Source organism: Mus musculus, chromosome 11 (genome assembly GCF_000001635.26).
Source record: "Mus musculus strain C57BL/6J chromosome 11, GRCm38.p6 C57BL/6J".
Classification (NCBI taxonomy): domain Eukaryota; kingdom Metazoa; phylum Chordata; class Mammalia; order Rodentia; family Muridae; genus Mus; species Mus musculus.
The window spans coordinates 5,170,495-5,272,963 of NC_000077.6; the positions used below are offsets into that span (position 1 = coordinate 5,170,495).

Sequence of the window (102,469 nt, forward strand, 5' to 3'; positions counted from 1 at the left end):
CTCACATGCACGAGGCCTTAGGTTCCATCCTCAGTACTTTCATTATAACGATAATAAAGTGCAGTGCCACTGAGGAGGACCCCGACATTGGCCTCCAGCCCCCACTGTGTGCATTCACAGTGCACACATCCATGAATGTGTACACACATCTTCATTGAGGTGTGTCTTTACATGTGACACTACTTTCCTGAGGATAATATAACAAGTTACCACATACTCAGGCTTAAAACAACAGAGGTTCTGAGGACCAGGGCCAGAGAGCATCCGGTCTCTTATTTGTTTAAATGTGTGTGTGTGTGTGTGTGTGTGTGTGTGTGTTTATGTGTGTACCCAAGGGGGCCAGAGCGGGTGTTGGATCGCTGGGGCCTGGAGTTACAGGCACTGGTGTGGGCACTGAGCCATCTCTCCTAGCCCAAGGCACGTTTCGTCTCCTCCGCTCCTGTGGTTCTTGCTTTGGTACCAGGGCCTGAATGTTCCCGGAATGCTGAAATCTAATCCCCAGTGCAAATAACATATATAGAAGACCTGGACTTTGGGACTTAGGCCTGAGAGAGATTTTTTATTGCTATCTGTGGGGCTAGGAGCAAGTTTTCCTCACATGGAGAGCCTGCTGGTACCTGGGTCCTGCACGTCCCAGCCTCTGAACCTGAGCATTAAATTCTATTGCACTCTCATGTCTCAGCCTCCTGGGGCTGGGACTACAGTGCCAACAAGTCCAGCTGTGCCAACAAGTCCAGCTGTGCCAACAAGTCCAGCTGTGCCAACACGTCCAGCTGTGTCTATGAGTTTCTCCTCTGGGTGTCTTTCTCCTTTTCTTTTTTCCTTTTGTGTATCTGCGCATGCACATGCATTCGTGTATGGGTGTGTGGGGTGTACATGGTTAGGGGAGTGCATGTGTGCACATGTGGGTATATATGGGTGTGTGGGGTGTATAAGTGTGTGAGTGGGTGTGTGGGAGTGCAAGAAGGTATATGGGTATGGGGTGGGGGTGTATGTGTGTGTATATGAATGTGTCAGTGGGTATATGGGGTGTATGGGGAGTATATGGATGTGGAGGTACATGGGTGTGTGTGACTCAGATGCTCAGACTTGTGTGGTAATATGTTACCCACTGAGCTGTTATGCCAGCCCTCCAGTTTTTAGCCTCCTGGTCCTCTGTGTAGCCCTGGCTAACCTGGAACTCAGGTCCTCTGGAAGGCTAGCACATGCTCCTAAGCACTGAGCCATTCTCAGTCTCACTTGTCTCCTTCCTGTAAACGTTTAGCGGACCCGTGTCCTAGCCTGCTCCTCTCATGGAGCAGCTTATATTACCCCACCACTCCAAACATTGCTATTGTTTGAGACAGGATATCACTGGCTGGCCTGGAAACTGGCTATGTAGACCAGGCTGGCCTTGAACTCATAGAGATCCATCTGCCTCTGCCTCCCAAGTTCGGGATTAAAGGTATGCGCCATCACACATGACCTCTAGTGCCTCTTGAAAAAAAGCTGTCCTTTTCCTTGGACCCACTCAGATCATCTGAAGTGACTCTCTCACTTCCGGATCCTCCGGATAATTACATCTGCCTGTACATGCAATAATAGCAAAAAGAAAGGGGGAGACACCCAGAGAGGGCAGAGGCGGGCAGAGGCGTAGCCAGGCACACTGGCCCACACCTGCAGTCCCTGTACCCAGCACCCATTTTCCGATAAGGAATCCTCCCCAGGGCCCGTGTATTTGAATGGGGACCCATCTTTTGAGGCCCAGCTGACCTTTAGCATGTGGTGATCCCTGCCTTGCCCTGCAAGTGGGGCAGCTCTTGCCTCTGAGCCGTGGTCCCGGAGTTGGGTTTGCCACAGGCATTCAGGGATGAAAGCTGATGTATGCGGTGGCCTTGACCTTTTTACTCTGTTGACAAAGTGAACGATACTGTCTGGTTAGAACCCCCTACCTTCCTGGGAGACAGCTCACCTATATCGATGGATGCATTTGTTATTCTTCTGTATTATAGTGAATATCCAGAGACCGTGATGAGGACAGACCATGTCTCAGAGGAAACAGCTATAGTTAGTGAAAAATGTTTGCCAAAACAAAATCACTCAGAATCTTTGGGAACTGTCCCAAAGAAGGGCACATGGAATGGAGAAACTATGACAAAGAAGCAAACCACCTGACTGAATCTCAGAAGAGCAACGCCCACTCCTCCCCTCCCCACCCTCTCGGGGTCCCTCATGATGGTAAAGGCAGCCCAGAGCACAGCTCTCCCCAGGAAAGGCAGGATGCTAACCGGAACATGTCTCATCCCCAGCTCGGGAATCTAGAAATGTTATTCCAGGAAAGACCCTCTGGGGACCTGAGACTGTCCTCCTCCCCAAGTCTCCCGTGGGGCATGGAGGATCTGCCTCAGGGACATAGCAACCTGTACCTGGCCGCTTTTACTCCTGTTTGCTGTAGAGTAGAGGTTCCATGCTGGGAGGGTCTGCCCCACCCATAGTCCCGTTCCTAAGGCAGGAGCATCTAGAGAAGCAGGCTGGCCCTGCCCCTGAGCAGCTGTGCAGAGGGTTGACTAGAGACAGCAGGGAGAGCTGACGCACTCCCAAGGGAACTCACTTCCTCTGGGACTGAGAGTCACAGCTCAAGTTCAAGGATGAGAAGAGTGGAGATCTTGGTAGCAAGCAATTAAGAGGCAGATAATAGCAACTAATTAAGAGGAGGCTGCTATAAATAGCTCCAGGAGGGGAGCAAGCTAAGACACAGGACAGCTAGACATTTACAGACTGGAAAGAGACAATGGGGGCTGGAGAGATGGCTCAGTGGTTAAGAGCACTGGCTAATCTTCCAGAGGGCCTGAGTTCGGTTTTTAGTACCTAGGTCAGGGAGTTCACAATGGTCTGTAACTCCAGTTCCAGGGGATCAATGCCTTATTCTGGTCTCTGCAGGCATGTGCACACTTGAGGACACACACATACACAAACACACGCTTGAGTGCACTAAAACTTAAAAAACAAAACAAAACAAAAACAACAAAACCAAACAGTTGAGAGGAACCCTCAAGGGGCTGTAATAACCTTCAAAGACTGACCTCAAAGAAGACCCCCAGGAAGGGGGCCTGAGCTTCATTAGGTCCTCTGAGGAATGGTTTCTATCCTACCATCCCTGGAACCAACACAGAGGGAAGTCCAACAAAGACGGCAGTTTAATGTGAAGCCGGGGGAAGGACAGGGAGGGTCCTGTTAGGACCCTGTCACCCACGGTGACTCTGAGCATGCTCAGGGCTGTCTCTGATGGTTAAGTCAGGAACTGCATACTTCCTCAGAAAAAACAGACTTCACTAAAATCAGCCCAACCAAGTTGGTTAAGTCATCAAGACAGCAACAGGCCCTGGAAAGCAGGAGAGTTGTTACAGCCTGTTACTGAAGATGCCTGGTCTGAGCTGTGAACAGAGGCAGGTCAGCGAGGGGACAGCTGGGAAAGACAGCGGCAGAAGGGAATGGGTAAAACGTTGGGGTCTCACTCTGTACATCAGGCTGGTCTACAGAACCTCTAGAGATCTGCCTGCCTCTGCCTCCCGAGTGCTGGGATTGAAGGTGTGCACCCCCATTCCAGCTCCAAAGGGGATCTGACTTCCCCAGCCTTGGAGGGCAGCTGAACTCACATGCACATAACCCCAAACACATGCATCATCATTTTTTTTTTAAAAGAGAGGAAGCAAGGGCTGGTGATTCATGCCCGTGAGCCCAATACTCAGAAGGCAGAGACAGGAGGATTGCCGTGAGTGTGAGGCCAGCCTGCTGGAAGAACCATCTTGGGAGAGCTGGAGCCACAGAGAGGCCCTGACACCATTGTGACCGATTGGGCCTTGGGGCAGGGGAGGAGGAGGACAGAGAGCCACCTTCGCACGTGCCTGGGCCCTCTGACCACCTCTGCATGCCCTCTATAGAGAGGGTGGGAGGTAAATGGACTGGAAACAGGCAGCTTCCTGAGGGTGTGGGTATCCCCCAAATTACCTCTGAAAGTGGGGCGTCCAGAACAGGGACTAGGCCTCAATATAAGAAAGATATAATCAGGGCAAGGAGATTATATACAAGGGGTTGGAGTGGGGCCATGGCGACGGTCCTCGTAGCCGTTGAGGAGGTGTTTATGTACGGGCACCTGATAGGACCTCAGACACAGGCAGGCTATGCAGGGCTGGGAGTTTCTAATGAGGGCTGTTTGGCCACATGGGGGATCTAACTCAGGCCTTGCACGTGCTAGGTGAGGTCCCTACGAGGAGCTGTATCCCTCAACCTGATTGATTGTTACTATGAACGGGCCTGGGAGGGTCCCGTTGCTACAGAAGCACTGGGAAGCTGTCAACAGGAGGGGCTGTCAAGTCTGCAGGGCTCAGAAAGGCAAGGAGAGGGAGAAGCGATGTGGTGGATGTCCCTCTGCAGGAGATGGCGTCGACCGGGCCTTGGCAGTGGTAGGAATTCAGAGAGTGGTTGCAGCGAGCCTGTTAGGCTGGGATACACAATGCCCATCGAAAGGCCACATGCTGAGGTTGGTCTTCAGTTGGCAATGTCACCCAGAGGCAGTAAAACCTTGAGGGCATTGACTTAGGCAGTGGGCTAATCCATCGGTGGTTGTGTGATGCTGGTGTAAGGCCTTATGGCGAGGCAGTAGAGCTAGGAAGTAGGTCACGGTCAGCATGCCCTGGAGGGTATGCCTGGGCCTGGTTCCTCCCTCTCCTCATCTGCTTCCCGGCCAGTATGTGGGCAGCACTGATCTGCCACGTGCTGGCACCGTGATGTTTTGCCACAGCAGCCAGGGACTGAGACCGTCACTCTCCATCATTTTCCTCATGTGGCCACCACAGCATCACACCCTGGCTAACACCCTGTGTCTGTGGGCCAACTGGAGCCAAAGGACCAAAGAGGTGCCCGTTACACATGTCCAGCACCAGCCCCCATGAGGCATGAGCCATCTATCCTGGAAGCAGTGGTCGAGGTGGGGTGCTTGCTCAGGGTATATATGGATGCCTGTGACATGAAGGTGGGCCATCTCTAGCTGTGACAGCAGTGGCAGTCTTTCTGGAGTGTAACCAAGATGTGCAGTCACTTGGACCTGTTATTCAGGAACTCATGTGATCAGAAAGACTCTTTCAGACCTGGTGTACAAATGTGGTCCTCCTCCGAGTCCCAGTGTGTCCTCTGAAAGGCCTGAGGCCTTCACAGCAGGAGCAGGCTCCACCTGGCATCCTTGAAGGAGCTGGGTGCATAGGCAGCTCCCAGTGCCAAAGGCCCTTGACTGACATAACCAAAGATGTGACAGCTGAGGTGGTGTCCAGCGAGAGACTCCAGGGATGCTTAAATCTATACTATGAATTCTCTCAGGAGTGACAGAGTTTCAAAGACTAAGAAACAGCAGACCAACATAGCTGCTGGTTCTGGGAAAGCCAGAGTCTACCCTGAGCCTAGAACCTTTGACATCACTCAGTGACAGATCCCAACCACGGTATTAGACAACTGTGGCCACAGATCCACACAGAGCACTCATGGCTTCCCATGGCCTTCCAGGGCTGAATCACATGGGAGTCAGGGCCAGCGCCCATGGGGAGCCCTCCAGCCACCTGTCACTGTGTTCAGAAACCCATACTTTCTGGGTTTTTGTGGTTTCTTGTTGTGGTTTGTGTGTCTGTCTGTCTGTCTGTCTGTCTGTCTGTATATCTGTCTGTCTTTCTGTCTCTGTCTCTGTGTGTCTGTGTGTGTCTTGTGTGTCTATGTTTCTGTATGTGTCTGTCTTTCTGACTTACTCTCTATGTGTCTGTCGTGTGTCTGTGTATATTGTGTATCTGTGTGTCTGTCTGTGTGTATCTGTCTATCTCTTTCTGTCTCTGTATGTCTGTGTGTCTGTCTCTGCCTGTCTGTCTGTCTGTCTGTGTAGGCCAGTGGTTGAAGTCAAGTGTCTCCCTTACCCACTCTGCACCTTAGTTTTTGAGCAGGGTCTCTCACTGAACTCAGAGGTACTGATTTGGCTAAGCTGGCTGGCCAGTGTTGTCCCAGCACTTAGACTGCAGGTACACGCCACCACACCTGGCTTTTTAACCTGGATGCTGGAGATCTGAACTCGGGTCCTCATGCTGTGTGGACCTAGGCACACACCCACTGAGTCGATTCTGTAGACTTGTATGCTGTTTTGTTGAGAAACAGAGCAGAATTCACCTCACAGGTCCCCGAGACCAGAAGGGCATAACTCAGTCCTGCCTCAAGTGAGGGGGTAGCTGTGACAGGCCGTCATGAGAACATGCTTTCAGTCTGAGGAGAAGGCAGCTCCACCTGGCACTCTGATGTCACCAGCTTCTTTTGTTCAAACAGCTGGGCTGTTTTGTCGGCCATACTTTCTGGGCAGTGCCTAAGACCAGCTGAGGTACGTTACTGCAGAGTTTTCAATGGCCGGGGCTTAAAATCTGGCTGCTGAGTCAAACTGGTGACAAAGACAGCAATTCCACTAGGAAATTCCACTGAGGCTGGAGGCCCGTGAGTTTACACTGGAATAGGCCTGGGACTCTTCGATGGTAGAGCACCCCAAGGCCCCAGGCTCAGGCTGAGCGCTGCAGAGTCTCTGAGTCTCTGAGTGTGCAGACTTCTAAGCACAGCATACTGGAGGCTGAGATAGAAGGTGGAGAGTTTGAGGCTACCTCACAAACAAACAAACAAACAAACAAACACGTGCTAGGGTAGAGCTCTTGCCTTGGCCCTGGCATGATCTCTAGTGTGGTTTAAAAAAAAAAAAACAACCCTAAAGAAGAGATTCTGGCTGCCAGCAGAGGCAGGAAGCAGGATGTGCGCATCACAGCCGCTTACCACAGCCTGAGGCAGGAAGGAAAGACTGACATAAAAACCCTTTGATCGTGGTCTCTTGATCTCTGAAAGGTTCATCTCATCACGGCTGAGAAAGGATGGGCGTCTATAACTTCTGTGTCGCCTAAGACTCACTGGATCCTCTAGAATATTCCCAACCGAGCCAATGGCCAACGCCCTGGGTAGGCTTCTGGTGAACTGAGCTAGGTGCCAGGTCAGGCGGGAGTCCTCCGCGCTCAGTGGCCTACAGCTGGTACAAGGAGACAGGTAACTTCCAGAAGGCCAGCCTGGCCAGGGTACATGGCCTCAGGCTCCACAAAGCAGAGGCCATTGTCTGTCCCAGTATTCCTTGCCATCAACACTATCATATATCCTATCATATCAGTCATATGATGTTCAGTAAATATTTATAGGTAAAATGAACCATGTAGGAGCTGGGAGATGGTTAAGAGCACTGGCTGCTCTTCCAGAGGACCCAGGTTCAGTTCCCAGCACTTACAGGGCAGCTCACAACTGCCTATAACTCCAGTTCCAGGGGATCTGACACCCTCAAACAGATATACATACAGGCAAAACACCAGTGCACAAAGAAGTAAATAAATAAATCATTAAAAAGGTCTTGGAGGGAGAAGTCTGAAAGGGTATGCTGGTACCGGGGACTATATGCACGTATGGTGGGTATACACATGTTTGGTGTGCACACAAATATCTATGTAGTATGTGCTAGACATAGATGGGCAAAGTGTTTAGCCTCAGCAGCAGAGTCTCTGGACTCAGGACTGACTATAATTTGTGGGCACCACAGTGCAAAATGAAAATATAGAGTCTCTTCTTGGAAAAATAATGAAGACTCTCAGGAGGCCAACAGCCAGAGCCAAATCAGGAGCACAGGACCCTGCAAACGCCATATACCTGGGACGGCCAGCCCTATGAGCTGCAGCCCCAAGTCCTCGCTCCCTAAGAGCTCCCGGTCCATAGGTTTGCATCCCCCCCTGCCCCCACTTCCCAGTTCCCTCTTTTTTTTTTTTTTTTTCTTTTTTATCTAGACAGGGTTTCTCTGTATAGCCCTGGCTGTCCTGGAACTCAGAAATCCGGCTGCCTCTGCCTCCGAGTGCTGGGATTAAAGGCGTGCGCCACCACGCCCCGGCCAGTCCCCTTTTTTTCTTGTAAAGCTAGGTTCCTGCCTGGCTGGTCTCAGGGTTAGCGAGCATCCCTCTGTCCCTTGCTGGGGCACTCACTGTCTGCTACTTTGTGTTGTGGTTGGAACAATGAGAATTTCTTCCCTGGGGAGATGTAAATCCCTTCCTCCCTCCCTCCCTCCTTTCCTTTCCTCCCTCCCTCCCTCTTCTAAGAACGCAATATCAAACTAGAGTTTGGTTTCATCAAGGCTCACACATGACCAGAGCATGAGTGAAGGCTTGCCTACAGGAGTATGTGTGACTCTGTAGCAGCAGACTGGAAAGTTTTCACCCACCATGGATGGTGGCTCCCCCATAGCACAGGTGGAACCCCTTTTCTCACCCCCATCTTTCTAGTCTGGTTCTTTCTAGCAGCCTCTGTGGAGATGACACTGACCATGGAGGCAAAGCCACAGTTAAACTGACAGTTTAGGTCTGCAATGCCTCCCAAAGCCATGTGTGGAAGGCGTGGCTTCCCCGTTTGTTGCTATTGAGAGGTGGTGGTACCTTTAAAGGGTAGGTCCTCTTGGAAGGTCTTTATGTCATTTGGGGTGTGTCCTTGAAGGGGATTTGTTGCAAACCTGACCCCTTTTCTTCTCTTGCTGCCTGGCCAAAAGGTGAGCAGGTTTTTCCTTAACACAAGCTCTCACTGGGATGCACTGCACAGGCCCAGAGCAGAGCAGGGCTGACTGACCACAGGCCAAACTTCCAAATCTCCAAGCCCCACAAAGCCTTGATTCAATGTTTATCCTCAAATATTTGTTACAGAGACAAAAAACTGCCAAACATGGACGCTTAGGAACAAATTCCGCTCTCTGGGCTCAGTCCCAGGTAGAGAGAGAGAGAGAGAGAGAGAGAGAGAGAGAGAGAAGGCTGAGCCTTTGGTGACAGAATTTCATAGTCAGGGTGCATTTGATGACAGCTGGCCTTCTCAGTCCCTGGTTACACCCCAGAGAAGGCCTGACTGTGACTGCTGCCCCTCAGGGTTAAATGAAATCGTATACTTGTCCTGCTTAGCCAGAAACAGTCCCTCAGGTGTTAACAAACCATCAAGGCTGCAAGTCAGCCCTGCACTCTTGTGTTTGCGCCTCGAGGGTTGGTGTGGGAAGCTTTCTGGCGATAGGTCCCTAGAGCCTGATTCAATTTAAAAGACGCTGCCAGCATCCTTCCAGAGAGCATCCCGTGGCCTTGAAGCCTCCCTCAGCAGCTTTCCCGCTTGCTGCAGACCCACTGGTAGATCAAACGTCCCAAATGTGGAGAGTTCATTACTGACTTGGTGCCATCTGCTTGGGAGGACAGGGGAGCTTGCTGGAGCTCTTTTTTCCCCCCTCTCTTTTCTTGTTCTCCTTTCTCTTTCCAAAGACATAAACTTGGACTGCCAGCACATGGGGAGGAAGGATGGGGCTGGAGATGTTTATTTTGTAGTTTTCAAAGAAAAGGACTTTTGGTCTAGTAACTGAACATTCTGCTGGCTTTGGGGACAAGCTTTGTTTGTCTCAGCAGGTGTCTCTGGGGGTGACTTGGGGTGAGGCAGGACAGTGGCATAAGTAATGCAGGACCGCAAAATGGGTCCAGACCAGTAGCTTTGGAACACCTCCAGGTGACTTGTCCAAGCAGGGCACATATTCTCCTTGGTGCTCTGGAAACACACATGGCTGCTTTCTTCTGAATGACGGGGACACTTAGATTGCCCTTGCTTTCTTGTGCCTCCCATCCTTTTTAAAGATCAATGTCATTGTATTTTCAAAATGGCACATGTAGTTCATAAATGCAAACTACTTGAGCCACATATAAACACATCAAATAAAGTGGGAATGCTCCCGTGCTCCTCCTGCCCCTCCATTGGTGCTCCCCAATCCCCTTCCTCCTCATGCCCCTCCAGAGGTGCTCACTGACAGCCTAGCTGGGGCTTTAGTGCCTATACACACACAGTCATGCACGTGTGCACTCTTTAACTTGGGCAGCCTAACAAGGCCTTCTTTAAAGGGGCTGAGGGAGGCTCAGCAGGTAGGAGTAACTGCACTTGCTGAGCACCCTCCCATATTGGATGGCTTACAACCACCTCTAAGTCCACCTCCAGAAGATACATACACTTACATGCACATACCTGCCACCCCAGCACCCCACCACACACACACACACACACACACACACACACACACACAATAATAAATAAGACAATGGTGCTGGAGAGATGACGAATCAGTTGAGAGAGCACTGGCTGCACTCATAGAGGATTCAGGTCCTAGTACCCGCATGGTGGCTCACAACCACCTGTACCACCAGTTTCCAGGGACCTGACACCCTCTTCTGGCTGTGTGCATGCATTCAGTGTACAAAAACGCACAAAGTCTCTCTCTCTCACACACACACAAATATAAATGTTTTTAAGAGACAAAACTGAAGAAATATGGAAGACATAAGACTGTTATGTAATGTGATTTCTTCCTGTAGAGGTCCTGATACCTGTGTCAGCAACACAGATGAGGCATGGACGATCATGCTCTTGCTGATGGGCTGAGCTCTCTGATGGGCAGCAAGAGTGCTCTTCAAAACCTGCTCTGGCTCCAAGCCTCATTCTAAATGAACCCTTTCCTGTCCTCGCCTCTGTAACCACAACTCCCCACTGTGCCTTCTTCAGTGTAAGGAACTGGACTTCAGAAACCATGAAGGAAAGACTCTTCCCCCCTTGTTTCTGTTGGCTATTTGTTACAGAGACACGAACTGATAAACCCGTGGGCAGTGTGAGGGGACGGTGATAAGTCTTATAGTGTAACAGGTCCCAGACTGTAACACAGCTGACTCCATGATGGAAGTGCCATTCTGGCTGGAAGACTCAGCATGCAGACAGCACCACCTGCCAACACCAAAACAAAGACCTGATCCAGCTGGGCAGTGATGGCGCATGCTTTACTCTCAGCACTCAGGAGGCAGAGTCAGGCTGAGCTCTGTGAGTGTGTGAGTTCAAAGCCAGCCTGGTCTACAGAGTGAGTTCCAGGACAGCCAGGGCTATATACAGAGAGACGCTTTCTCAAGAAACAAACAAACAAACAAACAAACAAAACCCAAACATAAACAAAGATCAAATCCATCAAAGCCCTTAGTTCTGGGAAGGTCTCTAACAGTACTAACCTTATTTTATGGCTTCTGAAGTTCCACGTATGGCTAACTGTTCTTGTTAACTGAAGTATGTCAACCCAGGTCATGGTTGTTTGCTTGTTTGTTTGTTTTTGTGCATAAAAGCTCAGCTGAGAAAAGCTCCAGATTACACTGGGATCCCAAACACCCAGTGTAGTCGCAGGCTGGCTTTCTTTTGACTTAGAGACCAGAGCAGTCTTCTCGGGCGAATACACCACAACAATAAGGTCAGAGCAACGGAAAATGACCTCCAAGTGTGAGAGGTTCTGTCATCCTGAGAAGGAGAAGGGCAAAGTCAATGTCCAGGCTTAGGACCTGGAGGCCAAGACTTCAACGGAGGATGCAGGTTACCTGGAAGCTCGAGTCGAGCTTTCATTTCCGCACAATCTCAGATCTCACCACAGGGAGGCGCTGGTGAGCAAGGCTGCAGAGGCGAGGGCTTCTGCAGGGTGGAGGCTGCCAGCGCCTTGCAGGTCTTGAGCATGGCTGCCAGCTGGGCCAGGTGCTTCACCCCGTCTGTTTGCCCACCTGGGGCCTTGAAGGAGATGAAGGTCATTCAAGTTTTTCTGTGGTTGGGCCCTTAATTAAGTGGTTCTCAACCTGTGGGTCGAGACCCCTTTGGCAAACCGTCCAGCTCCAAAAATATTTACACTAAGATTCATCACAGTAACAGCAGCTATGAAGTAGTAATGAAAACAATTTTACGGTTGGGGAGTCACCACAACATGGGAAACTGTATTAAAGGGTCGCAGCACTGGGAAGGTTGGGAACCACTGCCTTAACTGAAGCAAATGATAATGCAATTCTCTGAAGGAACAGGAGCAGCAAGGTAGATTAAGCCCTGAGATGGCAGGCAGGAGACACTCCGTGGGGCTGTGGGCCTGAGGGTTTGGCTCAACTGGGAAAGTGCTTGTTGAGCAAGCATAAAGACCCGAGTTCCAGATCCACACCCATGTAAGAAAGCCAGACACCTGCTCACACCAGCAGCCCAGGCCTGAGGAGGCAGAGGCAGGAAGGCCTGGCTTGCTGGCCAGCCCCGGGTGCAGTGGAGAGGGCCACCGAGATGGCTCAGCAGGTAAAGGAGATTGCTGCCAATCGGACAACTTGAATTCTAACTCTAGGAACCACCTTGTGAAATAGAAAACCAACACATGCAAGTTGTCCTCTGATTGTCTCTCACACACACACACACACACACACACACACACACACACAGCATGGCATTCCTGCCCAACACACACACACACACACACACACACACACACAGCATGGCATTCCTGCCCAACACACACACACACACACACACACACACACAGCATGTATTGAATGCACTGAGGGGAAAGCAGTCACTGACAGGAACCAGGTCAGTTCTTTTCTCAGAAGCACACTGCCCTTATGGACGTGTTGTTGGCTTGTCATCTTGTCATCCGATACAAGGCCAGCCCCCTCCCTTCCCCTGCCCCAGAACAAGATCACCTAAAGTCCCATGAAGTCTGGTTTGTGACTCAGCTCTTATTTGCAGAATAGGGACTGATGGCTGGGCATGGAGGCACAAATCTGTAATCCCAGAACTCAGGAGATGGAAATAGGAGAGAATCAGGTTCAAGGCCAACCTCGACTACATCGCAAGTTCAAAGCCAGTCTCATCTGGATGAGATCCCTTTTTTAAAAAAATAAAAAAATCAATCAAACCACAAGAATAGGGACTATGGGCCATGTATCCATTACGACAACAGGTCCCCTCCTGTCTTCGATCCTTAGTTACTGCTAAAATCTATCTGTATTAAGAATACAGAGGCCAGGGCTGGAGAGATGGCTCAGCAGTTAGAAAGGAGCAAGGGCTGTTCTTCCTAGATGACCCAGGTTCAATTCCCAGCACCCGGAGGGGAAACCAGTACATTACATGAACTGTCTATAAAATTCCAGTTCTTCACACAGACATGCACGCAGGCAAGACACCAGTGCACATGAAACTTTTAAAAGACTGGGTGTGTTGGTGCACACCTTTGATCCCAGCACTTAGGAGGGAGACAGAAACAGGCAAATCTTTGAGTTCAAGGCCAGCCTGGTCTAGAGAGTGAGTTCCAGGACAACCAGACCACACAGAGAAACCCTGTCTCAAACAAACAAACAAACAAACAAACAAACAAACAAAATCAGAAAAAGAAAAAGCACAGGTATTGCCTGCAGCGGCCAAGTTAAATATGAGGTATTCCATTGACTAACAGGGCGTAATCTGGGATTGAACTCACGTCTTTTCTCAGCCTCCCAAATGTAGGGATTTCTGGTGCACCACATGAGGCTGTGCTCAACCAATTTACCACATGGGCAGTGGCGTGGGGGTGGGAGGCGCTCAGGGGCTGGAAGAGAAGGTCACTTGACTGGAGTCTGGGAACCAGCGGTAGCAGCAGACCCTCGAGTCTAGGTCCGCAGTCATGTGTCTCTGGTAGGAAATCCCTGGTTTCCCTGGCAGAAGAAGGTGATTTGGCTAATGTTACACGCACAAGGTGTGACATCAAGCCCATGTCCTGCACTCTTCAGCTCTGCTTTGTCCCCAGTCATAGACTCAGACTAGGAGAGTTTCTGGGAGGGAGAGTCCCAGCCTTAGCAAATAACCAAAAATGGAGAGGGCCCTGTGGTTAATCCCGCCGTGCCTCACCCACTAACAGACTAACAGACTGGAGGGGTCTCTGCGTGGGAAGGAAATGATTTTAACCCAGGGCTTGGCTGGGAGGCTCTGGGGGCGGAGTCCAACTCACGGGTATTAGAAGAGGGAAACAAAGAATTGCTGAGGATGGCAAACTGGTTATAATTAAAAGAACCTGGGTTCTGGAAAACAGTGTGGGGCGGCCAGCTGTCCTGGGTCTGGGTTCCTGCTTGGAGCTGGGGGTGGGGCGGGAACAGACAACCCCAAGAGCCAGCTGCCCTAGCTGCTGGGCAGACCCCTGAGGAGAGACCGAGGCAGAGCAGACTGTGGGAGGAGAGCCTCTCTCCTTAGGGCTCTCTCGGGCCAGGATGCACAGGAAGGCACGAGTGCGTGTGTGCGTGCGTGTGTGTGTGTGTGTGTGTGCGTGCGTGCGTGCGTGTGTGTGTGTGTGTGTGCGCGCGCGTGTGTGTGTGTGTGTGTGTGTGTGTGTGTGTGTGTGCGCGTGTGTGTGTGTGTGTGTGTGTGTGTGTTGGGGGTGGGGGGGTCCCCTCAGCTCCCCGCTCTATTGCTCCTTCCCATTTCCCACAACCCAGACTCAGCCATGCTGTCTCTCAGGAAACCAAGCAGGCTGGAGGATGGGTCAGGCCTGATTCTAGTGCTTCATGGATGAGATATTTAAACTCTCAGAGCCATGTTTCTCCCATCTGAGTGGGGACAGAAACAAGACCTAATCCGTGCAGTTGCCGCAGGGATTAAGTAGTGAACAGCAGGGTTGCGAGCAAGCAAAGGCCTGTGGGTGTGGGCAGGCGCCTGCTATTGCATGGCTCCTGGGTGGAGGACTCTCACATGTGCTTCACTATTGGGGGGCAAAAGTCAACACAGTAGCTTATGATATCATCTAAGTTTTGGAAAATTGAAGTTTCTTTTTGAAAATGTTCTGTGCGCACGCGTGCGCACACACGCACACACACACACACACACATACACACACACACACACACACACACACACGCGCGCGAGCGCGCACACACTCGTATGCACATGCATGTGGAGGCCAGAGGACAAGTTTTGGGAGTTCATGGGTTCTGCATATTGACATTAGGTGCCAGGCTTGCGTGGCAAGCACTTTTACCCGCTTGTCATCTTGCTGGTGGAAATTTTGGTGGCCATCTTATTATTACATTTAAAATGTTATTACACTTACGGGGGCGGGGTGCACGGGCACACCATGGAACTTATGTCTGTGTGGGTAGAGGACAGCCTGTGGGGACTGCTGCTCCCTTTTTCCCATGTGGCTCCCAGGACTGTCAGGTGTGGGACAAGCGCTTTTACTCGCTGAGGTGCTTGTCTTTCATTACAACATCCAGGAGGCAGAGGCAGGCCGATGCCTGTGAGTTCGAGGCCAGCCTTGTCTACAGAGTGAGTTCGAGGACAGCCAGGGCTACACAGAGAAACCCTGTCTCCCCAAACAAGCACACTCCTGAACACCGGCCACCGGGTGGGCTCAGTAGGTGAGTGCAGAAAGTGAGCGACATTCTGCGTGACTAGGTGTTGCTGACATCCACGTGGCCATGCCAAGGACCCCAGTGCCTTAGCTCCATGGAGTAGAAGGCCTTCTGCGGCAAGAAGGCTCACAGGGACCCAAAGCCTTCCTCAGGTCAAGGGTGAATGTTGACAATATGCACAGAAAATGTCTACGTAGCATTCTCTGCCCGGCTGCTTACAGCCTGCAGCCAGCTCCCCTACAGAGCCTGCTCCTACAGAGATGAACTAAATCTGCCTCCTCATTCAGTTGTACATCATAAACCCTGCCTCCTTATTTAGTTCTGTGTAATAATTCCACTTCTTGATCAGCTGTATATAATAACCTCACCTCCTGTTCAGCTGTGTATATCCCTGCCTCCTGTTCAGCTGTATACAATATCCCTGCCTCCCGTTCAGCTGTATACAATATCCCTGCCTCCCGTTCAGCTGTATACAATATCCCTGCCTCCCGTTCAGCTGTATACAATATCCCTGCCTCCCGTTCAGCTGTATACAATATCCCTGCCTCCCGTTCAGCTGTATACAATATCCCTGCCTCCCGTTCAGCTGTATACAATATCCCTGCCTCCCGTTCAGCTGTATACAATATCCCTGCCTCCCGTTCAGCTGTATACAATATCCCTGCCTCCCGTTCAGCTGTATACAATATCCCTGCCTCCCGTTCAGCTGTATACAATATCCCTGCCTCCCGTTCAGCTGTATACAATATCCCTGCCTCCCGTTCAGCTGTATACAATATCCCTGCCTCCCGTTCAGCTGTATACAATATCCCTGCCTCCCGTTCAGCTGTATACAATATCCCTGCCTCCTGTTCAGCTGTATACAATAACCCTGCCTCCGGCTCAAATGTGTATTGTAAACATGCTGAGCTGCTGGGGTGCCTTGGCTTCTCCAGCAGACAGTCCAGTCCATCTGACCCCAGCTTTTCTTTTTCATACATTTATCTGCATGTCTTCATTCCCTTGATTCCCCTAGTCACAGCCCTTTGACCCAAGCTGTGTGGAACAAAACAAGTAAAAGCATTTGTCACCAAAGCCCGATGACCTAAATTCAATGCCCAGAACCCATGTACAGGAGGAAGAAGAGACCTGAGTACATCAAGCTGCCCTCGGAGCTCCACATGTGCACTGTGGCAGTGTCCCCCCAAATAATGTTTCTTACTTTGAAATTTTGAAATATATTAAATAATGAAATATTTAGTATTTGGCTACTTAGTAAAAAGCTTGCTGTGCCCCAAGTGGGAATGGTCTGTCAGATGTATCCATGCTCACCGTCACCCCATTTGTCTTGATTTACTGAAGAGATAAATCACAAGGCTACAGTCTATGGAAGGGCTTCCTCATGTCTGTCCCTCTAGGGTTGTCATGCAAAGTCCTGTGGGTGGGAAAGGAGCTGTACACATTCATACGATTCTTAAAAAACAAAACAAAACCAAAAACCAAAACAAACAAACGAAAAAAAATCAACCCACTTTGTGTATAGGGGTGTTTTGTTTGCATGTATGTTGTGTACCACATGGGTACACATGTGTGTTTTGGAGCTAAAGTTACAGATGTCCGTGCCCAAGTCCTCTGCAAGAGCAAACCAGTGCTCTTAACTGCTAAGCTATCTCTGCAGCCCAGCCCCCCATCTGTTTCTTAAAGGAGTTCATGTCCTCAACTGAGGGAGGGGTCTAGGTTAGATTGCTTCATTGTCTCAGGCAAATGTGTCCACACTCTTCATGGGCTGTCTGTAGACATCTGTGATGCCGAGCTGTCCGGGACTCCTCTCCTCTGTTGGGGCTGAGAGGCAGAAGTACTTCAGGAGGAGGTGTCCAGTTCTGGAGCTAGTGGACCTCGACTGGATGCAGAACCCTGGCCATGACCTCCACTGCTTGATCCCGTCTTGAGATTGCTGGCTGCTGTAAAGAAGACTGATGTGTTTTTCATGTTAATCTGCTTGGGCAGCTCGGGCTTTGTTCCAACTAAGAACCTATAGGATTCTTGACATGCATCCTCGTTAAAGTAACACTGTCTTTAAACCCTTTGTGAGTTTAACGGCATTGCCAAAGGAAGACAAGGCAACCTGGAAGTCCATCTCCTTCCTTAACATCATCCTGGATAACGACTCACAATGCTGCAGTGTGGAAGCAGACAGCTTGGGATCCAGGAGGATCTGCAGACCCACATGTCCCTTCAAGGCAAGGCTATGGTGCTGACGGGTAAGAACACCGTGACGTGCGAGACCATCAGGAACATCTGGAAACCGAGGCAGCTCCAGAGAAACCTGCGGCATACCCAGAGACGTGGGCTTGTGTTCACTCGGGGACTTGCTGATGGCGAACAAAGTGGGAGCCAGGGAACCGGCACCCCTTTCTCTTTTGGGCTGATCACCCATCGGGTGTTTGACACTGGCAGCATCTATTGCTGCAGTGTTGACATCACAGAGCAGAGTCTGCACTCGCTTCCTGGAAGCTGTACACACCAATGCTAGTGCTTGCACACTGATTACCCAATCACTGCCTCAAGCCCATGTTCTATCATCAATAGATGCAGTTGGGTCCTGGCTTTGTTGACACCAAGGACACGTGCTGAAAAGGTCCAAGCCTTCTTAGCTGATTCATCTGGCCTTGTGACCGATGCTACCACTGCTGCTCCTGCTGCTGCTGTGTGCATTTAGTCTCTTCCCCAAAGCAGCCAACTCAGTCAGCCTTACATAAGCATGGAAGCAAAGGCTTACTTCTCTTTAAAAAGTTCCTATAAGGATTAAGAAAAAAATGACAGCCCCCTTCTACAATTCCGAGGTAGGATGCATGATCTTTGGAATCACACCTCGGACCTCAAGGGATACTTGTCAGCAGAAAATGATGTTCTTGTGGCTGGAGACTTTGGCTTGAAGGACATTTTTTGTTTTGTGTGCTTTGTCTGGTTTGACCTAAGAACCTTGGTGCCTCTGAAAGACGCTAGGCTGTAGGTCACCTTGGCCAGTGATAAAATGTCAAACAAACAAACAAAGAAAATAAGGCAGATCCAGTAGTCTGTGAAGTGTGCGACAGGACACTGGATGCACAGTAAGTACCATGGAGAATGATAGCTATGGCTACTGTTACCAGCAGACTGGACACACAGTAAGTACAGTGGAGAACATAGCTATGGCTATTGTTGCCATCAAACTGGACACACAGTAAGTACCTTGGAGAATGGTAGCTATGGCTACTGTTGCCATCAGACCAGCACATCCAGAAGCTTCTCCCCTCAGCTCACACAAGCTCTTAAAAAGCTGCTCCTGCATTTGGCTAAATCAGGTCTGAACAGCCCTGGCGGCTTCTACCACCTAAGATGTCACATGACCAGCACCCAGGACCATGCTATGTTTAGTGGGCAGAGTTAATGGTGGTAGCTGCTGTATTCTGGCCATGAGCGAGGATTCTGTAGCTTTGCTCCTGCAAAACCCTGTGTAATTTAGACCTTTCGGTGTTCTCCTGAGGACCTTTGGTCTCCAATCTCCTTTCCTTCTCAAGTCCTTCCTACTGAACCTCACTTCCCATCCCTGCCCCCACAGAGCTGACAGGTTCATTTCCCAGAGCGTCCTTGCAGCTGCCTGTCCTAGAGATGGGCTTCCATGTCCAATCCACTGTCCACCCCCAGTAGCAGGTGTAGGCCCATTCAGCGGGGGCCTAGGAGCTTAAGAGCAGCTGGAGACCAGAAATCAAGACTTGTAGCTGCAGGCAAGTGCTACTGCCCTGGAAACTGACATATCCTATTCCCAAAGTGTCCCCTTCAGCTGATCAAAAACATAACCCCGTAGGGACCCAACGCTGCCACGGAGGAACAAAGGCATCTCAGTTCTCTGAGCCCCAGAGTCTGCCTACAGTTTCAACACACATGGCCCACTTGGGAGAGGGGACATGGCCATGTGACTCTCAAGCTTGGAGACAAGGTCACCTTTGTCCAGCCTTTCCCCTGCACGGGAAGAGCCTTTGACTGCAGGACAAAGGATGAGACCGGAGCTACCCTGGTGATGGATCAGAGGCTGTGGGGATGTGTAACACAGCAGGTCAAGTCAGGTGGCTGCAAACTCCATTCAAACGGGCTTGCTGGTTGCTTCCTGCCATCTGATAATCCCAAATGGGTTCTCTGGGCAGGGCAGTTGCACATTCTCGACTCATTTATTTATTTTTCTGTCGCTGCAGTGTTGTCTGAAATCTACCAGCAAAGCCTCTTCATCTGCTCTCACTTTCTGCCGGTACAGATATTCTCCATCATGGAAGGACAGCAGTTCTAGGAAAACAGGAAAGCTCAGAAAGATAAACAGAACTGGCCTTTCGTGGTGTGGACACAAGGATGGAAGCAGTGTCCCCAGTAGGACGAAGTCGGGGAGGGGGTAGAATCTGGAGATGCCTCTGGGTTGCCTGCTGCACATACGTCCTCGTTGTGTGCCTCACTCTTCTGTCCCGTGACACACCAGGGGCTGGAAGTCTTTGTAGCCAAATAGCCAACAACCCTGTCCTGTTGATAGATAAAGTGGTCTACAGCTCGCACAGATGGCTGTGTGGATGTCTCCTTCCAGAACCGAGTGTAGTCAAAGTTCCCAAGGGTATGAAGTAGTGGTCAGATGCTGATATGGGAGGTGTGGGTCTGGGCTCAGGATCTTCCACATCTCAGGTGGTGGTGGAATCCTTTTGCTGAACTGGCTCCCCAAGAAAATCTGGCTGAGCTGAGACTCAACCAACCCCCAAGATTCTGGGATTGGGACTCAAAGGAGCAGCAGGCTGTGAGGGAGACTGTACCTTGGCTTTCAGGCTGCCTGGTTGGTAGGTTCCATGGTTTCTGGGAAAGCTCTGCCCTATCCTGGTCCTTTTTGTAATTTTTTTCTCCTGCCTCAATGGCTCAACACTGTCTTGGCAGCTTTTGGGGGCCACCTTCTACACTCACCCCAAGGGTCTTAGGATGTCAGTATGGAAGGGACTCTTCAGAGCAGACATCTGTCAGCTAGTTCTGCCTTGATGGCCCACACTGATATCACTGGAAATAGACCTCATCAGGGTTCTAGGCACCCATGACTTATATATTCCTTGGCAGAGTGGCCCTTCTCCTCCCCCAGACACCAAGGCCAGACCTTTTTTCTTAACCCCTAGGTGTATTCTAGAGTAAGAGCAACAGCTACCATTTAACTAATGATGTGCAGTAACCCAAGGCATCACACTAGCCTGTGTCAGACGGCATGACAGGCACAGGTGCCCCATGGGAAGTGGGCTCTGAATGTAACCCGAGCACTCAGGTCCATGTGTGTCTGACCTGGCTGACCTGGGCACGGCCAGCCTTTCCTTCCATGGGGCTGGTTTGGGGCATCTCCTGGTCCTGGCATCCCTTGCCTGGACCTAGGAACCCCCTTCTCCCTGGTCTGCTTGCCTTTGGTCTCCTCTCCCTGATGGGATTTTTCAGATGTCAGCCTCATTGGACCTCTTCAGAGTCCTCCTGTGTCACTCCTCCTGGCCTTACACTGGGGGACAGAAGAATCGGAACCTGGCTGGCTGAGTACAGCCAACGCTCCGACTACCAACCGCCGCTGCCGCCACCGCCTCGCGGAGACATCTTTTCCTTGTTGGCACAATAGAGACCATGGAAAAGCATTGCTTACTTAAGGAGAGGGTTGGAAAGGGCTTGGTAGCACAGTGACTGGGGAAGCTGAGGGGGGGAGGAATGTTTGGACCCAAGAGTTTGGAAAAATGACAGCCTGGCCTCACCACGGTTTCTACAACAATGAGAATATTTATTTTCTTCAAACAGTAAAAATAACATTTTCTCTCTTTTGTAAAAGTTAAGTACCATCACATTCCATTTTCTTAAATAACAAAATCCTAAAAATATATATTAAATTGTATACAGTGTGTCACACTTCATTTTATATTTTAAAATACATGATGTTTCTATCTTATTCTCAAAGTTGCATATTAAGAGCATATTTACAAATAAAGCCTTGTTGTCCAAAGTCATATCCCTGCTGGAGGGTGAGATTGGAAATGGGAAGGTCTTGCTGCTATGAAGGTGGCGGGGATGGCAGCTCCCTCGCTGGATCTACACCTTCGGCCACCTCCCTCTAAGGTGAGAGATCCCCTTCCACTTGTTTGCTCTGCCCCACTCAGCCTGGGCCAGTGTGCTCAGCTCCAGCTTGGCAAGACAGGAGCCCGTGTGAGGCCCCCAGGTTCTGTTGGCAGACCAGGGTGGGGGTGCAGCCAGCATCCCCACCCCCCACTCCCAGCCAGAGCAGCCAGAGCTAAGTGACCTGGAGGTAGAAGAGGACAGTAAACAGAGACACAAAGGGACCAATCGGAGGTTAGCAGTTCCCAGGGCGGTACCCAAAGCAGACCTCAGACATCAAACAGGACACTCCACAGGAGAGGAGCCAGGGAACCATGGAGGCTTGTGGACTTGGCTCGGGAGACTTGTGTGGCCCCTGCAGAGGCTGACAGAGTCTGGAGGCCATCCACTTCTAAGTGCTCTTGAAGGTCAAGTGTAGTCAGTCTGTCCCTGGCAACAGCCGGCGCGAGCTCTGATAGTGTCAGGCCAGCGGATGATGAGGAGCATCAGGTGGGGTCCCTCCTGGGATGACAGTGAGCCGTGGGGTGGCACCTGGCCCAGGCACATCCCATGGGCTGGCCCACAGGCCAGGACAGCTGTACCCGCCAGAGCTTTGATCTTCAAGAGCTTTTGGCTGAGGAGTCTGAAGCCAGAGCCCACATTTAGAGAAGTCCAGAGCTCTGTTCTCCTTGCTCACTTTAGGCAGCCGCAGCCCTATCCTTGCTGATGTGGGAGAGGATGAAGACCTCTTTCCTACTCTGTCTCTGCTTTGTAAGCAGTGTGACAGGAAGGGAGGGACATAGGGCACCTATGTTTTTAGCTGATGTCTCTGAGGGCTGCTCTTCTCCCTCGGCTTACCCCTATGCTCCAGGCAGGGTGTTACCAGCACAAAGGCCCTCTGTGACTGGCTGCCTACAGGTTCTAACAGACTGTGCCTGTCATTTCTGGAGGTCTGGCCTGGGTGATTTACAGCCCTTCCTTCCCACTGTCCTCTGCTGTTGTTGGAGGTGGGTTAGTTTTCCTTATGTGTCCCTACCCCCCAAGAGAGAAGGTGGGCCCTGCAGTGTTGGGCTGTGCCAGGCCCACAGCAAAAGGAGCGTGGGCACATCCACCGCCCTTCCTGGGGACACCAATGCTGAGCCGCAGCTGCCACCACACTGGGGCTTGCTTCCTGTGTCCGAGATAGGAAGAGACAGGTGAGTGGTGGCTTAGAGGAAGCCTGGGGCCAGTGCTCTGAGCTGAAAAAATGTCCTGGCCTGCTATGAGCCTTCCCTGGTTAAGAACCCATATCCTTTATGCACTACGCACATGGCACTCTGTGACTCAACACTTGGTCTCAGGGGAGTCCTGCAAACGCTATGGACAGCCTAGAGTGGAACCTGCTCCTGTCAGTCTATTTCCAGTGGTCTTCTTATGTAGTGGGCCTGTCTTCACATCCAGGAGCCTGTAGCCTTTCCCAGATCAAATGAGATGATGACCCCCTAGCTTAGTACCCCTGTAGGCCTCCCATAGGAGCTGAGCCAGCAGCCAGCCCACTGTAGACTCTGGTGTCCTCTGGTTGACTCATCAGCTCAGGTCACTGCCTCGTCAGTACTCCTGCTGCCTCTCCCTGATCCCCAGATGGCCCCAGACAGTCCTGGGGAGCAGCAGCTAGAGGAGAGGCCTCAATGGCAGTGACTGAGAGACTCGGGGAAGGTTAGCATGGTGTTCCAGGAGGGTACCCAGGAGAGCAGAGGCTCAAGGGCTGGCAGGAGAGTGACCAAGGTCTACCTTCAGGGCACAGCTGCTGCTGACAAAGGCCACTTCCAGACTGCAGGACTTCTCAGTCGGGGATGGCCCTTCCTCTCCCAACTGCAGCTGGGTCTCTCAATCTTGCAGCTTTTCCTGGGAGGATCTCCAGTTCCCAAGCCTGACCTTTTCCTGCCTCCCTGTCTGGGGGACAATGAGCAAGACCAGAGCCCTTACTCCTACTCTGCTCCCATGATAAGGGACAAAGGACAAAACTCGCGGTAGTTTTGATCTGCTTTTAAAATGATGACACCTCACGTAGGAACCACAGATGCTGCCCGCATGCTATGGTGCAGTCTTTTTCTCTCCCACCTTCTGATAGTGCTGGGATAGAACCTAGGGTCCGATGTATACAAAGCAAGCTCTTGATCGCTGAGTTACAGCCCCAGCTCTGTGCTACAGCCCCAGCTCTAGGCTACAGCCCCAGCTCTGTGCTACAGCCCCAGCTCTGTGCTACAGCCCCAGCTCTAGGCTACAGCCCCAGCTCTGTGCTACAGCCCCAGCTCTAGGCTACAGCCCCAGCTCTGTGCTACAGCCCCAGCTCTAGGCTACAGCCCCAGCTCTAGGCTACAGCCCCAGCTCTAGGCTACAGGCTTGGGCTGAGGACAGGAAGACAGGCTGAATTCTGATTCCACAGGATTGGCAACTACTTGAGGGCTAGGCTAGTTAAGTCTAGTATCCAGGAAGTTCACTGTGTCTGTTCCATGGACAAACAGATGGACCAATCCTCAGGCTTGCCCCATTGGTCAGTGGGTACTAAAAAGAACCCTCTAGAAAGATGACATCTGGTGTGGCCCTGCTCTCAGTCCCCTCGGACTAGATGACACATGGTAGTTGGCAGCAGAGAAAGCTCCAAGCCTACACTGGGCCTCTGGGCCTCTAGGGCGCCAATGCCACTCTTAGTGGGGAACCAGGCCAGCCTAGAAAACCTGACAGTTCTTTCAGTCTGGCTCTATTGCAAACTGTAAAGACAGGGGAAACCGATCTGTATGTGGACAAAACAGAGAAGAAGCAAGAAAACTCATCCTACACTATACCTCCCCACCACCCAAGAGTCTTCTGGAGTCAGGTCCAGCTGTGTCCTGTCAGCCTGGGCCTGTCTTACCATCCCCAGCAGAGCAGCCAGGCTGGTACATGTGATGGAGGATCCCAGGCTGGGCTGCCTCTAAAGCAGGGTGCTCCCAAAAGAGATGGTGGTGAATGGGAAGGCAGGGAACTCATCAGAGGAGAACTCAGGGGAGCAAACTCGAGCTTGGAGCGGAGCCTCTCATGCAGGCGTGGGCTTCAGTCACTCACGAGGGGATTGCGGTCATCTTGTTGACTCTGACCCTTGAGCTTCTTCTTAAAGATGGAGATTGTAGTGGAAGGTTCATAGAAAATGGTCCAGATATCTCCAGAAGCCCCAGGCTGACGACAGTCCCTAAGGTCTCCTGATGCAGGGACTCGATGAGATCTGTCAAACAAAAACAGTTTTCCAGTAGACCTAAAGAAAGCACTCAAATAGCCTCCTCATGAGGCTCCTGGACCTGTGACACTGCCTGTGGAGCTAGCCCTGGGAAGGGTGTTGGCTGCCTCAGAGACTTAAGATGAAGGCTGGGTGTGATGATGCACACACGTAACTCCTGGAGCTCAGGAGGGGAGGCAGGCAGATCTATGAGTTTGAGGCCAGCCTGGTCTACATAGTGAGTTCCAGGACAGCCAGGGCTATGTAGTAAGACCCAGTCTTAACCAACCAACCAACCAACCAACCAACCAACCAACCAACCAACCAACCAACCACAGCTAAGGATGAACTATGTGGGCTGTGGAGACGTGTCCTTCGGGCATAGAGGCTGGCAGGGCAGAGTGCTCCTTGTGGTAACAAGGGAATTTCTGTCAAAATAATTCAAAGCTGGAAAGGCTGTTTTAGGAGATTATGAATTTTCAAATATTCTTTTGCTTTCCTTCCTCTTTTTCCTCCTCCTCCCCCAATAAAAGAATACCACCTACCAATGCCGTTTACCTAGAAGCTCGCCTATCTATCGGGGTAAGGGAAAGTTCTGTTTGAAGCAGCGAGCCCTGACATCAGGTCTGCTCCTAGCCCATCCTTCTCTTCCCCTCCTGTCAGGGGCAGGGAAGCTGAGGAGGGCTTCCAGTGTAGAGAGGAGTCAGGCGTGTGCATTAGGGCCTCAGGCCTGCTTCAGCCTACCCTGAGACACTGTGCCCTGAGGGACTTGCTTGGATGTGAGCTGTGACATTAAAACACACATTGGTTCTCTGAAGGTGCAGGTTCTACGTGTGTGAGAACAGCCAAGCACAGGTGGAAAGCCTTGAAAAGAAGGCCCGTCTGTGCTGACACGTCCGGACACCTCTCCTCTCCATCATTCACTGACACCACACAGTGCTGGCTACTGTGAGAGGCGCAGACATGCTCGAGAGTTTACACCCTACAGGAAGACGCGTGTCACAGCGCCATTTTACAGAATGCGGTTGAGGAGGCAGCATCCATGTGGTATTCTGAAACTGACACTCTTCCCCACACTTCACTCTGTCTGTCTGTCTGTCTGAAAGGTGAGTTCAGCCAACAACAATAAGGACATTATTTCTACTGAAAAAGTTCAGAGAGGAGCCGGGAAGGTCAGCAGTGTGGTCACAGCCACTCTCTGTGTAAACATATGTGGCAGAGGCCAGTGAGGCCAGGAGAGGAGGCCTGCGATCAGGAAGGTCTGTGAGTGGGAGTGGAGAGGGCACAAGCTCTCCAGGCACATAGACAACACCGTCAGGAGACTGCCTTGCCGGGAAGGCAGTGCACTCTGAGTTAGTGCTTTCTCCAATTTTGTTAGAACTGAAAGATAATGCTACAAGTTAGTTTCTGTTTTTAGTTAGCTGTAAGTTTCCTTTTTGTTGAGATAGGTTTTGGTTTTTGTGTTCTTATTTTGTGTCACTTTGTAGCCCAGGGATTTATTAAGTTAAAAAGGCTGGTCTCGAACCAGTGAACATAATTATTCTAAACATTTAGTCACCGGTGGGGGAGGGGCTCGTGGGCCACAGCCTCACCCAGGGGAGCTAAAGGCAGGCAAGGGCTGTTGGAGGAGTGGAAGCCTTTGTCTTCAGTGGTGAGCTGCTCACACTCCAGTGAACAGGCAGTGAGCGACTGTAGCAACACTCCTGTCTGCCTACTGAGTAGGGACAGCACAGGCAGGAGCTACTGTACCCAGCAGAAACAGGGACTTGATAAGTTGCCCACATTGGTCTCAGTCATAACCTTCCGCCTCAACTTTTTAAGTAGCTAGGATTCCAGGGGTATGCTACTGAGCACGGCTTAAACGTATGTGTAAAAATAATGTGTACTTCCTGGCACACTGGGGACAAGACAGAGTTTAGGCATACACTGGCCAACAGCCTCCGACGACAACAGGGGCAGCACAGGGAGGGAACCTATGGCCCAGGAGTGAGATCAGGGCCGGGCACGTGCAAGCCCACAGGGCCCTGTGTATCAAGCGGTGGTGAGTGATGCAAGAGCACAGGGTGTCATGCTGCAGTGAGCCTAGACTCCATAGCAGACAGTATGACTGCAGAGCCCATGGCTTGTCAAGTGCTGAGAACACATGACTGCTACAAGCTCAGCCTTAAAATGGACATAGCCCTCACCCCTCCAAAGCTCAGGACACAAGGGCCAGGCGATGGGAAATGCTGGCCAGTGGGTATGACATGGCGTTGGCACTCAGGAATTCATGGCAGCTGTGGCTGCCCACATAGGGTCTGTATAAGACTGAATGATTCCAAACATTTAGTCACAGGTGGGGGAGGGGCTGGTGGGCCACAGCCTCACCCAGGGGAGCAATGGCAGTCCAGGGCTGTTGGAGGAGCACAAACCATTGTCTTCAGGAGTGGAGCCAGCCATGGGGAGTTGCTAACGCTCCAGGGAACAGCTCCACACTCATGCCCATGTGGGCAGCCCAAGTAAAAACAAAAACAAGACAGAAAGACACGGGAGTGGGATGGGGGCCTGGTGGGGGTGACAGGAACGGGAGGGGAGAGGAGAGGAGAAGAATGGGGTGATTGTGACCAACACACTATGTACATGTATGGGACTGTGAAAAATAAACTGATAAAATTCCTAAGCACTAATTGAAATGCTGAAATTATCTTTGTAAGACTTCCTTGGTTTCTAGAGGCATTAAGAAAAATGCATGGGCCAGAAGGTTGTGGCGCACGCCTTTAATCTCAGCACTCAGGAGGCAGAGGCAGGCGGATCTCTATGATTTTGGTCTATGTCTACAGAGTGAGTTGCAGGACAGCCAGGGCTACACACAGAGAAGCCCTCTCTTGAAAGAAAGGAGAGAGAGAGAGAGAGAGAGAGAGGGAGAGAGAGAGAGAGGGAGAGAGAGAGAGGTGCATGTACTGTCTTAGGAAGCTAGAGTTCTAAATACAGCAGTATGTTTTTCACCTTTCCTGAAACTGAGTGTACTGGACACAGCTTCCTCAGCCTCAGTGCAATTGGCCCTGTCTCCTGTCTCTCCTGGAAGGAGCTGCAGTGTTCTCTGCCTTGTACTGCCTGGGACTCAGCCTCTGGAATCCTGTTCTGATGTTAAACCGTCCCCAGACAGATGAGGAGAATATAGAGGAAAGACACCGCTCTCCCGTGGCACTGGTACTCACTTAAATGTGACATGCAGAAGAATCTTTGCGACAACTGCTGTGACTGTGAGGATGAGGAGGGTCGCCAGGCCGTACACAGTCCATCCTGTAAGTGCAAAGCAGAGTTCACCAGACTTGCCTTCATTTTCAAAGGAGACGGGCAGCTCAGGGGGCAGAACTGGCTCTGGGGACCCTGCAGGTGGGAGCAGCCAGTAAACCTGCAGCAGGAGCAACTCAGAGATGAGCTCTGGTAAGACCTGGACACTAGAGTTGGGGTCCACAGGGGTTCGGTAAATCTGTCTGCCACTGGAACTCAGCAGTGAATGACTTAGACGTCTTTGGGTCCTAGTTTTCTCATCTGAGCAATGAGAAGCGAGACCTGTGAAACCCTACTAGAATCCACAGCCAAACGTTGCTGGGCTGGAGAGGCCTCTCCTCCGCTTTCCATGGTGAGACCTTCAGAGGTGAGGGAGCAGTGTGAAGAGTTCTAGACCAGATTACAGATGGCAGTCCTCCTCAGTGCACCAGTTCCCTCAGGGAGGATTTGTGCAGCCAACCACACTAGCTTGACCAGAGAAGAGCATGGCCCAGACAATCCCCTGCACCGCTTCTCTTCAAAGCTCTCGGCACTCCTAGCCTTTGGCAGGGCTTCTGGCTTCCCTCCTCCCACTGGTAACCCATAGGAAACATGCACAGTACTGTCCTAGCATCTGTGTGCACTTCACCCTGCAGAAGGGGAGCGATGCCTGGCCTTATGCTGCACACAACTTGGAGACCAGGCTTGTATTTGCAGACAAGAGAAGGGCAGGGCTTTGTCTGGCTCAGTGCATGGCTCACTGTTTAGTACAGTGCACGGCACCTTGGGAGGAATTCTGTATGTTCTGGGTTCACCTCCCCCTCCCCATTGTGCATGTTGTACCCCCGAGCCGACCGCCAGCCTCTTCACACCTGAGTCAGCGTATTTGGGAAGCTTTACTCAGGGCTCTAGAAAGATGCTCTCATGAGGCATCTTTTATGACAAAGAGATCATCTTAGCTGCTGATCACAGTTACCAAAGGCACACAGAAGCCATCTTTGGAAGGGAGCTATGCTAATGAGGGTATTTCTCTCAAAGGCCATTCAGACTAGAGGTTGCAGGGCCAATATCCCAACATGTGTCTGCAGGGGAAGCACCCACAAGCACCTTTGTTTCTGTAAGTATTGAAAGAACTACCTTCCACTCTGTGGCTGTTGGCCCCAACTGACGGTGCCCAGGAATGGCTACCTGGGGCAGTCTGCGGAGGGTGGCTGGGGCTGGGGGTGATGACATAGAGGACTTTGGAGGAGTGGGCAGCGCTGACACTGAGGTTGGCTTGCTCGGTGATCACCTCTGCCAGGGTCTGGTTGACAGCAGGTCTCTCCTGTGGCGGTTCCTCCTTGGTGGCTAAGAGAGCAAAAGGATTAACCAAAGCTGGGGACAGTGGCAGCAAGGAGGGGTCCTCTGAGTGGGAGGAGGCCTTTTCTCTTTCTCCGTGTGAGAGAGGGTGTTTAGCATGTGCGTAGGGTACACACGTGGGGAACATGGAAATGCGGAAGCACATGTGGGACTCATCTGTTTTTTTTTTTTTTTTTTTCCATGCCATGTGGTTGCTGGGATTTGAACTCAGGACCTTTGGAAGAGCAGTTGGTGCTCTTAACCACTGAGCCATCTCTCCAGCCCAGGACTCATCTGTGAACACCCCTCCATGTGACTCAGTGAGGCAGTCTAACTCCTCAGTTTGGCAAGTTCTAGGAATCCCATCTCCACCTTCCAAGGCTGGAAGTGGATGTGGGCCATCACGCCCACTCAGAATTTATCTGCATTCCAGGGCTCCACACTCTACTCCTTACGCCTGCTCAGCAAGCACCCAGCCACTGAACTTAGCAAGCACCCAGCTACTGAACTCAGCAAGCACCCAGCTACTGAACTCAGCAAGCACCTAGCCACTGAACTCAGCAAGCACCCAGTCACTGAACTCAGCAAGCACCCAGTCACTGAACTCAGCAAGCACCCAGCTACTGAACTCAGCAAGCACCCAGTCACTGAACTCAGCAAGCACCCAGCCACTGAACTCAGCAAGCACCCAGCCACTGAACTCAGCAAGCACCCAGCTACTGAACTCAGCAAGCACCCAGTCACTGAACTCAGCAAGCACCCAGCTACTGAACTCAGCAAGCACCCAGTCACTGAACTCAGCAAGCACCCAGCTACTGAACTCAGCAAGCACCCAGTCACTGAACTCAGCAAGCACCCAGCTACTGAACTCAGCAAGCACCCAGCCACTGAACTCAGCAAGCACCCAGCCACTGAACTCAGCAAGCACCCAGCCACTGAACTCAGCAAGCACCCAGCCACTGAACTTTTTGAACTTCCTTCTTTTTGAGACAGGTCTCTTATAGCCCAGGCTGGCCTCCAGCTATGTAGCTGAGGATGGCCCTGAATTGTTAACCTTCCAGCTTCTGCTCTCCTCGAGCTAGTCTTACGGGTGTGTGGCATTACTCCTGGTGATTTAACACAGTTACCTCGGCTGCGCTCTGCTGGGGCAGAAGGAGAGGCTGCTGAGCCTGGGGTTGAGACTTCAGATACTGGGAAGCCGCTTTGTTTTCCCGGCTTTGTGCTTGCAGGACCCCCTTGTCATGGCAAACCTCATTCCACCTGCTCTAGTCTGTCTCACTTCCTGCGGCCCACCACCCACACTTTTTAAAGTTTTGCGGTCCGATACCTGTGCTCAGAGGCTAGCAAAGGCTCCTGTTAGAGGGGCAGAGTGCGTGTTTCTGAGGAACGACGGTAGATTAGTCTGCAGGACTGGTTGGGCTGTCTAGGAGCAGTAGGATGGATGAATGACCACGTGGGAGCCTTCCAGTTCCGTCCCTCACCTCCTTCTTTATCTATCCATGTAGTTGTCTACACAACTGCCACTAAAACTACTAACACGAGCCTGAGGAGATGGCCCTGTGGCCTGCTCTGTCAGAGGACCTGAGTTTGGTTCCCAGCATCCACGCCATGACAGACTGTTCACAACTGCGTGTCGGTAATTTGATGCCCTCTTCTAGCTCCTGAAGCACCCCCACACACGTGGTGTAAGGTATACACTCACATAGTCATAAATAGAATCTAAATTAAATAAATAAAATTATTAAAATAGTGAAACTGAAGTATAAACCAATTGTACACTGGAAGGTGGGGTGTCATGCACTGGAAGGTGGGGTGTCATGCACTAGAAGGTAGGGTGTTGTGTGATGATATGTGGGGGATGAATTAATGTTGAAATGATCTGTAGCTGAGTCAGGAGGACCAAGTGTGCCCCCCAAGATCCAATTTAGGCTTGAAAGCGCTGGCAAGGAAGAGAAGGCAGGGCACCTATGCCCCCAGAGACAAGGACATCTTACCTTGGTACAACACAGCAAATCCCTGGGCCTGATTGATGCGATCAGAGAAGAAATACAAAATGACAAAATCCAGAGAGACATTGAAAGACAGAGGCGGGCGGCTCCTCCCACTGAGCCGGACCAGGACGCGGTGGGTGTAGCCGTCCAGCAGCTCCACCATGTCTGCAGAGTCCCTGATATCAAACAGGGTGAAGTTGAAATGGATGCGAGAGGCTCCTGGAACCCGGATGGTCCAGTAGCAGACTCTGCCAGTGGCGTAGGTGTCAGGGAAGTCAGGGGAGTACACCACGGCTGCCATGGCTGAGTAGTTCCCACCGCAGGCGCCCACGAGAGCTGCAGAAGAGAGACAGTGGGCCTGAGTCTCAGCCTGGGGCTCATCTCTAATCTGGACACAAACAAGCTCTTAGGAAATGTGATCTTACCAGGACATTGTTTCCAGCTACAAACCAGGCCATCCTGGGTTTTAGGATCAAATCACAGAATGAATCACTTAAACCCTGAACAAATGACTGCAGACTATTTGGTTTCCCCAGGAGACCTCAGCCTAGCGCAGGAGGAGAAGTGCAGCCCAGGCTGGGGTCTGGCTGGAGTCAGACAGTCTGCATTAAGGAGGCGCAGGGCCATGGGATCCTAGGGGCTGCACCTCATTCCCAGGCCTCCCCCTTGTTTTCCAGTTTAGGGCCACCACCTGCTGCTGTATCCCATGACACTGAGAAGACATCTGAGATGAAGTGCATGAAATGCTGGGACCTCTCAGCCGAGGAAAGGCTTTTGAAGAGGTGACGTCATAAAGGAAAGGCCCCGAGTCTCCTCAGGGTGTCCCGTTCCTTAGGGGTGCAGTGTTCGCACGAGAAGTCCACAAGGAGCTCTGGCCTGGAAGACCTGCTCTATAGGGATGCTCTCCTAGCATGTGTGACCACAGGCTGGATTTCCAAAAGCGCCCAAGGGGAAGGCAGGGTAAGAGCAGCCTCATGGTGCTCTGGGTCACCCACACGGTGTCTCGGCCATGATTTCTCAGGACTAGTGGTTTGGACTGGCAGGCTTTTAGAGCGGTTGGAAATGAAAGACTTCAGGAGGGAGTGTAGGAACAAGATTGAAAAGAAAGCTGTTATTTTTCAGTATTCAGATGGAACTCGGCCACACGCGTGCCAGGCAAGCACTCTTCCACTGAGCCACAGCTCCAGCAGGCTTTAGGAAAATTCTTCTCTAGCACACAGAAAAGCAATCAAAGTCTGCTGCTTTGCTGGCCCTGGTGGTGCAGGTCTGTAGTCCCAACTCCACGGAGGCTGAAGTCGCAGGATGTCAGTTCAAGACTGGGTCTCGAAAAACCAAAGGCTGGCAAGTGCTCGGTGGCAGGCTCTTCGCCTACCTTGTGAGCCCCTGGGAAGTGGCTTTTTCTTCCTAGTGATGAGGAAGCTCAAAATCAGAAGCTGAGGTCTCAAGACAACCAAGGGACATTATCAATGACAGTGGGGTCACAGAAATGGGCTCAACTGTGCCAGAGTCCAGAGGGAAGAGGTGACCACCACAGAGGCTGAGACAGCTGCATGGGAACGAGATCCTGGGGAGCAGTGAGCCTGGCTTCTCAGCTGAGCACAGGGTCTGACATACAGTGTGGCCGTCAGCTGAGAACACATGGAGCCTGACATAAAGTGGTAGCCGTGAGCCTGGCTTCTCAGCTGAGCACACACGGAGCCTGACATACAGTGGGGTTCACATTCACTTTTGAGCTCTTCTGCAAAGGCCTCCTCGTGCTGGCAAGAGTGACCAGTGTCCAGCAGCCAGCCAGAGTTCCCCTCTCAAAGGACCAAAGCCTCTAGTTGCTGGGCAGGGGGCGGGGGGCTGTTAACCCATTTCTCCCAGGGCCACTGGAGAGAGGCAGGTGTGACACGTTTGTGTCTGAGAGAGTAGGAGAACACTTCCTTAGGCACTGGTGAAGGCCAGCTCCTTCTGGGAGAAGAGCGAGAGCGGAAGACTTGGTGGCCCTTGGTGGCCGTCAGGCCTCCTTGCGAGAGAACAGGAGTCTCTTTCCCAAGTCCCATCAAAGGCCAAAGTGCATGGCTGCCAGGGGAAGAGCGAGAACCACTGACAACACCTCGTTCCCGTGGCTGGTGGCAAGTCCTACGCTGTAGATAGATAGGGGAACCAGTGACCCCCATGCCTCCCCTCAAACAGCACCAAATAGCAGACAGTGTCTGTCTCCCACAAGGGCAGGACATACAGGGACCTGTTCGAAGCTCAGCATGGAACAGGACACTAAGAAACCCACAGTGCCCCCTGCTCTACTCTAAGCACAGCTTCAGGATCAGGGAGCCTGAGGGCACCAAAGGGAATAACAGAAAAATAGCCCGAACTGAGGTCAGCTACAGACAGACAGACGGACCCCAGCCCAGTGCTCACTCAGCAAACTGAGGTTGGCTACAAACAGACGGACGGACCCCAGCCCAGTGCTCACACTCTGCAGGCCTCCAAAGTGTAAATGCTGTTTATGTTAGTGTCCACCATTCTCCCCAGTGTGTGGCATTAAACAGAATACCACAGCGCACACGTAAAAGCAAGAAAAAGTGGGGAAAGAAGCACTGCCAAGGAACAAAGCAACCCACAAAGCAAGACTTGAGAGCGACCGAGAGGTTGCGACTATCAGCTGTGGAGGCTGCAGGATGAATCCAGTACAGTTTATAGTGAGACGACCAGACACGGGAGCAGCCTGTGAATCTCAGAAGAGATGTGGAAATCACGAAAGTCAGTGAGCTAGGCAGGCTTGGTGCTTCATGTCTGTAAAACTAACAGAAGGTTAGAGGCAGGAGAATTAGACATTTAAGGCCAGCCTTGGCTACACAAAGTTTGAGGTCAGCCTTGTCTAAAAACTCAGAGGAGCCAAACGTTGGCACTGGAGAGAGGGCTCAGCAGTGAGGACGCACATGGCTCATGCAGGGGACCCAGTTCCCAGCACTCACGGCAGACACTCCACTGGGTCTGGCTTTCACTGGCATTGTACTCATGTGCATTTGTGTGGGGGTGGGGGAGGGTTACACACACACACACACACACACACACACACACACACACACACACACACGTAAAAATAAAGACATAATAAAATGTAAAATAAAAACACTAGACACTCTCAGGGATGAAGTATATGATTTATCTGCCGACTAAGTGCAGTGGTGGAAGAATCAATAAACTTGAAGACATGTCAATAAAACATGTTAGCCAAAATGAAACAGGGAGGACAGACCCAACCAAACAAAAAGAGCACCTGACAGCCACAGACGGCATCGAGTACATAACACATGTGCACGTGGCTGGAGCCTCACAAAGGAGTGAGAAAGGAGACGGGTAGAAGAGTTATTTGATGAGAACATTCCAAAGCCAATGTAAAAGGGCACCACAGATCTACAAATCTCAGGAACTCAAGCCAAAAGTAAACCAGAAGAAAGCCCGACATGGTGGCACATGCCTTTGATTTCAGCACTCAGGGGACCGAGGCAGGCAGGTCTCTGAGTTCAGGCCAGCCTGGTCTACAGAGTGAGTTCCAGGCCAGCCAGGGCTACACAGAGAAAACCTGTCTTGACAAACAAAAAAAGAAAAAAGTACTCTCACTAGCTACCCACCCCTCCAGTCACTCAGGGATCTCTCTATTCTTTCAAGTCATGAGCTGTCGGTAGCTAATCTCTTGAAGTGTTCCACCTTGTGTGTAGGATAGGACGAGTGTGCCGGAGTTACCGAAAGCATCTGAGAGAGGGAGCTTGTTGTTTCCATGGTGTTAAATCTACTTATCTCTGAGGAGCAGTGAGGTGAGTTACGGAGCTGGCCACGGCCAGGGGCTCTGAAGATGGAATGCCAACTTGCTCGGCCCGGGAATGCACACGGGCAGAAAGCGTAGCTCTGTAGACAATGTAGGAATAATAACCAGCCACCCTGCGCATCACTGACCACAGACTAAAGAATAAAGCTGGATCCGTTATCATTGTTAATAAAAGGGCACTCAGTTGCCAAAATGATTTAAAGCCAGGAAACTTGGGTTGAGTCGTGGCTCTGGTGCTTAGTGGGGTGACCGACTTGATCTTCAGGGTTTCTTTTCTTTTCTCTTCTTTCTAAGATAAACACACTGCGTAGACAATGTCCAGTTCAGAACCTGCAAAGGCTCGGTTAAAATAAACCTGGCTGAGCTGGACAGTTATGCTCTATGATAATTGATCTGTGTCCCCCAAAAGGATGGATTTGATCCTACTACTAGGGGTCTTTATACACGTAATCAAGTTAGGATGATGTCATAATGGATTAGAGAGGGTTTTAAGGCCAGTGCGCTGTGCCTTCATAATGAGACCGACAGAAATACGGATCCACAAAGGGGTAAGATGGTAATGTTTAGAAAAATGGAGGGAGGGTGTAAAACAGCTATAAGCCAGTGATGTCAGAGATAGTTGGTGAGAGTCTGAGTCTGCCATGTTCCCTAGAGAGGCTACGCTCTCCTCCCTTGTCCCTAGCTGATAGTGCAATTTGGGAAGGCTGTGGAACACTGAGGGGAGAGGCCTAGCTAGCTCACTAGGGGTGGGCAGTTGAAGGTTATATATTGCACGAATCCCTGGCTACAGTCCCTTCTATGCCTCCTGATCTATCACCATGTGAACAGTCTCTCTGCCACCATGAACTGAATTGTTCTGCCATCCTTCCTTGTCATGACAGACAGCCTCCTAAAACCATGAACCAGAACCATAAACAGTTCCCCCTGGAAGCGGTTTCTGCTGGCGATTTGGTTAAAATGATGCAAAAGTAACACAGAAAATCTGTACTAGGGAAGTGGGAGTCACTGCTGTGTGGGGGGTCACTGCTGTGGCTGATTTAGCCATGCCACAGTAAGGCTCAGGAACTGGTTTACCAGAGGAGGCTGGAGGCTGGAGAAGCCTCAGAGTGATGTTGATTCTGCATAGTTCTAGTGGAAATATGGAAGCCAGAACCTTAGCACAAACAAGAACAGTATTTGGGAAGCTTCCGGTCAGAACAAGGGCTCTAGTGAACTGAATATGGCCCTTAGTGCATTCTGGGAAAACATCTGTCTATGTCCTGCTGTGTTCTGAAAATCTGAGTGGGGCTAAATTAAAAAGTAATGAGAAACGATTGGCAGAAGAAATTTTAAGACAGAATAGCACTGTGCTTGTGATACGGTTACAACTGGTGTCTTAGGTCAAGCATGAGGCTTCAGAGAAAAACAAAGAACAGAAAACGAAAAGCGAACAATTGGCCAGAACTGAGTTTAAAGTCACAGCAAAGCAAACTGGAAGAAGATGTCACAGAGAAGGACCACTTTGGACTGGGACAAAAACGTTCTTTGATGGTACTTCAGGAAGGAAGTGGCAAACTGTAACCCACAGAAGGCTCCAGGATGTCAGGCTAAACATTCATTTAGGAGACTAAATGGAGGAGGTGCAGCCAAGGCACCCTGCTGGACAAGGGCTGCCTAGAGAAGTGTTTCTGAGCTTCTGTGTACAGGCTCTCAGAGGCAGCGGGAGCAGTGGTCCAAACAGGCTGGAGACAGACACCACAGGCGGTCGGTCAAGCAGAGCTCGTCGTTGTATAGGGTACAGATGGCTCTGCTGGCTTACCAAATGCAAGGAGTCATGGTGGCTTGACTGACATTCATGCGTGTTGTGTAAGGGGGTCAGAGGACACCTCAGGTATTGTTCTTCAGGACTTGTCAACCTTGTTTCTTGAGACAGGGGCTTGCCTGTCAGTAGGCTAGACTGGCTAGTCAGTGAATCCCAGGGATTCACCCATCGCTGCCTCCCTAGTGCTGTGATGACAAGCAGTTGTCCCTCTCCCCACTAAGCCACCTCCTCAGTCCTACACCAACTTTTGAAAGGAAGGCTCAGGAGGCCATCAGCAAGCAGAGTCCCGGTTCCCTGAGGGAAGCCAATGTGTGAAGCCACGAGAGTGAAGTTTAAGTGTCAGTGGAGACCTTGGGACATGTCAGGAACATGGCTGTCTGTTGAGAAAAGCTGCAGGCAAAGAATGAAGTCAGACCAAGAGAAATGATGTGTGTGTTACAAGCAGCAGGGTCATGTGGGCAGGGCTGCCCAAGCCTGTCAGTCAGCACCATGAATGGTTTCTGAATGGCTTCAACAGGCACCTGCCTGGCTTTGAACTGGCTTTGTCCAGTCTTTCCTTACTGCTCTCCTGATCCTGCTTTGGAGATGAGAATGTTGACTTCTGCCACGGAACAAAGGGAGTGTGTAACTCCCTTTGGTGTTACAGGGGTTGCAGCTCAAAGTTTGCCTGCACTTCAGAAGAGACTTTAAGAGCACTGGCTGTTCTAGAGGACTTGAGTTCAATTCCTAACCCTTGCATAACTTCTCATGACTATCTGTAACTCAAGCCCCAGGGGACCTGGCCTCTGTGGACACCAGCAGGTATGCATGTGGTGCACAGACAAGCATGCAACCAAAGCACGCACACACAAAATATAAATCAAACAATAAAGTCATGGACTTAAAACAAAACTATAGCTGGGCAGTGGTGGCACACGCCTTTAATCCCAGTACTTGGGAGGCAGAGGCAGGCGGATTTCTGAGTTCGAGGCCAGCCTGGTTTACAGAGTGAGTTCCAGGACAGCCAGGGCTACACAGAGAAACCCTGTCTTGAAAAACCAAAACCCAAAAACCAACCAACCAACCAAACAAACAAACAAACAAAAAAACTATGGGTACTTCTGTATTAGTTGTATTAGTTAGGGTTTCCTTTGCTGTGACCAAACACCAAGACCAAAAATCAAATTGGGGAGAAAAGGATTTATTTGGTTTACAGTTCCATATTGCCGTTCATTTTTGAAGGAAGTTCAGACAGGAACTTAAACAGAGCAGGAACCTGCAGGCAGGAATTGATGCAGAGGCCATGGATGGGTGGTGCTTACTGGCTTGCTTCCCCTGGCTTGCTCAGCCTGCTTTCTTATAGAACCCAGGACTACCAGTCCAGGGATGGCACCACCCACAGTGGGCTGGGCTGTTTTAGTCACAGTTCCTGGAGTCTTGGGAGGGAGCACAGCCTGCTGATATCTTGGTTTGGGGCTTCTATTCCTGGTGAGAGGGTAAGTTCCCACTCATTTAAGCATTGTAATTTGTGATACTGCATTACGGCAGCTCTAGGAAACAAATCTTGCGACGGTATTGCTCCAATGGAGCTCCCCACCTAGCTGATGTCAGGAGTGCATGTCTGGTCCCTCGGCCATCAGAGATCCTCAGATGTGCTAACATCCTCTGTAAGCTCGAGGTCTCTCTTCTGCCTTCTGCCTGAGACTTCCCTTTGTAGAGTGTCATAACTCTCATGAGGTCTCACCACTACTGTGTATTATGGCAAGGGACAAGAGAGCACAGATAGGGAGAGGTAAGGCTCAGAATCCACACCAGTCACCACCTCTGCCTCTTGCTGGCACCTCACACATGTGGTGGCTTACGGCAAACTCAATGACTTGAAGTGTTTGCAATGTTACTGTCTCAGATGCACCTTGGTGAGCCACAAAGCCCCACTGCCTACAAACTCACAAATGGGGCTGTATCAGAGCGAGAACACAAGACAGCAGACACTACACCAACACCAGTGCGTGCTCTAAGCGGAAAGCCTTATCTTTCTACTTGTCAAAGTGGCCCTGAGACAGCCTGTGGGAACACAGAGGGAACAGTGTTAAAGTCACAAAGGCTGTCCACTCAAAGGGAGGGATGCATACCCTGGTGTCTGCCCAGAGGATGGGAATGGGTGTGGTCAGCAGCCATGCCCTATGCGCTGTGTGGCCGAGGACATGGCAGATCCTTACTTTTTATCAGGAGCTTGTCAATCTATAGAGCCTGTCTTTGTAGAAGGTGTTACCTGTAGTCTATCTATGGAACCCATCTTTATGGATGATATCACATGTACTTTACAAAGAGTTTCAGGGTAGCCACATCTTACACTTTACACTGCCTCTTGTCCCCCTGGATCACTGCTCTGCTGGCACGGTATAGTGTGTCCAGCAGAGACACCTGCAGTAGCCAAGACACTCAGCCCTACACGTAAGTACAGACTACTAAACACTGTTGTCCCTTCTAGAGGGCAGGTCTGAGTCGGCCTGTTCTGTACTTCAGTCCCAGGGGCTGAGAGCCATGGCTGGCATCACATGGCATATCCTTGTGAATCCTGATGAATGGATAATTAAATGGGTGGGTGGATTGCTGTCCCTGGCCGTACCTTTGGCACCAAACATACTCACTGTCAAAGAGGATAATCCTGCCGTCCCCACCGCAGGGCTGCGTGTGGTCCCCGAAGCAGACACTATTGCACTCGGTGCTGGCCGCCTCCCCGTGCTTCCAGTAGTCAGGATTGTTCCCACAGAAGCAGGCATAGCCTGACTCCATCCCAGCAAACTGCCACAACAGAAAAGAAGCGTGAGGACTTCTAAGCCGTCCGGACAGATGTGTTCTGCACTGAGATGGCTATGAACTTGGGGAGTCATGTTACCACATGATGTTGGGAAGGTTATGGAGGTGTCAGGCCCAAAGGAGGCCAGCACCATCCTTAACCATCAGACCCGGAGCAATTCCCCATCCGCCCTTTCACTGTGACCTCTCCTTAGCTTCACTCAGGTGCTCCCTGCCTCTGAGAACTCATTTCTGCTGTCCCCATTTCCATAGTATTTAAGTCTTTAACATGAAACATTGGTTAAAAACAGCTAAACATTTTTATTGACTATTTACTATGTGCCAGGTAACATTTTAATTAATTTTTAATTAATTAACTACTTTTTATATAAATAAGTGTTTTGCCGGCATGTGTGTATATTCCTGGTGCCCTTAGAGGCCAGAAGAGGATTTCTGATTTTCTGAAAATGGAGTTACAAATTACTGTGAGCCACCTTGTGGGTGCTGGGTAACAAACCTGGGTTCTCTGGAAGAGCAGTGAGTGTTCCTAACCACTGAGCTATCTCTCCAGTCCCCTTATTTATTTTTTAAAGTCAACCTTTATTTTTACGTGCATGGTTAGTCTGCCTGCATGTATGTCTGCATTGCATGTACACAGTACCTGTAGAGCCCAGAAGAAGACACTGGATACCCTGAGAATGGATTATAGATAGTTCTGAACTGTCTGTTATGTGGATGCTGGGAATCAAACCTAGCCTCTCTGGAGCTTTAGTTACCTCTCCAGTCCCCAAGACTTTTTTTTTAATGTGTGTATGTGTCGATGTCCATCCATCAGTCCATCTGTCGTGCGTGTGCATGTGTGTGTTTGTGCATGCGTGCATATCTGTCTGTCTGTATCTATATGTCTGTGGACACATGAGTACTGGTGCCCACAGAGGCCAGAAGACAGTGTCAAGATGCCCTAACACCTGAGTTACTGAGCTGCTGAGCATACGTGCAGGGTACCAGACTCTGGCCCTCCCCAGGAGCAGTGCGTGCCCTGAGCTGCTGAGCATACGTGCAGGGTACCAGACTCTGGCCCTCCCCAGGAGCAGTGCGTGCCCTGAGCTGCTGAGCATACGTGCAGGGTACCAGACTCTGGTCCTCCCCAGGAGCAGTGCGTGCCCTGAGCTGCTGAGCCATCTCTCAGGCCTCTAGACATGCTTTAATGTTAAATGTCACAGTGAACCCATTAAACGTCACTTACATTCATTTCACTTTTAATGCTAATACACTGACTGAGCACACAGTCTGCAGGAGCCAGTCCCCAGATACAGAACAAGCGGCACCTCACCGGAGCCTTTGCGCTCTTGCTTTGTAGCCCTTCCCACAGTGCCTAGCAACTGCTACCCAAGTTGTTCTACTAGTACCATTTTGTCATTCTGAGTATATAAAGCAGCTTAAAAGACAAAACCACCCTCAGCATGCCTGTAAGTTCACACACACTGGAGCACATGCTAACAGCTCACTCCTTTAGCTTACTGCATGCTCTGGATAGACACCATTCGTTCATCTATTTTCAGGCTTTCACTATGAAGACTAGAACTTCCAAAATCATCTGATACAGAGTCTTGAAAGTTTTCATTTGTCTGAAGTAAAAATTAGGAGCAAGATTTTGGGCTTAACTTCTTTAAAAGAACCCCCAACCTTTCCCAGGAGGGCTGAGCCATGCCTCATCCCCCACAATGTGTAAGAGCAAGAGCCTCCACAGCCCTGAGCCCTCATCAGCACTACTGTCAGCCCCTGTCAGTGCATCTGACTCCAGCCACACTGATGCTGGTGGGCCTCACGGGGGTTTTAATCGCGTTAGTTTAATGACTGATGGTTTAGATAGTTTCACTTGCTCGTTTGCACTGGCGGGGCGTCTTCTCTGGTGGTGAATTGTTTCTTTTACCTAGTCTAAAACTGCATCGCCTGACATTTTACACTTGTGAGCTTTAGTTTTCTGCACAGTTTGGGTCAAATTGACCCTGGTTGTAGGCAGCAGCACCCCTTGGGCTGAGGCCTAGATTTAACAACAGAAGAGAGTGGGTGGAACACCAGCCCTCCTGGTTGTCTCCTGACTGTCCTGCACTGTGACAGCTGCCTCACGCTCCTAATGCCACCCCTCAAAGCTAAAACAAACCTCTATACTTAAGCTTATTTTGTCACAGCTCTGAAAAAAGGAAGCAAGCATCGTCCAGACATTGCTCTGCATGGGATTAGCCTAGCCCACTGCCTCATTAACATTCGCTGAAGACAATTCTTTCCTATTCTAATGATCTGGGCAATTTTGCTAAAACTCGACTGACTGCCAATTTATTGGTTCATTTTTAAGTTGTGAAGTCTATTGCTCTGAATGTCTATTTTTATAACATTCTTATAGTAACTTTTTTCTGTAGTTTAGTTTAAAGTCAATCTTTGCCTAACCTATGATGCAAAACAAGACTCACTTTTCTTCACAGAGAGTTAGACTCTCTCCTCCTCAGGAGTACTTGATGACAACCATTCACTGATGACTTGAGACTTTCATAAAATCAACCATGTACATCTGTTGTGTACATGTGTAGGTCTGTTTTTAGATGATTCTACTGATACACAGCAGATTTCAGAAAACCTTTTCCATAAAGGCCAGAAATAAATATTCTGAATTCTGTGGGTTACATAGTCTTTTTCTCCCCAACTTCCTAGCCATATAATGAAACCAGCTACAGGCAATATGTAAACGAACAGGCATGGCTCTGTTTAATAAAACTTTATTTACCTGAACGAAAAATAATAGACTGGTGGTTGGATTTGTCTGTGGGCAATTTCTGACTGGCTCATGATTTGCTCTCTTGGTGACAGTGGCTTTATGGAACAGGCCAGGTGAGGAAGTTCCACACAACTGTTCTTTCCCAAGATCTGTCTTTACATACACAAGCCAGGGTTGGCCCTTTTTCTTATGCGTTGCTGGGGCACTGACCCTGCCTGGGTCCTGCCTGTCCTGGGCGTATGTTTCACTGAGTTGTCTCCAGCGCTGTGCGTAGCTTGTCTTTTCCATTTAATTTATAGACTAACGGGAAGAACTCCACCTTAGTAATATTTGTGTTGTCAAGGTTGCGAGCAGCTAGATCTGTCTTGTCACTCATTAGGTTCTCATAGCTTCATTACAAACTCTTACATCTATTAATTAACCCCACCTCCTCACTCTTACTCCCAGTGCTGCTGGGATCTAAGGCTTTACAAGTGCTGGGTAAGTGCCCATCAATAGGTGACACTCTGGGTCCGATCTATAGTCTTTGAAAATGGTAAGATTTTCTTTTCTATTCTTTTTTTTTTTTTGGACAAAGGGGTTTATTGAAATACACTGCATGGGAGCATTTGGTGAGCTCCCGGAGAGGTCACTCAGACATACCAATGAGATGTGTGATATTATAATCATTTGTTTAAAAGCATACATTATTTACTGCTAGTATATAGATACACAGCTTTTTGTATATGACCTTATAGCTACAACCTTGTTCAATTTATTCACTGATTCTAGCCCTTTTTCCATAGGTTCCTTAGAATATTCTATAAAGTAAAAAATCCTTACTTTCTAATATATTTACCCTATTTCTTTTTTCAAAAACCATTTCTTTAGCAAGACCCTCTAGGCCAATGAGGAGAGAGTGGGCATTACTGTCTGCTTATGACACTAGTTAGGAGGCATGGGCTACTTCACAACTGAAGAGGGGATTAGCTACAGGTATCCTTGACTAGATACTTGCAATTACAGCCTGGCTCTGCAGTGCATGCTTATAATCCCAACCCGTGGGCAGGGAAGGCAGGAGAACCAAGAGTTCAAGGTCAACCTGGACTATATGAGATCCTGTCTACACACACAGACACACACACACAGACACACACAGAGATACACATGTTTGTTTGTTGTATTTTGAAACACGGTCTCATAGTCTCATTATGTAGCTGTGATTGGCCTATAACTCACTATATAGACCAGGCTGGCCTGGCCTGAAACTCACAGAGATCCACCTGTCTCTGCCTCCCAACGTGTTGGAATTAAAGGTGTGCAATAACATTCATTCAGTCAATAGCCCGGTCATTGTGGGTGGTTCTTAAGGTTAGGTACACTTTTATGGAAACAGTAAGTGAAGATCTGAGATATTTGCAGACCTTGATGTTCATTTTGTGAATCACACTATGAGGGCTGTCATATGGTAACGATCCTACCATTCCTTCTATTCTTACAAGTCTGCATTTCCTAATCACCAATGTTTCTCTTCTCACTCGGCCACCACTGGGAGTGGTGTGGGGTGCTCTCATCTTAGTCAATAAGATGCATCTGTTACTATCACTCTCTGAAGCTTAAAGCTGTCAGATTTAGGTCATGGAACCCCTTTCAAGGCAGCTTCATCCAGTTGATGAATCTGTACTGTTTCTGTCCTACACAAGATGTTATGAACACATCTTGTGCTTTGAACACAGAATGGGTAATTTCCCAACAGAGCTGCTTTCTGGTGGAGACCTGAGTGCTGGCTAGACTCCCCGTTATCAGTGTGTGGCAAGGATAGTGATGAAGTGTATGTGTGTGCACACACAGCCATTGCACAGTCATATAACATTACTATCTACCTGCTTCCTCCACCACTCTCTGGACTTCCTTTCAGGTTCCCCAGCTTCCACATTTGCATGTCCCTTCTCCAGCAGCCAGAGCATGCCGGCTCTGAAACACTCAGTACATACTCACGCTCTGCACAAGCAACAAACCGCAGGGCCATGGGGTCCACTGCCTCGCTTATCTGCCTTCCTCACATGAGTATGGTATCCTTCTGTCTTGGGCTTAATTAATGGCTTTTAGACTGACTTGGTTAAGGAAAGGGAGAAAAAAAAAGGAGAGAGGGCGGGATCTTCTGTCTAATTTAATACAAAACAGCACTACTGACCCTTAGTGATTGGGAAATACATTTTAGAGAAAGAAAGAGAGAGAGAGAGAGAGAGAGAGAGAGAGAGAGAGAGAGAGAGAGAGAGAGAGAGGAAGGAAGGAAGAAGAAGAAAAGAACATTTGGAAAAGAGGTAAGGCATGGTAGTTTGCCACAGAAGGGACCCACCGCCTTGGCTTGACTCTAAGGAGTCATTAGCATCCCTGATCATAACAGACAAGGGCTGAGAGGAGGCTACCGGGGACCCCTCTCCCCATCTTTACATGAATGCTGCCTGTGCTCCAACTCCCCAGCCTACTCTTTCCATGTGACCTGACAAGTGGGCTGCTGGAATTTATCGTTATCTTTTCTAGAGTTGTACGCTGTGGAGCTGGTACCTTGAATCTCTGACTCCGACAGAAGCTGATACAGGTTTGTATGGTGAGCTTGTTAGAGGTTTTACTGGTGCCCGTGAGAGGAGGTGGGTTTCCATGATCCTTGTAGCAGCCAAGGTTTCCAGGCACTAGAGACAAACAAAACAGAAGAATTTCACAACATCTGGCTGGGAAACACTAAGAAGGAAATGCGGTCTGTGCCAGGTGTGCTCTGCCCACAGTGTTTACACCCTGAGTTACAACACAGGCAAATGACAACAAGCTCTAAGCGGACCCTCTGGTAGTGTTCTCTACACCATCTGCAAGGAAATGTGGCACACAGATCCCCAGCTTACTTTCTCCGTGTCGGGAGAATTTAGTACTGAAAAGAAGCAGGAACAATGTCTTAGAATAGAGAAGGTGGCTTTGCTTCTGTCCCATAGCACCCATCTTCCAGTAACTCAGTTAATGACACACCCAGAGGGAAAGAACAGAGGAACCCTGGTAGGAAACCCGGAGGGATTCCTTTGGCCACGTACATGCAAATCTACAAGAAGACTGATACTGTGGGCATCGAGGGAATGAACACTGTTACCACAGCACAACCGGAAGTGTCTTTAACCTCATTCAGCACACCACAGGCATCCCTGTAAACAAGCAGGTGAAGGCACGCTTCGCCAAGAGAAGTAATGTGCACATGGAACATGTTAGGCACCGAGAGCCAAGGTAGTTTCCTAAAACTGGTGATGGAAAAACCTGTCAGAGAAAAGGATGCCAAGGAGAAGGCCCGTGTTCCCCAGAGCACCGGCCAGCTCCGCCGGAGGAGCACGTTTCACGCGAACTACTGGGGAGGGGCCTGGACTTCTGGAGCTGGTCCTCATGAGTTCATAGCTTAGTGTGCAAAAGCAGTCAAGGCCTAGCTTGTTAAAGAGAGATAGAGAGAAAGACAGACAGACAGACAGACAGACAGACAGATGGGCGAAGCAGGCTGGCAGTGTCTCAGGGTTAAAGTTGCTTGCTTGGTGACCTTGGTTTGATCTGTGGAACTCACATGGTAGAGAGAACCAACTCCTAAAAGGTGTTTTTTGGTCTTCACATGTATGCTGTGGCATCTGCTACCCCCTCCCATCCCCCAAAAGTGAAGCGATCAGATTTAAATGGTTCCAGGAGACTGGGGGAGCTCGAGTGGAAAGCACAGGCACACAGCCCCGGGATTTGAGGTTAAAGTAGGAGTGGTAAATTTGAGGCCAATCTGGGCCTCACAATACATTTGGATGTTTCAAAAGTAAACAAATAAATAAGGAAACAAACTAACAAAGGGGCTGGAGAGAAGGTTCCAAGGACAAGAGCACTGGCTCCTCTCCCGTTGGACACAGGTTGGACTCCTGGCATCTATAACACTGGCTCAAGACATTTCTGTAACTCCAATTCCAGGGACTCCAGATGCCTTATTCTGGCCTCTGCAGACATCAGACATCACATGGTATACATACATACATACATACATACATACATACATACATACATGCAGGCACAGACACATAAAATAAAAATATCTTTTAAAAAATCGAACAAGATCACTCTAAACACACCAAGGGAACCCAAGTCAACTTAGTACAGAGTATATAGGCGGTTTTTGTAGAATCAGTCTAATTACCCGTTAACAAATGAATGATTAAAAAATGTGATACAAAGACAACTGAGTTTTACTCAATCATAAAGAAAAAATTGGAGCCAGGCGTTGATGGTGCACACCTTTAATCCCAGCACTTGGGAGGCAGAGGCAGGTGGATTTCTGAGTTCGAGGCCAGCCTGGTCTACAAAGTGAGTTCCAGGACAGCCAGGGCTACACAGAGAAACCCTGTCTCAAAAAAAACCAAAAGAAAGAAAAAAGAAAAAAAAATGGGGCTGAAGCAATGTCTCAGAGGTTAGAAGCACTGACTACTCTTCCATAGGTCCTGAGTTCAATTCCAGCAACCACGTGGTGGCTCATGACCATCTTCAATGGAGTCTGATGCTCTATTCTGGTGTCTCTGAAGAGAGTGACATTATACTCATATACATAAACAAACAAACAAACAAACAAACAAATCTTTTTTAAAAGTTGTTTAAAAAAAGTCTAGCTGGGCATGGTAGTGCATATCTTTAATTCTATCATTCAGTAGACAAAGGCAGGTGGATCTCTGTGAATTCAAGGCCAGTCTCATGTACATAATGAGTTGTTCCAGGATAGCCAGGGCTACCTAGTAAGGATCTCACACAAAAAATAAACAAACAAAAGAAGAAAATTATTCAGCTGCACATATAAAGGCACACTGGTTGTGATAGTATGCATAGCCCTGTGCAAACTCAAGCTAGTCCAAACCCAGCATGGAAGGCCAAGGTGGGCGTGAGGTCCCACCCCTAGCTGAGGAGTCGTTGGAACTGACAGCCACTGGAGCAACAAGGGTCAGCTTTCCTTAGGAGGGCTGCCCTGACAGACTAGACACTCTGGTGGAAGGCCACACATCCAGGAATCTGGATGGGTAGCACAAACTGGGTTGATGGGAAGGAAAACGAGAGACAGAACCCACAGCTGGGTGGGAGGAAGGGAGGTGGGTATGGAAGGAGCTGGGGAAGGAGTAAACACAGTTTAAAAACTTAAATTTCACAGAACTAATAAGAAGAAGGGACAAAATTATATCATTTGCAAGAAAATGGAAGAACCTGGGATCACCAACTAAGGAAAATAAGCCAAACTCAGAGAGATAACATAACATTTTCCTCAAATGTGGAACCATGATGTTTCAAGACAGGGTTTCTCTGTGTAGCCCTGGCTGTCCTGGAACTTGCTCTGTTAGACCAGACTGGCTTCGAACTCACAGAGATCTGCCTGCCTTTGCCTCCCCAGTGCTAGGATTAAAGGCAAGAGCAACAACTACCCTGCCACATTTTCTTTTTCAGACAAGGTCTCTCACTGGTCCAGAACTCATCAAGCAGGCTAGGCTGGCGACCCCCTGGGCTCTGCCATCTCTGCCCTGCCAGAATTAGATACTTGGCCCACTATGGATAGCTTTTTAAAAAGGATTTGCTTTTAACTGTATGTATGTATGAGTGAGTTTATGCCTGCAGAGACCAGAGGGTTTTCAGTCCCTTAGAAGAATGGAAGTGACAAGTGATTGTGAGCCCCAGACACTGGTCTGGGAGTCGAATCTGGGTCTTCTGCAAGCATAGAAAGTGATCCTCACGGCTGCTGTCCCTCCAGCTCCAATTTTGTTGTTTGTTTGTTTGTTTTGTTTTGTGATTACTTTTGGTCTGGGAGATCAAACTTGGGTTCTATGACTGATCAATCTCCACAGCCATTTATGTCCATATGAATGAAGTAGAAGGGACAATGTGGGACACAGAAGCAGTCTAGTGGGACACACACACAGGAGAGTGATGAGGAGTGACCATGGCTGAAGTGCATGGTATGCTAGAGCTAGAGTCAAATATATGGAAGAACTGGAGTTGTCACGTTGCTATGAAGCCTGTAACTCTGTACAACAGTGAATGGGCTTCCCCAGGGCCCTCTGGTACACCACACCACCGCTGGAACAAAGGACCACACCCCCATTGTCTCCCAGTGGTATTTGTCACCTTTCATTTTTCTGAAGGCTGGAAGAACCAAGCAGGTTTCAAGGGCCAAAAGGAAGGTGTCGTTGGGAGCCGAGCCATACCTGAAGAGTTCTAAGAAGCAGCCACATTGTTCAGCTATGGCCACACTGCCACCAGTCCCTCATCACATCTTCCCTTCCTGGCTTCTGCTGTCCTGTCACAGGCCTCTGACTCATAACTTCTTGTAAATGCACTGGACTCACGTGTATAATCCAGGATAATCTCTCCTTCCCAAATCTTTACCCACACTTGCAAACTCATGTCATTTAAGGTCCCAGTCTCATTATAAAGTTGATCTTTGGGGGCCATTAGGTAGCCTCCCTCAAGGAGTATATCAGTGTTTCCTAGCCACACGGTAAGCTGTTTGTCCTAGGGAAGGAGCTGTATCTGAGGCAAGACAGACAAATGTAAATATGGGTATAACCATGGTAATTGGCTTTCTCATAGCTCAGGTCTCCTAAGGCCTGACTGTATATGCTCTGATGTAATTAGAAATATACTTGGTCTCTACCCACTTCCTGCCACCAAGTCTCCCAACCCTCAGGACTGGATGACTCCTTTCTAGTGAAGCACCTCGTGCTGCGCCTCTGGTTAACCTCATGGTGGGTGCTGGACACCAGAAAGACCAAGTGACAATTAGTAACTTAGAGCTATGAATCCTACTCCCCATCCTCCAGGGAAGAGAAAAGAGCTAGGGACGGAGTCAATACTTGATTGTGACTACCTGGTGAAGCCTCTTAAAAACCCTAGAGATGGAGTTCTGAGAGTTTCTGGAGTGATTTACATATCCTAGCTGAGAAATAACACTCTCCACAGGGACAGATGCTCTGGGGCTCAGATCCTCTTGGACATCAAACATACAAACATCTTCAACATATTCAACCTATCACATTCTTTGTGATATACCAACAAATGTGTCCCTCAAGTTCTGAGAGTTATTTCAGCAGATTACCAAACCTGAGGTGGAAGTCTACTTTGCAGATATGCCTCGAGACTCACAACTTGTGACTGGCATCTGAATCAGAGTGTGTTCCTGTACTACTGAGCCTTTAGCGCCCTGCTCTGACGCTGGGTCTCCAGTCATGAATGGTAATCCATCCTGTTAATGTGTAGAGAGTTGCAGGATTGGCTGCTGGAAAAAAACTCATTCATCTGGTGTCACAATAAAGTCTGTGAATGTATAGGGAAAAGACTGGCTTCCTTCCTTTCCTATGTCGAGGTCTGAATAAACAGTGTGAATGAACTTAGAGTGCAGCCTCGGGGCAGTCATTAGATGAAACTAAGAAGACTGGGCTCCCACAATGGGGTAAGGAGAAGAGAGGAGAGCCCATTCTTTCTTTGCCCTGAGTACTCATCAGAAACACGGCCATCAAAGAGCCAGGAAGAGGGGCCATACCAGACACTGAATATGATGAACTTCCAGCTTAGTATGTCTATTAAGCTGCTTGGGCCTGAGGAATTTTGTTTTTAAAAAAAAATGGCATACTACAGGGCACTTTAGCACTTTAATCCCAGCATTCAGGAGGCAGAATTAGGTGGATCTCTAAGTTCAAGGCCACCCTGGTCTTTATAGTAAACTCCAGGATACTTAGGGCTATAGTGAGACCTGTCTCTCCCAATCCCCATGCGCACAGGGCAAAGAATAAAGGAAACATTGCCTAAAACAGATCTGCATCCCTAAAGGGTGTTCATACCCTTTTTGTTCACATCTCTTTTTGATACAAGGTCTCAATATGTAGCCCAGGCAGGCATGAGGCTTTGGAGGATTACAAGTATACAAATAAGCCAAGTCAAAAGCCTATGGCTAAGCACAGGGTGGGCTGGGCTACAGCCAACAGCACACATAAAACTGCATTTTACTAAAAGCCCTTTGAGCCGGACAGTGGCACTTTCCCTTTCTGTCTTTAGACAAGACATTCCAGGCCTGGCAACAGCTTGCCTACAGCTTTATAAGAGACTTAAATGCACAAGAGTAAGTCAGACTAGATTTTCTCACTCACAGGATGTATGACGATTACCATACCACTCTAAGCCACTAAATTTGAAGTAACCTGCTTCAAAGCAGTAAGTCACTAACACATGATACATTCCAAATCTGCTCAGGGTTAACTCACAATAAGTCATGGACACGCCAGTCTCTTAGAAATGTAGTGTTCAGTCCGTGTTTTGTTTTTGTTTATATGCACACTGGTGTGAGGGTGTCAGGTCTCTGGAACTGGCATTACAGACAGTTGCCATGTGGGTGCTGGGAATTAAACCTGGGTCCTGTGGAAGAGCAGCAGTGCTCTTAACTGCTGGGTCATCACTCCAGCCCCCTCAATTCATGTTTAAAACTCAGGATTATTAGTTGAAGTCCTTTTCCAAACATACTACCGTTTCTTCTGGAACCAATTCTAAAACCCTAACCCAAGAGACCAGAGAGTCTGGGATAGTGTTTTCCTTTCTGTTTTAAGATTGGAAAGAGCATGTCCCAGGTTATCGAGTTGTATTTGCACATCAGCCTTCCGAGCATATAAAAACATATACATGTATGTGTATGTACACATAGGAAACTTTCCTCCTTAACCAATCTGGCCAGTTTATTTTATGTCTGCAGGAAGTCCCTCTGCTAATCTAATCTTCACACTTAAGTTGTAAAGTTGTCTTGCTTCTGTTCCCATCTCACAGGGCTCAGAGGTAACAAATGCGGCTCTCCATACAAACTTTAAAATGAATCTTTCAAAAACAACCCAAAGTGCTGCAATAGCAAGCATAAACAAGACTTGGGGCAGCTGTGGTCCAGTCTTCAGTGGAGGCCAGCCTGCGGATGCCTGAGGTTTAGGGCTTAAACAACTGCAGAGCCAAGCAGCTCCAGCCAGGGACAAACAATCCTGCAGAGCTTGTCAGAGAGAACGTCCGTATGGAGACTAGAACATGCATTTAATGATTCTTAGAAGTTCTTGTCCATGATCATCTTGGTCATGTACTCTGATTTTGTCTCACTGACGCATGACACTCACGTAAGCATGGTATATGTATTAGACGACACACAGCCCAAGGCACACAGTCATTAAGTATAAGTTCAGACATAAGCAAGGCTATGGACTCCGTGGATACAGCTGGAAGCTATAAGGTTTATTCACAAAGATTTGGTGAGCAAATCCAGGCAGCTTAGGTTCCAGCGAGGTAGTGAGGTCCGGGCATGCACCTCAAAGGGGACCCTAAGGAATCAGCTGCTCCCTGCTGCTGTGCTAATCTACCCTGACCTCAGTGGTTTAAGGTAACATCCTTGCCCCACCCCCAAGCTTACCTTAAACTCGCCAAGCTTCCCACTCTACATCTGCCTTGTTGAGACTCTATGTTGCCAGTCCCCAGTTTTCTCTCTTTCTTAAACATTTTTTTTCTCATAACCCCTTTCACACACACACACACTTTTGCATATGACCCAGGGTATGAAGGTATATAAAAATAGAGAACTAGGGAGATGGCTAAGTCAGCAAAGTGTTTACCTTGTAACTACAGGACCTGAGTCTGAGCCCCAGAACAGATAAAACTATCCACGCACACCCAGTGCTGGCACCCTTGAGGTTCCCTGGCTAGCCAGCTTGCCTAATTATCAAGCTGCAGGCCACTGAGAGACCCTATCTCAAAAAAACTTGTCAGGTGGTGGTAGCACACACCTTTGATCACGGCACTTGAGAGGCAGAGGTAGGTAGATCTCTGTGAGTTCAAGGGTAGCCTGGTCTACAGAGTTGAGTTCCAGGATAGCCAGGACTACACTGAGAAATCCCATCTCAGAAAAGAAGAAGAGGAAGGAGGAAGAAAAGGAAGAGGAGAAGAAGGGAGGAGGAGGAGGAGGAGGAGGAAGAAAAGGAAGAGGAGAAGGAGGAGGAGGAGGAGGAGGAGGAATTGGCGGCTAGTCTGGCTGCAGTGAATCGCAGTGATTTGTCTGGCTTTGCTTGCCCAGAGCCGGGATCACAAGGACATGCCACCATGCCATTGTTACATGGTTCTAGGAATCCCATGTTTGCATGGCCAATACTTAATGGAACGAGCTCTCTTCTTAGAATCGTAATTTTTTAAAAAATGAAACTCACATCAGCAACTCAAATAATATTTGAAAAATCAAACATTCTAACATAATACAATTCAAAGGTATATTAATTTGATACATGCTAAGGAATGACAGCATGGAAATATTAAAAGCTTTAGTTTTTTTCAAAATTAAACCATTAAGTTTCCATAAGAACAGTGATTCTCAGCCTGTGGGTCATGATCTCTTTCGGAGCCATATATCAGATATCCTGCACATCAGATTATGATTCGTAATGCAAAATTACAGTTATGAAGCAGTAATGAAAATAGTTTTATGGTTGGGGTCACCACAACACAGTGAACTGTATTAAAGGGCCACAGCACTAGGAAGGTTGAGAACCACTGCTTAAGAACTTTGTATGAGAGTTTGAGGCCAGCCTGGTCTACAGAGTGAGTTCCAGGACAGCCAGGGCTATACAGAGAAACCCTGTCTAGGGGAAAAAACAAACAAACAAACAAACAAAAAAAAAAAAAGAGAGAGAGAGAGAAAAAAACTTTCCATGACTAGTAAAAGCGCCGCCGTTCATAACACCAATCTCTAACCTCCAATCTCAGCAGCGCTGCTTCAAGCTGCACTAGTTGTAAAGCCATGCAGTGTGTTCAGAAACAGACAGTGGGGAGACCACATGATGCCACGTGGGCAAGAGCTGCCAGAGGAGCCTCAGACTCACCCCAGGCTTCACTCTGACTTGGCTTTAGCCACTGCACATTCAGACACCTGTCACCATGCCCAATCTTTCACGACCCCAACATTCAGTTATATGACCCACATGGAATTGAGATCCCCAGTTTAAAAGCTCTGACGTAGAGCTGGTGAAGACAGAGTAGGTAAAACCCTTGCCTGCATGCCTGACCACCTGTTCAATGTTCCAAACCCTCGTGGTGGAAGAATGGATTCTTACTGATTGTCCTCTGAACCCCATATGTGTGCCATGGGATAAATGCATACATGCACACGCCCACCAACACAAGAAATAAATAAGCAAATACAATTTTTTAAAGAGCTGTGTCTTAGGCCACCACATTAGGCTTCTGTTCAGGTCGGGCTTGTCTTACCTTCTCAGGTAGCACACCGTCACCACACTCACCTTTCCATGCGAGGCAGAAGAAAGGTAGGTGTAGAGGCTGAGGCAAACTGACCAGTGACGGGGTGGGTGGAAGGAGGACAAGAGCTGTGTGGGCCCTACATCCATCCTGAAAAGCTCTTGGCTGCCTCAGGATACAGCCTGGAGTGTCCTAGGTGGCCTGGCACCCCCTGTCCCCCACCCCCTTTCAGCAGCACAGCCTCACCTCTGCTCCTTAGCCAGCCACACTGAACTGTGTATGTGTCCGGCTTTACCTTGCTCCCTGGCCTTTGGATTGTTACACTGCTTAGAAAACACTCTTCCCTACTTAAGATTTCAGTCTGAGCATCATTTTCCCCAGGGGTCACTTGGGGTCATAGTCCCCCCAACCTTTCCCTAGTTGAAAGTGAGGTGAATGGCCAAGCAGTGCAGTGCTACAGCAGCGTGGCGTTAGAGTTCAAACACGGTTCCCTTGTTTGTCTCCCAAACAACCATGGAGGACCTGTAAGTGCAGGACATCATTGCCTGCACCCTACTATATTTCCTACAGATACTCTGACTCTTAAGGATAAACAGCTGCAATTGTGAATTCACAGGTCCCCTTGGCAGCTGTGAATGTGTCCATTCACAGCACCTGCTGATGGCTCGCCATGGTTACCTTGTATCTAGAAACAGTATACTAGTTCCATACAGGTCAACTTTACAATTTAAAAAATACTAGATCACTGCATGAAATCTTTCCAAAATGCACTAGATATTAAATTTAAGACTTGTTTGGTTTGTTTGAGACAGAGTTTCACTGTGTAGCCTTGGCTGTCCTGGAACTTACTTTGTAGAGCAGGCTGGCACAGAGTTAGTGTGCCTCTGTCTTTTAGAGCTGGGATTAAAGGCATGTGTCACTATGCCCAGCTGGAAGTTTGGGAGGACATGTCTATTCTAAACCAGATGCTGTGGAGGCTACTGGGATCTCGGAAATGACTCCTCAGAGGGTCTTAAGGGGCATTTCTTACTGCGGTTGTGCCTGTACTCTGGGCTGAGAAGAAAACTCTACAGCTTACTAGAGTTGTGCTACAAGAAGGAGGACATGGCCTGGGCAAGGCCTTGCGCACCTGCTAGAAGCAGAACTGAGCTCAGTCGGGCTGCAGAGAGCTGCCTGGTTCTTCCCCATCCATGTGGTGGTTCCGAACCCATATGCCTGCTCACTCCTCACTCTTCATCCATGCAGCAGTTCTGAAACCGTCTGCCTGCTCACTCCTCGCTCGATCTTGGCACTTTCTGCAGACTCTGATCTACCCACCCTATGCCCAGCGGCAGCCAGCATCTGTACACTCTTGGCTGCTCCATCGTGGCCTGCATGGCTTCCATTCTCTGTCTCCCTTCTCAGTTCAGGGGATGAAATCCAGAGGCAAGTGCCCTATCCCTGAGCCATCCCCAGCCCACTGCAGCCTTCCCACTCTCAGGGCATCAGTAGTGGAATGAGGAACAATATGGGCCTCAGAGGGTTCATGTGAGACGTGGGTGAAGCACATCCACACCCCAAGGCTGGGCAGGACGATATATGCCGGACAAAGAGTTATTACCAGTCTGTAGAGTGAGGCTTTTACTACTCACCACACAAACAAGAACAACTTGCTGGGTAATAGAAAATTACAATAGCATTGATTTAAAAGACATCAAAAGTGGCCACCTCAGAAATTTTTTTCCTGGATATTAAAATATTCATCTTACATCTTTGCTGCACAGTGTGCTTCACCAGGTCATCTCACCTGAACGCCATCTCTCCGGGGGAGGCGGGAAACAGGACAAGAGTGAAGGGCTTTGCATAGGACACATAAGCAGCCCTTGCAGGCAGAATAGAGTTAGGGTGCAAATGCCTGCTGACTGTCTTATATAAACATGACAATTGCCATGATAGAAGAGAAACCACTATGCTCACTTAAAAATCAGCTTGGCTATAGTAACTGTGATGAAGGCTACATGGCTGTACCAAGCTAAGGCACTCAGTTACTTGCATCCCCTTGGAGGCTGTAAAGGTCACCAGCCCTCACCCCAACTCCATACAGCACAACCACCTGGCTGACTTAGGAGTGGGGAGACCCAGTGATACAGTGGCTTTTGAGTAGCCTGTGCTCCTGTAACTAACTTCAATCACCCCAATGCATTAAAGGTTCAGTCTATCGGTACCTTCAATGCGATGAAGAGACGTTTGTTCACATTGCCTAGACAAAGTCATTCAATACCTCCTGACAGACTCAGGCAGCTCCGCCCCATCATAGGAGGCAACTGACATTTAACACTGACTTTATCATCCTTCAGCCCACGACGGAATTCTACCTTTCTTCTTTCTTGTTTGACAGGATCTTGCCATAAATAAAAGCCCAGGTTGGTCTCTAACTCTTCCTCCTCCTGCCTCAGTTTCTTGATGTAATAATTACAGGCACGTTCCACCACCCCCTCCAAGACTGAATAGGTAAAGACAGAGGTCCCTCAGGGTGCTGTGTGTCTACAGGGATGCCTCTGGGACAGCACCAGCCTGTCGGGTGCTCTTTAACTGAAGAGTGTGGCTCTATGTCTCTCCAGAGAGACACGTCGTGCAGGGTTTCCAGACTGTGTCCCATCCTTAGGTCTTCCCAGAAGCAGGGAGGGAAAGTCCATTAGGAACGGATACTTGTCCTCAAGTTCCTTTACTTTCAGGGCCACTTGGAAGCCCTGTGGCTTCGTCATACATTTTTCCTCTTATGAGGAGGCTTCATCACTTAGGAAAAAGTAACACACAAATGGAACCCTTGGGGGCTGGTGAGATGGCTCAGCAGGTAAGAGCACCCGACTGTTCTTCCGAAGGTCCTGAGTTCAAATCCCAGCAACCACATGGTGGCTCACAACCATCCCTAACAGCAACCACATGGTGGCTCACAACCATCCGTAATGAGATCTGACTCCCTCTTCTGGAGGGTCTGAAGACAGCTACAGTGTACTTACATGTAATAAATAAAATAAATAAATAAATAAATAATAAAAAAAAATGGAACCCTTGTTTATCACAGTCAAGGCACTGAAGCTCATGGCAATTACAGCAGTCCCCTCCCTTATCTGTAAGGGATACATTCCAAAGCCCTCCAGTGGATGCCAGACACCACAGATAGTACCCAGCCGTACAGAGGCTGAGTTTCCTTCCTATAGGAGTATACACACTCTGCCTTCGCTATCCGAGGTGTGACCACAAAACTGGTACTGCCTTCTCTTCCACAACTGTCCACGGATAGAAGATTCATCCTCACCACAGAAGTTAGAAATCCCAGCATACGTTCCCTCATCTTCACTAAGCTGAAGATTGTGAACTCAAGTTCCAGGAAAAGAGCCACACCCAAGACCCTGCAAGGCTGATTGATTGCCTAGAACTTTGTGACTGTGGGGAGATGGAATGTGGCAGATCAGGACTCAGTTTATCTTGGAAATACCTTTAACTCCCTTACTCCCCTCACAGTTCACCTCTGTGTCTCACCTAGCATTCCTGTGACTGTCATAAGAAACCTTTTGGGATGTAGTGACTTAACAGACCTTCCATGAACCCAAAGGCTAAGAATGTTATCAGATGAAACCTACAGAGCAGATTTCCCTACTTGGCCATGACCCACCTCCCTAATATTTCTACCAATGCACTCGAAACCTGCCCTGGTAATAACTTTACACATCCTGTCACCATGAAAACTTCATGAAATTTACCACACTGTAGCCTGGTGTTTGCGGCAAACTCAGTCTGTGTTCCCAGGCTATGATCACACTCATTTGGACTTGCCATCTCTTGTTCCTTGTGCGGTGAGAGCGGTGTTTAGAGTCAGATAAGCACCCAGGAGATACTTTTGCTCAAAAGCATTGACTCTGCATTCATTTGTGCCATCCATATTTCTCATTTTGGCTGAAGCCATGGGGATAGGATCCTGAATCTGTGCATGACTCCCAAAGTGGGTAATTATCCATAGAGAGGTGAGTTGTACTCGGATGTATCTTGGAGCAGAAGTGGTCATTACTTAGAACCACTTTGTCTCCTCAAGAGACAGGACTTCTATGGACCACTTTGCAGAATTGAGACTACTTAGGCCTCAAGCTCATGTGATAGTGGCTAAGCCTTGGCATACTGAGGATAAGTGGCTAAGCCTAGCAGTACAGCCCAGGTTTTTGCCCTAAAGACTTTAACTAGGGAATGTCCTCCTACTTCATTAAAGAAACCCCTTTAGGGCTTCTCCTTGGTAGAAATGAATGAATGAATGAATGAATGAATGAATATCATTTGAATACAAAAGGTGCCTCTCTCTGTTGGGACTAAAGGTAAGCACTAGATAGCATCATTGTGGTGGTTTGAATAGGAATGACCCCATAGACTCATGTCTTTAAATGCTAGGTCCATAGGGAGTGTCCTATTAGGAAGTAAGGTCTTGTTGGAGGAAGCGAGTCACTGAGGGAAGGGCCTTGAGGTCTCCTATGGTCAAGCTACGTACACCCAGTGAGGTATAAAGTCTCCATCTGCTGCCTGCTGATCCAGATGTAAAACTCTCAGCTCCATCTCCAGCATCATGTCTACCTGCATGTCACTATGCTTCATAACATGATGATAATGAACTGAACCTCTGAACCTGTACGCCAGTCGCAATTAAATATTTTCTTTTATAAGAATTGCTGCTGAGCGTGGTGGCGCACGCCTTTAATCCCAGCACTCGGGAGGCAGAGGCAGGCAGATTTCTGAGTTTGAGGCCAGCCTGGTCTACAGAGTGAGTTCTAGGACAGCCAGGGCTATACAGAGAAACCCTGTCTCAAAAAACCAAAAAAAAAAAAAAAAAAAAAAAAAAGAAAAGAATTGCTGTGGTCATGGTGTCTGTGATGGTTTGTATATGCTTGGCCCAGGAAGTGGCACTATTAGAAGGTATGGCCCTGTTGGAAGTAGGTGTGGCCTTGTTGGAGTAGGTGTGTCACCGTGGATGTAGGCTTTAAGACCCTCATGGTAGCCAGGGCAGTGGTGGTGTATGCCTTTAATCCTAGCACTTGGGAATTTGAGGTCAGCCTGGTCTACAGAGTGAGTTCCAGGACATCCAGGGCTACACAGAGAAACCCTGTCTCGAAAAACCAAACAAAACAAACCCTCATCCTATATTCATGGAAGTCAGTATCTGCTAGCGCCTTCAGATGAAGATGTAGAGCTCTCAGCTCTGCCTGCACTGTGTCTGTCTAGACGCTGCCATGCTCCCACCTTGATGGTAATGGACTGAACCTCTGAATCTGTAAGCCAGCCTCAATTAAATGTTGTCCTCATAAGAGTTGCCTTGGTCATGGTGTCTGTTCACAGCAGTAAAACCCTAAGACAATTCATGCTCTCCAGAATTGTACACAATTTAAAAATTATGAATTGCTTATTTGTTTACTTATTTTGTACTTTTCATGCTATTCATGCCACAGTGTGTGTGTGTGTGTGTGTGCGTGTGTGTGTGTGTATGTGAGTGTGTGTGCATGTGTGTGTGTATGTGAGTGTGTATATGTGTGTGTGTGTTTGTGAGTGTGTGTGTATGTGTGTGTGTGTCTCAGAGGACATGCAGGTTCTCTCCTTCTATCCTGTGTGCTCCTGAGGTTGCAGGAACCCAGGCTGCAGCACCTTCACCCACCGAGCCATTCTGTGCACCCCGGTTTCCCCTCACATTACCAGTGTACTTCACACAACTGTGCCAAGGACACCATCTGTGCCACTGAAGAAAATGCTTTGGTCACAAAGTCTCCAGCTGGCTTTGTTTGTTTTTAACAACCCTAGGAAGATCAAACCTGGGGCCTCAGGAATTCTAAGGCAAGGCTACAGCTACTGAACTACAGCTACAGTCCTTCAAGTTGGCTTTTTTTTTTCATGGTAAACTAAATAATGCTAAATTACAAAAACCAAAACTTGAATCTACACTAAACCTGAGTCCATAAAACTGCACTGTAAGGACAAACATGTCGGTGGCACACACCTTTAACCGGAGTACAATGGAGGCAGCAGCAGGTGGATTTTATGAGTTCAAGGCCAGCCTAATGAACATAATGAATCCGAGATAGACCAACCAGGCTACAATGAGACCCCATCTCAAAACAAGACACAAACAAACACAAAAGCCACCAGTGTGGTCCTTTTGTGACCCTTGAGTCCAGTGCTACGGCTACTGAACATCGAGTGCAGCAAAGGCACCATGCCCGTCCCCACACTTAGGCGGGTAAGGGTGGACAGAAACAAAAATAAACATTTTGGAAATCACATGGCAGGACAGTACCAGGGGAATCCATTCCCTGGGGAAAACACACCCATACAATAGCTGGTGACATTTTCAGGCCTATTATTATCTAGGTCCTAAACTTGAGGTTTATGCATTTTATTAATGTTCAAAATAGCCTGAGAAAGCACCGATGAGCAGAGAAAGCCCAGAGAAGAGCTACTCTCCTAAAGCCACTGAAGGAGTGATGCTGTGTGCCTCGGCCAGTGATGTTGTGGCCCAAATGCTTCCCATTAGTCATGTGTCCCACAGGAAGAGATGTCACCTCACCAGATGGAGGAGGGTGTATAAAGTACCCTGTCTAGCCTCCTGTGCTGGGTGGGAGCCTTGAAGCACTCTATTCTCCCTCACCTCCACCAGCGCCCTCCCACAGATGCACACAGATGCCAACTGAGGGTGACCCCCATGGGAGCACAGCCTCCTGTGCAATCCTGGGGACCCTGCTCTACGCTGGGCTTTCCATTACTTGGGAATTTCAGAGCAGTCCCAGCCCCTGTCACCAAACAGCTTCATCTTGCTGACAAAACTTGCCACAGAAAGCAAGAACAAATGATATTAAAACTGGATTCTGACAATGACAACATGGGTAGTCTAAACGGGTACACATGAGTAAGAATGCTAAGCAGTCAAGATGGCAAGACAGAGAGGTGCTGCAGACCTGTGGTATCCATGTGGCCTCCACCTCTTTGGCTACTGAGGAAAGCAGGAGGTTCCTCTTTGGTTGCAATGAGGCAATGTACTCTGTCTTTGACATGAACTTCAGCACAAATCGGTGAAGCCTGAAGCTGGGAAAGACCCTGAAGCCTAGAAAAGGCTGGCAGAGTGTTCTGTGCAGAGGGTCCAAGCCTGAAGCCAGTTCCCAGATAATAACAGCTGGGCAGAGAACACCCACAGTGCCAGCCCAGCATCAGCATGTGCTGTGCCAGCAAAGGCTTCCTGGATATTGTGGTAGCCTGCTCTGCTCCTGGGGGCTTGGGATTTCCCAAACCCAGAGAAAAGAAAACAACTCAGAGCTAGCAACGTGAGTTGCATCCTTGCTACCTGTTCAGCATTCAGTTGGTCCCTTCATTTCCACAATGTCAGAAAGGGAATTTTATTATTTCTCAATACTACTTAAATTTTTATCTTAATTCTTAAAGAAAACACACACACACACACACACACACACACACACACACACACACACACACTATCTCAACAGTAGCTCAGATCCATTCTAGGGCACCAGTTTTCAGGAAAACAGGAAATAAGGTTGCTTGTAAGGACCAGAAGGAAAAGGGACTACTGTTGCCTTAGGGTCCTGTATCCAAACCCTATCTGACCCAGGATGTAGCAGAACTAGCTAGTCTTGATGTTCTTACTGAACAATGGGGGAGGGAAAACCAGACATGTCTGCAACTGCTACCAAGTCTGCTTGAGAACACGGGTGTGGTACAAGCCGGGCATCCAGCAATAGCTGGACAATATGGAGACCAGTGCTGACACCAACGACAGATGTGCCAGCATCACATATATCCTACAGTGAGACCAATGACAGGCGTGTCAGTATCATACGTCCTACAGTGGAATGTGTCCTTTGTGAAGCTTTGGAGATCACAATTTTATAAGAGATCACAATTGAAAGCTTTTACACTCTTTTAGGGCAAAAATGAACAAAAGCTAAGGGAAGACAGATTAGGCAGAGTACCACTTAGTTCAGAGGAACTTGAGCCGGGTGATGGCTAATCTCTGTTGCCAGTGATGACATCTAGAATAAACTAAAATCCAAGCAGCTGGGCACACTTGTCAGGGATTCTTCTTGACTGGATTATTTGAGGAGGGAGACCAAATCTAGATCTGGTGACAGCCCACATAAAAGGACATGGAAGAAGGAAGCTTTTACCTTTTGCCTGCTTGCCCCGACTCTCACTGGCAAGTTTCCCTGTCCTGATCCTAAGACATGCCTTCACTGGTGCTAGAACCTATTTCTCTGAAATTCCAAAGTAGACTCAAAACTGGCAGCTCTCTAGATTTCCCTAAGACTCTAACCAGACTTCCAATGCTGAGACATCCAGTCTCTCAGATTGAAAAACTTCCAGATCCATAGTCTTTCTGTTGGGAGAAAGCCATTGTTGGACTACTCAGACCACAGCCTTTAAGCAACTCCTCCTCCTCCTCCTCCTCCTCCCCTTCTCTCCTCTCCTCTCCTCCCCTCTTCCTCTCCCCTCCCCTCCCCTTCTCTTTTCTTTCAGAGAAGATCTATATGGCCATGGTTGAGCTGGAATTAACTCAATATGTAGATCAGTCTAGCTTTGACTCAGTTCTACCTGCCTCTGCCTCCCAAGAGCTGGGATTAATGGTGTACACCACCATCACATTTGCTCTTACAGTTTAGTTTTATGGTTTCAGAGCTGGTTTGTCACTCAGCTCCATTATCTATCTATCTATCTATCTATCTATCTATCTATCTATCTATCTATCTATCTATCATTCCATGTATACGGGTGTTTTGTCTGCATGATGTCTGTGCACCATGTGCATGACTGGTCGCTATGGAGGCCAGAAGCGTGTGGCACATCTATTGGGATAAGAGTTACAGATGGTTGTGAACTACCGTGAGGATTCTGGGAATGAAACCTGGGTCCTTTGCAAGAGTAGCTAGTGTTCTTAACTGCTGGGCCATCTCTCAACTCTAACATCTAAAGCAGAGGTTCTCACCCTTCCTAATGCTGTGACCCTTTAATACAGTTCTTCTTGTGTGGTGACCCCAACCATACAATTACTTTCATTGGTAATTCACAACTGTAATTTTGCAGCTCTTATGGATTGTAATATAAATATTTGTGTTTTCCGATTGTCTTAGGCGACCCCCGTGGAAGGGTGGTCCTAACCCTGAGTGGTCGAGACCCACAGGCTGAGAGCTGCTGACAGTAGGCCAGTAAGAACAACCTTGCTACTCACAGCCCAACTGTAAGCATCGAGCCAACCTCCTCCCACACCTGGCACATGCCCTCTCTCATGTGTGTGACATTTGTCACCCTCAGTTCTCCAGAGTATTATGCGCATGCTCACCAGTTCATGTAGCAGTCTTCTACCTTAAACTGCAGGTTTCCACCGATACAGACTACACCTGGGTACAAGCTCTTACTCTAGTCAGAGCCTAAGAAACCAGCTGGGAGTGAACCCAGTTGTAGTGCGCTCTCCTGGCATGTGCCAAGGCCTCTATCATTGCACAAATAAAAAGGGAAGAAAGAAGTACCATTTGTCACAGCTAACAACTCTTAAAGGTCGTATAACTCCACTACGCTTATCTCTCTATGTGTGCATGCATGCGGGCCAGCAAGCCATAGCAAGTGTGGAGGCCAGAGGACTAAGGAGAAACTCAGGCCATCAGGCATGTTACAAGCACCCTTATGTACTGAACCATCTTGCTGGCTCCTAAAGTTTTATGATTTTAAACTTTAATAATTAATTTTAATAACTACTTCAATAATGAATAGTTTTCATAACTTTAAGTAATAATTAAGAACTGTAATAAACTTAATTAAAGCCTTAACGACAAACTTTAACAACAATTTCAGGCACTGACAAGCTAATGGAAAGTTCTCCAGGAGTTAGAGACGGTGCTTGGTGGACACGGGAGAGAGGCCCAGAGCTGATCTCAAGCTAAATATTTCAGTCCAGATATTCTGAATGGTATACATATTTTAAACATTTTAGGTCTTACAAGGTATGAAACTTTACTTAAAAAAATAATGTAGCTGGTTCAGTGATGCTGGAGTTTGATCCCTGGGACCCATCATGTGGTATAAAGAGGAAAATGACTCAAAACCATCCTCTGACCAGCAGCCCCATCGACTCAGGAGGGTGACACTGGCAACTGAGTCCTAGGGGTGGAGACCAGTCTGGGAGACGACCATAAGCCACCGCCCCACCCACCCCACTATTTTGGTTACTAAAGTTAATAAAAATTTATTAATATCACCAGGTTCAATCTTCCAAATTTCTCTTAAGTCAAAGATTGGTAGGTGAAAATTTTTTGGTAGATTTAAAAAATAAAATAAAATAAAAGCTCTCAGATATCAGCAGGTAAACTTTTTATGCCTGGGCTCAAATGAGCTGTGTGCAGAAAACTTTAACTTTAAAAAAAATGGAAGGGCTGGAGAAATGGCACCATGGTTAAGAGCACATGCTGAGCTTCCAGAGGCCCTGAGTTCAGTCCTTGGATGCACATCAGGTGGCTCACCACCTCTTAGGACTCTGGCACAGAGGGCTTTAGTACCTCGAGTCTTCATGGGTACCTGCACGAGTGTGCACATGTCCCTGCACAGATAATTAAAATAAAACCTTCAAATGTTTGTTAGTGGCGCTTTCTTTCTCTCTGGAGGGTGAGAGGTCAGCATGTGGAGTCAGCTCTCTCCTCAGGTCGTAGGGCTCCTAAGGCTCACACTCAGCTCACACTCAGCTCACACTCAGCTCACACTCAGCTCACAAGTGCACTTGGTGAGCATTTGGGGCTCCTAAGGCTCACACTCAGCTCACCCGTGCACTTGCCGAGCATCTCTAGTCCTTTTATTTGCCTTTAAATGTCATTTTCAGACCATTTTCCCACTCAAAAATTACATTATTTACTTTCAAAATCTTAAGTTTGAAGCGTTGCATATGCCTGTAATCCCAAAATCCAGAAGGCTAGGGCATGAGGGTTTTGAATTCTAGTCTAGCCTAGGTTAAATACTGAGACCTTACTTCCAAAGAAAATAAAACTCCAGAGGTAAAATCGAGCAAATGAAAAGCTGTATTAGAGACTACACAAGCTTGTCCACCAAAAGCACTGCACAGAAGGATGGTTATTTAACAGAGGGAAAGATGCACAGGCTGTCGGACCCAGGCTTCCCGCACAGCTCTGCTAGCCTTGGAATCTGCTTGTACCATCTTGTCTCTCTTGAGAGCTCTAAGAACCAGGGCTTCTGAGCCAAGCTCTAATCGCTGGGAGCAGTCTGATTTCTCTTTTGAATTCTACTCCATCTCCACCTCCTGCTCATAACACACCAGGGGCAGAGGTTCAGGGCTGCACACAATGGCTCACCATTCAACCAATTCTGCTCTGTCCCCAAACATTCACTCCCCTGCCTCTGTGGGGCCTGCCATATTCAAATAGGAACTTGATCATGTTACTGGCCTTTTCCTGAATGACAAGCCAGTGCTAGTCATGAACAAGCGAGTGTTATAGAGGCTGGTATTAGTTATAAAAATAGTGACTCCACATCCAGAAATAGACCAAATGTGGCCTTAGAGGCAAGCTGTGTCTCTGTTAAATCCACAGGTACCTCCTCGGGCCTCCTGCTACAGTATACAGCCTTTTCCTCAGCCATGTTAGTCAAGCACGGTGAGACCTGAAGTCAGGGCTCTGGCTTGATAAGGAGGTTTCATACAACAGAGTGAACTGGAAGATTTTCCAAAGAACCAAATCCAGGTACCACCCATCCTCCATCCACCCACCTCAGGGCCACTCTTCCTTCCCACGATTTGCAAGGCTCCTTACTCTGGCCACTTGCAAGGCTGGAAGGATGGGAATAGTGCGTACTCTCTGCTTTCTTCAACTGTGGGGATGTTAGAGATATACTAGTTGCTATATTATTTTGCCATAATTTTCTCTTCTCGAATGTAGTTTCAATGAGTACATAAGTCGGCTCCTACTGAACTGAACTATGCTTTACGAATGTGGGCCGAACATTATCTTTCCAAATGAAAGTGCTCAGATTGAAACACCCTGTTGTCCTTCTGAGAATGGCATAGACAGAGAGGAGAAGGTCATCTTTGTGTAGAACAAATGGAGCGAGGGAGATCCGCTTTCCTTTCTGCCCATCTTTACACAGCCACTGCCAAGTGACATGTTTTATCATTTTAAAAATCTGGCTAAGTAGACTGAGCAAAGACCCCATTCTTCTGCTCTTCACCGTTTTTTCTCAATTGGAGACCTGCACTGAGGCACACTCAGGTTGGCAGGTTGGTGACAGTAAGAACAGTGGGCCTACAGGTCTGGTCCTGCCTCTCCCTCTCCCTAGAGCTCTCAGCATGCAGACTGCTCTAGGCAAGTAGGAGAGGGATCCCAGGTCTCAGAAAGACCTGCAACAAGCAAGCTTCCTGGGCTGAGGACAAGGAAGGAAAGAAGCAGGCTTATAATGAGGGGGAAAATCACCTAGAGGCTGGGCAGAGGCAGAGAGGCAGGGAGGCAGGGAGGCAGGGAGGCAGGGAGGCAGGGAGGCAGGGAGACAGAGTGGCAGAGAGACAGGGAGGCAGAGAGGCAGAGTGACAGAGAGGCAGAGTAACAGAGTGGCAGAGAGGCAGAGTGGCAGAGTGGCAGAGGCAGGTGAATCTGTATGAGTTTAGACCAGTCTGGTATATATATATAAAGAGTTCCAGGATAGCCAGAACTACATAGTGAGACCCTGTCTCAACAAAAGCAAAGCAAAGCAAAGCAAAGCAAAGCAAAGCAAAGCAAAGCAAAGCAAAGCAAAGCAAAGCAAAGCAAAGCAAAGCAAAGCAAAGCAAAAAATAAAAACAACTCCCACCAAAGGCTTACTTTATTTTTAAGTTCTGTGTGTATGTGCCTTTGGGTATGTACACTTTGGGGGTGGGTTTTACGGGTGGGTTTCAAGACAGGGTCTCTCTGTGTAGCCCTGTCTGGCTTGGAACTCACTCTATAGACCAGGTTGGCCTGGAACTCACAGAGATCTTCCTGTCTCTGCCTCCTTGGTACTAGAATTAAAGGTGTGTGCCACCGCTGCCTGGCAAGGGTTTGTGCACTTCTCTGTGCAGAGCCCATGAAGTCCAGCAGAGCTCTGGGTCCCCTGCAGCTAGAGTTACTGGCAGTTGTGAGCCGCATGGTGGGGTGCTGGGGACAAAACTCAGGTCCTCTCCAGGAGCAGCAAGTGCTCTCCAACTACTATTTTATGTTTTTCTTTTGAGACAAGATTTTACCATGTAAACTGGGCTGGAATTCAACCTCCGACGGCCTCAGGGTTCAGAGTGCTAGGATTCCAGCCTGAGCCACCATGCCAGCTTACAGGAAAAACAGGCAAAATAACAACGAAGCTCCAAATACCTCAGGAGAAGACCCACTCAACATGGCAGCTCTCTGGGAATCTGGATGTCCTTTTGCCTTTATATTGGGAACATACCAAATGAGTAGGAGAAAGAATGAAACAGTAAAGAAACGGGTCTCAGGGAGACACCTTAGTGGGTAAAGTACAACCCCAAGGACCAGAGCTTAGTCCCCAGCACCCACGTAAAAAGCCAGGCATGGTGACATAGGCTTATGATCCCAGTGCTAGGAATAGGGAGTGGAGACAGGGGGTTCTCTAGGGCTGTGCCCAGACAGTTTGCCTAACCCATCAGTCCCAGGTTCCAGTGAGAGAGCCAGTCTCAGAAAACAAGGTGGATGGCTCCCGAGGAACAACACCCAGGGTTGACCTCTGGCTTCCACTCATGCAAGCACGTATATGCATATGCACATACACATACCCTCATACATATGAATACTCACATATGTAAACACAAAAGGCTGGAGAGACTGAGTCATGAATCATCGTTAAAAACACACTAGCTGGTGTGAATCATAGCACTGTGAATTAAAGAGCTATGGGTGGTAGCTAACCAGTGATCTACTATTATTTTCCAGAGACATTGGAATAATAATACCAAATAATACCAAATATGGAAATTCTTCTTTTGGTTTTTGTTGTTGTTGTTTTGAGACAGGGTTTCTCTGTGTGTCTTGGCTGTCCTGGAACTCACTCTGTAGACCAGGCTGGCCTTGAACTCACAGAGATCTGCCTGTCTCTGGCTCCTGAGTGCTGGGATTAAAGGAGTGTATCACCACCTCCTGGTTAAATGGGTATTTCTAGTTCTTAAGAACCTCAATAAAAAAGTGGAAGCCTACAGGCCAGGGGCTCAGTACTCAGGCCCCAGATGGCAGTCAGCCTTACTCTGGCAGGCAGGAATTTCACAGTACTTCCAGTAGACTCCGTCCTCATGCTCGGCCACGTAGCACCAAGGGCTCACGTCTCCATCTGGATTTCTGTTGGGAATAAAGACACATCAGTGACACTGCTTGGGCTTCTAGTCACCTAGTCCATTCAGTGTACAGCCTTGAGTTCCCTATCATTTCTAATAACTGGTCATTTTAATATTATCGCTCTTCAGGGAGGAAAACATCAGCTGGCCATAGTGGCTCAGACCTGTAACTTCAGCACCCAAGAAGCTAAGGCTGGAGGGTTGCTACAAGCTCTAGGCCAGCTTGGGCTACATAGCAGGACTCTGTCTCAAGCAAACAAACAAACTAAACAATAAAATCACATATAGTACAATTGTCCGAGTTTGGAAAAGGTATACTATTTAGGGAAGGATGTAATCTCAAAAAAAAAAATGGTTGCTTTTTGTGTTATTTGAAAGTGTTTCTCTGTGTAGTCCTGGCTGTCCTGCAACTCACTATGTAGACCATGGTGGCCTCTGCCTGCCTCTGCCTCCTGAGTATAAAGAGAATCTTTTAGAAGCATCACTGGTCAATAAAAAAGCCAACGGCCAATGAGCTGAGGCAGGAAACAGGACATGGGACACTGGCAGGAAGAAGAGGATTTTGGGAAATAGTGAGAGAAGAAAAGAAGAAGGAGAAAAAAGAGAGAGATTGGAGAAAGATGCCGAGAGAGACACTGAGAGACGCTGAGGGAGACACAGAGGGAGAGGCAGACAGGGGCTGAAGGTAACTGACCGTGTGGAAGACAGAACTTGAATGGTCAGATAAGTTACGAGCTAGCCAGGGATGAGCCAACGCTTAGGGCCTAGGCATTTATTTAATAATATATAACTGGTCTCAAAGTCGTCATTCAGGGAACAGGAGCTAGGAGAACAAACGGATTGAATTCTTTTACACCTGAGTGCCTGGATTAAAATGCGAGCCACCACATCCGGCTTCATCTCAAATTGTAAACATGCTTACTTCTAGGGGATAAGACTTTGGCATCTTAGGGTTTTCTGGAGGTGGGGGATTCTTTCGTGGTTTTACTTTCTTCCTCTTTCAATAATGAATATCCCAAGTATAGTTTCCAAACAGCTAAGTAAATTCACATAACACAAACTCAGTCTATGCTGGCTAACTCACAGACAGAAGCGATCCTTCATCCCCAGAGAGATCCCACAGAGGCTTCTCAGACAGCCATGACAATCATGTTTTTTAAAGCATTCCCAAGTGAGAACAGCTTGGAGTAAATGACCTTCAAGGCTGTTTCGGTGCAGAGACATTCCAGATAGTAAAACTGCTTCACTGGTGAGCAGTTCAGCAAATGACAGGGGTTGCTACAGAGAAGCCGGCCTCGCTTCACCCCTTCCCAAGCCCCCTTTATTTAGACTCAGAATACTGGAAACCTGACACTCCAGTTAGGCAGGAAATGGGCACAAGGACACCCCCTCCCCAGCCCCAGCTTTGCAGCCTGCTCCTGGGCCTGAGCAGACAAGCCCATTGTGTGGCTGAGAGATAAGCCTCCCCAGGACTACAGAGCCTTTCTCTTCTGTGCCCTAAGGCAGGTGCAGGGACAACTCTGCTCTCCTGGGCTCTGCCTCTCCGTCTAATCCAGATACTTTAGGTCTAGCAGGGAGAAGCCGGTTCCCATCACTCGATAGCATGTAGACATCTCAGATGTGACAGATCTGAGAAGTTGTACAAGGCAAACACGGTGTCAGATGTCAGCTGAGAAATCAAAGTGGCAGGGCTTGTACAAAGCCCTTCTTTAAACAGTATGTCACCGTCTTCTTCCTCCCTCTGTTCTGAGTTCAGCTTTGATGTAGTATTGGATAAAACCCCTAGACAACAAGTGTTTATTATCAATGTCAAAGCCATTCTAAAAGCATCCGAATAGCTTAATAAAGAGCAGGCAAGCCTATCCTTACTTCTCTGCAGAACTAGAGCAAAAGGCCTGGGCTCTGAGGTGATATCATCAACAGACTCGCCTTGCTCTCTTTTGAAGTATAAACTGGAAATTCAGGTCTGGTACATTCCATCAAGTTAGAGGGCTATAGCCCAAGGAGTTAAGGGGAAGGTCCTCCCAGCCCTCTGGTACAGCCCTGGAATGCTAAGGGTGCACTCCTTAGAGCCTGTGAGTAGAGTAGACATAGGCACTCATGTAGAAAAGCCAGCAGACAATACCAAAGACCCTACCCCTTTCTCTAAGTGCCCTTCCCAGGCCAGCCATTCTTAGGACTAGAAAGACTAGAGGAGGGTAATGGGGCAGAAATGGAGCAACTGTGCTGAGAAGTGTATGTGCATGTTCATGACCGTGTGCTCATGCATGTGTGCATGCTCATGTATGCACATCCATGTTCTTGTGAGTCCATGTTCTTGTATGTGTGTGTATGTTCATGTATATACTTGTGCATGAGTGTGCATTTAGAGACTAAAGGTCAAACTTGGGTGTCATTCTTTAGGTGCAATTCACCTCTTCTATTTTGAAACAGGTATCTATCACTGGCCTGAAACTTCCCTCGTGGCAGGCCAGGTACCCCAGGAATCTGCCTGTCTCCGCCTCCCCAGTGTGGGGATTGTAAGCACGCAACCACTCAGCGCTTTTATTAATGTGGGAGATGCGGATTAAAGCAGGATCTTTGGGTGAGCACTTCACCGTTTACTTATGTGTATGCAAGTATACGCACGCATGTGTAGGGAGCACGTGCCAGGGCACAGAGAGCTGTAGCGTTGACCCTTCCGTTCTGCCATCCGGGTGCAGGGGATTGAACTCAGGTCATCAGGCTTTGCAGCAAGCACCTCTGCCCACTAAACCATCTCAGCAGCCTACAAATTTGGGGTTTTTTGGGGGGGGGGATTTCGAGACAGGGTTTCTCTGTGTAGCCCTGGCTGTCCTGGAACTCACTCTGTAGACCAGGCTGGCCTCGAACTCAGAAATCCGCCTGCCTCTGCCTCCCGAGTGCTGGGATTAAAGGCGTGCGCCATCACCACCCGGCACAAATTTTTATTTATACAAAATACTAATATGCACAACTTTGAAAATAAATGAAGACTTGGTTAATGAGCATAAGTAAGCCTAGCAATCAACTACAAAGGACAGGGACTAGAGGGATGGCTCAGTGGTCAAGAGTGTGCACTGCTCTTCTGGTGCACCGGGAGTCCAGTTCCCAGAATCCCACTGGGCGGCTCACAGCTACTTGTAACTCCAATTATAAGGAATCTGGTATCTGGGGCACCTGTTATCTGTGGCACCTGCAATTGTATACTGACCCTCCCTACATATACACATAATCTAAAATAATAAAATACATCTTTAAAAAATACAAATGACAGCAAAGTGGAAAGACGTCACACATAATACCAGGCAGGGTTCCAGGAGAGACAGGCAGCAGGAGGACTAACCAACACTACAGAAAGCTTTCACTCAGTTTTGGTTTAGACTTTTGAGGTGGGAATGTATACAGCCCAGTGGGCCTCGAGCTCACATGGAGCCAAGGATGTGTTTGGACTCTTGATCTTGCCATAGCCCTACAAGTGCTGAGATCACAGAATGCACACAGCCATGCCTGACTTGGAACAAACTTTTAGTGCTTTTACAAAAACAAATGAAAAACTACAGCAATGAGGTACAGTCAATCAGTTGACGCAAGTGAGGACAGACCTAAAGAGCTAAAGGGAAGGACAAACCAGCCAACCGCAAGGACTAGTGTGTTTAGCATGGGCGTGTGGGGGCTAGACGGTAAACAGAGTGGTCCACACAGTGCAGAAACAGATGGGGTGGCTCAGCTGAGTCAACAGTGCCAACGGTTAGACGTTTCGTGCACCAACAAACCAGAATCGGAGCATGGAACTGGGAGGAGGGCTCTGGAATAACCCTTCCTTGTCCTAATGGCTCAAGAGGCAGCTGCACACCTGTCCTAAGAATGTGTAAATTCACCGCATTGCTGACCCCTGAGTCATCATGATCTTGGGTGTAAGTAACTTAGAGGTATAAACAAAAGTGCTTGGAATTTTTGCTCTGGCTTCTATATACTTATATTTCTATTTTTATCTTTCTGCCTGCTACACACACACACACATGAACACATGCACGCATATATGTATGTGTGTTCAAATGTGTGTTTATGTATGTGTGAGGATGTGAGGTTGACTTTGGAGGCTTTCTCCATCAATCTCCACATTATTCATTGGGACAGTGTCTCTCACTGAACTCAGGCTAGCCAATATGGCTAGCTAGGCAGCCAGCTCCTGGAATTTCACCTTTGCCTTCTGAGCACTAGCACGGCAGTGGGCTCTCAGGGCAGTCCAGCATTCACCTGGGTTCTTGGGGTGCCAACTGTAAACCACTGGCCATCTCACTGGCCGCCAGTGATTCTCACCTTGTCTTTAATCGGAGAAAACCGAGAACCTGATCAAAGCTGCGGCTCACCTTCCACAGAAAATCCTAACTCTACATCTGAAGACCACAGAGCTAGGTTAGGGCTTTCTGGGGAGCCAAACAGTGGCCACGTCTGTAGTCCAGCGCTTGATATGCTTATGAGGAGAGCTACTCGAATCCAGGAGTTCTGGTACAGCCTAAGGAACATGGGTCCCAGATGGTCTGAATATCAGTAGCAGCAGCTTTGATGCCCATGAAATGCCCACTGGTGGGAGGATCACCTGAAAAAATCCTCCCAAAGAGACAAGAGAGTGACCAGAGAAGGCACTGCTGTGAATGCCAGCATAAAGCAAACTAAGGTGGAGAAAAATGAGAGAGGAAGAGAGAAAAAAAAGACATGAATTCATTTTTATTTACTTTTATTTCTTGTGCGTGCTTCACTGTATGTTTATCTGTGTACCATGTGCAGTGTCTGGAGAGGTCAGAAGAAGGTGTCTGATACCCCAGAACCGGAGTTACAGATGTTCTGAGCTCCCATGTGGGTGCTGGCAACTGAACCTGGGTCCTCTGGAAGAGTGCTAAGTGCTCTTAACTGTTGAGCCATCTCTCTGGCTCGGATTAGTTCATCTTAAAAACTGATATGGCCGGGCAGTGGTGGCGCACGCCTTTATTCTCAGCACTTGGGAGGCAGAGGCAGGTGGATTTCTGAGTTCGAGGCCAGCCTGGTCTACAGAGTGAGTTCCAGGACAGCCAGAGATACACAGAGAACCCTGTCTCAAAAAAAAAAAAAACCAAAAAAACAAAAACAAACAAACAAACAAACACAAACAAACAAACAAACAAACAATGATATGGTTCTCTGAGTTGGCCAACAGGAGGTAAGCAAGCATTCCAGTTGTGCGAAAGGCTGGAAGAGGAGATGAGAGATCATCTTGAAGCGCTATGGCCCCATCTTACCTGCAATAATTGTGCTCGCCCAGTCCTCCTTCCCCGTTGGGGTACTTCAGCGTGTTGTACGGATGCTGGAAAGTCTCGTTCCAGAACAGACATGGCTTCCCACCTTGCAGCGCTGTCCAGCTCTGTGTTCCCCTGTAATCTGCACCGTTGGCTGTGAAGCACTCTGGAAGGAGGAGAACAGCATACTCATTTTCTGGCAACATTTATAGTTTCCTCCCTCTCTGGTGAATGTTTTATTTGTTTTGTTTGGATCAAGCTAGAAATGGATCATGTTTTGCTAGATCTTGGGCGGCCTGCTGGGCTGACTGAATCTGCAAAAAGGTGCCCTGTAACACTGGCACTCTTGGCACCAGCTTGTTGGGGCACTGGGACATTTCCCCTTGAAGTGTGCAGGTCCCAGTGAAGAGATAATCACAGAGCTGGTGTGCTGAAGTCCACGACGTGAGCCAGGAAACCTTCAAATCTAGATAGTTGCTAACAGCCATGCGCGTGGACTTTGGGGGCCCTCCGAGGGGGCCCCTGCGCTCGCCAGCATCTCCCTGCGGTAACTAGAACCAGGGCAGCAGCTGTAACTGAGAGCTCCCCTACAGTCGGAAAGGCTGCGAGGCCACTTGGATTTAATAAGCATCGGACACAGCAACGCTTTGGAATCCCAATCACACAAATCGGGGATGACTCACACTCCCTGGGAATGAGGAACAGTCAGTCCTCCCTGCGCAGTCTGACGTGCAAGAAAACAGGGGCAACGGAGGACGGGGGTGGCACTTTCTCTCACCTCCCCCTGAAGTGCTTTCCTAGAAAATGTGTCAAAATGGTCTCAGGTCCCATTTTATGAAATGACAGTCCTTGCAGGTGCAATCATGTACTTCTAAAATCCACTTCTCAGACTGGGGGTGGGGCTGAGGCTGACAGGCTTCCCACATCTTGTATGCATTAAACTCACAGAGGTTCATGGGAAAGGCGGAGTACAAAGAGCGATTTTTTAAAATTAGCTTAGTTAAAACTGACAGATAGAAGCACTTCAAACACTTCTCTAAGATGTATCACTGGGACCCTGACAGTCTGGGGAGTCACACCAACATGCTCAGCTCTCCCTCTTTCCTTCTCCTAGCTCACAGTGACCTATAACTTCCGGTAATAAGGACGTGGTGTAGTCTCCCGCTGGAAAGTGCATGTGCCTGCTCTAGACTAATAGGCATGTGGACAACAGGAACACAGCTCTATCCTGAAAGCCATCTGACTGCTTAGAGAAACCGTCCACAAAGCGGCTCTCTTCCAGTCACGCCTTCCTCCTACCAGCTGCTCTCTGTGTTTGGTCTGGAATGGCACCGTTTATGGACAGCTCAACTAATCTAGAATTCTAGGAGACAGGAAACCATAGCAACTTACCATGCCTGGTGCAATACTAGTTAGTAAGTGTGAGTCCTCAATTACCAAGAGGATTGTCTACTAGGGGTCTACATTAAGAAAAAGCTCAAAGATAACTGGGCACATCGACTCAGCATAGATTGGCAGATACCAACTAAAGGCTCAGTGTTGGCTTGTTGTTTGATTGCTGCTGACAGGCTCTGCGGCCTTGGTCAAGTCAACATCAGGCACATCAGTTTACAGTGTTCACATGTATGCCAGCCATACTGATTTAGCACACTCCTCTTTACCCAGGAGGCAGCCAGAGCACTCGACCACACCCAGGACTCCAGTGGAAGCACCCTTCCTCTCCTTCACCTCTGTTTTGGACCCACTGACCGCGAGAGAGCAGTTCAGGGCTCCCTTTCCTCTTCTGCTCTACAGCCCCCCCCCCCCCCAGAACTCTAAGGTTTGTCCTATGGGCGTCTGAGAGCCTCTGGGCTGGAAGCCTGGCTCTGCCCCTAGTTACTCATCGCGGTCAAGCCACGCTGGTCTGCTCTTAATCCTGGGAACATACTTTTCCATTTCCTGCCCAAATGTTCTTCCTCTAATATTTCCAGTTGCAAGATAAACATTGCCCCTCAGAATCCCCTTCCCATCTCTGCCCACCCCTGCCCCCTTCATCTGTCCACAGTACTCACTATCATACACACATACATACACAGCCCTAAATCCAGGATGCACACACTGAACACAGGGTCAGCCAACTGCACACACACACTGGCATCTTCCTAGACATCACCCCCTGAATGGTATGAGCTGACAGCTATTCACACATTGTAATAGTTTGGGTGTTCTAAATGGTCTAAGGATGACCAGAGCATATGAAGGATGTTCAATGACACACAAACAAGTATCTGCACCGTGGGTCCTAAGAGGCTAGAGCAAAGGCTGCACGGAGTGGCTGATTCTAAGACTATCACACCAACCTCTGTCAACTGCTACAATTGTAATTGCTATGTTAAGATAGTTTTGCCCTATCTAATCTTATGCACCAAACAAAACATTATATTGCAGAGCTGGGTATGATGGTGTACACTTTTAATCCCAGCACTTCTCAGGCAGTAGCAGATAGAAGAGTTTGAAGCTAGCTGTCAAAGTTGAACTTCTGAGAGTTTAATACAGGTTTACATAGAACATTCCAGGTTAGTCAGAGCTCTATAGTGAAAACCTGTCTCAAAACAAAAACAAACAAAAAACACATTATGTTGCCTACTTTAAATATAGACAATAAAAACAATACATCTTAAAAAGAAGGAGGGGGCACTGGAGAGATGGCTAAACTGTTAAGATTAACTGTGACAGGCAGTGGTGGCACACGTCTTTAATCCCAGCACTTGGGAGGCAGAGGCAGGTGGATTTCTGAGTTCGAGGCCAGCCTAGTCTACAGAGTGAGTTCCAGGACAGCCAGGGCTACACAGAGAAACCCTGTTGAAAAAACAAAAAAACAAAAAAAGAGGACCTGAGATTGGCTTCTAGCATCCAAATTGGGCAGCTCACAACTGCCTGTAATTCCTGCACCAGAGCCCCAAGCCCTTTCTGGCCTCTGCAGCACACATTTGGCATATACTCACACACAGACACATACAAATAAAAAGAAAAACAAATCTAAAAACAAAACTCCACAACCTAACAACAAGACCAACCAAACCAAACCACCATAACAAAAACAAGTGGCTCAGGGCATGGTGGCACTCACCTGGGATCCCAGCACTTGGGAGATGGAGGCAGAGGAGTCAGAACAATGACCCTCCTTGGGTCTAGGTCATTCTTGGCTACAAAGTCAGTTAAAGTCTGGCCTGGGTTGTGTGAGACCCTGCCTCAAACAAGCAAGCAAGCAAGCGAACGAAAAAGGCGAATGACTCACAAGCCATCAAAACAGGCTTTCACAACCAATGGCCTCAGCAATACATAGTAACCTATGGGTCAAGTTCCCACAAATTCGGATGATTTTATTTGTAACTCAGAAGGCTATGCCACTACTCAGTATTAAAAACAATGAATTTATGAAATTCTTAGGCAAATGGATGGATCTGGAGGATATCATCTTGAGTGAGGTAACCCAATCACAAAAGAACACACATGATATGTACTTGCTGATAAGTGGATATTAGCCCAGAAGCTCAGAATCCTTCTTAGAAGGGGGAACAAAATACCCATGGAAGGAGTTACAGAGACAAAGTTTGGAGCAGAGACTGAAGGAAGGACCATCTAGAGACTGCCCCACTTGGGAATCCATCCCATAAACAACCCCAAACCCAGACACTATGGCAGATGCCAACAAGAGCCTGCTGACAGGAGCCTGATACAGCTGTCTCCTGAGGGCCTTTTGCCAGTTCCTGGCAAATACAGAAGTGGATGCTCACAGCTATCCATTGGACGGAGCACACGGTCCCCAATGAAGAAGCTAGAGAAAGTATCCAAGGAGCTGAAGGGGGTCTGAAGCCCCATAAAGGAACATCAATATGAACTAACCAGTACCCCCAGAGCTCCTTGGAACTAAACCACAAATGAAAGAAAACATATGGTGGAACTTGTGGCTCTAGTTGCATATGTAGCAGAGGATGGCTTAGTCAGTCATCAATGAATGGGAGGAGAGGCCCTTGGTCCTGTGAAGGCTCTATGCCCCAGTATAGGGGAATGCCAGGACTGGGAATGGGAGTGGGTAGGTTGGGGAGCAGGGGGAGGGGATAGGAGATTTTCAGAGGGGAAACTAGGAAAGGGGATAACATTTGAAATGTAAATAAAGAAAATATCTAATAAAAATATTAAAAAAAAAATAAAAAGGATGTGTCACAAATGGGACTGAAATGTCATCTCACAGCAGAAACGAGGCCATGAAGCCTTTCTGGCTCAGCTTGTTCTTCTCTGATCTACTCTTTTTAAAGCTTTTTGAGACAGGATCTCTTATAGCTCAGGCTTGCCTAGAACTAATTTAATTATGCAGCTGAGACGGGCCTCAAACTCCTGACCTTCCTAAGCACTAAACCCTATCTCTTAAGCATTAAAACCACAGTGTGGTAGTCCACTCAGGCAGGTTTCTTGGATCTACTCTTAATAAGCATATTAAATTTTAAAGATTTTCTTTTTCTTTTTTTCTTTTCTTTCTTTCTTTTTTTTTTTTTAAACCAAGCTTGCCTAGTGATGAGGAAAAGACAAGAAACACAGAGTGTTGAGGTCCTGTCTTCATCAGGGTGTGGATGAGGTAATGAGGCCCCTGCCTCCCTTTCTACTGCTATGAAATTCACATAAGCTTTGTCTAGATAAACAAGGAGAGGCTCAAACAACAAAGGAAATCCCGTGATGCCTTGTGTGTTCACATTTCAGTAAAAGAAAATGAGTGAAGGCAAGAAACCTAATGTCTCCACCACCATTCATGAGTTAATTCAACATTTATTCAGCCCTCACCACTGCCCGGAGCTGTGGCAAATGGACAGTGGATTCTTGTTGTTTCCACGTCAATGGGGAACACAGGCTCATAATAAACAGTGAGTGGTCAATGCTACGAAACAGAGGGGCCAGGTGGGGCTGCTCCTCCCTGATGGGCAGGGGAGTGTGCAGGGATAGGGTTTGGCGCAGAAGGTTCTGAGACCCCTTTACGTTCAACTCAAAATAGCTACACTCCCAAGATTTAAGGAAACAGAACTAAGATCCAAAAGCCTGGGTGACTTGACTAGAAAAGACTTGGGGCTTAAATTCTCCTCCAGGCTTAAAATCCTGCTATCCTTCATGCCTCTCTACTGCAGGTAAGAAGTCTAAGGTCACACGGACAAGCATGATACTTGCCTCTGTGAGGTCCTTTCCTTGTGCCACTTAGGCCTTCCTTCTGCTCAGAGGAAACCACATCTTTAACATAAAATATGCAGTGGGGAAACAGACAAGAAGTGAGGGCATTAGACACTCAGAAGCAGAGGCAGGAGGATTGCGGTGAATTTGGGGCGAGCTTAGGCTATATTCTGAGTTCCAGATCCAGCAGTGCCATATAGCAAGACTCTGTCTCAAACAAACAAAAACAAATGAAAGAAGAGAAAGAAAGAAGGAAGGCAGGCAGGCAGGCAGGGGTAACAGAAGCTTACTGTCTCTGTATCTGGGTCAGAACAGGTAAATGGCATTCATTGAGGCAACTCTCCAGCCGCCTAAGGACCCTTTGGATACATTGTTGCACTTTAAAATGTTATCTTCTAATATCTATATTTAAATCTATATTAAAATCTCTTTGTTTTTGAGACAGGGTCTTAGCTGGTTTTAACTTGTGGCAATCCTCCTGTCTCCCTCTTCAGAGTACTGGGACACAAATGAACTTCCATGAGCAGGCTTATAATACTTCTCACTTAGAGGTAAGGACTGAACCATTTACAGATGAGATGGCATGATATGGAGGGTGGAGAATGAAATAACAGCAGCCACAGTTGGGAACCCTGGTCCTAGGCAATAGGTATTTGTGGCTTTCCTAGATTATTTTTGTGCATTTCTCAATTTCCATAATAAAAATGGAGTTTATTCTAAAACTAGCATACTGTTTTGTAATAACTACCCCTTAGCTTCTCGTTAAGAACCATAATAAACTCAACTAGCCAAGTCTGCATCCATCTAAGTTCCAGATGATTGTGCATGTGTTATGTTCTTAGTAACTTTGCAAAGTGACAAGCTGCACTTCTACCCAAAGTGGACTAAGCACATAAACAAGCACTGTAACGTCTGAAGCATCAGTAGCTTTCCTATTAGAACACTGTACAGAGCATCCTTTTCACTTAAGGAGGCAGTGTTCTTAAAGCCATAGCAGGGACCTGAGGCAAGGCTCAGTCATGGAGCACCTCTGAGCATATATGGCTGAATCGCCAGCATGTGTACTTACACATACAATATCACAGTAAAGAAAGAAAAGACCATGCTTCCCAACGCTATTTTAAGTGAATTTACATTTTTGTTGGTTTAAGAGACAGGGTCTCATTGTGTAGTCCTGGCTGACCTGGAACTCACTATGTAGCCGAGGCTCTCCTCAAACTCTCTTCTGCCTCACCCTCTTGAGATGCCAACACTGGCCTAAGCATATATACTTGTGGAAGTTTAGTTTGAATTCTATTTGACTCTCTAAAATCGTCTTCTTTATAAGAAATGAAATACTGAATTATGTAAAAAAAAAAAAACAAAAAACAAAAAAACAAGAAAAACAAGAAAAACAGCCTACAGTGAGCAGAGGGTTAAATTTGGAAGTTGTCATAGAGAGAGGTCTTATTATAAAACAAAAATTTTTAAATGAAACCAAGTTGGGGTGGGGGCATGCCTTTAACCCCAGGACTCGGGAGGCAGAGGTTTGAGGACAGCCTGGTCTACAGAATGAATTCCAGGACAGTCAGGGTAACACAGAGAAACCCCGTCTTGAAAAACCCAAAAAAACCCAAAATCAAAAACAAAAACAAAAACCCTGAGGACTGGCAAAATGGCTCAGCTGGTAAGGGTGATTGAAGCCAATACTTACAACTCAAGTTTATACACACACACACACACACACACACACACACACACACACAACTACTAAAATGTGATTGTATTTTTTCCTAAAATGTCGCTGGAATAGCAGTACACTATCACAATTGCACGCACTAGGGAGGCAGAGGCAGGAGGATTCTCGGATAGTCAGGGCTACTACCCTAACTAAAAATAAAGGAATAAAAAAATAAAGCCTTTAAAAATCTGAGTTGTCAAAGTAGTGGGGAGGTGGGGTGGCACTCTCCCACATCTGGCTCTCATCTGGAGCATGCTTCCCTCCCACTCGGGCAGGGCCCCCTGGGAAACACGCTATGGGTGTTGCTGTGAACACATGTTTTTTGCCAGGAGCAGCCACCATGAATATGCAGCAGTGTACAAGAGATTTCTACTTAGCATTTAGGCAGTGCTTCTCAACTGTCCTAATGCTGTGACCTTTTAATACAGTTCCTTATGTTGTGGTGACCCCAACCATAAAATTATCCATTGCTACTTTATAACTGTAATGTTGCTACTGTTATGAATCATAACATAAATATCTGATGTGCAGGATATCTGATATGTGACTCCCAAAAGGGTCGGGCTCAGAGTCACGTATTCAGGGTACTGGGAATCAGAGCTCGCCTCCCCATACACACACGACAGCTGGGGCTTTGCTTGTGCTTTTCTTTGCCGTGGGCTGAGGATGGGACCTTGCGCTTCAGCTACATCCTCAGCCCAGGCTGTTTCTGCACTAACTTAGCTGCACTGAAGATCCTAACATACACAGAGATTAAACAAGCCTTACTTTAAGAAGGGCAGTTAGAAGTAGGCTGCTCTGCAGAGCCCTAACACATTTCATTAACAAAGCTCCTTGAGGGACTTAACTGTCAAAACCAAGAGGATTTATTCTGTCATGGTTCTCTGATGACACGGTACATTCACTTACCCATGTTACATGGAAGCAACAGTGTCCTGCGTGGGCCTGACTGATGGCATGAACCATTTAATTATCCATGTAATATATGAGCACCATGGTATACTATTACTTGAGGTATTTATCTATAAAAAGCCTGTCCTATATTAACATCGGATTTCACACGAAAAAAGTTTTCACATAAGGAAACAGTAAACATAACATTTTCAAGCTCCGAATTCTGCTTTCTAGACAGTATCTCAGTTTACTATTAAAAAACAAAACAGTGTTCGCTTTGGCAGCACATATACTAAAATCGGAACGATACAGAGAAGATTAGCATGGCCCCTGCACAAGGATGACACGCAAATTTGTGAAGCATTCCATATTTAAAAAAACAAAACAAAACCCAACCCTCAGAAAGTCAGAAGGTGAGCTGCGGCAGGGCTGGACCACGACAGACAGTGGTATCCTCCTGTCAGAAGCGTAAACGGGTCACAGGTTCCAGTGCACGGACACTGGACCAGTCAGGCCAGCGAGCTTCCTGAGCATTTTACCTTCTGTTTTGCTTTTGGAGATGCAGCTCAGCTTACTCCACTGTTGTGATGCACTGTCCTCTGAGTATGATATGACTGCTATGACCTTAATCAGAGCAGCTGTGACTACCTGCAAGAGACCCTCACACAGTCGGGCCTGTTGACATCCTTGGCAGAAGAACTACACATAATTCCAGCCCTGATAGACTTGCTCTGGGGGAAACACAGGAATATATAAGAGGTAGAAGGTTAACTGTACAGCTTTGAGAGGGGACATGGCTGGAATGGACTGTCCTGTAGCTCAGATCTTTTGGGGTCACCATACTCCTGTATATGCCCAATAAACTCACTCGTTCTCCAAGCTGGGCTTGACAAAGCTGTTCCTGGTGTCCTACCTGGGAAAACAGGCATTGTTCGTGTTTCCCGAGGAAAAGCTAAAGCAACATGCGTATGTTAGGCAAGCAGGCCCACACATGGAATTCTGGAAGATGAGTCATGTGGTTAAGGCTAGTGTAGGCTACAGAGTGAGACCTTGACTCAAAAATAACTTGGTGGTGTGCATCTGTAATCAACACTTGGAAGACAGGGTCAGGAGTTCAAGGTCTTCCTCAGCTATACAGTGAGTAGAAGACTTGCCATACGTGAGCACCATCTCAAAGCTCCGCACACAAACTACAAGCGAAGCACAGCCACCCTCACCCTCCACTCCAGTCAGCACTGAGCTTCATCCCCGCTTCCGGACATCCTGGCCTTTATTTCTCCTGTTAGGGACCGAGCTCAGGCCCTGTACTGCAAAGCACACGTCCCACCAGTGGACAGTCCCAGACTGCCTAACTCTGAATCTCCCTCCCCCAAGGCAGAGCTCAGGAAAGGCTGTTTTTGTTTATGTTTGTGAAATGAGGGAAGACCATCCATGCATAGCAGGCGGGTGGAGGGAGCTGTTACACAATCAAGTACCCCAGGCTTTTGTTTTGTTTTGTTTTTTGTTTTTGCCTGTGGATCAGCCTTCTGACTGCCTAGTAATCACCTGTGAGAAGTTCTAGGAAGTTCTGTGTCAATCAAATACTTGCTAATTTAAAAAACCCTGCCAGACCAGCACTTGGGAGGCTGAGGAGGGAGGAGTCAAATACTAAGTTAGCCTCTGATACACAGTGACACATTGTCTCAGCAGACAGAGGCTGAGGATGCTGCCCCACGGGGAAAGTGCTTGTCTAGCATAAATGAACATAAATTAATAAATACCTCCCACATTTACTAATAAACCAGGCATGGTGACACATACCTACAACCCCAACATTCATTCTGAAAGCAGAGACAGGAGAATTATAGTTCAAGACCAGCTTAGGCTACACAAGAGATCCTGTGTATGAATGAACTGAGAGACAAACAGATAAACGAAATTGATGATAAGGTCAGGCCTGTGCCCTTTTGATTTGTAAGACAGTCTCATAGAGTCTACTTTATGACCTCACTACACAGACAAGGGAGATCTGGAACATCTAATCTTCCTGCTTCTCCCTCGAGAGTGATGGGATTCCAGCTGTGTGCCACCGAGGCAATTTTACTTGGTGCCAGGAGTAAATCTAAGACTTTGTGTTCAGCCAACACCTTGCCAAGTGAGCCAGTTTTACATTCTGGGTTTGCTTTAAGCAGGAAACACCTGCTTCATGTCTATATCTTGCCCCATGATCTCGTGAACAAGCCTATGATCATGTGAGCAGTCCTATGGCTTTTTTCTTTTCTTTGCAGTCCTGGATCAGGACTTCATTCCTTAGGCAAGTGATCCAGCCCACTGAGTTACATCCCTAGCCCCTAGCAAGTCCTATTTTAGCATCTCAAGTGCTCAATCAGACTAAAAAGAGATTAAATAAGCTAATAAAACCCAACTTTCAGACAAGTTTTATCAGCACTGCCTGTGACCTACTTTTAAAGTCAGATGACCAGAAAGTTCTCCAATAATGGAGTCCTGGAGGGTGTGGTCCTTGGTCCATGGAAGCCAGGCTCTGTTAGCTGATATAGGATGGCCAAATAATACCAGAGTTCCTGGGGAGGGAACTAGTTGCCAGGTGGAGAAGTCTCTCTGGAGCACACCATCAAAGTAAACCTTACAGCGACAGTTACTGGCTTCTGCCATCTGGCACAGGGACAAACAAGCCCCGGTGAAAGATACCTGCATGCAGCAGACATTTGATAAGCACTTGTTAATTGATCCCAACATAAAAGTCCAACTCAAGAGCCATGCTTCAGAAATGCTGGCCAGGGAGAAAAATTAGAGCAAAAGGCAGGACTCAGCCTAGCATTGATCTAGACCAGGCAGGAGTATTAGAAGAGCTGAAAGTCCCTCCTAGCAGTCCCTACCCCAGGTATGAGGACTGGCAGTGCCGTCATCCACAGCCATGCAGGGCAGCAACACTGAGGACAGAGTGTGGCCTAGAGAGTGCTCTGACTGAACGTGTATGGTTGAAAGGCTCAGGGAGTGTTTCCTGGATCTTGGAGGTTGGCCCCAGGCTCATCAGATGAAAGCACTTGGTGCTCAGTCCCATCTGCATCTTGGATAAAGACTTAAGCAGGACCTGAGGGTGTAGTTCACTGGGAGAGCACCTGTCTTGCCTATGTCAAGGCCTGAATTCTACCCTCAGGATTAAGGAACAAACACGCATAATTTTTCTCTCTACTCTTAATTCAACTACCAAACAGTTTCTTAGAAGTATTCCCAAACACTGAATGAGGCACACCAAAACTGAAAACTTGTTGTGTATCGACCTGGTCTCAAATTCAGTTGGGCATCCTCTATTTTACCTGACAATCCTGAGAGGAAGTAGGAAGCCAGGAAACCCTCACTTCGTGCAGGTTTACAGAATGCTATGCACTGAAATGCATAAGGGACTTAGATGAGGACAATGAAAAATCTTCTATTCTCCAGCTAGGGTCTCCTGCAACCCAGGCCCTATAACGAACGGACGGACGCTGGCCAGAAACGTCCGATCCTGGTGCTTCTCCACCCAGGGTGCTGGGATTATAGGTGTGCGTGACCACATCAAACCTGTACTTCCTTTTGGTTGGTTGGTTTTGTTGTTTGAGATGGGGTTTCTCTGTGTAACAGCCCTGGCTGTCTTAGAACTCACTCTGTAGACCAGACCACTCTTCACAGTGAGACGACACAATAAAAACGCAATTAGCACAGGGGTTTCCTCAGCACTATCTTTACAGATGGTTAATTCTTTGGTGTAGGGGACTTCTTCTAAACGTCCTAGAATGTTTAATAGCACCTTGGGTTTCTTCCCCCTAGATAATAATAGTATCTCCATGTGACAATTAAAAACAAAAAGCCTTCAAGCATTGCAGACTACTCCCAGGGAGCAAGATTCTCTGTCTGATTAAATCACTGAGTTAGAAGAAATGGCCAACCAAAGAGAGTGTCACATCCACTAACCGGTGGTCACAGAACAAAGACACTTCTCAAGGGCGATATTCTCAGCTCGACTGGGGCCCTCCAAAACCATAGCAGGGAGGAAAAAGCCTAGTCACTTCGGCTAAGACAATTAGGAAGCCTTCAGCTGCCAGAAGTGCTTAGGAAGAGTCTTGGGTGAGCCAAGCCAATGACGTCCTGCATACATCACAGCAGGCAGGACAGGGCACCCGGCCTTTGAAGAGGCTCTTTTTAAGTTAACCTCCCCTCCAACTGAACTTTTTCCAAATCTCTTCCTGCCATTTGGAAGTTGAGTGATTCTCAGCTGCAAAGGCCTGCGTACGCGAGATGCAGATGGCAGCAGTTAGGGCCCTTACCAGATGCTGCAGTCTCTAATTTGATTGAAAGGATATAATTAGACAACAGAAACACTTTAATGAAAGAGCAAAACATGGAGGGAGGGAAGGATTGAAGGCCCTTAACTGATGCCAAAACACCCACCAGTAATAGAGGCTTTGAGTCTGGGGCACGGCGAGGGGAAGCCCCTGAAAAAGCCAGTCCTTGCTCTGTTTATTTCCCTATAGCAGAGAAATGGGATTTTATTATTGTAGATTTCCACTGTATTTTATGTGGGAACAAACTGATTAGAAACAGAAGGTTCTTCGGAGGAACATCAAAGAAAAATAAATATGACTTCTGTGGTCATTATTAAAAATATTTCTACCAGCCCAGTAATTTTCTTTGAAGATGAATTTTTATAGATTGAACAGCAGCAAGTAATTTACATACTATGATGGGATTGGCTAGCAATCCCTACTATTCTAGAAGCAAGCTGCTTGGCTGCCATGTTGTTACTTGATTTAGGGATACTAGGAAAGCTACAATCGCCATAATGTATCCACTTTGAGGATAAAAGGAAACTAGCAGGATCCTAGTGCAGGCTGATGGCTACCTCCATTATGAATCATCTTTAAAAGCCGCCTGCGCTGTCTCTGCTCTTTCCTGGCTTTCAAGCTGAGTGTGCGTATACTGTTCTTGTTCTAACCAAGAATCTAACCAAACTGAAAGAAATCCAGCCCTCAAAGTCTGCAGTTGCTAATGTGGTGCGACACTCGGGTTCTGGAGTCGGCCACAGCCTCCTCAGCCTACTAGGAACAGGGCCTCGCCCTTGTGGCAAATTGAACAATAAAAGTTTAATGCTCTGGTTATGTGCCAGGGATTAAACTGTGGCAGGGGAAGCTGGAAGCTGGCCCTAGCAGGGGAGAAGCCCCCAGGGGGCCCTACTGCAGAAGTAAGAGGGACGGTGGCAGCTCTGCCTATAACATGGCCTAAAGTGTTGTTTGGGAAGCAACTGCCTAGCCCCAACTTCGTTCCTCCTCAAGCTGGTGCGAGCGCAGCCTAAGGAGGTGCTAACCGAGAAAGAGGACAGAACGGAGAAAGAGTTCTTTGGAGGAAAAGGCAAACTTCTGTAGGATGACATTCCTACACTGGCCCTCTCCTCTCCCTGTTCTGTCTGAGGTCTGGGGGAAAGAAATGATATCTTGGAAGGAAGACTGAAGACAAGAAAGGGCAAAAGCCTGTTGGACCCCAGTGCCCACTCCACCCAAAGGGACACTTCTGGGTTCTAGAGCAAGGGTCAAGGTCAAGCAGAAGAGGGAAGGAATCTGTCATCTTACCCACGCCGGGCCTGCACACTGAGCTAGTCAGATGCCAAAGGAAGCTGGAGGCTGGAGGAAGGGTTCTCACCTCCAGCCCTGTGCGGGTACTGAGGGACACTCCTCAGCCCCGCTGCTGAGTATATCCTGATGTGTGTCCTCACTCAGGACAGAAAACCTCAGACAAAAGCTCCTGACCCCAACTTCCGGCCTCTGCCAAGCATTTCCGATTAACTGTCCAGCAGGACAAACACAATCGGCTTGTTTTGTTTCAATGTTTCACTTTGTTTTGTTTTTTTCAAAAATGCTTTAATTTAAAAAAAAGAAAAGAAAAATCCGCCATGCTAAGCACATTGTTGTTTTATAGACATTTAACAGGACAGCCTATGCATGGAAGTAAAAACTAATGACTTAGTAAAAACTAATAGTGACAGAAATTCTTTTCTTCAGTGGTTGTCTTCCCAGTTTTCAGGGCTGGTGCCACCTGCTGCCCGGGCTTTCCTCTGTAAAACAGAAGAGCTCTCAACAGTTTGTTTCAAGTAACATCTGCAGGCTGAGAGAGCAAGCTGTGGGACAGCTCCAAGGTGGGAACTATTTCCTTAAGTAGCGCACGGAACCGCGCTGAATCTCTATTAATGAACCAAATGCAAGTAGACAAGCTTTTCCTGGTCAGCTGTATCTTTTTAGAAATCATGGTGAAGCTAGGTGTGGTGGTGCACGCCTTTAATCCCAGCACCCGGGAGGCAGAGGCAGGCAGATTTCTGAGTTCGAGGCCAGCCTAGTCTACAGAGTGAGTTCCAGGACAGCCAGGGCTACACAGAGAAACCCTGTCTCGAAAAAACAAAACAAAACAAACAAACAAAAAACAACAACAACAACAACAAAAAGAAATCATGGTGAAACACAATATTTACATGCTTTCTCCTCACCTATTGGTTCCACTGCACAGGCAGGCTGCTGGCCTCAAACTGTTCTCTCATCTCAGCTTTCCAAATAGCTGGAGCACAACTGTATCATCACTGTGCCTGACTCTCACAAGTATCAAAGGTTAATTCACAGTAAATGGTAAAAGGTCTGTTCATTGAGTAAAATCAACCTGCTGTGTTGCTTTCCAGATCAGTAACCGCTTAAAAGTCGGTTCACATGACCTAGAGCAAGGTTAGATAAGTGAGCCGCTGAGCCAATCACGACCCAGAAACCAAGTTCAGACTGGGTTCTTAATTATAAAAAATTAAAAAGGACAAGATACCGTGACGTGTAAAAATGACAGAAAGCTTTAAATTTCAATGTCCAAAGAGTTGTATTAAAATACAACAGCCATTGGGAGGCAGAAGCAGGCAGATCTCTTTGAATCTGAGGCCAGCCTGGTCTATGTAGTGAATAACAACAGTGGTAGACAGTGAGACTCTGTCTTGGAAAAAATACCCAAAACCTAAACCGTTAAACAAAACCAGCAACGCCTATCCATTTTGTCTATGACTACTTTCGCCTCCACAGCCGGAGGCGAGAACCTGCACCTGCTGCAGTCTACGGGCCACAAAGCCTAAAGCATTTACTGTTCTGCCTTGGTCTAGAGCAGTGGTTCGCCTTCTCAATCTGTGGGTCTCCGACCCCTTTGGGGGTCAAATAACCCTTTCCCAGGGGTTACTTACGGCCATCAGAAAATGCAGATGTTTACATTATGATTCATAACAGTAGCAAAATTACGGTTGTTAAGGAGCAATGAAATAATTTTATGGGGGGGTGGGTTGTCACCACACCATGAGGAACTTTATTGAATTGTCGGAGCATGAGCAAGGTTGAAAACCGCTGGTCTACAGCCTCAGGTAGAGTTCCAGGCTCCAAAATTCAAAACTAGGGGCCATCAAGATGACTCTGATGTTAGAGGTGTTTGTATTAAGCTTGAAGATCTTTTAATCTCAGGGACTGACAAGGTAGATAGGGAGAATTGATTACCAAAAACACTCTGATCTCCACACTCACCCCATTAAGTACTCATCGCCATACTTCCCCAATAAATAAATCCTTTAAAACTTTAGATTCTAAACTAAAGCTGGTACACTGCTTACTACCAAAACCTCCCAATATGGAGATGATGAAGCTGTAGCTTTGTTTTAATCATTTTGCTTTTGGTCCACCTATTCTAAACTCTAAGTGTACTGACAGCTATATTGAGCACACCAATTTGGTCAGTACGGAGCCTAAACGCAATACTTTTTTGCTTTGAGATTTATAAAGGGAAAGTCCCAGTGATCAGGAGGCAGAGGCAGGCAGATCTCTGTGAGTTCGAGGCCAGCCTGGTCTAAAAAAGGTGGGGGGAAAGGAGGACTCACTTCATCTTAAACACTTAAATTATCCATCTATGGGGCTAAGAGAATTACTATAGAGTATGCAGGCCTTACAGGTGACCAAACTCAGGTTTTATAACAACACATATTACTGACTAATAGGACAAATTCCAGATGAGACGTTGAGGAGGATGGTGAGAGGCAAGAAAAGGCTACCACTAACCTCTGTCGCCTTTCTTATCAGTTGTGATAGAAGAGAACGCATGACAAAAGAGCAGAGAGACTGGAGATCATTTGGGGTTGACTACACACTATAATTAGAATAACATTGAAGGGGAATGAGCTAACTGTTTTTATAAAGTCAGCATTCAAAAATGCAAACCACCAGTAATTTAAATATTACAAAGTTGTGCAGAATATAAGTATTGGAATAATTTTTTCCATCCACAAAATTTTAGAGAAAATTACAGTATCACAAAATATGAAATGGTAAGTTTGGCATATTCTCAGTGTACAGCTTTTTTTTTTTTTTTTTTTAATTGGAAAGGATTTAACAAACTAGTCGCTAGGTTCTTGACAGGATATGATGCTGAAAACCATGTGGTTTGTTTCTGAAACTGCTTCTGGAACCAGAGGGGAAACATCACAAAGGCACTGATGTTGCAGAATGCTGAGGAACCCCGCTGAGGAGAGTTTGAGGGACCTAGTAAACTGTTTCACAACAGCCATAAATTTGTCCTTACCCAGGACTCCTAAATAAAAGCATACCAACTTTACCCAAGAGCTGTTGCATCTGACCTAGCAAAGCGTCGGTGCCTAACAGATGCTACCTCCCTGCAAGTGTGGGCAGAATAGGCTCACAGTGCCCTTTCCAGGAAGGAGCGCCAGTCCACTCCCACCCGTACCTCTCTCTCCATAGAGGACATTAAATCCTGAACACAAAGATGACAAAGTGGAAGGAGTTACTAGGTTACAGTTATGTTGACACGTCCTGGCTCTCGGAACGTCCCTCCCTCCCTCCCTGTTCACATACTACAAACAGTAGAAAAGAGCACATTATAGAAGTCCCATAGAAGGCAGCAATCACCTAGAAACCACTTCTACTGAGTCTCAGGTTTGGTGTGTTGGGAACTCCTCATTCTGCCGTCCCAAAACCCAGCTTTGCCTTTTGCCGGGATTCATCCTGAAAGAAATTCAGTATTCGCTGGGTAAACCAGGTGTCTAGTCCTTAGTGAACTGGGAAACACTATAATAAGTATTATTAAATCGTTTAATGACTACACATGGTGGAACACTCTAAGCAAGTTGCCTACAGTGTATCATTTAATGTTCACCAACACTGCTCATGGGAGTGAGTTACCCCCCCCCACTTTCAGATCAAGTAACAGAGGTTCAAGCAGCTTTGCCTCAAAATCACACAGAAAATAAATCTCAGCCTTTCCCCTAAATCCAAGCTGTCAAGAAAACAAAGCAACTCTGAGTTTTCTTTTACTAGTAAAACCCTGCCTTCGCAACATCACAATCCGCAACTTAGGGTGGAGACCCCAGTGGCAGGTTCACCAATGTCCTATGCTCATCAGCTCTCAACAACCTGCAAAGAAACCGAACTGGGCCAGACAACACCCTCATGCTTGTCCTTCCACTGGGAAAGGATTCCGAGGCAAGGAAGGGCGTGTGGGAACTAAGCTGCCATCCCAGCTTCCATCCTGGCCGAGAGCACCACCTCGGGCGGACGCCGCGGTGGACTCAGAGTAGTCTGCACTCGGTACGGGCGACTTTAGCCGTCACGCACCCCCTTCTCTTCCGTAAGTCGGAAGCAGAGTTCGGCAAAGTTAGAAGCCGGCACTCGGGGCAGAGTCCTGGTAACGCGGGACAGGCGCGTCCACGCCGCGTGCTGGGACAGAAGCCCGAACATCGGGTTCTCCGGGGTCCACGCGCGAGAGAGGGCGAGGGGGTTCGGGGGGGGGCCGGGGTCTCACTCACCGGGGCCGGAGCGGGGACCGGGCGCGGGCCGGGCCGCCAGAGTGAGCGCAGCGGCGGAGAGCAGCGCGAGACGGGCGGCGGGCGGCGCCATGGGCCGTCAGTGCGGGACCCCCGGGCGCGGCCCGGGGCAGAGGGGGCAGCACCGGGAGCCGGGGGCGGCCATGGGAGCAGGACGGAGCTCAGCGTCGCCCCGCCCTCGCCGCCCGGCCCGCCCCGGTCCGCCCCGGCCCGCCCCGGTCCGCCCCGGCCCGCCCTCCTCAGCGCCGCCCCGTCCTCCTCAGCACCGCCCGGATTGCCTGACGCCTGCTAGGATTCCGAGCCGGGCGGCCTGCGCATGCGCGGCCTGCCACTCACGCGCGGGAGCCCGCCCCCGCCCCACCTGGCTCCGCCCCCACAGCAGGCGCGGTGAGGCCACCCGAGGTGTGGAGTCTACAGGTGAGGGCGGGACGGGTCCTGCCTCTGAGTCCCCACGCTGAGGTTTGTCGGCGCTGACACCGGCCGAGCGCCGTGACCCCTGTTTCACCCTTACCTAGGTCGTGACTCACGCGCGAGTTCCACCACTGCGGTAGTAACCAGAACAAACCTCTTGCTCTTGCTAGGCTCGTGGTAGCGGCTAGCCAAAGCGTGTTCTGGAGTCCTCCAGTCCCGGTTCGTATCCCACTTGGTTACTCGTAAGATCTGTATAAATGTATACAGGTTTAAAGAAAACGGGGCTCCCTTCTGCTCAGTGGTATGTCGATACCGTCTGCTCCACAAAGCGGTTGTACAAAGTGAGATAATGCACGGAAACCTCGCACGCACAGTGGGGGCTCAGTAAATGTGGAGTTCTTTCTCCTTGTGGAGTCCTGCAGCTACCAAAGGGACAGCATACTGAGCCTTGTGCAGAATCCTATCATATCCGTGTCAACTAGCGCAACTTATTCTTTTAAAAATATGTATTTACAGCGGTGCAGTGGTGGCGCACGCCTTTAATCCCAGTACTCGGGAGGCAGAGGCAGATAGGTCTTGGTGTTGGAGACTAGTCTGATCTATAAAGCGAGTTCCAGAACAGCCAGGGCTATAAAACAGAAACAAAGAAAAAAATATATGTATGTATAAATGCATATGTACATACATATATGTTTTTTATTGTATGTGTATGGGTGCATGTGTAACACCAGAGGACCATTTGTGGGAGTCGGTTCTCCTTGCACTGTCGGTTCTGGGAACTCAGGTCCTCAACCTTGGTGGCAATTGTCTTTACCGATGAGCCATCACACCAGTTTTAAATTATTATTATTATTATTTTGAGTCTTGGAACTATGTAGATCAGGCTGTCCTCGCACTCACAGAGGTCTTCCTGCCTACGCCTCCCAAGTGCTAGAATAAAGGTGTGTGTCCCCACTCCCAGTTAAATTATTTTTAATTAGTATAAAATGGGTGATACACTATATATTTGCATATATATGTATCTGTGTGTATATATATATATCTCACCAATGTATTTTGCTCAACCATCAGCAAAATAGGAACCATAAAAGACCTCAAGGTCCAAAGATACGGAAGCAACAAAAGTGCCCAACTCGATGGGGCAAGCGCTGTGTCTCTTCATTAGGGGAGACTTGGGGTTCTGTGGCTTAAATTCTCGGTCTCCGCGAGGCAGCCCCCCACCCCCCAGGATCTCGAGCCTCCTTACTCCTCCTCACACCCCCAGGCAGCGGGGATTTTCCGATTGCTCTTGCTTAAAACGCCACGGCGACGCCCGGCAGGACAGGTCCGGGCTGTGCACCGAGAGCTTTCAAGTCCTTGGTCCGGGGCTGGCAAGTACAGGCCTGCACCAGGCTTGGCGGTGGCAGGAACATCTGCCCTCCTGTTCCTACTCGCTGTGCCCGGAGCAGGGCTGGGCGATCCTGGCCCCGTGGGATACCCTGGCCTACCTGGGGTACACCCACCCCTGCGCCCTGTGCCCCTCGCCCTCTCACTGGGCAGGTGTTCTCCCCAGCCTTCCCACACTCAGGAGGCAGCTCCCAGAGCTGGGCCCCAAGGGCGTAGATACCTCCCACGAGGCGCCTGCCTTTCTGTCCCTCTCCACCCACACGACCCAGAGCTGTGGCAAGAAGAATCTTGTTCAATCGTTTGCTTTCCCTGTTGTTCCTGAATTCAAGAACCCTAGGTGTTTCTGAGTGGACGCCCCCACCGCCCAGTGGACACACCCTTCACTTACTAGTGAGAACTCAGCCTCCAGGTTCCACACGTGGGACTGTTGTGTATATATATATATATTTTTTTTTCTTTTCTTTTCTTTTTTCTTCCTTTTTAACTGAGGGCCTAACATGACCCATGGACATCGGACATTACGGAGCAGAGAGCTTCGGCCCACAGCTGCAACAAGGAAAGAGCAATACGATTATGGTTAAGTCTGTGGTAACAATAAAGGGGCTACCCCAGGGGCCTGTGATATGGGGAGACACCACCGAAGCCAGTGCTCCACAAGGCTGCTTCACTGAGGTTGTTTTTAAGGGCCATAGGGCTTTTTGGTGATGCGCCTGCTTTTAAGTCACTCAGCTTCTGTCGTGAGACTGGATAAATTCGTTGGTTACAAAGCTGGGTTCGGGAGGAGTCTTCCTTGTCTGCTGTCGGAGCTAAATTTAGGGTGAATGGGTGTTTGTTCATACCTCCTCAGGCAAGGCAACCCAACACCAGCCTGTTTGCTCCTCCAGGAAGCCCTGTGACCTCTACCCTACACTCTTGGCTCTCCCCTCAAATGCAGCATTACCTTCAAAGACAATTTAAACCAACAGCGAACATTGGTGCAGACACTAGGTAGGGTGAGCCTTGCCCCACTCCACGAATAGTCAGACATGGATGGGGATATAGCTCAGTTAGAGTGTTTACTTAGCATGCACAAAGGCCTGCTCTCGACACCAAAGAAACAAGGTGGGTGCCTGTCATCTCCAGATTGGGAGGTAGAGGCAGGAGAATCAAGAGAGTTCAAGGTCACCCTCAACTACTCAAGTGCAAAGCCAGCCTAGATGGATTTTGTGGCACTGTCTCAAAACAAAGACAGACAGGAACATGGGCAGTGCTGAGGACAGCTCAGATGTGTGTGAGTGTGTGTGTGGGTGGGTGAGTGTGTGTGTGTGTGTGTGTGTGTGTGTAGGGTATTTCAGACACCCAGGATACTACAGAGACACCAATAAGATGTACTCTCTGTGCCTGTGTGGCCAGCGCTCTAGTGAGTCCCACCTCCAACCCTAGCACTAGAGTTGTTGTGGAACCCTGGGAGAGAAACTTGCCTAGGGTAAGTGAGTCCTTGGGTTCCATCCAAAACACAGCAACAATCAGTCAGGACGCTGGAGAGAAGCAAAACCAATCCCCTGCACTTTAACCAACCTACAGTTTAATAGACTTTTTGTTTTGTTTTTCTTTTCTTTTTCTTTCTTTCTTTCTTTTTTTTTTTTTTTTCAAGACAGGGTTTCTCTGGGTAGCCCTGGCTGTCTTGGAACTCAGAAAACCGCCTGCCTCTGCCTCCCGAGTGCTGGGACTAAAGGCGTGCACCACCACGCCCGGCTTATTTTGTTTTTCAAGACAGGATTTCTCTGTGTATCCCTGATGATCCTGGAACTTGCTCTGGCCTCCAACCCAAAGATCTGCTTGCCTCTTCGTCCTGAGTGCTGGTATTAAAGGTGTGTACCACCACACCACCACACCTGGCTACTAGATTCTTTCTATATCTCCTTTGGGTGTCAGAGGAGAAAATAGGAAGGGGGCACACAGGAGATCAAAAAAAAAAATTTCTTTTGGCCAACTCAGGGCATCCAGGCTTCCTGATAATAGCTTGAGATGATGGTGCCTCCTCCCTTATATAGAAAGTTGCCCCTGCAGATCTGGTATCAGCCTCTACTGTTCATCAAACTCTCCACCCTTAGTGCAATCAGAATAAGCTCTTCAGTTTGTATGACTGCATAGGAAATGAAAATACAGGGTCCTAGCAGGGCATAGTGGCATATACCTTTAGTCCCAGAACTCAGGAAGCAGGTGGATATCTGTGAGTCTGAGGCCAGTCTGGTCTACAGAGGGACTTCCAAGACAGCCAGGGCTACACAGAGAATCCCTGTCTCTAAAGACTATCCACCCCCACAACACACACACAAAGAAAATATAGGGTCCTGTGTTCAGACTTATTAAGAATTTCAAGCCTGGCCTTATGGCTCACACCTGCACTGGGGAGGCTAAGTTAGGGGGATTGTTGGATGTTCAAGGGCAAAACAAAACAAAAGAAAAAACAGAAGAATTTTAAGATGTTGACAGCAGAGCATTAAATGGTAGCCTGTCCTGTCCAAGCACTCTGATCTTTTTCACTACATATGTGGCACACTCGTGAAAGTGACCCCGTGTGAAGGCCTGTGAGCGCCTACCCATTGGGCTGCCTTGAGAAAGGAGCACCCTCTGGCCTTCCCTACCCCCACCTTCTCTCTGAAGCTGAAAGCCCAGCACAGATGATGGAAACATCGTCCTGGAGGCTAAAAATACAGCTGAGAGTGTCTAGGTCATAGCTTAAGGGCTCAAGGTCTTTCGCTCAGTTATGTGGTGTTGGGCTCCAGCCCCAGATGCTCATTTCAATGCTTTGCATGCCTGGGGTGTTTCGGAGACTTATTTCATGGAAAGAATTAGGATATTCATGACAGCACCTTGCCTTCAATAGGATGCTGACGTTTGAGTCCATTCGCCTGATTACACTTTGCAGGCAGGTTCTTTTTCTCCTCCTGGGGAACCTGCCTGAGCAGTGGAGTTTGGTCAGGCTAGAGTGTAAAGCATTGATTGGAATGAAGTCTGTTCTGAAGGCTCTCACGTTGCAGATAAACACAACACAAAGGTGTCTGATCCCAAACACCTAGAGCTTTTGCTCGGAAGGCACAGTGGTGCACACCTTTAGCCCCGGCACACTGTAGGGAGAGGCTCTCTGTGAGTTTGAAGCCAGCCTGTAACATAGGGAGTTCCATGCTATCATGGGCTACATAAGGAGGCACCACCTTACCAAAGAATTCCTACGGACTTTGCAGGACTTCTGATCACAGAGCCTGTCCCCCAAGCCTTCTGAAGGAGGTCCCAAGGACCAGTGTAATGGGTCAGCAGAGAAAGGGACATGACACCAAGCCTAGTGATTTGAATTTGATCACTGGGGCTCACATGGCAAAAATAGAAAACTGGTTGTTGCATATTGTCCCTGACCTTCACATTCAGCCGTCACACCCATGGGCACACACACTGAAAGACACACTAGATGAGCATTGTAATTTTAAATACACACACACACACCTGAAAGAGATTGGGAATATAGGCCAATCAGTGGACTGCTTGTCTTGCAGCTGAATTGTGTGCTCCATACCCAGCACTGAAAAAACTGGGTGTGGTACACATACCTGTAATCCCAGTACTCGGGAGGTAGAACAAGATAGTGTAAGGCCAGCCTGGGCTACAAAGCCCTGTCTCACCCAAAAGTCTGCCTGTCTGCCTGTCTGTCTGTCTGTCTCTGGATCAAGTACATGCCTTCTACCACTGAGCTAGCTATATGTATCCAATTTCAACATTTCAAACAAACATCAGATCGTTTTCTCATTTTTTTCTCTGGACTTAGGTTTGGCTCAGCACTGAGTTGTTTACTGATCCTAGCTCAGGAATAGGATCTCAGTGATAGGAAATTTAAGAAAGTCAGGAATTCACTGTTTTGATGGAATAAGGAAAAAAAGAATCTCTGGTCCTGGGTATGAAGCGTGATCAGTGGGAAGATTGGGTGAAGATGAGGCAATGGAGCCATTGAGTTTAAAGTCAGGAGGCCAGTGGCCCTGGGGCAGACAGAGCACCAGGTACCATGTCAGGTGCAAGGCCTGTGATTGGTGAGTGTTCAGTCATGTGGTCTAATCCACTGCCTCACAGGTCAGGGCTCACTCCACATTTTCTCTCTGAAGGCTCTCTGTCCTTTTGCATGATGAACCTCAGCTGTGTCCCCATATGGGTGTGGGAGTTTGCTGCTTGTATACCAAATAAAAACAACCGAGGAGATGGGGAAATGCCACTGTGGCTTGAAGGGAGGGGCCATAAAGGGAGAAAGCAAGACTTCATAAAAGCAGGCGCACTGTCTTCTTGATTAGCTGATCCTCCAGAAAGAAAACAAGAGCCGAGAAGAACTACAGAGAAGAAAGAAAGATTACAGAAGCTAAAAATCCTAGGAAGAAGCTCGGCTGGCTGAGCGTCGGAGAAGGACAGATGTGTTTCCAGACAGAAGCTTGAGCTTGCAGGTGTCCAGGAGCTAAGCCCCAAACGTGGGAAGCAAGGGCAATTTAGACCGAGCTCTACAGAATAGCATAAAACAAAACAAAACAAAACAAAACACCCAAAACAAAACCCAAGGAGCCCCATAGGAGGAACAATATGAACTAACCAGTACCCTCAGAGCTCCCAGAGACTAAACCATCAACCAAAGAAAACACATGGTGGGACTTATGGCTCTAGCTGCACATGTAGCAGAGGATGGCCTAGTCGGTCATCAATGGGAGGAGAGGCCCTTGGTCTTGTGAAGGTTCTATGCTCCGGTATAGGGAAATGCCAGGACTGGGAATGAGAGTGGGTGGGTTGGGGAGGAGGGGGAGGGAGAGAGGGGAGGGGAGTTTTGGAGGGGAAATCAGGAAAGGGGTAACATTTGAAATGTAAATAAAGAAAATATCTGACAAAAAAAATACAAAAACAAAAACCAACAAAAAACAGAAAACAAAACAAAACAAAAAAACTTCATAGAGCAAGACACACAGGACATACATCTTCTTCACTCAACCCAAACTCTCCCATCAAGCACTAACCACCCTAACTCTGGTGTTTTCACAGTGAGATGGCTGTGAAATTGATGTCACCGCCCAGGCCAGATGACAGCAAAGACCAAAGCCCTCACTAGGCTGCAGGAACCTGGACCAAATACTATCTGAAGCCTGACTTCATGATTCTACAACCTCCGAGGCAAGAATCCTGAAAAGCCTAACTGCTTTCCTCCCTGTGTCTACAGGCGCCCTTTCCCATCTAACAAAACAAAGGATGTTCAAGAAATGCAGTATTTCAGGAAGTTCTACAACTGATGATTCCGTGAAAATAAGTCAAGAAAGGAGCTCTGAGGGAGCTGGGGCTGAGCTCAGAGGTGGAGCGCACTCAGCACGTGAGAGGTCAGAGGGAGGGAGGCGATGAGCAGTGGATGCTTTGGTATCCAAACTGCATCAGAAATACTTTTACCTAAAGGGGTCCAGTTTACAATGTTATATTAATGAAAGCATTATTCAGGGCTGGAGAGATGGCTCAGAGGTTAAGAGCACTGACTGCTCTTCCAGAGGTCCTGAGTTCAATTCCCAGCAACTACGTGGTGGCTCACAACCATCTGTAACGGGATCTGATGCCCTCTTCTGGAGTGTCTGAAGACAGCTACAGTGTACTTACATAAAATAAATAAATAAATCTTTAAAAAGCATTATCTACTTTCTTTTTAAGCTTTTCAAAACCATCTATTGTGTGTATATGTATGAGTGTTAGTGTGTGTATGGAGGTCAGAGGAATACTTGTAGATGTTGATTTTCTCTTTCCATTGTGTACACCCTGGGGGTCAGGCTCAGGTCACTGGGTGGCAGGCACTCTTGCCTACTGAGACATCAAAACAGCCCTGTTACATACTTGAAATTTTACTTTATTATAAGATGTGTGTGTGTGTGCCATGACACACATGTAGAAATCAGAGGACAACTTTGTGGGGTTGACACTCTTCTTCCCCTTTTCTGTAGGTGCTGGCAGGTGAATTCAGGTTGCCAGCACTGCATCGGCAGCCAGGTAGCAGGCATCTTTATTCACTGAACCATCCTGCTGACCCTTATTGTCTATTTTCTCTGTTGGAGGATTTATTTGAAGCCAGGTGTGGTGCCATAATAAGTCTTTAATCCCCACACTTGGGGGGCAGAGGCAGGCGGATCTCTGAGTTTTTGAGGCCAGCCTGGTCTACAGAGTGAGTTCAAGGACAGCTAAGGCTACATGGTGAGACCTTGTCATGTTTGTATATTTATGCCACATGTATGTATGTATGTATGTATGTATGTATGTATGTATGTATGTGGTGCCTACGGAGAACAGAGGAAAGGATTAGATTTCAAAGAGTTACAAGTGTTTGTGAGTTGCTGAACTGAACTCAGGTCCTTTGGAAGAGCAGGAAGTGCTCTTAACCTCTGAGCCATCTCTGAACCCTCTTGCTAGCTGCTCAATTCAATCTGGATCACCTGAAGACAAAATGCCACACCTCTTGCTTGAGATTCCTTTTCTTTTCTTTTGTTTTTTTGAGTCAAGGTTTCTCTGTGTAGCCCTGGCTATCCTGGAATTCACTCTGTAGACCAGGCTGGCGTCGAACTCAGAAATCTGCCTGCCTCTGCTTCCCGAGTGCTGGGATTAAAGGCATGCACCACCACTGCCTGGCATTGCTTGAGATTCCTAGTGCAAAAATATTACATATTTGGCACCAATTACGTGAGCAGTGGTGCCTGGCATTCGCTCTGCATTGTTCCACTTCATTCTCATGGTAATCATTTTGGAGGCACTGTTGGCTGTCCCTGTCTGAGGGAGGGGAACATTCCAATTCAGAGAACACAGAGTGATGATCTGGTAGACCAATCTCTGAGCCCTATGACAAGAAGGAAGTCTTGTGACAAGATAGGACTTGACCTAGGCCCAGGGATGGTGGGTAGATGGACCAGCTAGGGAAGAGGCAGAGCCATGGTAACAACTGTGAAAGGTCCAGAGCAACCTACGTGGACTTTGGCTGGATCCATTAGCCATAGGGTCTGGGACATTGTTCTTGAGCAATCTGTGCCTCGGGTTTCTTCATTTGTAAACTAAAAGTGGTACCAGTCCGCACACCCATGTGACTGTGGGCAGCATTTCACGATAGGAGCTTAAATAGCATCTGGCCTTCAGTAACTCTTCAATAAATACAAATTTTATCGATGCACAAGAAATAGCACAGGTGCAGTTACTAAGGGTTGGTTAAGGATGGGTGGGTGGGTGCAGCCAACCTGAAGTGAGCCGTGCTGAACAGAGGGAAGGAACTAAATCAAATCTGAAGCGTGCAGGGCTGGAGCAGTGGCCCCACACTTGAGAGCACCTGCTGGTCTAGTGAACCAGAGTTTGGGTCCCAGCACCCACATGATGTCTCACAGCTGCCTGTAAGTAACTCTAGTTCCAAGAGATATGGTGTCTTCCTCTTGCCTTCATAGCAACTTGTGCATGTATTCAAATACACACAAATAATTTAAAATAAATACTGTTAAAATATGAATAGTGGGGCTTGGGATAGAGGTCAGTGAGTGTGTTTCTCTAGCATGCTTGAGCCTCAAGGTTCAAATGCCTGGCATGAGGGAGAGCGGGGGAGATTGTTTCTAGAGACATCCATGTGAATAGCTGTGTGCCAGAAGGTTCAGTGTTCCCCAGAAACTAAGCTGTGTCTCCATCACTGACTGACAAAGCTAACAGAGTGAATGTGGTGGGCAGGTGCCTGGAAGAAAGCTAATGAGGAAACCAAGCTGGAGACGGGGAAGGGTGCTGGGCATGGTGGCACATGCCTGCAAGCAATCTCAGTACTCTGGAGGCTGAGGCAGGAGGATCATGAGTTCCAGAACACAGTCTAGGTGGCATTATATAATGGAGACTGTGGGGGAGGGGAGGGAAGCTGGGGAAGAAAAGGAAAACAAAATGACTCTCCTATGGCTTCCTGGTCTCCACCAAGCAGAGTCAAATGCAGTGACTGTCCAGTGACCTACAAGCACGGTGCCATCTCTCCAGGACTCACTGGTATGGAAGGGTGTTTTCCTGTCTGGTTTTAGGTATTTGCAAACCCTTCCCAAAGACAAACCTTTTCCAATGTCCTGCTATAAAACTGACCCACCTCTTGGGAGGTGAAGCCAGAGTTTGCTGCTGAATAGGCGTCGTTGTCTTCCCAAGTGTCTGTGGGCACAGATGCCGTGGGCCTGGGGGTGGCTCTACCACAGGGCAGCCTGTGGTGTGGTCGGCCTGCCAGCTTTGATTCACTCCAGGGACAACAGTTGAAATTTCAAACAGGCAACACATGGTGATTCCAGGATTCCCTGTCAGACACATACTTTGTTTTTCCATCCTTTCACCCTCCTCCCACTCGGTAGAAGCCTCCTTTGGCATTCTATGTATGAAAAACTCAAAACTACCAACAGGACCTGCACCTGATAAGGACAGAGGCATTGCCCAAGAGTTCCCAGGAAGAGGCGGTCTTTGTTCTCATTTCCAGGCCTTTATAGTGCTAACAGCTCTAATTACTGCATTTGCCACGGGATGTAAAATAAAACCACATTCCAGAAACCATGTCATCTCCTTGGGCAAGAGAGACAGGGAGAGGTGCTCAGGGCTGCAGGGACGTGTTCTTTCATTTCTGGTCCCCTAACCTTGGCAGCTATTTGGATAAATTAACAGTACCCTCTTTATGTGCATGGAGAAGGGCACTTCTGCACACAAAAGGATGATCCCTGCATCTGTGCCCACATAATCTGGTCTGCGTGTCTGGTGGCATTTTATGCAAAGTGTGCTTCCTAAAGCACACTGGGAATTTCCCCCAAGCCTTTTAGGGAAAATGAAGACTCCAGACGTTTTGGAGCTTCTTCTAAAAAAATCACTTGACCGTAAAATATGATGATGTAATACCTGCCCACACCCACTTCACAAACCAAAGTGACATCAGAAATCCTGGAGTGAATAGCTCAAAACTGCCTGCATTGCCACCCAGAATCTAGACAGACAGCGATTTGCTTCAGATGAGAAAGGCAGGTGACTAGACTAGACATGGGAAAGCAGCAACACACAACGCACAGACATGAGGGGAGGGGAGAAAAAGAAAAAGAAACATTTCTCCCCCCTACTAAGGTAGCTAAAATAAAAATTAAGGCACCTAAAATATGGTAATTTTATTTTAAAAATATTTATTATGTGTATGTGCGTGAGCCTGATATATGTTGTTAAGGCCACTTAAGAGGCAGGAAAGGCTCCAATGCCAGACTCCCTTCATAAACCCTCAAGGCCTGAAGAGCTCCAACAGCCAAGGCCCTCCTCCAGACCTTCCTAACTCTCATAACTATGTTTGCAGTCTCTGTAACTGTCACGAAGGTCATCCCTAGCCCCTCAGCAGGCCTCTCCCCAGATTATGCTAATTTTAGGTGAAAAGTCTGAACAAAAGCCATCAATCTCTGAACAGGAAAACCCACCAATCCCGGGCTCCCCTAAGCTCAGGACTTGAAATCCCACCAATCCTCACCCTGGAAATCCTCACCTCCCCCATCAAGAACCCCTATAAAAGCATTGTGCTTTGTCCAATTGTCTGCTCCCCCTCAGGAGTAGAGGCAGCCACGCCTGGATTTATTCCTCCCCAGCCTGGACCCTTCAATAAATCTCTATCTGGTGTGACTCTCATCAGAAGAAGCCAAGAAGCAATGAAGAGAATGAAATGAAGAA

At 48.2% G+C, this 102,469-nt stretch overlaps 1 protein-coding gene, 1 long non-coding RNA gene, 1 other non-coding gene and 1 pseudogene across 12 annotated transcripts; 3 read left to right on the forward strand and 1 right to left on the reverse strand.

Moving 5' to 3' along the window:
* On the forward strand, nt 17,369-17,973 carry Gm18478 (predicted gene, 18478; annotated as a pseudogene).
* Nucleotides 21,057-91,219, reverse strand: Kremen1 (kringle containing transmembrane protein 1). Of its 3 annotated transcripts, none has more exons than XM_006514912.4 (9): nt 90,941-91,219; nt 73,281-73,443; nt 67,917-68,008; nt 44,913-45,037; nt 39,445-39,598; nt 31,203-31,535; nt 29,059-29,217; nt 27,816-27,900; nt 21,057-24,627 (listed from the first exon to the last, which is right to left on the reverse strand). In XM_006514912.4, the coding sequence occupies exons 1-9, from the start codon at nt 91,029-91,031 to the stop codon at nt 24,459-24,461; spliced, it is 1,371 nt and encodes a 456-aa protein (XP_006514975.1). In that variant the 5' UTR covers nt 91,032-91,219; the 3' UTR covers nt 21,057-24,458. The 3 variants fall into 3 exon arrangements, with proteins under 3 accessions (XP_006514975.1, NP_115772.2, XP_006514976.1); NM_032396.3 differs by having other exon boundaries at nt 21,058-24,627; nt 29,008-29,217; nt 90,941-91,116; XM_006514913.4 differs by lacking the exons at nt 21,057-24,627; nt 27,816-27,900; nt 29,059-29,217; nt 31,203-31,535 and adding an exon at nt 37,979-38,542 and having other exon boundaries at nt 90,941-91,169.
* Gm25142 lies at nt 81,356-81,462 on the forward strand. Its single transcript, XR_003949869.1, has one exon. It is a non-coding gene; the product is annotated as a U6 spliceosomal RNA (small nuclear RNA).
* On the forward strand, nt 90,523-98,305 carry Gm46268. Of its 8 annotated transcripts, none has more exons than XR_003949640.1 (4): nt 90,523-90,722; nt 91,222-91,588; nt 93,245-93,331; nt 97,977-98,305. It is a non-coding gene; the product is annotated as a predicted gene, 46268 (long non-coding RNA). The 8 variants fall into 8 exon arrangements; XR_001780158.2 differs by lacking the exon at nt 93,245-93,331 and having other exon boundaries at nt 91,222-91,375; nt 91,474-91,588; nt 97,802-98,305; XR_001780161.2 differs by lacking the exon at nt 93,245-93,331 and having other exon boundaries at nt 91,222-91,360; nt 91,474-91,588; nt 97,802-98,305.
* The last annotated feature ends 4,164 nt before the right edge of the window (nt 98,306-102,469 follow it).

Coding starts and splice junctions, on each gene's coding strand:
- Kremen1 (NM_032396.3), bottom strand. CDS start 91,031: ATGGCGCCGCCCGCCGCCCGTCTCGCGCTGCTCTCCGCCGCTGCGCTC. Junction 45,038..67,916: donor TGAAATTCCTGCCTGCCAGA/GTAAGGCTGACT, acceptor GTTTGTCTCTAG/TGCCTGGAAACCTTGGCTGC. Junction 24,628..27,815: donor CTTCTGCATGTCACATTTAA/GTGAGTACCAGT, acceptor TTTGTTTGACAG/ATCTCATCGAGTCCCTGCAT.